Source organism: Podarcis gaigeae (genome assembly GCF_964106915.1).
Source record: "Podarcis gaigeae genome assembly, chromosome: 14".
Taxonomy (NCBI): domain Eukaryota; kingdom Metazoa; phylum Chordata; class Lepidosauria; order Squamata; family Lacertidae; genus Podarcis; species Podarcis gaigeae.
This window is the reverse complement of record NC_139690.1, coordinates 14312017-14455369: the sequence shown is the minus strand read 5'-3', so window position 1 is coordinate 14455369 and position 143353 is coordinate 14312017. Positions and strand designations below refer to the sequence as shown.

General features: G+C 42.3%; 4 protein-coding genes and 2 long non-coding RNA genes across 12 annotated transcripts; 3 read left to right on the top strand and 3 right to left on the bottom strand.

The window, feature by feature from the left end:
* Positions 1–38330: 38330 nt before the first annotated feature.
* LOC310831765 (nicotinamide riboside kinase 2-like) lies at positions 38331–49076 on the top strand. Its single transcript, XM_083712952.1, has 8 exons — positions 38331–38712; positions 41766–41856; positions 44166–44211; positions 44369–44549; positions 46605–46676; positions 46877–46983; positions 48481–48563; positions 48868–49076. Exons 1-8 carry the CDS (start codon positions 38687–38689, stop codon positions 48871–48873), a joined length of 612 nt encoding a protein of 203 aa, XP_083569078.1. The 5' UTR covers positions 38331–38686; the 3' UTR covers positions 48874–49076.
* Positions 40070–41759, bottom strand: LOC310831839. The gene is made up of 2 exons (XR_014558013.1): positions 40367–41759; positions 40070–40196 (listed from the first exon to the last, which is right to left on the bottom strand). It is a non-coding gene; the product is annotated as an uncharacterized lncRNA (long non-coding RNA).
* Positions 49077–50354: 1278 nt separating the features above from the next.
* SQOR (sulfide quinone oxidoreductase) lies at positions 50355–85394 on the bottom strand. 2 transcript variants are annotated; one of them, XM_083712794.1, is made up of 10 exons: positions 85108–85394; positions 73210–73461; positions 69619–69789; positions 68485–68538; positions 65404–65598; positions 63671–63880; positions 61768–61951; positions 59820–59887; positions 52804–52982; positions 50355–50607 (listed from the first exon to the last, which is right to left on the bottom strand). In XM_083712794.1, exons 2-10 carry the CDS (start codon positions 73441–73443, stop codon positions 50550–50552), a joined length of 1353 nt encoding a protein of 450 aa, XP_083568920.1. In that variant the 5' UTR covers positions 73444–73461; positions 85108–85394; the 3' UTR covers positions 50355–50549. The 2 variants fall into 2 exon arrangements, with proteins under 2 accessions (XP_083568920.1, XP_083568921.1); XM_083712795.1 differs by lacking the exon at positions 85108–85394 and adding an exon at positions 84606–84629.
* A 4156-nt stretch (positions 85395–89550) lies between these two features.
* BLOC1S6 (biogenesis of lysosomal organelles complex 1 subunit 6) lies at positions 89551–95469 on the bottom strand. Its single transcript, XM_083711983.1, has 5 exons — positions 95283–95469; positions 93426–93570; positions 93143–93230; positions 91945–92031; positions 89551–90278 (listed from the first exon to the last, which is right to left on the bottom strand). The coding sequence occupies exons 1-5, from the start codon at positions 95344–95346 to the stop codon at positions 90159–90161; spliced, it is 504 nt and encodes a 167-aa protein (XP_083568109.1). The 5' UTR covers positions 95347–95469; the 3' UTR covers positions 89551–90158.
* A 5079-nt stretch (positions 95470–100548) lies between these two features.
* On the top strand, positions 100549–127664 carry SLC30A4 (solute carrier family 30 member 4). 6 transcript variants are annotated; one of them, XM_083712808.1, is made up of 8 exons: positions 100549–100667; positions 102295–102840; positions 111402–111548; positions 115245–115398; positions 118161–118371; positions 120513–120618; positions 123970–124104; positions 124818–127664. In XM_083712808.1, exons 2-8 carry the CDS (start codon positions 102459–102461, stop codon positions 124970–124972), a joined length of 1290 nt encoding a protein of 429 aa, XP_083568934.1. In that variant the 5' UTR covers positions 100549–100667; positions 102295–102458; the 3' UTR covers positions 124973–127664. The 6 variants fall into 6 exon arrangements, 4 of the variants coding, with proteins under 4 accessions (XP_083568934.1, XP_083568937.1, XP_083568935.1 ...); XM_083712811.1 differs by lacking the exon at positions 100549–100667 and adding an exon at positions 100709–100824; XM_083712809.1 differs by lacking the exon at positions 100549–100667 and adding an exon at positions 100892–101283.
* A 4668-nt stretch (positions 127665–132332) lies between these two features.
* LOC310831817 lies at positions 132333–136043 on the top strand. Its single transcript, XR_014557987.1, has 2 exons — positions 132333–133054; positions 135572–136043. It is a non-coding gene; the product is annotated as an uncharacterized lncRNA (long non-coding RNA).
* The last annotated feature ends 7310 nt before the right edge of the window (positions 136044–143353 follow it).

Below are 143353 nucleotides of genomic sequence, written 5' to 3'. Positions count from 1 at the left end.
AAAAAATCCCTAAGCCCCGGGGTCACAATTTCATCAAAAATCTGACTTTCGGCAATTCACCCAAAAAGGATTCCAAACAGTTGAAAATGCTCCTCTGAAAGTTTTAGCGGTCCAAACAGAAGGCTTTTAATCACAGGAATAGAAATCAGCCCCTGACAACTTAACCGGCAGAAAAAGATTTTTTTGAAAAAATCCCTAAGCCCCGGGGTCACAATTTCTACAAAAATCTGACTTTCGGCAATTCACTCAAAAATGGTGACAAAGGGTTGCAATTGCTCCCCTGAAAGGTTTGGCAGTCGAAACAGAAGGCTTTTTATCACAGGAATAGAAATCAGCCCTCGACAACTTAACCGGCAGAAAAAGATTTTTTTGAAAAAATCCCTAAGGCCCGGGGTCACAATTTCTTCAAAAAACTGACTTTAGGCAATTCACTCAGAAATGGTGCCAAACGGTTGCAATTGCTCCCCTGAAAGGTTTGGCGTTCGAAAAAGAAGGCTTTCAATCACAGGAAAAGAAATCAGCCCTCGACAACTTAACCGGCAGAAAAATATTTTTTTGAAAAAATCCCTAAGCCCCGGGGTCACAATTTCTTCAAAAATCTGAGTTTCGGCAATTCACTCAAAAATGATTCCAAACAGTTGCAAATGCTCCTCTGAAAGTTTTAGCGGTCCAAACAGAAGGCTTTTTATCACAGGAATAGAAATCAGCCCTCGACAACTTAATCGGCAGAAAAAGATTTTTTTGAAAAAATCCCTAAGCCCCGGGGTCACAATTTCTTCAAAAATCTGACTTTCGGCAATTCACTCAAAAATGATTCCAAACAGTTGCAAATGCTCCTGTGAAACTTTTAGCGGTCCAAACAGAAGGCTTTTTATCACAGGAATAGAAATCAGCCCTCGACAACTTAACCGGCAGAAAAAGATTTTTTTGAAAAAATCCCTAAGCCCCGGGGTCACAATTTCTTCAAAAATCTGACTTTCGGCAATTCACTCAAAAATGATTTCAAACAGTTGCAAATGCTCCTGTGAAAGTTTTAGCGGTCCAAACAGAAGGCTTTTTATCACAGGAATAGAAATCAGCCCTCGACAACTTAACCGGCAGAAAAAGATTTTTTTGAAAAAATCCCTAAGCCCCGGGTTCACAATTTCATCAAAAATCTGACTTTCGGCAATTCAATCAAAAATGGTGCCAAACGGTTGCAATTGCTCCCCCGAAAGGTTTGGCGTTCGAAACAGAAGGCTTTCAATCACAAGAAAAGAAATCAGCCCTCGACAACTTAATCGGCAGAAAAAGATTTTTTTGAAAAAATCCCTAAGCCCCGGGGTCACAATTTCTTCAAAAATCTGACTTTCGGCAATTCACTCAAAAATGGTGACAAACGGTTGCAATTGCTCCCCTGAAAGGTTTGGCGTTCGAAAAAGAAGGCTTTTTATCACAGGAAAAGAAATCAGCCCTCGATAACTTAACCGGCAGAAAAAGATTTTTTTGAAAAAATCCCTAAGCCCCGGGGTCACAATTTCTTCTAAATCAGACTTTCGGCAATTCAATCAAAAATGGTTCCACACGGTTGCAATTCTTCCCCCGAAAGGTTTGGCGTTCGAAACAGAAGGCTTTCAATCACAGGAAAAGAAATCAGCCCTCGACAACTTAACCGGCAGAAAAAGATTTTTTTGAAAAAATCCCTAAGCCCCGGGGTCACAATTTCTACAAAAATCTGACTTTCGGCAATTCACTCAAAAATGGTGACAAAGGGTTGCAATTGCTCCCCTTAAAGGTTTGGCGGTCGAAACCGAAGGCTTTTTATCACAGGAATAGAAATCAGCCCTCGACAACTTAACCGGCAGAAAAAGATTTTTTTGAAAAAATCCCTAAGCCCCGGGGTCACAATTTCATCAAAAATCTGACTTTCGGCAATTCACTCAAAAATGATTCCAAACAGTTGCAAATGCTCCTCTGAAAGTTTTAGCGGTCCAAACAGAAGGCTTTTTATCACAGGAATAGAAATCAGCCCTCGACAACTTAACCGGCAGAAAAAGATTTTTTTGAAAAAATCCCTAAGCCCCGGGGTCACAATTTCTTCAAAAATCTGACTTTCGGCAATTCACTCAAAAATGATTCCAAACAGTTGCAAATGCTCCTCTGAAAGTTTTAGCGGTCCAAACAGAAGGCTTTTTATCACAGGAATAGAAATCAGCCCTCGACAACTTAATCGGCAGAAAAAGATTTTTTTGAAAAAATCCCGAAGCCCCGGGGTCACAATTTCTTCAAAAATCTGACTTTCGGCAATTCACTCAAAAATGGTGCCAAACGGTTGCAATTGCTCCCCTGAAAGGTTTGGCGTTCGAAAAAGAAGTCTTTTTATCACAGGAAAAGAAATCAGCCCTCGACAACTTAACCGGCAGAAAAAGATTTTTTTGAAAAAATCCCTAAGCCCCGGGGTCACAATTTCTTCTAAATCTGACTTTCGGCAATTCACTCAAAAATGATTTCAAACAGTTGCAAATGCTCCTGTGAAAGTTTTAGCGGTCCAAACAGAAGGCTTTTTATCACAGGAATAGAAATCAGCCCTCGACAACTTAACCGGCAGAAAAAGATTTTTTTGAAAAATCCCTAAGCCCCGGGGTCACAATTTCATCAAAAATCTGACTTTCGGCAATTCAATCAAAAATGGTGCCAAACGGTTGCAATTGCTCCCCTGAAAGGTTTGGCGTTCGAAAAAGAAGGCTTTCAATCACAGGAAAAGAAATCAGCCCTCGACAACTTAACCGGCAGAAAAAGATTTTTTTGAAAAAATCCCTAAGCCCCGGGGTCACAATTTCTTCAGAAAACTGACTTTCGGCAAGTCACTCAAAAATGGTGCCAAACCTTTCCAAATGCTCCCCTGAGAGGTTTGGCGGTCGAAACCGAAGGCTTTTAATCACAGGAAAAGAAATCAGCCCTCCACAACTTAACCGGCAGAAAAAGTTTTTTTTGAAAAAATCCCTAAGCCCCGGGGTCACAATTTCTTCAAAAATCTGGCTTTCGGCAATTCACTCAAAAATGGTTCCAAACGGTTGCAAATGCTCCCCTGAAAGGTTTGGCGGTCGAAACAGAAGGCTTTCAATCACAGGAATAGAAATCAGCCCTCGACAACTTAACCGGCAGAAAAAGATTTTTTTGAAAAAATCCCTAAGCCCCGGGGTCACAATTTCATCAAAAATCTGACTTTTGGCCATTCACTCAAAAAAGATTCCAAACAGTTGCAAATGCTCCTCTGAAAGTTTTAGCGGTCCAAACAGAAGGCTTTCAATCACAGGAAAAGAAATCAGCCCTCGACAACTTAACCGGCAGAAAAAGATTTTTTTGAAAAAATCCCTAAGTCCCGGGGTCACAATTTCTTCAAAAATCTGACTTTCGGCAATTCACTCAAAAATGATTACAAACAGTTGCAAATTCTCCTGTGAAAGTTTTAGCGGTCCAAACAGAAGGCTTTCAATCACAGGAAAAGAAATCAGCCCTCGACAACTTAACCGGCAGAAAAAGATTTTTTTGAAAAAATCCCTAAGCCCCGGGGTCACAATTTCTTCAAAAATCTGACTTTCAGCAATTCACTCAAAAATGGTGCCAAACGGTTGCAATTGCTCCCCTGAAAGGTTTGGCGTTCGAAAAAGAAGGCTTTTTATCACAGGAAAAGAAATCAGCCCTCGACAACTTAACCGGCAGAAAAAGATTTTTTTGAAAAAATCCCTAAGCCCCGGGGTCACAATTTCTTCAAAAATCTGACTTTCGGCAATTCACTCAAAAATGATTTCAAACAGTTGCAAATGCTCCTGTGAAAGTTTTAGCGGTCCAAACAGAAGGCTTTTTATCACAGGAATAGAAATCAGCCCTCGACAACTTAACCGGCAGAAAAAGATTTTTTTGAAAAAATCCCTAAGCCCCGGGGTCACAATTTCTTCAAAAATCTGACTTTCAGCAATTCACTCAAAAATGGTGCCAAACGGTTGCAATTGCTCCCCTGAAAGGTTTGGCGTTCGAAAAAGAAGGCTTTTTATCACAGGAAAAGAAATCAGCCCTCCACAACTAAACCGGCAGAAAAAGATTTTTTTGAAAAAATCCCTAAGCCCCGGGGTCACAATTTCTTCAGAAAACTGACTTTCGGCAATTCACTCAAAAATGGTGCCAAAACTTTCCAAATGCTCCCCTGAGAGGTTTGGCGGTCAAAACAGAAGGCTTTTTATCACAGGAAAAGAAATCAGCCCTCGACAACTTAACCGGCAGAAAAATATTTTTTTGAAAAAAATCCCTAAGCCCCGGGGTCACAATTTCTTCAAAAATCTGACTTTCGGCAATTCACTCAAAAATGATTCCAAACAGTTGCAAATGCTCCTCTGAAAGTTTTAGCGGTCCAAACAGAAGGCTTTTTATCACAGGAATAGAAATCAACCCTCGACAACTTAACCGGCAGAAAAAGATTTTTTTGAAAAAATCCCTAAGCCCCGGGGTCACAATTTCTACAAAAATCTGACTTTCGGCAATTCACTCAAAAATGGTGACAAAGGGTTGCAATTGCTCCCCTGAAAGGTTTGGCGGTCGAAACAGAAGGCTTTTTATCACAGGAATAGAAATCAGCCCTCGACAACTTAACCGGCAGAAAAAGATTTTTTTGAAAAAATCCCTAAGCCCCGGGGTCACAATTTCATCAAAAATCTGACTTTCTGCAATTCAATCAAAAATGGTGCCAAACGGTTGCAATTGCTCCCCTGAAAGGTTTGGCGTTCGAAAAAGAAGGCTTTTTATCACAGGAAAAGAAATCAGCCCTCGACAACTTAACCGGCAGAAAAAGATTTTTTTGAAAAAATCCCTAAGCCCCGGGGTCACAATTTCTTCAGAAAACTGACTTTCGGCAATTCACTCAAAAATGGTGCCAAACCTTTCCAAATGCTCCCCTGAGAGGTTTGGCGGTCGAAACCGAAGGCTTTTAATCACAGGAAAAGAAATCAGCCCTCCACAACTTAACCGGCAGAAAAAGATTTTTTTGAAAAAATCCCTAAGCCCCGGGGTCACAATTTCTTCAAAAATCTGGCTTTCGGCAATTCACTCAAAAATGGTTCCAAACGGTTGCAATTGCTCCCCTGAAAGGTTTGGCGGTCGAAACAGAAGGCTTTCAATCACAGGAATAGAAATCAGCCCTCGACAACTTAACCGGCAGAAAAAGATTTTTTTGAAAAAATCCCTAAGCCCCGGGGTCACAATTTCATCAAAAATCTGACTTTTGGCAATTCACTCAAAAATGATTCCAAACAGTTGCAAATGCTCCTCTGAAAGTTTTAGCGGTCCAAACAGAAGGCTTTCAATCACAGGAAAAGAAATCAGCCCTCGACAACTTAACCGGCAGAAAAAGATTTTTTTGAAAAAATCCCTAAGTCCCGGGGTCACAATTTCTTCAAAAATCTGACTTTCGGCAATTCACTCAAAAATGATTACAAACAGTTGCAAATTCTCCTGTGAAAGTTTTAGCGGTCCAAACAGAAGGCTTTCAATCACAGGAAAAGAAATCAGCCCTCGACAACTTAACCGGCAGAAAAAGATTTTTTTGAAAAAATCCCTAAGCCCCGGGGTCACAATTTCTTCAAAAATCTGACTTTCAGCAATTCACTCAAAAATGGTGCCAAACGGTTGCAATTGCTCCCCTGAAAGGTTTGGCGTTCGAAAAAGAAGGCTTTTTATCACAGGAAAAGAAATCAGCCCTCGACAACTTAACCGGCAGAAAAAGATTTTTGTGAAAAAATCCCTAAGCCCCGGGGTCACAATTTCTTCAAAAATCTGACTTTCGGCAATTCACTCAAAAATGATTTCAAACAGTTGCAAATGCTCCTGTGAAAGTTTTAGCGGTCCAAACAGAAGGCTTTTTATCACAGGAATAGAAATCAGCCCTCGACAACTTAACCGGCAGAAAAAGATTTTTTTGAAAAAATCCCTAAGCCCCGGGGTCACAATTTCTTCAAAAATCTGACTTTCGGCAATTCACTCAAAAATGATTCCAAACAGTTGCAAATGCTCCTCTGAAAGTTTTAGCGGTCCAAACAGAAGGCTTTCAATCACAGGAAAAGAAATCAGCCCTCGACAACTTAACCGGCAGAAAAAGATTTTTTGGAAAAAATCCCTAAGCCCCGGGGTCACAATTTCTTCAAAAATCTGACTTTCAGCAATTCACTCAAAAATGATTCCAAACAGTTGCAAATGCTCCTCTGAAAGTTTTAGCGGTCCAAACAGAAGGCTTTCAATCACAGGAAAAGAAATCAGCCCTCGACAACTTAACCGGCAGAAAAAGATTTTTTTGAAAAAATCCCTAAGTCCCGGGGTCACAATTTCTTCAAAAATCTGACTTTCGGCAATTCACTCAAAATTGATTACAAACAGTTGCAAATGCTCCTGTGAAAGTTTTAGCGGTCCAAACAGAAGGCTTTCAATCACAGGAAAAGAAATCAGCCATCGACAACTTAACCGGCAGAAAAAGATTTTTTTGAAAAAATCCCTAAGCCCCGGGGTCACAATTTCTACAAAAATCTGACTTTCGGCAATTCACTCAAAAATGGTGACAAAGGGTTGCAATTGCTCCCCTGAAAGGTTTGGCGGTCGAAACAGAAGGCTTTTTATCACAGGAAAAGAAATCAGCCCTCGACAACTTAACCAGCAGAAAAAGATTTTTTTGAAAAAATCCCTAAGCCCCGGGGTCACAATTTCATCAAAAATCTGACTTTCGGCAATTCACTCAAAATTGATTCCAAACAGTGGCAAATGCTCCTCTGAAAGTTTTAGCGGTCTAAACAGAAGGCTTTTTATCACAGGAATAGAAATCAGCCCTCGACAACTTAACCGGCCCGGGGTCACAATTTCATCAAAAATCTGACTTTCTGCAATTCAATCAAAAATGGTGCCAAACGGTTGCAATTGCTCCCCTGAAAGGTTTGGCGTTCGAAAAAGAAGGCTTTTTATCACAGGAATAGAAATCAGCCCTCGACAACTTAACCGGCAGAAAAAGATTTTTTTGAAAAAATCCCTAAGCCCCGGGGTCACAATTTCTTCAAAAATCTGACTTTCGGCATTTCACTCAAAAATGATTCCAAACAGTTGCAAATGCTCCTCTGAAAGTTTTAGCGGTCCAAACAGAAGGCTTTCAATCACAGGAAAAGAAATCAGCCCTCCACAACTTAACCGGCAGAAAAAGATTTTTTGGAAAAAATCCCTAAGCCCCGGGGTCACAATTTCTTCAAAAATCTGACTTTCAGCAATTCACTCAAAAATGATTCCAAACAGTTGCAAATGCTCCTCTGAAAGTTTTAGCGGTGCAAACAGAAGGCTTTTTATCACAGGAATAGAAATCAGCCCTCGACAACTTAATCGGCAGAAAAAGTCCCGGGGTCACAATTTCTTCAAAAATCTGACTTTCGGCAATTCACTCAAAAATGATTACAAACAGTTGCAAATGCTCCTGTGAAAGTTTTAGCGGTCCAAACAGAAGGCTTTTTATCACAGGAATAGAAATCAGCCCTCCACAACTTAACCGGCAGAAAAAGATTTTTTTGAAAAAATCCCTAAGCCCCGGGGTCACAATTTCATCAAAAATCTGACTTTCGGCAATTCAATCAAAAATGGTGACAAAGGGTTGCAATTGCTCCCCTGAAAGGTTTGGCGGTCGAAACAGAAGGCTTTTTATCACAGGAAAAGAAATCAGCCCTCCACAACTTAACCGGCAAAAAAAGATTTTTTTGAAAAAATCCCTAAGCCCCGGGGTCACAATTTCTTCAGAAAACTGACTTTCGGCAATTCACTCAAAAATGGTGCCAAACCTTTCCAAATGCTCCCCTGAGAGGTTTGGCGGTCGAAACCGAAGGCTTTTAATCACAGGAAAAGAAATCAGCCCTCCACAACTTAACCGGCAGAAAAAGATTTTTTTGAAAAAATCCCTAAGCCCCGGGGTCACAATTTCTTCAAAAATCTGACTTTCGGCAATTCGCTCAAAAATGGTTCCAAACGGTTGCAATTGCTCCCCTGAAAGGTTTGGCGGTCGAAACAGAAGGCTTTCAATCACAGGAATAGAAATCAGCCCTCGACAACTTAACCGGCAGAAAAAGATTTTTTTGAAAAAATCCCTAAGTCCCGGGGTCACAATTTCTTCAAAAATCTGACTTTCGGCAATTCACTCAAAAATGATTACAAACAGTTGCAAATGCTCCTGTGAAAGTTTTAGCGGTCGAAACAGAAGGCTTTCAATCACAGGAAAAGAAATCAGCCCTCGACAACTTAACCGGCAGAAAAAGATTTTTTTGAAAAAATCCCTAAGCCCCGGGGTCACAATTTCTTCAAAAATCTGACTTTCGGCAATTCACTCAAAAATGGTGACAAACGGTTGCAATTGCTCCCCTGAAAGGTTTGGCGTTCGAAAAAGAAGGCTTTCAATCACAGGAAAAGAAATCAGCCCTCGACAACTTAACCGGCAGAAAAAGATTTTTTTGAAAAAATCCCTAAGCCCCGGGGTCACAATTTCATGAAAAATCTGACTTTCGGCAATTCAATCAAAAATGGTGCCAAACGGTTGCAATTGCTCCCCTGAAAGGTTTGGCGTTCGAAAAAGCAGGCTTTCAATCACAGGAAAAGAAATCAGCCCTCGACAACTTAACCGGCAGAAAAAGATTTTTTTGAAAAAATCCCTAAGCCCCGGGGTCACAATTTCTACAAAAATCTGACTTTCGGCAATTCCCTCAAAAATGGTGACAAAGGGTTGCAATTGCTCCCCTGAAAGGTTTGGCGGTCGAAACAGAAGGCTTTCAATCACAGGAAAAGAAATCCGCCCTCGACAACTTAACCGGCAGAAAAAGATTTTTTTGAAAAAATCCCTAAGCCCCGGGGTCACAATTTCTTCAGAAAACTGATTTTCGGCAATTCACTCAAAAATGGTGCCAAACCTTTCCAAATGCGCCCCTGAGAGGTTTGGCGGTCGAAACCGAAGGCTTTTAATCACAGGAAAAGAAATCAGCCCTCCACAACTTAACCGGCAGAAAAAGATTTTTTTGAAAAAATCCCTAAGCCCCGGGGTCACAATTTCTTCAAAAATCTGACTTTCGGCAATTCGCTCAAAAATGGTTCCAAACGGTTGCAATTGCTCCCCTGAAAGTTTTAGCGGTCCAAACAGAAGGCTTTCAATCACAGGAAAAGAAATCAGCCCTCGACAACTTAACCGGCAGAAAAAGATTTTTTTGAAAAAATCCCTAAGCCCCGGGGTCACAATTTCTTCAAAAATCTGACTTTCGGCAATTCACTCAAAAATGATTCCAAACAGTTGCAAATGCTCCTCTGAAAGTTTTAGCGGTCCAAACAGAAGGCTTTTTATCACAGGAATAGAAATCAGCCCTCGACAACTTAACCGGCAGAAAAAGATTTTTTTGAAAAAATCCCTAAGCCCCGGGGTCACAATTTCTTCAAAAATCTGACTTTCGGCAATTCACTCAAAAATGGTGCCAAAGGGTTGCAATTGCTCCCCTGAAAGGTTTGGCGGTCGAAACAGAAGGCTTTTTATCACAGGAAAAGAAATCAGCCCTCGACAACTTAACCAGCAGAAAAAGATTTTTTTGAAAAAATCCCTAAGCCCCGGGGTCACAATTTCATCAAAAATCTGACTTTCGGCAATTCGCTCAAAAATGATTCCAAACAGTTGCAAATGCTCCTCTGAAAGTTTTAGCTGTCCAAGAGAAGGCTTTTTATCACAGGAATAGAAATCAGCCCTCGACAACTTAACCGGCAGAAAAAGATTTTTTTGAAAAAATCCCTAAGCCCCGGGGTCACAATTTCTTCAAAAATCTGACTTTCGGCAATTCACTCAAAAATGGTGACAAAGGGTTGCAATTGCTCCCCTGAAAGGTTTGGCGGTCGAAACAGAAGGCTTTCAATCACAGGAAAAGAAATCAGCCCTCGACAACTTAACCGGCAGAAAAAGATTTTTTTGAAAAAATCCCTAAGCCCCGGGGTCACAATTTCTACAAAAATCTGACTTTTGGCAATTCACTCAAAAATGATTCCAAACAGTTGCAAATGCTCCTCTGAAAGTTTTAGCTGTCCAAGAGAAGGCTTTTTATCACAGGAATAGAAATCAGCCCTCGACAACTTAACCGGCAGAAAAAGATTTTTTTGAAAAAATCCCTAAGCCCCGGGGTCACAATTTCATCAAAAATCTGACTTTCGGCAATTCCCTCAAAAATGGTGACAAAGGGTTGCAATTGCTCCCCTGAAAGGTTTGGCGGTCGAAACAGAAGGCTTTCAATCACAGGAAAAGAAATCAGCCCTCGACAACTTAACCGGCAGAAAAAGATTTTTTTGAAAAAATCCCTAAGCCCCGGGGTCACAATTTCTTCAGAAAACTGACTTTCGGCAATTCACTCAAAAATGGTGCCAAACCTTTCCAAATGCGCCCCTGAGAGGTTTGGCGGTCGAAACGGAAGGCTTTTAATCACAGGAAAAGAAATCAGCCCTCCACAACTTAACCGGCAGAAAAAGATTTTTTTGAAAAAATCCCTAAGCCCCGGGGTCACAATTTCTTCAAAAATCTGACTTTCGGCAATTCACTCAAAAATGATTACAAACAGTTGCAAATGCTCCTGTGAAAGTTTTAGCGGTCCAAACAGAAGGCTTTTTATCACAGGAATAGAAATCAGCCCTCCACAACTTAACTGGCAGAAAAAGATTTTTTTGAAAAAATCCCTAAGCCCCGGGGTCACAATTTCTTCAAAAATCTGACTTTCGGCAATTCACTCAAAAATGGTGCCAAAGGGTTGCAATTGCTCCCCTGAAAGGTTTGGCGGTCGAAACAGAAGGCTTTTTATCACAGGAAAAGAAATCAGCCCTCGACAACTTAACCAGCAGAAAAAGATTTTTTTGAAAAAATCCCTAAGCCCCGGGGTCACAATTTCATCAAAAATCTGACTTTCGGCAATTCGCTCAAAAATGATTCCAAACAGTAGCAAATGCTCCTCTGAAAGTTTTAGCTGTCCAAGAGAAGGCTTTTTATCACAGGAATAGAAATCAGCCCTCGACAACTTAACCGGCAGAAAAAGATTTTTTTGAAAAAATCCCTAAGCCCCGGGGTCACAATTTCATCAAAAATCTGACTTTCGGCAATTCAATCAAAAATGGTGCCAAACGGTTGCAATTGCTCCCCTGAAAGGTTTGGCGTTCGAAAAAGAAGGCTTTCATTCACAGGAAAAGAAATCAGCCCTCGACAACTTAACCGGCAGAAAAAGATTTTTTTGAAAAAATCCCTAAGCCCCGGGGTCACAATTTCTTCAAAAATCTGACTTTCGGCAATTCACTCAAAAATGGTGACAAAGGGTTGCAATTGCTCCCCTGAAAGGTTTGGCGGTCGAAACAGAAGGCTTTCAATCACAGGAAAAGAAATCAGCCCTCGACAACTTAACCGGCAGAAAAAGATTTTTTTGAAAAAATCCCTAAGCCCCGGGGTCACAATTTCTACAAAAATCTGACTTTCGGCAATTCACTCAAAAATGGTGACAAAGGGTTGCAATTGCTCCCCTGAAAGGTTTGGCGGTCGAAACAGAAGGCTTTTTATCACAGGAAAAGAAATCAGCCCTCGACAACTTAACCAGCAGAAAAAGATTTTTTTGAAAAAATCCCTAAACCCCGGGGTCACAATTTCATCAAAAATCTGACTTTTGGCAATTCACTCAAAAATGATTCCAAACAGTTGCAAATGCTCCTCTGAAAGTTTTAGCTGTCCAAGAGAAGGCTTTTTATCATAGGAATAGAAATCAGCCCTCGACAACTTAACCGGCAGAAAAAGATTTTTTTGAAAAAATCCCTAAGCCCCGGGGTCACAATTTCATCAAAAATCTGACTTTCTGCAATTCAATCAAAAATGGTGCCAAACGGTTGCAATTGCTCCCCTGAAAGGTTTGGCGTTCGAAAAAGAAGGCTTTCAATCACAGGAAAAGAAATCAGCCCTCGACAACTTAAGCGGCAGAAAAAGATTTTTTTGAAAAAATCCCTAAGCCCCGGGGTCACAATTTCTACAAAAATCTGACTTTCGGCAATTCACTCAAAAATGGTGACAAAGGGTTGCAATTGCTCCCCTGAAAGGTTTGGCGGTCGAAACAGAAGGCTTTCAATCACAGGAAAAGAAATCAGCCCTCGACAACTTAACCGGCAGAAAAATATTTTTTTGAAAAAATCCCTAAGCCCCGGGGTCACAATTTCTACAAAAATCTGACTTTCGGCAATTCACTCAAAAATGGTGACAAAGGGTTGCAATTGCTCCCCTGAAAGGTTTGGCGGTCGAAACAGAAGGCTTTCAATCACAGGAAAAGAAATCAGCCCTCGACAACTTAACCGGCAGAAAAAGATTTTTTTGAAAAAATCCCTAAGCCCCGGGGTCACAATTTCTTCAAAAAACTGACTTTCGGCAATTCACTCAAAAATGGTGAGAAAGGGTTGCAATTGCTTCTCTGAAAGTTTTAGCGGTCCAAACAGAAGACTTTTTATCACAGGAATAGAAATCAGTCCTCGACAACTTAACCGGCAGAAAAAGATTTTTTTGAAAAAATCCCTAAGCCCCGGGGTCACAATTTCATCAAAAATCTGACTTTCGGCAATTCACTCAAAAATGGTGCCAAACGGTTGCAATTGCTCCCCTGAAAGGTTTGGCGTTCAAAAAAGAAGGCTTTCAATCACAGGAAAACAAATCAGCCCTCGACAACTTAACCGGCAGAAAAAGATTTTTTTGAAAAAATCCCTAAGCCCCGGGGTCACAATTTCTTCAAAAATCTGACTTTCGGCAATTCACTCAAAAATGATTCCAAACAGTTGCAAATGCTCCTCTGAAAGTTTTAGCGGTCCAAACAGAAGGCTTTTTATCACAGGAATAGAAATCAGCCCTCGACAACTTAACCGGCAGAAAAAGATTTTTTTGAAAAAATCCCTAAGCCCCGGGGTCACAATTTCTTCAAAAATCTGACTTTCGGCAATTCACTCAAAAATGGTGCCAAACGGTTGCAATTGCTCCCCTGAAAGGTTTGGCGGTCGAAACAGAAGGCTTTTAATCACAGGAATAGAAATCAGCCCTCGACAACTTAACCGGCAGAAAAATATTTTTTTGAAAAAATCCCTAAGCCCCGGGGTCACAATTTCATCAAAAATCTGACTTTCGGCAATTCACTCAAAAATGGTGCGAAAAGGTTGCAAATGCTCCCCTGAAAGGTTTGGCGGTCGAAACAGAAGGCTATTTATCACAGGACAAGAAATCAGCCCTCGACAACTTAACCGGCAGAAAAAGATTTTTTTGAAAAAATCCCAAAGCCCCGGGGTCACAATTTCTTCAAAAATCTGACTTTCGGCAATTCACTCAAAAATGGTTCCAAACGGTTGCCATTGCTCCCCTGAAAGGTTTGGCGGTCGAAACAGAAGGCTTTCAATCACAGGAAAAGAAATCAGCCCTCGACAACTTAACCGGCAGAAAAATATTTTTTTGAAAAAATCCCTAAGCCCGGGGTCACAATTTCTACAAAAATCTGACTTTTGGCAATTCACTCAAAAATGGTGACAAAGGGTTGCAATTGCTCCCCTGAAAGGTTTGGCGTTCGAAAAAGCAGGCTTTCAATCACAGGAAAAGAAATCAGCCCTCGACAACTTAACCGGCAGAAAAAGATTTTTTTGAAAAAATCCCTAAGCCCCGGGGTCACAATTTCTACAAAAATCTGACTTTCGGCAATTCCCTCAAAAATGGTGACAAAGGGTTGCAATTGCTCCCCTGAAAGGTTTGGCGGTCGAAACAGAAGGCTTTCAATCACAGGAAAAGAAATCAGCCCTCGACAACTTAACCGGCAGAAAAAGATTTTTTTGAAAAAATCCCTAAGCCCCGGGGTCACAATTTCTTCAGAAAACTGACTTTCGGCAATTCACTCAAAAATGGTGCCAAACCTTTCCAAATGCGGCCCTGAGAGGTTTGGCGGTCGAAACCGAAGGCTTTTAATCACAGGAAAAGAAATCAGCCCTCCACAACTTAACCGGCAGAAAAAGATTTTTTTGAAAAAATCCCTAAGCCCCGGGGTCACAATTTCTTCAAAAATCTGACTTTCGGCAATTCACTCAAAAATGATTACAAACAGTTGCAAATGCTCCTGTGAAAGTTTTAGCGGTCCAAACAGAAGGCTTTTTATCACAGGAATAGAAATCAGCCCTCCACAACTTAACTGGCAGAAAAAGATTTTTTTGAAAAAATCCCTAAGCCCCGGGGTCACAATTTCTTCAAAAATCTGACTTTCGGCAATTCACTCAAAAATGGTGCCAAAGGGTTGCAATTGCTCCCCTGAAAGGTTTGGCGGTCGAAACAGAAGGCTTTTTATCACAGGAAAAGAAATCAGCCCTCGACAACTTAACCAGCAGAAAAAGATTTTTTTGAAAAAATCCCTAAGCCCCGGGGTCACAATTTCATCAAAAATCTGACTTTCGGCAATTCGCTCAAAAATGATTCCAAACAGTTGCAAATGCTCCTCTGAAAGTTTTAGCTGTCCAAGAGAAGGCTTTTTATCACAGGAATAGAAATCAGCCCTCGACAACTTAACCGGCAGAAAAAGATTTTTTTGAAAAAATCCCTAAGCCCCGGGGTCACAATTTCATCAAAAATCTGACTTTCGGCAATTCAATCAAAAATGGTGCCAAACGGTTGCAATTGCTCCCCTGAAAGGTTTGGCGTTCGAAAAAGAAGGCTTTCAATCACAGGAAAAGAAATCAGCCCTCGACAACTTAACCGGCAGAAAAAGATTTTTTTGAAAAAATCCCTAAGCCCCGGGGTCACAATTTCTTCAAAAATCTGACTTTCGGCAATTCACTCAAAAATGGTGACAAAGGGTTGCAATTGCTCCCCTGAAAGGTTTGGCGGTCGAAACAGAAGGCTTTCAATCACAGGAAAAGAAATCAGCCCTCGACAACTTAACCGGCAGAAAAAGATTTTTTTGAAAAAATCCCTAAGCCCCGGGGTCACAATTTCTACAAAAATCTGACTTTCGGCAATTCACTCAAAAATGGTGACAAAGGGTTGCAATTGCTCCCCTGAAAGGTTTGGCGGTCGAAACAGAAGGCTTTTTATCACAGGAAAAGAAATCAGCCCTCGACAACTTAACCAGCAGAAAAAGATTTTTTTGAAAAAATCCCTAAACCCCGGGGTCACAATTTCATCAAAAATCTGACTTTTGGCAATTCACTCAAAAATGATTCCAAACAGTTGCAAATGCTCCTCTGAAAGTTTTAGCTGTCCAAGAGAAGGCTTTTTATCACAGGAATAGAAATCAGCCCTCGACAACTTAACCGGCAGAAAAAGATTTTTTTGAAAAAATCCCTAAGCCCCGGGGTCACAATTTCATCAAAAATCTGACTTTCTGCAATTCAATCAAAAATGGTGCCAAACGGTTGCAATTGCTCCCCTGAAAGGTTTGGCGTTCGAAAAAGAAGGCTTTCAATCACAGGAAAAGAAATCAGCCCTCGACAACTTAACCGGCAGAAAAAGATTTTTTTGAAAAAATCCCTAAGCCCCGGGGTCACAATTTCTACAAAAATCTGACTTTCGGCAATTCACTCAAAAATGGTGACAAAGGGTTGCAATTGCTCCCCTGAAAGGTTTGGCGGTCGAAACAGAAGGCTTTCAATCACAGGAAAAGAAATCAGCCCTCGACAACTTAACCGGCAGAAAAATATTTTTTTGAAAAAATCCCTAAGCCCCGGGGTCACAATTTCTACAAAAATCTGACTTTCGGCAATTCACTCAAAAATGGTGACAAAGGGTTGCAATTGCTCCCCTGAAAGGTTTGGCGGTCGAAACAGAAGGCTTTCAATCACAGGAAAAGAAATCAGCCCTCGACAACTTAACCGGCAGAAAAAGATTTTTTTGAAAAAATCCCTAAGCCCCGGGGTCACAATTTCTTCAAAAAACTGACTTTCGGCAATTCACTCAAAAATGGTGACAAAGGGTTGCAATTGCTTCTCTGAAAGTTTTAGCGGTCCAAACAGAAGACTTTTTATCACAGGAATAGAAATCAGTCCTCGACAACTTAACCGGCAGAAAAATATTTTTTTGAAAAAATCCCTAAGCCCCGGGGTCACAATTTCTTCAAAAATCTGACTTTCGGCAATTCACTCAAAAATGATTCCAAACAGTTGCAAATGCTCCTCTGAAAGTTTTAGCGGTCCAAACAGAAGGCTTTTTATCACAGGAATAGAAATCAGCCCTCGACAACTTAACCGGCAGAAAAAGATTTTTTTGAAAAAATCCCTAAGCCCCGGGGTCACAATTTCTTCAAAAATCTGACTTTCGGCAATTCACTCAAAAATGGTGCCAAACGGTTGCAATTGCTCCCCTGAAAGGTTTGGCGGTCGAAACAGAAGGCTTTTAATCACAGGAATAGAAATCAGCCCTCGACAACTTAACCGGCAGAAAAATATTTTTTTGAAAAAATCCCTAAGCCCCGGGGTCACAATTTCATCAAAAATCTGACTTTCGGCAATTCACTCAAAAATGGTGCGAAAAGGTTGCAAATGCTCCCCTGAAAGGTTTGGCGGTCGAAACAGAAGGCTATTTATCACAGGACAAGAAATCAGCCCTCGACAACTTAACCGGCAGAAAAATATTTTTTTGAAAAAATCCCTAAGCCCCGGGGTCACAATTTCATCAAAAATCTGACTTTCGGCAATTCACTCAAAAATGGTGCGAAAAGGTTGCAAATGCTCCCCTGAAAGGTTTGGCGGTCGAAACAGAAGGCTATTTATCACAGGACAAGAAATCAGCCCTCGACAACTTAACCGGCAGAAAAAGATTTTTTTGAAAAAATCCCAAAGCCCCGGGGTCACAATTTCTTCAAAAATCTGACTTTCGGCAATTCACTCAAAAATGGTTCCAAACGGTTGCCATTGCTCCCCTGAAAGGTTTGGCGGTCGAAACAGAAGGCTTTCAATCACAGGAAAAGAAATCAGCCCTCGACAACTTAACCGGCAGAAAAATATTTTTTTGAAAAAATCCCTAAGCCCGGGGTCACAATTTCTACAAAAATCTGACTTTCGGCAATTCACTCAAAAATGGTGACAAAGGGTTGCAATTGCTCCCCTGAAAGGTTTGGCGTTCGAAAAAGCAGGCTTTCAATCACAGGAAAAGAAATCAGCCCTCGACAACTTAACCGGCAGAAAAAGATTTTTTTGAAAAAATCCCTAAGCCCCGGGGTCACAATTTCTACAAAAATCTGACTTTCGGCAATTCCCTCAAAAATGGTGACAAAGGGTTGCAATTGCTCCCCTGAAAGGTTTGGCGGTCGAAACAGAAGGCTTTCAATCACAGGAAAAGAAATCAGCCCTCGACAACTTAACCGGCAGAAAAAGATTTTTTTGAAAAAATCCCTAAGCCCCGGGGTCACAATTTCTTCAGAAAACTGACTTTCGGCAATTCACTCAAAAATGGTGCCAAACCTTTCCAAATGCGCCCCTGAGAGGTTTGGCGGTCGAAACCGAAGGCTTTTAATCACAGGAAAAGAAATCAGCCCTCCACAACTTAACCGGCAGAAAAAGATTTTTTTGAAAAAATCCCTAAGCCCCGGGGTCACAATTTCTTCAAAAATCTGACTTTCGGCAATTCGCTCAAAAATGGTTCCAAACGGTTGCAATTGCTCCCCTGAAAGTTTTAGCGGTCCAAACAGAAGGCTTTCAATCACAGGAAAAGAAATCAGCCCTCGACAACTTAACCGGCAGAAAAAGATTTTTTTGAAAAAATCCCTAAGTCCCGGGGTCACAATTTCTTCAAAAATCTGACTTTCGGCAATTCACTCAAAAATGATTACAAACAGTTGCAAATGCTCCTGTGAAAGTTTTAGCGGTCCAAACAGAAGGCTTTTTATCACAGGAATAGAAATCAGCCCTCCACAACTTAACTGGCAGAAAAAGATTTTTTTGAAAAAATCCCTAAGCCCCGGGGTCACAATTTCTTCAAAAATCTGACTTTCGGCAATTCACTCAAAAATGGTGCCAAAGGGTTGCAATTGCTCCCCTGAAAGGTTTGGCGGTCGAAACAGAAGGCTTTTTATCACAGGAAAAGAAATCAGCCCTCGACAACTTAACCAGCAGAAAAAGATTTTTTTGAAAAAATCCCTAAGCCCCGGGGTCACAATTTCATCAAAAATCTGACTTTCGGCAATTCGCTCAAAAATGATTCCAAACAGTTGCAAATGCTCCTCTGAAAGTTTTAGCTGTCCAAGAGAAGGCTTTTTATCACAGGAATAGAAATCAGCCCTCGACAACTTAACCGGCAGAAAAAGATTTTTTTGAAAAAATCCCTAAGCCCCGGGGTCACAATTTCTACAAAAATCTGACTTTCGGCAATTCACTCAAAAATGGTGACAAAGGGTTGCAATTGCTCCCCTGAAAGGTTTGGCGGTCGAAACAGAAGGCTTTTTATCACAGGAAAAGAAATCAGCCCTCGACAACTTAACCAGCAGAAAAAGATTTTTTTGAAAAAATCCCTAAACCCCGGGGTCACAATTTCATCAAAAATCTGACTTTTGGCAATTCACTCAAAAATGATTCCAAACAGTTGCAAATGCTCCTCTGAAAGTTTTAGCTGTCCAAGAGAAGGCTTTTTATCACAGGAATAGAAATCAGCCCTCGACAACTTAACCGGCAGAAAAAGATTTTTTTGAAAAAATCCCTAAGCCCCGGGGTCACAATTTCATCAAAAATCTGACTTTCTGCAATTCAATCAAAAATGGTGCCAAACGGTTGCAATTGCTCCCCTGAAAGGTTTGGCGTTCGAAAAAGAAGGCTTTCAATCACAGGAAAAGAAATCAGCCCTCGACAACTTAACCGGCAGAAAAAGATTTTTTTGAAAAAATCCCTAAGCCCCGGGGTCACAATTTCTACAAAAATCTGACTTTCGGCAATTCACTCAAAAATGGTGACAAAGGGTTGCAATTGCTCCCCTGAAAGGTTTGGCGGTCGAAACAGAAGGCTTTCAATCACAGGAAAAGAAATCAGCCCTCGACAACTTAACCGGCAGAAAAATATTTTTTTGAAAAAATCCCTAAGCCCCGGGGTCACAATTTCTACAAAAATCTGACTTTCGGCAATTCACTCAAAAATGGTGACAAAGGGTTGCAATTGCTCCCCTGAAAGGTTTGGCGGTCGAAACAGAAGGCTTTCAATCACAGGAAAAGAAATCAGCCCTCGACAACTTAACCGGCAGAAAAAGATTTTTTTGAAAAAATCCCTAAGCCCCGGGGTCACAATTTCTTCAAAAAACTGACTTTCGGCAATTCACTCAAAAATGGTGACAAAGGGTTGCAATTGCTTCTCTGAAAGTTTTAGCGGTCCAAACAGAAGACTTTTTATCACAGGAATAGAAATCAGTCCTCGACAACTTAACCGGCAGAAAAAGATTTTTTTGAAAAAATCCCTAAGCCCCGGGGTCACAATTTCATCAAAAATCTGACTTTCGGCAATTCACTCAAAAATGGTGCCAAACGGTTGCAATTGCTCCCCTGAAAGGTTTGGCGTTCAAAAAAGAAGGCTTTCAATCACAGGAAAACAAATCAGCCCTCGACAACTTAACCGGCAGAAAAAGATTTTTTTGAAAAAATCCCTAAGCCCCGGGGTCACAATTTCTTCAAAAATCTGACTTTCGGCAATTCACTCAAAAATGATTCCAAACAGTTGCAAATGCTCCTCTGAAAGTTTTAGCGGTCCAAACAGAAGGCTTTTTATCACAGGAATAGAAATCAGCCCTCGACAACTTAACCGGCAGAAAAAGATTTTTTTGAAAAAATCCCTAAGCCCCGGGGTCACAATTTCTTCAAAAATCTGACTTTCGGCAATTCACTCAAAAATGGTGCCAAACGGTTGCAATTGCTCCCCTGAAAGGTTTGGCGGTCGAAACAGAAGGCTTTTAATCACAGGAATAGAAATCAGCCCTCGACAACTTAACCGGCAGAAAAATATTTTTTTGAAAAAATCCCTAAGCCCCGGGGTCACAATTTCATCAAAAATCTGACTTTCGGCAATTCACTCAAAAATGGTGCGAAAAGGTTGCAAATGCTCCCCTGAAAGGTTTGGCGGTCGAAACAGAAGGCTATTTATCACAGGACAAGAAATCAGCCCTCGACAACTTAACCGGCAGAAAAAGATTTTTTTGAAAAAATCCCAAAGCCCCGGGGTCACAATTTCTTCAAAAATCTGACTTTCGGCAATTCACTCAAAAATGGTTCCAAACGGTTGCCATTGCTCCCCTGAAAGGTTTGGCGGTCGAAACAGAAGGCTTTCAATCACAGGAAAAGAAATCAGCCCTCGACAACTTAACCGGCAGAAAAATATTTTTTTGAAAAAATCCCTAAGCCCGGGGTCACAATTTCTACAAAAATCTGACTTTCGGCAATTCACTCAAAAATGGTGACAAAGGGTTGCAATTGCTCCCCTGAAAGGTTTGGCGGTCGAAACAGAAGGCTTTTTATCACAGGAATAGAAATCAGCCCTCGACAACTTAACCGGCAGAAAAAGATTTTTTTGAAAAAATCCCTAAGCCCCGGGGTCACAATTTCATCAAAAATCTGACTTTCGGCAATTCACTCAAAAATGATTCCAAACAGTTGCAAATGCTCCTCTGAAAGTTTTAGCGGTCGAAACCGAAGGCTTTTAATCACAGGAAAAGAAATCAGCCCTCCACAACTTAACCGGCAGAAAAAGATTTTTTTGAAAAAATCCCTAAGCCCCGGGGTCACAATTTCATCAAAAATCTGACTTTAGGCAATTCACTCAAAAATGGTGCCAAACGGTTGCAATTGCTCCCCTGAAAGGTTTGGCGTTGAAAAAGAAGGCTTTCAATCACAGGAAAAGAAATCAGCCCTCGACAACTTATCCGGCAGAAAAAGATTTTTTTGAAAAAATCCCTAAGTCCCGGGGTCACAATTTCTTCAAAAATCTGACTTTTGGCAATTCACTCAAAAATGATTCCAAACAGTTGCAAATGCTCCTCTGAAAGTTTTAGCGGTCCAAACAGAAGGCTTTTTATCACAGGAATAGAAATCAGCCCTCGACAACTTAACCGGCAGAAAAAGATTTTTTTGAAAAAATCCCTAAGCCCCGGGGTCACAATTTCTTCAAAAATCTGACTTTCGGCAATTCACTCAAAAATGATTCCAAACAGTTGCAAATGCTCCTCTGAAAGTTTTAGCGGTCCAAACAGAAGGCTTTTTATCACAGGAATAGAAATCAGCCCTCGACAACTTAACCGGCAGAAAAAGATTTTTTTGAAAAAATCCCTAAGCCCCGGGGTCACAATTTCTACAAAAATCTGACTTTCGGCAATTCACTCAAAAATGGTGACAAAGGGTTGCAATTGCTCCCCTGAAAGGTTTGGCGGTCGAAACAGAAGGCTTTTTATCACAGGAATAGAAATCAGCCCTCGACAACTTAACCGGCAGAAAAAGATTTTTTTGAAAAAATCCCTAAGCCCCGGGGTCACAATTTCATCAAAAATCTGACTTTCGGCAATTCACTCAAAAATGGTGCCAAACGGTTGCAATTGCTCCCCTGAAAGGTTTGGCGTTCGAAAAAGAAGGCTTTCAATCACAGGAAAAGAAATCAGCCCTCGACAACTTAACCGGCAGAAAAAGATTTTTTTGAAAAAATCCCTAAGCCCCGGGGTCACAATTTCATCAAAAATCTGACTTTCGGCAATTCACTCAAAAATGATTCCAAACAGTTGCAAATGCTCCTCTGAAAGTTTTAGCGGTCCAAACAGAAGGCTTTTTATCACAGGAATAGAAATCAGCCCTCGACAACTTAACCGGCAGAAAAAGATTTTTTTGAGAAAATCCCTAAGCCCCGGGGTCACAATTTCATCAACAATCTGACTTTCGGCAATTCACTCAAAAATGGTGCCAAACGGTTGCAATTGCTCCCCTGAAAGGTTTGGCGTTCGAAAAAGAAGGCTTTCAATCACAGGAAAAGAAATCAGCCCTCGACAACTTAACCGGCAGAAAAAGATTTTTTTGAAAAAATCCCTAAGCACCGGGGTCACAATTTCTTCAAAAATCTGACTTTCGGCAATTCACTCAAAAATGGTGCCAAACGGTTGCAATTGCTCCCCTGAAAGGTTTGGCGGTCGCAACAGAAGGCTTTCAATCACAGGAAAATAAATCACCCCTCGACAACTTAACTGGCAGGAAAAGATTTTTTTGAAAAAATCCCTAAGCCCCAGGGTCACAATTTCTTCAAAAATCTGACTTTCGGCAATTCACTCAAAAATGGTGCCAAACGGTTGCAATTGCTCCCCTGAAAGGTTTGGCGGTCGAAACAGAAGGCTTTTAATCACAGGAAAAGAAATCAGCCCTTGACAACTTAACCGGCAGAAAAATATTTTTTTGAAAAAATCCCTAAGCCCCGGGGTCACAATTTCATCAAAAATCTGACTTTCGGCAATTCACTCAAAAATGGTGCGAAAAGGTTGCAAATGCTCCCCTGAAAGGTTTGGCGGTCGAAACAGAAGGCTATTTATCACAGGACAAGAAATCAGCCCTCGACAACTTAACCGGCAGAAAAATATTTTTTTGAAAAAATCCCTAAGCCCCGCGGGGCGTCACAATTTCATCAAAAATCTGACTTTTGGCAATTCACTCAAAAATGGTGCCAAACGGTTGAAAATGCTCACCTGAGAGGTTTGGCGGTCGAAACAGAAAGCTTTTAATCACAGGAAAAGAAATCAGCCCTCGACAACTTAACCGGCAGAAAAAGATTTTTTTGAAAAAATCCCTAAGCCCCGGGGTCACAATTTCTACAAAAATCTGACTTTCGGCAATTCACTCAAAAATGGTTACAAAGGGTTGCAATTGCTCCCCTGAAAGGTTTGGCGGTCGAAACAGAAGGCTTTCAATCACAGGAAAAGAAATCAGCCCTCGACAACTTAACCGGCAGAAAAATATTTTTTTGAAAAAATCCCTAAGCCCGGGGTCACAATTTCTACAAAAATCTGACTTTCGGCAATTCACTCAAAAATGGTGACAAAGGGTTGCAATTGCTCCCCTGAAAGGTTTGGCGGTCGAAACAGAAGGCTTTTTATCACAGGAATAGAAATCAGCCCTCGACAACTTAACCGGCAGAAAAAGATTTTTTTGAAAAAATCCCTAAGCCCCGGGGTCACAATTTCATCAAAAATCTGACTTTCGGCAATTCACTCAAAAATGATTCCAAACAGTTGCAAATGCTCCTCTGAAAGTTTTAGCGGTCGAAACCGAAGGCTTTTAATCACAGGAAAAGAAATCAGCCCTCCACAACTTAACCGGCAGAAAAAGATTTTTTTGAAAAAATCCCTAATCCCCGGGGTCACAATTTCATCAAAAATCTGACTTTAGGCAATTCACTCAAAAATGGTGCCAAACGGTTGCAATTGCTCCCCTGAAAGGTTTGGCGTTCGAAAAAGAAGGCTTTCAATCACAGGAAAAGAAATCAGCCCTCGACAACTTAACCGGCAGAAAAAGATTTTTTTGAAAAAATCCCTAAGTCCCGGGGTCACAATTTCATCAAAAATCTGACTTTCGGCAATTCACTCAAAAATGATTCCAAACAGTTGCAAATGCTCCTCTGAAAGTTTTAGCGGTCCAAACAGAAGGCTTTTTATCACAGGAATAGAAATCAGCCCTCGACAACTTAAACGGCAGAAAAAGATTTTTTTGAAAAAATCCCTAAGCCCCGGGGTCACAATTTCTACAAAAATCTGACTTTCGGCAATTCACTCAAAAATGGTGAAAAAGGGTTGCAATTGCTCCCCTGAAATGTTTGGCGGTTGAAACAGAAGGCTTTCAATCACAGGAAAAGAAATCAGCCCTCGACAACTTAACCGGCAGAAAAAGATTTTTTTGAGAAAATCCCTAAGCCCCGGGGTCACAATTTCATCAAAAATCTGACTTTCGGCAATTCACTCAAAAATGGTGCCAAACGGTTGCAATTGCTCCCCTGAAAGGTTTGGCGTTCGAAAAAGAAGGCTTTCAATCACAGGAAAAGAAATCAGCCCTCGACAACTTAACCGGCAGAAAAAGATTTTTTTGAAAAAATCCCTAAGCACCGGGGTCACAATTTCTTCAAAAATCTGACTTTCGGCAATTCACTCAAAAATGGTGCCAAACGGTTGCAATTGCTCCCCTGAAAGGTTTGGCGGTCGCAACAGAAGGCTTTCAATCACAGGAAAAGAAATCACCCCTCGACAACTTAACTGGCAGAAAAAGATTTTTTTGAAAAAATCCCTAAGCCCCAGGGTCACAATTTCTTCAAAAATCTGACTTTCGGCAATTCACTCAAAAATGGTGCCAAACGGTTGAAAATGCTCACCTGAGAGGTTTGGCGGTCGAAACAGAAAGCTTTTAATCACAGGAAAAGAAATCAGCCCTCGACAACTTAACCGGCAGAAAAAGATTTTTTTGAAAAAATCCCTAAGCCCCGGGGTCACAATTTCATCAAAAATCTGACTTTCGGCACCTCACTCAAAAATGGTGCCAAACTGTTGCAATTGCTCCCCTGAAAGGTTTGGCGGTCGAAACAGAAGGCTTTTTATCACAGGACAAGAAATCAGCCATGGACAACTTAACCGGCAGAAAAACATTTTTTTGAAAAAATCCCTACGTCGTGGTGAAAAAAGCTATTTAAAATAAACTTTTTGCCAGTGCCTGATTATTATTCAAGGCAAAGGATCATACTACACCCCCATTCTCTGTGACAAGGAGCATATTAGCAAAAAACAAAATAGCCTTTAGTGAGATCAGCCTCCACAATATCTGTTCAGAAACACAGGCAATATTGTTTGTAGAATTTCACAGCCCAGAATAAATTCTATAATATTTAATATACTGAATGCTTAATATAGCGACATGTGTCTCCTCAAGCAGGATTTCCAAAGATCAGGGACGCCAAGACCAAGCGATTCATGCCTGAAATCAGAGTTAGACATGTTTCCCTGTGCATGATTCTTACTGGAAGGTTTTTATTTTATGGGAGGCAAAGTTTGTGAATCACTCTGCAATTTTCTAAATTTAAAGCAGTGTAACCTAGTTTCTCCCATCCCCCAGCAGAACTACAAAACCTGAGGCATTTTTAGTGGAGTTGTTCGTTAAAATGTAGCTACCATCTTAAATACTGCTTTTAGACAACAAATTGTGGTCATGATGCTTTATCTAAATGGTTATGTCAAGATTCAGTCTCCAGCATGAACAAGCTTCGACAGAAACAAGAGTTGGCATTAAATTTAGCATTTCACAGCCTTACCAGCAGATTAGTAGTCTAAATATAACAATGTATAAAATAACATTGGTCAGTTCTCTGCCTTACAGCCAGCGGCTTTCAAAGCATCACATCCCCAAATTGGCATTTCATTCTCTCATTCAGACACCTTACACCTTTGCAGTTGAAGAATTATTGTTGTTGTAGCCTCCTTTGGAATTCATTTGTTCCTGAATTTGCCCGGCCTAGAAGAAGTATAACTGTATCAGTCCATAATTCTTGCATTCACTATACTTCCCTGACTGGACATTGTTATTAAGGTTGCAATCCAATACACACCTGATAATATGTGCAACTGAGGTCAGTTTGGCTTCTGAGAAATGTGTAACCATGCACAAGATTGTGTCAAAGTACTGCATTAAAACTAACTACCAATGCGAAAGCCTGGCTTAAGTATCATTAATGGAATAAATTCCAAAATACATTAGGGCAATACCTTTATTTGACTAACCGTAATTCATGAAATTGCATACAAACTTAAGTTTCCTAAGATTTCATCTTGCTAGATGGTAAAACAAAACAAAAAATGCAGGAGAAAAAATACTATCCAAGCTACTATCCTTGTCAGCATCTGACAATAGTCTAAAGTGTGGAAGGTAGTGTCGACATTCAGATAAGATGTCCACAGGTGTATTGCAGGTTTCAGGTTGCACCCAACTCTCATGGGGAAAAGAAAACAATGATTTGAGTCTTCATGTCTGCACATCTTAAAAACTAACTCCATTCTGCCTCTATTTTCAGGCAGAACACACAGGTTTCTTTGATACGTAACAGGTGTAAATAGTTCCCATATAGCCAGAGGTGGAGATCAATTCTACTAAAGTCGGCTGCGTTTCACCTATGGATGCAGAATGCAGTTAACAGATGGTTGCTAGGTTTGCAGACAGGATCAACTATTATGTGTTCTTCCAAAAGACCTGGGTACAACAAACCTGTACGTGAAAGGACCTGATTTGAATGTCTGATACCTCCTCTCAGATTGCTTGAAAAGTTTTCTCTCTCCCCCCCCCCCATTGTGTTTTCAACCATCTAGCCCATGGGTAGGCAAACTAAGGCCCGGGGGCCGGATCTGGCCCAATCGCCTTCTAAATCTGGCCCGCAGACGGTCCGGGAATCAGTGTGCGTTTACATGAGTAGAATGTGTCCTCTTATTTAAAATGGATCTCTGGGTTATTTGTGGGGCATAGGAATTCATTCATTTCCCCCCTTCAAAATTTAGTCTGGCCCCCCACAAGTTCTGAGGGACAGTGGACCGGCCCTCTGCTGAAAAAGTTTGCTGACCTCTGATCTAGCCTGATAAATTCTGGTGAATTCAAAAATTTGCACATTGTTTTGTTTGAAATCTTGGTTGGTCCAATAAAGGGATTGCCCTCATTGGTGTAGCCCCCCCTAGAGCAAGTAAATCCTAATTCCTGCTTGCCTCTGCCCTAGAGCAAGTAAATCAATAAAAATACTTAACTGATGTTCTGCCCTCTAACAAATCCTGCCTACACCCATGGTTGTCCTAATATGTATTCAAAAATACAATAATGCCACTACAGTGGTACCTTGGGTTACATACGCTTCAGGTTACATACGCTTCAGGTTACAGACTCCGCTAACCCAGAAATATTACCTCGGGTTGAGAACTTTGCTTCAGGATGAGAACAGATATCGTGCTCCGGCGGCGCAGCAGCAGCGGGAGGCCCCATTAGCTAAAGTGGTGCTTCAGGTTAAGAATAGTTTCAGGTTAAGAATGGACCTCCAGAACAAATTAAGTACTTGACCTGAGGTACCACTGTACTTTGTGTACATTCATTAGCTTCTACATAAAAATATGGAGCTGCTGTATGCTTGACATTTAAACAAGCAAAGAATTTTAAGTTATACACTTTACTCAATATTACTAAAGATTCTTTTTTGCAACAGCCATGCCTTCCATTATATGCATGTTTACCCAGAAGCACGCATCACTGTTTTCAGTGGGATTTACTCACAGGTTGATATGCAGACGACTGCAGTCCAAACTGTGAGCCAACTGAGATCTTCAAGAAGTAATAAATTACAATACCAATATTAGATAATCCAGTTATTAAGACATATTAAAGCACATACTTACTGATGGAAAGGCACTAGCCATCTCTTTTGTTCCAAAGTGGGTAATGGGTACAAAGTTCTTTGGTTCTCCTATCATGTTTCGGTCAAGTCTTGGAGGCTTCTTCTTTGGAGTACCATGAGGAAGAAAAGCACGTCTCATTCAAAAAATGGTTTGGATTTATAAAACTGGGAAAGTCATAGTTGTTAGCCATTCTAAACATTACACCCCACTTTGCTTCTCAAGTTGATATTGCTTATAATCCACCTATAATTAATATCCACTATTTAACTAGGCTCACTTTCCATTTCTTCATAATGAAAACTTTCATGTGCTGTTCTGTACAATTCCAGCGAAAGTCAATTTCCTAAATATATATATTTTTAATGTCACTAAGCAAGCTTTAATAATTATTCCCCCCAGTTCTGCTTGTGCTTATCATACAGATGCTGACAACGCTTTCTGGATTTGTTTTATTTTATTATTCCAGGATCACAAGATCTTCTGTAAATTAAAGACATTGTATTACTGAAGGGGGGACGCAGGTGGCCCTGTGGGTTAAAGCCTCAGCGCCTAGGACTTGCCGATCGAAAGGTCGGCGGTTCGAATCCCTGCGGTGGGGTGCGCTCCCGCTGCTCGGTCCCAGCGCCTGCCAACCTAGCAGTTCGAAAGCACCTCCGGGTGCAAGTAGATGAATAGGGACCGCTTACCAGCGGGAAGGTAAACGGCGTTTCCGTGTGCGGCTCTGGCTCGCCAGAGCAGCGATGTCACGCTGGCCACGTGACCCGGAAGTGTCTCCGGACAGCGCTGGCCCCTGGCCTCTTGAGTGAGATGGGCGCACAACCCCAGAGTCTGTCAAGACTGGCCCGTACGGGCAGGGGTACCTTTACCTTTACGTATTACTGAAGAGAAACAGCTGGAACTTAATTCACGGGTCAACTCACCACTTTGAGCTGGTTACCAATGCAACAATTGAAACAAACCCGGAACTCTGTCATTGTAGCACTCAGTGGCCTCAAGAGTGAGATATTAAAAGCAATGTGTTAAGCTTGTCATCGCTAAGCACCATGCTACTGAAAAATCAACACACTGTTTACTTCAAGCTTTTAGCAACCTACCTAGGACTGCAATCCTAAATGCACTTACCTGGAAGAAAGCTCCACTTAATTCAATAGGACTTAATTCTAAGTAGGCATGATTAGGACTGCATGGTTAGAATACATGGTCAGGTTGTTTCCTATCCAGTTGTCTAAATGGAAAATATATTCCTGGTTTTGTTTAAAATGTCTGAAATTCTATCAAGCAACTTTACTCTTCTCCATACCTCTATGCATCTTGCTGTGCCATTCAACAGTACTAAAAGAATAGGGCTGCTGTAGGGATTGTGGTGTTGCCTAGGCATAAAATGTTGAGTTTATATACAGTGGTACCTGTACTTAATTCATTCCGGAGGTCTGTTCTTAACCTGAAACTGTTCTTAACCTGAAGCACCACTTTAGCTAATGGGGCCTCCCGCTGCTGGAGCACAATTTCTGTTCTCATCCTGAAGCAAAGTCCTTAACCCGAGGTACTATTTCTGGGTTAGCGGAGTCTGTAACCTGAAGCGTCTGTAACCCGAGGTACCACTGTAGTAGGAATACATGTTTTAACATGAAGGTAGTTCCTGCCACAGTTAGCTTTACAAGAACAGGGAGAGAGTCATTCTTATAAAATTTCAGAAGCTTTTGCTGATCTTGCAATACTGTGTCACCAGAAAGGTCTTAGATAAAGACGTTTACAGGAGTATAAACTGTTAACTCCTGTAAGATATTTCATTAGACTACCTCAGAGGTTATAACACAAAAGCAGCTTCTGAACAAGGAATAGCCAGAGTCTATAGTATATGAGGATATTTTGCTTTATCATTCAGTGCCAAATAGAGTTGATTTAATGCAATCTCTTGAGTAAAATCTATCAGCTGTATTTTAGACAGACAGCATATTTTACCAAATCCATTTTTACTTAGCCAAACAAACAAACAAACAAACAAATAAATGTGAGGTGCTACAAAGCAAGGAACAACATTTAGGAACAAACAAACAGCCAAGTCTTCTAAACCAGCCACTCCTCTAAATACTGTAGTTTTCCTAAAATGAATGTTAAAATATGGTATACGGTTCTTATAAAGGGACAAAAATTATCACCTGTATTTCCTCTGGTTTATCACCACTGCATTCTGTTTTGTTTTGCTCTGGGTGGAGCCCTTCTCACATATACTTCTCCTGTTAGGGCTCATTTGCTGAGGCATATTTACTTGGAAGTAAGTACTGTATAAGTGAATTCAGTTGTATGTAATCCCAGGTAAACATGCATGGGTTTGTGGACTTAATTGTGCCTTCATATTTTTCATTAAGGTTTCGAACCTACACGACAGCAGTCACCGAGATATCTAGAATTATTTTGAGCACCAATATAAATTAGTGTTTTCAAGCTTGCATAGTTGCAATATGCCCCCAGTCTTGCGAGGTACTACAAGAGATCCAAATTTTTGTTCATGAGGAATATATAGGGACTATTTGTGTTCCCATCACCACTCAAGATGATGACCTGTGAAAGGAATAAACTCATCACAATTAAACAGTCCACATCTGGGTTTGCATCGCAGCATTTCACGGTGAGGTAGATTATATGTGTGTATGAGGATTGTTTCTTTTAAAAGAAATTTAATAAAAAAGAATTTTAATAAAAATAAAATTAATAAATATGTAACAGCTATATGACAGGTCAAAATCCAACAGGTCAAGCTGTTCTTTGAACCTTGGTGTCCATCAATGCGGGCTCCAGACCTGCAGATAATAACGTGACAGGAGTTCTTCAACAAGGAATTCCAATTAGAAGCCAGCAGCCTAATGTCACTAAAAGTCAGGCAGAGCATAAAATAAGACAAAGTAATGCCTGTCTACAGTCACTGCTTCATGTAGAATTGTTAGAGCTCCATAGGGGGAAAGAGGGAGAAATATAGACTGGTGTTTTGATGACAACGATCTCTTGTAATTGCTACTGTTACTGGAAAAATCCGAGGGCTCCCTTGGACAAAACAAAGACACCAACCAGGATAACTTGGAGCAAAACAGCAGCCTGTAGGCTTGGCCTTTATTGAACTGTTGCAACAGGGTGTTCCCCTCACTTGCAAGAGAGAGGAAAAGTGTCTTGTCACCTGGCTGGTTCCTCCTTTCCCCCCTTCCCCATGAGTCACTTCCAGGAGACAAAGGGGAGTTTGCAGTTTCCTGCCCCCAGAGGGAAGAGCTGATCATTGTCCTTTGTTTCAGTCCATGCTGAATCCACTCCCATATGCAAGTTCTTTGTGATCTTGATTGTCTTCTGTCTGGGATCATCAGGGTTGGCATAACAACTGGGCAGGGCTCCTGTGGATGTGCCCACTAATATGTCTAAAGTCTCAGAAGTAGAACAGAAACCAAATGAGAGTCCAGGAGACTTTTTAGAGAGGCTGCAAGAAGCCTATCGTATATGGACTCCTTTTGACCCTGAAGCCCCTGAAAACAGCAGAATGATTACTGCTACATTTGTGGCCCAGTGCGCTTCTGATATTCGTAAGAAAATTCAGAAATCAGAAGGATGGGAAGGGATGCTGATGAGCCAAATTATGGCCATTGCACGCCGAGTTTATCGGAATAGGGATGAGGCTGAGAAGCAAGAGAAGAAGAAGTGGCAGAAGGAAAAGATGGTAATGCTAGCCACAGCAGTGAAGCAAGACCACCGCCCCTTAAATGGAGGGAGAGGGCGAGGAAGGAATCCACCACTGGGAAGGAATCAATGTGCAAATTGCAAGAAGGAGGGTCATTGGAAGCGGGAGTGTCCTGAACCCCTGAGGTTGGAAGAAGTACGCCCAGGCCCAGGCCCAGGCCCAGGCTCCGGCCCAAGAAACCAGGGACGGGGACGGGGAATGATCCGAAATGGAAGATATCAGAGACCAGGACAAGGACAGAATAGAGACAATTTCATTGGACTGGCAGAAGAGGATTTTACTCAAGACTAGGAACGACCGGACTCCATAAAGTTAGGCTTCCAGGAGCCCACGGGAAGGCCTTGAAATATGGACCTGAAGTAGAAATCCTGTTAGAAGCAGTATGGGCTCCAGAACAGATTGCTGTAATGCACTGCAAAGGTCATGGACGAGGAAGGGATCCAATAACCAGAGGAAATCATGCTGCTGACAAAGCAGCCCGAGAGGCAGCCCAAAAGCCTGTGGGAGGATTTATAGCAGCCCTCATACCAGAGGTAGTTCCAGAAGAAGTTAAACCTCACTATACCCCAGAAGAGAGGAAGTGGGCTGAACAGGAAGGAGCGGTTATGAAGGACGGTTGGATGATCCTGCCGGACAATAGGATTTATGTACCTCATCATCTAGCAGGCACAATTGTAAGAAATTATCATGAATCTACTCACCTTGGCGGTACTGCAACCAGAGAGAGTCTCAGTCGGAAGTTGTATATTATTAATCTATCACAATTAGCAACTTGCATTTCACAGAAATGTGTTCTTTGTGCTAAAAACAATCCCAGGCAGGGACCGGTACAACCTCCTGGAATTCAACATGTGGGATATGTCCCCATGGAAAGTCTAATTGTGGACTTCACAGAGCTGGTCCCTTCTAAGGGATTCAAGTATCTCCTTGTGTTTGTAGATACTTTTACCGGATGGGTTGAAGCTTTTCCCACCCAAACTGAAAAGGCACGAGAGGTAACTAAGAGACTCCTCACTGAATTGATCCCAAGGTTTGGATTACCTAGATGCATTGGAAGTGATAATGGGCCAGCGTTCATTGATCAAGTAGTACAAGATGTATGTCGAGTCCTACAAGTAAAATGGAGACTGCATGCAGCATATAGGCCTCAGAGTTCAGGGAAAACTGAAAGAATGAATCGGACTCTGAAAACCCAATTGGCAAAATTAACCCAGGAAACGGGATTGGGATGGGTAGATGTGTTACCCATAACACTGTTTCGTGTTCGGTGTGCACCCACAAAAAGACTTAAGTTGTCACCTTTTGAGCTCCTGTATGGGAGACCGCCCTCCTTTGTTCAGGATATTCCAGCTGACCTTAAACAAATAGGAGATCATGTGACACAGGGACAAGTGCAATCTCTCTCCCGTGTTTTTGTTTCTCTTAACAGGTGGGCCCTCGAACGCACGCCGTGCAGCATTGCCGAGCCGATTCATCAGTTCCAGGCTGGCGATAGCGTATGGGTGAAAGAGTGGAAACGTGATCCACTTGCACCAAAGTGGCGTGGACCTTACACCGTCTTGCTCTCTACTCCAACAGCAGTGAAGGTAGCTGAGGTGACCCCCTGGATTCATCACTCTCGTTTGAAGAAGTCCGAAGGCAGTTGGACATGCAAAGGTGACCCCTCTAATCCTTTAAAACTAACTCTCTCCAAAAACCCCTGTATCTAGCCCTACCGGGAACGGGCTAGGTCACGGGCAACATTTGACGACCGGCCTGCTGCAGCCACAACCTGGAAGCTGGCTGACCTGCGCACGCCTGAAGCTTGAGGAGCGTCTGAACCAGCGACTGTGAACGGAAAGATTCTCTAATACAATTGATTGACTGCCCCCTTGTGGAACAATTATCAGAGATATTACTCATTGGGGATCCTCGGGATATATGTTTTGGTCTTGGTGGTACCCCATTTCTGTCACTGGGGGAATTATATTGGGGCTAATAATTATTTGCTATCACAATAAGGTAATCCTTTGTGGAAGGAATGCATATACTAGACATCAACATGATTTTATTATTAATCCTGATCCCTTGGGAAGGGGAAGGGTCCTTGAATCTGACCAAATTGGCTAAATATGGATTCAGCCATGACCACAATATGTGGGTAGGTTTAGCTGAAATGGTAGCCAATGTTGCAAATAGGACCAATTGCCTTGTTTGCTCTCTTGGGCCAGATGATTCAGAGGGAGGTATGCCCTTATTACCGATACCATTAGATGCCATTGGTATGGTAAGCGAAATGCCACACCAAACAGAAATACAGAATTTCCCCGGATGGAACTCAACTAAACCATTACGAGTTATACCTGTACAAGGGGAATTCTGTGTACATAAATCATCAGATGCAGCTGATTCTCCCATGATAGGCTCTTCTCATTGTCACTATACTTGGGATTATATTAAGAATAGTCATACCTGGGCACACGGTACTACCTATCGAACTCGGAATACCTTGCCCTGTGCACCTCCTTTTATTCACGCATGGAAAGTGGTGTGGAACATAACTGTGACAGAAAAAGGCAATCTAACATACTGCACTGTGAACTCTCTACCTCTTTTGGTATTTCGCCTTCTGTACTCCACGTACCAAAAACCTCAGACCCGATGGTTGTGGTGGATATGTGGAGAATGGGCATACAAAAAGCTCCCTTCCAAATGGAGTGGGACTTGTTTCTTGGGTTGGGTATTACCACCAATGTGGATTATGCCCACTAGTTCGGCCAGGCGAACACGAAGGAATGCTGATATTTCTCATATAGCAGGAGGAAGTACCCAAAGTTGGAGCGGTACTGATGATTGGCCGCCAGAGCGCATTATAGCCTATTATGATCCTGCCTCCTGGAATCCTGGTGAGCTCATACAAGGGGCACGGGATCCTATTTATAATCTAAACAGAATAATTCGATTGCAAGCAGTAGTGGAACTTGTAACCAATGCAACGGCCCAGAGTTTGAGACTTATTGCACAACAGTTGGATGAAAGTAGAGCCGCCATTTTGCAGCTGAAAATGGGAATGGATTATGTACTTGCCAGGCAGGGAGGCCTATGTGGAGTCTTGAACTTGACAGGGAATGCCTGTTGCTTTAACATTTCAGATAATGGTGAGGCAATCCGTGTGTTGGCCACAAAGATGGAGAATATAGCACATGTCCCAGTACAAACATGGGAAGGATGGGATATGGGATGGCTCACCAATTGGTTACCTAATGTCGCAGGACTCAAAGGGATACTATTGTCTTGCTTGTTTTTCTTGACAGTAGTGGTAATGGTTTTGTGTATGATGCCATGTATCATTTCATGTTTTAGAAGTACAATTAGCAAGATGGTTTCAAATGAAACTCTACCTCATATCATGGCCCTATACAGAGCTTTACCTCAGGAATATGATGAAGGTCAAGCTATCAAGGACACTTGGGATGAAGGTCCTTGAGCTTGAAAGGGGGGAATGAGGCATCTAATCATAAGCCTGCATTTTTTATCAGAGCTTCTATATTTTATCAAGGCTTGTATTTAAAAAATGAGCTTAAAAAAAAAGGATTTTCAAATGTTTCATGCCAGGCAGAAAGAACCTTGGCAAGAGGTTTTTCTCCTAAGACAAGGGGGCCCCATTGATTTATAGTAGAAAAACAATTCTCAAAGTCATAAAAAGGGAGAATTACATATGCTGCCCTTGCAGACTGAGAAAACACAATTAAAGGCAAGGGTAAATAGTAAAATAATACCAATGTGCCTCTCAGTAAAATGAGCCAGATCTTCTTTCCAAGGTTAAAAAGGCCAAGAGCAATGGAGAGGCATCTAGCTGGCAGAAAAAGAGAGCATTTTAAAGAAATCTTTAAAAGCTGTTTCTTTTTCTTAAACTGAGAGAGTTAAAAAGGTTAAATGTTGGGAAAGGCAACTGGCTTGGCTGGAGAAGAAGCATCTAGCTGGCTGGGAAAGGAGGGGGAAAGGGGGGAGGTGTAAACTGAAGAGGCTTCTTTTTAAAAGCTGTTTTTTACTGAGTTCCTTTTTACTTTACAAAGGCTTTATTCTTTTAAAAGGCTACCTATGATAAGTGAATGAAATATATTAGCTTAAATATATTGGCTTAAATGTAATTATGCAAAGGATTTAAGGAATGCTAGATTCTTATTTCATATGGTTGTAAGAGTTGTATTTATCCTGAAATTAAGTCAGCCACCAGCCTAGCCCCCCTGCTAGACAGAAGACGCCATCCAAGCACTCTCGATATATATGGTTGTCAGGCATTTGTTTAGAAACTTTCAAATGAAGGAAATCTTTCAATATTGATGTGAAACTCGAGATCCTTGACATCTGTTGAACATAAAAATGTAAGATTAAACATTTGTTTTAGAAGGCAATAGGGCAAGGAGGGCAAAGAGGTGAGCTGGTAATTAAGATTCCATGTAAGATATATTATTACTTATTTGTCATTTATATATAGCTCTTTGTCTCCCTTATAAGGGCAAGGAAGTGGGTGTATCTTTTGTGGGTGTATCTTTTGTGATTGGTTCTACCAAACAGCCAATAGGAATTTCAACCAGGCTGATTGGACAGAGGCAGCCACAGGAGGAGCAAAGGGGGCTGGATTAAGGGAATATAAGTGCTGGCCAGGATGGCAAGAGGCCAGGCCAGAGCTTGGTAACCATATACCACTGAGCCTCTCATTTATTTGTCTGACAAATAAATTATTATTTTAATTTCTCTATTGCTGCGTTGAATATTTCATTCCAGCTAAGCGTTAACCACAAGCAGGGTGCTACAATATGGAATAAAATAAAAATGGAACAGTGCAAATCTGATGTATGGTTGATTTTTCTATGAATTTATAACAGAAGTGTGGCGTATGTAGTGTGTGAGTGTGAGTGTGTGTGAAGTTTGTACAAACTGGATGATGGGGGGGGGGGTTCCTGCTACACTACCAAAATCACATTCATGAGGAATAGGGGGTCTCACATTAGTCACTGGATTTTTGCCTTTTCACTATTTCCATACAAACTGACCAAGTAAAAACAGGGCCTGCTCTTTATGAAGCAAGATATATACACAGTAATATCCAGCAGATATAGACAGCAATACCAGTTTTAATCTGCAGACATCTGTTTTAATTTCTGTAGCGATGGACATGTTAGCCTCTGGCAGCAAAAGCAATGAACCATCTTGTGGCATCTGAAAAACGCTAGTCCACAAAACGCCCTTTTAAGAGTGCACACCTATACAATGCCTACTCGAAAGTAAGTCCAATGAGTTCAATAGGACTTACTCCCAGGTAAGCGTATTGCTGCTTGGCAATACGCTCATCCTAAATCAGCTGCACTGACCACATCAAGACTTAAACCAATTAAGTGTATATAGGATTGCTGGGCTCGTTTGTTAACGTTTGAGACAATGTGTGATTCTTATATGAACGTTCGTTTTTCTCCTTTTTCAAATTTCCACAAATCCTTTTAATTCCATCTGTGGAATGCTCTCCCCAGGGAAGTTCATCCGGTGCCTTCATTATACACCTTTAGGCGCCAGGCAAAAACAATTCCTTTTTAACCAGGCCTTTGGCTGACCTGATTGACATTTAAAAATGTGACTCTTTTTTGGGTTATTGTTTTTATTTTGATTTTATATATTGTGATCTTTTCTGTGAACTGCCCTGAGACCTCCAGGTATTGTTGTTGTTGTTTAGTCGTTTAGTCGTGTCCGACTCTTTGTGCCCCCTTGGACCAGAGCACACCAGGCACTCCTGTCTTCCACTGCCTCCTGCAGTTTGGTCAGGCTCATGTTTGTAGCTTCGAGAACACTGTCCAACCATCTCGTCCTCTGTCGTCCCCTTCTCCTTGTGCCCTCCATCTTTGCCAACATCAGGGTCTTTTCCAGGGAGTCTTCTCTTCTCATGAGGTGGCCAAAGTATTGGAGCCTCAGCTTCAGGATCTGTCCTTCCAGTGAGCACTCAGGGCTGATTTCCTTAAGAATGGATAGGTTTGATCTTCTTACAGTCCATGGGACTCTCAAGAGTCTCCTCCAGCACCATAATTTAAAAGCATCAGTTCTTCGGCGATCAGCCTTCTTTATGGTCCAGCTCTCACTTCCTTACATCACTACTGGGAAAACCATAGCTTTAACTATACATGTAGCACTTTTTGCAACTACTGCTAGGAAAATTAGAGCAAATTATATAGCCAAGGTAGCCATTAACTGTAAAGGAGATGAATTTATTTGATCCTATCTACCTACCTCAGGCTATGCTCTATCTTTGTCACCAAACTCTTGAGTATAAATTGCACACTGTATTAATTGATATTGTTTTTAACATTAGTGGCCACGTGATTTTAGCTTATGAATTTTATTGTTTAATGTTTTTATTTGTACATTGGGGTACTTTTATAGCTCTGTTTAGTGTACGTAATGTTTTAATAATATAAATGTTTTAAGTCTTTTTTATCAATTCAGTATATTTTCTTTTAATTGTCAAATAATTCTGTGTACATTGCGGCAGCCTTTGGCTATGTGCAATAAAACTGACTGAGACTGAGACTAACTATACGGACCTTTGTTGGCAAGGTGATGTCTCTCCAGGTATAGGGCAGCATATAAATTCAATAATTAAAATAAATAAAATAAAACCTACCACATATGATCAAATGAGCCTACAAGATAAATCTTATTATAAGCAGTGCTTTTTTTCTGGGGGTACCACTACACATTTTGTGAATCTAACAGAAGAAACTATTTTTTTTTAATTTTTTAGTTTCTCCTCTAGCATGGTGAATCGTCAGTTCTATTGCTATCCCAATGTCCTTTTACTGTATTTGTTTTTCTAGATTTGAATTACAAAATTGTGATTTTCTTGAGTCAAAATGAGATTTTTATTTAAAGAAAAAAAACACCGATTATAAGCTACCGTTCACGGTTCCATCTACCCTCCTCAGTGAAAAATAAAATAAAAACAAACACAGCTTGGTGCTGCCAATAACCTTCCCCACCCAAATCTGCTGCCTCCACCCTCCCCGGAAGCTGTAAAGAAAAGGAAAACGTGCGCTGGGAGAAGAGTCATTGCAAGGTTGCACGAGGGGGGCGTGTCCAGCGTTGCCAGGGGGCGGGGACCGAGGGCCAGCCAATGGGAATCGAACCCGCCTTCGTTTCTGCCCCCGGGTTGGACAGCGCGGACATTCCGCCGGCGCTCCGGGCCCGTTGGTTGGCTGCGGCGCCCCTTCCCGCCCAATGAGCGCTCGCGTCGCCCCGGCGGAGAGGCGAGAGGCGCGCGCAGCCGTTAGCTGGCTCTTCTTTTCGGCGAGCGCTTCGCCGCGGCGCGGACGGCTCTCGCTCTTGCCGCCGTTTCCCGGAGATAATGGCGCCCCTCGGGAGCTGACGCTCGTGGTCCCTCTCTTCCCCCTTCTCTGTCCTCCTCGTCCTCCTCCTCCTCTAGCTTCGGAAGGGACCGACTGTGAGGGAAGCCGACGCCGCCGACGCCTCCGGGCCTCGCGCGCAGCAGCAGCATCACCAGCATGAAAGTCATCGTCGGCATTGGCGGGTGAGGAGAATTTTGGCGCGTGGGGCGCGGGCGCGAGCGAGGAAGGCGCGCGCGGGAGCCGAGCGGGCGGGGGGGTGCGCGGGGGCGCATGGCTCTGGACCGACATATATTCGCCATGCTGCTGCTACAGCTGCTGCTCATTTTATTTTATATTCACTTGGTCTTATTTTTATTATAATTATTACTTTATTATAATCATTACTATCAAGCGGGGACGGGGGCTCATTGCTTTGGACCGACATATATTCGCCATGCTGCTGCTGTATTTTATTTTCACTTGCTTTTATTTTTGATTTTATTATAATTATTACTATTACTGTCAAGCGGGGACGGGGGCTCATGGCTTTGGACCGACATATATTCGCCAGGCTGCTGCTATTTCTATTTTTATTTTTATTTTTTTATTTTATTTTTATTTTATTATAATTACTACTTTGTTATAATTATTACTGTATTTATCAAGAGGGGACAGGGGCGCATGGCTTTGGATCGAAATATATTCGTCATGCTGCTATTATTAATTATCTCCGCTATTTAGATGCCTTGTTTCTCCCAGAGCGGTTCAGTTTTGAACGTTTGTTTCCAGGGGATTGGGGAGAGAAAGAAGAGGGGGCTGAATTTTTATTTTTTAACTTACTTATGGCTTGCTCTCGTTTGTATTATGATTGACTCCAACAAATAAATTTCGTTTAACTGGCTGATTTAAAAACAAGCAGCAGCAATGGGTTGCATAAAATAATATAAAATGTTGTAATTGTGAAACACTCCTTTTGAAAACTAAGGCGGTCTTTAAAACAGATTTTTGGGGAGGGGCTTGCAATGCCATCAGGTTGGCAGAAAAGGCACGCCAAGGGCAAAAGGGGAAGGTGGTGAGATGGGAGGGAAAGACCCAGAACAAAGTGGCGAATTGCACAGGCGCTTATTTGGAGGATCCAGGCTAGGCTTCCCTCCCTGTTGTTTCTTTATTATATTATTTTTATTTGAGTAGAGGTTGGCTTAGAGGGCACCTTCCCCCTCCAGGCCTCCACCTTTGCAGGGCAAGTGGAGCTGAGCAGTGTTTCCTGTAGGGAAAGTGATGGGTGGTAGCGAGAGAGGAGCTGAGTCTGCTGCAGTTGCTGCTGCTTGTGTTGGATGAACGGGGCCAGGATGGTTTTCACCCTCCTCTGGGGATGGCCTTCAGCCCTGCTGCCCATGTGCAAGATCTGGCAGCCGTTGCAGCAGGAGGCTTGCTTCCACATGCTTAGTTTCCATTCTGTGCCACGGCAGCTGTTGAGGTTATGCTGTAGGATGTTAAAAGTGTGAGGCGGGGCTGGTTGCTGGCTTCATGGAACTGTTTTATTTTCTCTCTTTTTAAAAAAATATATAATTTTATACTTTTTTATTCTGACAAATTAATAATCATAAATAAATGAATAAGAATAAAATGTGACCTCACCACTGAGACCATTCCATTTTAACTATGCAACCTCCGCAAATTTCAACACCTCTTGCGATGGCTTGACCCTTTTCCGTTTTAACAGTACAAGTTCTACAAACACCCTCCATATCTCCTCAGAATAATTTCAGCACCTCTTGTGATGGCTTGACCCCTTTCCGTTTCAACAGTACAAGTTCTACAAACACCCTCCATATCTCCTCAGAATAATTACAACACCTCTTGCGATGGCTTGACCCCTTTCCAATTTAACAGTACAAATTCTACAAACACCCTCCATATCTTCTCAGAATAATTTCTCCTGCATATTCCCCATCTTACCTTAATGGCACATGTTAATTTATCATTAATAGCTATATCCCACACTTCTTTGTATCATTCTTCCTTTTTATATTCTGGTTGCCCCTTCCCCTTCCTCGCTATAATAATTCATGCAGCTGTCAATAAATTTGTGAGCAAGTCCTTCCTAGACTGCGAACCTTCCACCCCATCTTAAATTGATAATAATGCTACCTCTGGGCTTTCAGTCAGCTTTAACCCAGTGATTTCTGTTATTTGATTTTTATGGAGATCTTACATTGTATGGTATTGATTGTTTAATAAATGTGTGCGTTAAAACTAGTTGGGTGGTCAGAAGCTAGATTCTGTGTCTGGTTGGGGAGGCTGCTTAAGAACCCACGATGATGATGACGACGGCACAGCTTTTTAAAAATTATATTTTTATCTTGCCCTTTCTTTCTACAAGGAAAGGGCTTAAGACAGCTTCACAGAAGATTAAGGTAACAGTGGCTCCTATGCCTGCTCCCCCCAGGAACAGAAGCAGCATAGCACTGAATACCAGTTTTGGGAGAACAACAGTTGGAGAGGACTATTGTCCTTATGCCCTGCTTGTGAGCTACCCATAGGTTGGCCACTGTAGGAGACTGGATGCTGGCCTAGATGGGACTGTGATTTGCGCCATCAGAACTCTTGAGTACCGAATGGTGCATGTGGTTCTCCCCATGCACAAACGTGGTTCTACTTTGCATTGACAACTCTGAGTTAGGTTGAAAGGGTGTGATAGTTATCCTATGCACTTTACGGCTGGTTGGGCTGCCCTAAAACCTTTAACTAGTACTTTACTTTTGGCTTGTCTATGAATAAAAGCAGTGATAAAACAAGGACAATGCATCTGACTAAGCACATTGTGTGTCTCCAAAGCTACAATAAATGGTGCCTTGCTGTTTAGCTGCAGTAAGCTGACATGGCTACGCCTTTGAGTCTTAAGTTTTTGTTCTTACTGAGGATGTTTTAAAATGGTAGACACACTGTGTGTGTGTGTGTGTGTGTGTGTGTGTGTGTGTGAGAGAGAGAGGGGGGGGAGGGAAGGGAAGCTTATGGGCGGTAGTCAGAACAGAGTTTGCAGCCACTATAAGCAGAATCAGGAAGTACAGCTGTCTTTTCTAGCAGCTAGTTTCATATTTCCCCTTCTTTATCTCTTTGGTTCACTCATCTCCTAGTAACGTTTTCCCACACAGAGATGTTTCTTGCTTCCCACAGATGTGTTTGGAGTCTGCATGTTTTCTAATTTAATTCACACCTTTCATCTTCCATTCTTCCTCCCACATTCTTATTTCAGGATCACCAATGGTGGGAAGACCACCCTGACCAACAAACTTATGCAGGCACTCCCTAATTGCAGTGTTGTGCACCAAGACGACTTCTTTAAGGTGAGGCAGAATTCAGTTTGTATACCCTTTTACGATCCCCACTTTCCTTGCATCACCCCCTACCACATTCTGTTTTGAATACAAGAAATCCTGCAACCTGCATCTGTTGTAAGTAGACTACTTATTACAGACTTGCTGTCTGTAAGGGGTACTTCACTTGACCCTTTCTATATAAGGTGGCTTTGGGAAATGGGTTGAATTCTTAAGATGAGGGTTGTACTGTGTGGCAGTGCTAGGGCCATCAGCACCCAGTGTTCTGAATGCCGAGTCCAAAATACATCCTATTTCTGTCTGAGATGTCTGTGGAAGGAGCGATGGCTGGAATCTCCCATACATTCCCACAACAGTAATAGAATGCTGCAGAGTTTCTGCTGCAGCAAGTAAACCACAAAGGATGTTTTAGTATCTAATATCCATAATTGTGTATTTCTGTCAATACAGTGGAACCTCGGGTTGCGAACATGATCCATGTGGGAGGCACGTTCGCAACCCACAGCGCCGCATCTGCACATGTGCGGGTTGTGGTTCTGTGCGAAAGCCGGAAGTAACCCGTTCCTGTACTTTGGGTTTGACACGGTGCGCAACCCGAAATCACGTAACCTGTAACCCGAGGTACCACTGTATCTACATGAGAAATAATTGAGAAATTTCTGTTGTGCCGTTACCTGTGCACAAACACAACTGAACTTCCACATAACAAGGGCAGAACTGCTGTTGTGACCTAGGGCAGCCATCTGACTACCTCTGTGTGTGCTGAATAATGGCCACTGTATGCCGAAGTTAATACTAGTTGATCATATGTTGTCCAGTAAGCTGTTAAAACCAGCATTATTTATTTAAAGTACTTTTCACGCTACTTCTTAGTCAAGAAGGCTCCCAAAGTGGCTTAACGAGATCAAGTAGTAAGACGGTCCCTGCCCCCCAGCTTACAATCTTAAAATAGGTGACTCACAAAGAAAAAAGAATGATGTAAAAAGCAATCATAGGCACCAGTTATTAACCTTGTGACTCATTTGTGTAAGTAATGCCTATAGAAGTTGCTCATTTCTTATAAAAGTGGTATTTTCCCCTTTTGTCCCACAGCCATAGTAATGTTTTGAAGGGCAGGGAAGGGATGTCATCTTGCAAGTGCTAGAATACAAATGGTCCTGCTAAAATGGATTTTTGTACTGGCCACACCTTGGTGAGGCAGATTTCTAGCTGTTATAACTGAGGAGAGTTTTGCAGATGTGTTAGAAAATAACCTGCTATTTGCAGAGGTTAGTGAGTGGGGCTTCAGTGATGAGCATAGCTTGTTTTGCTCACAACTAACATGATAAAATATGCAGAAACATGTTGGTTTGCTGGTGTTACCTTACCTAATTGCAAATGTTGGCTGCTTTTAGCACGGAATTTTCACCTTGGTGCTGAATTCTTAACTTTACAATAAGACTCTAGATAGCATCAGCAGCAGATCCATACATTTAAAATGGGGGACAAAGTATTCACTTCTAACAGCTGAATGGGATAGTGAGTGAGGGCCCTGTGTCCATTGTTTGCTTCCCCATAGCCTTTCTTAGTCTTACAGCTTAGCTCATGTCTAGTATTGGAACTTAGCTGAGAAGCACACACCTGGAGGGAGAGATGGATGGCTGGGCACACCACCTCTTTTTGCTGTCAAAATTAGATACTCTAAATATTAAGAGAAAATTGGTTTCAAATATGCAGATCTCCTGTGGTTGTATCTAATTACCTCTACTTTAAACAGATGTGATAGGGGACATATTTAGCCCACCTAGTCCTTTCCCCCCACACTGTGCAAATTGCTCCCCTTCTTTCTCTTTCCCCCACCTCTGGCATTGACCACTCAGTTGGTAACTTTTGATCCTAGGAGTATAGAATTTGTTTTCTCCAACTTGCTAACCTAATGGGGTTTCATACTGTTCCTACCTGAAGTTTTAAGTCTTCTTTGTCCTCTTGGCCTTGTTTTTGTTTTGCCATATCAATTTACTTGGGGAGGAGGGTTGATGCCTGTGAGTTGTTCTGCCGTCAGTGGATAAGACCTCTGGTGTGGCCTCTGGATGACATTTCTGTTTTTGAAAGTAGGTTAGGTGTGCTTGTGGTGGTGATTAGATAAAGGGTGAAGTGTCTTGTTTCTGCCTTTTAGATCTGCACTACTTAAATTTATTGAAGGTGCAGATTTAATACATTTTTAAGGGCAGTGAATTACCAGAAATCTGTTTCAACGGGCTCTTTTACCCATCATGCTCCTCTTAAAATGGATGTTGAATTTGTCAGCAGTTCTGTAGACAGTTCTTATTCTGTTTCAGCCCCAGGATGAGATAAAGGTTGAAGATGGATTTAAACAGTATGATGGTAAGTTCTGTTTATATCCATGCAATTACTAAAAATAAAAATTCTAGTCCTAGAACTGCACAATAGGGCATGAGTTGGTAGAGTCCCTTGGAATTCATAACTTTGATAACATGTGTTTTTCTTGAATCTAATGAATTTACTGCTTTTTTTGTCTTAGTTATTAGTGCTTTGGACATGGATGCCATGATGAGTACCATCAACGCTTGGAAGAAAAACCCAATTAAGTTTGAACGATCTCATGGCATCAACACACTAGATACTAGAGCAATAGAGGATTCAGAGGAGAATGATACCATCCATATTCTTATCGTGGAAGGATTCTTGCTTTATACTTACAGGTAACTGAAACACACGGTTAATGAGCTCTAACTAGGTGATTACTTTATAGAGTCATGACATTTAAATGATCCCTTCTGTTTGTAAGTAAAACTTAATATTCCTAAAGCTGTTCCAGCCGTCTGTATCTAATCACATAACTGCTAGCAGCTGCTTGGCAGGTTTTTGATAATGAAATGAGTGTTGTGTGATTATTTTTGATTGTATGAGCACATAACAGCAGACTGTGATAACATAACCATTACTTGTTCTGGTGCGTGATAGATAATTGCTGTTCTGATGGGCAGTTCTTTCAAAATGTGATTTTTGGTGGGGCTGACCAGGGCAGAATAGCAGAAATGAAGGACTAGGCTGGCATATTTTCAATGAGGAAACTCAAATCTTAGCAAGCATTTTTAAAATTTATATTCCTGGTTGCAGCTTGAATATGAGCCAGCCCTATAGTAAGGGACTTAGACTTCCAAACAGCTTTGGATCATCTCCCTCACCAAAATCTCCTGAGTGAACTTAATGATCATGGGGTAGAATTACCAGTTCTTTTATGGGTCATCTGAGTTCAAGAGCAGAAAACAGCAAGAACAGAGTTACGTTGTGCTGTCTGCCAAGGATACGTATTGGGACTAGTACTATTTAATCTATTCTTAACTATCCGGGTGAGCTGTGAGATAGTTAAAATTGTGAATGTGACACCAAAATGTCTGAGACTGTGAAAATCCAAGCTGATTACAGAGAACGCTAAAGCAGGTCTCTTCAACCTTTTTTAGACCCACGCCCACTTTTAGCCCAAACATGCATTTGGTGCCCCATTTCTTAATTATTTTAATCATATATTGTACAGTTGTACCTTGGATCCCGAACACCTTGCGAGTCAAACATTTTGGCTCCCAAACACCGCCAGCCTGGAAGTGAGTGTTCCAGTTTGTGAACGTTCTATGGAATCTGAACGTTTGATGCAGCTTCTGATTGGCTGCAGGAGCTTCCTGCGGCCAATTGGAAGCTGCGCCTTGGTTTCCGAATGTTTTGGAAGTCAAACGGACCCACCAATTGAAGTCCAGTTCTCTCAAGGACTTGTCCAAGTTGAGTGAACAGGCAACAAAATGGCAAATGGGTTTCAGTGGTAATAAATGTAAAATGATGCACATTGTGGCAATAATATTCACATGCATGCTGCAAGGATATGAACTAGCACCGACTCTTCAGGAAGGATCTTTTGTTATATTGTGTAGTAATATCAAATCATCAAGCCTTTTTGTGGCAGCCTTGAAAATAAAGGTCCATGCTAGGAATTGAAAGTAAAATGACACATTGTTGCCCTGATGGAAATTTAATGTGACCACATTCAGAGTACAGGTAATTCGCAACTTACAAGTGTTTAACTTGTGAGCATTCAGATTTATGTGCTTGGCAGTTCAAAAAATAATTAGTAGAGGAGGCAGGTATATGGGGAAAAGCCTGGCAATCCTACCTGCCGTTGATCCTAGTGAGTTTTGACTATATGCACTGTTGGGTTTAGGTGCTATCCTCTGAACATAACCCCCCCAGGGTACATTGAGAGTCACTGTATTGTGTATACCTCTGGTTGCTCAGTCTTTATTAAAGTATGGTAGAGCTGTAAAGGTGTAAAAAAAAGGAAATATAAAATATCAAAGGGTTGAAAGGCAGAGCATGTGGGCTTTTCAGTTTATAACAACCAGTGCAGGAGAGGGCATGACATATTATTCATGGTTATGGATTTCACATAATGAATTTGATGAGCAGACCGTTCGGGACAGAAAAGAAAATATTCTTTCACAGGAGCTTAATTCACTGCTGCAGAACATGGTTGCAGCTGAAATGGCTTTAATAGGGGATTAGACAATTCATGGGGAATACGCCTGTCAATAGTTCTTGGCTATGAGCCGCGTAACAGGCAATGTCCTGGTTGCTGGATGTAAGTATTGTGTTGATGCCCATTGTTGGATAAAGGACGCTAGACCATTTGGTCTATTCATGAGGGGTTTTCCTTTGTTTTATTGTATTAAAAAAAACACCCTGGTCACCTTTTCTTTTCTTTTTAGGCCCTTGATTGATGTATTTGACTACCGGTATTTTCTTTCTATTCCCTATGAAGAATGCAAGAGGAGGAGAAGGTAAGCCAAACACACACACACACACACACACACACACACACACACCCTACAAAAAGCAAGTTCTTTTATAATCTGAAAAGGTGACCAAATAAGTAAATGGGGTTTGCATGAGCAAAGGACTTTCTTAATTTGCTCGATAGTAAACACATTCAAGCTGAAACTTACGGTGTGTTTTTTCTCCCTCCTCCCCAAATATTTAGTTCAAGGAATTACACTGTACCTGATCCACCGGGTTTGTTTGACGGTCATGTCTGGCCCATGTATGTCAAGCATAAGATGCTAATGGAAGACCTTAATGTTGATGTGGGTAAGTTTAAATTGGGACATGGGGTCAGTTTTAAAGAAGATTGTATTCTGTGAGGTAGGTAAGTTTATTTTAAGATTTTATAAGGCAATGTTCCCACAGTGATTTTACCGGTGTGAAATATTAGTGTTATTGAAATGATCGATTTGCTTAAGCTGCAACTGTTGCTCATTAAATAACTGTTCATAATGAATTGACTTTCAGTATATGACTGTTTGAGTAGGGCAGTGTTGAATTGATAACACCTGTGTATCTGCCCATCCTTCACTTCAAAGTAGTCCTTTTCTAGCAGCCCAGATTGTCTCCTTTACACAGCTTCAAACTGCTGGGGCTGCAAAGGATGCTTCCATGCCATATGGAGTCTACACTTTCTTCCCCAAGATTCAGAACAAGTTGTCAAATTAAAAATGGGTGGGATATAGTAAAGCTCACAAATCTGTCTTTGAGCTAGGACACCTTTGGCCCTCCAGATGTTGCTAAACTACAACTCCCATCTCTCTTGATGGGGCTGAAGAGAGCTATAGTTCAGCAATATCTGGAGGGCTAAAAGGGTAGGTGGTTTGGATGGGCTTGCTTAGTTGTATGGGGACCATTTTACTCATTGCAGGCACATAACTTTACAGTAATCTGTAATCAGTATCCTAGCTCAGAGGTTTTCAGCCTTTTGGGGTCCACGGCTCCCTTGACCCAACTACATTCTTTCTGTTGCACCCCTGTGGGGCTCAGGAGCCCAGTTATGTCACCCCTTGCCTGCAGAGCTGGCAGCCCCTCACCCTTCCTTTGTGGAGGGTTCCCTCAGCCTCCTCTCTTCTCCCCTCTCATTGGGAGTCCTCTGGGGAGCTGCTGCCCCTGGTCTCTGAGCTGCCCACCTTGCCCGAAAGACAGGTGCCTCATACTGCCCCAAAGACAGGTGCCTGGGAAGCAACCCTTGGCCATCCCCAGAGGCACCATTTGCTTGGGGGGGCTCAACAAACAGCTGTGCAGGCCTTTGGGAGGCAGAGATGTGTTGAGGGCATCAGAGGAAGGAAGGAAAGAGAGGCAGAGGCCAGGGTTGCCCATGGCAACCCAACCACCATTCAAGGCACCACAGAGTGCCACGGCACACTGGTTGAAAACCACTGTCCTAGCTTGTTAAGAAACTGTACTTTGAACTCTCCTTTATTTCCTGTTTGCTGAATTGCCATGGTTTGTTGCTAGGATCAGAAACATTGTAACAGCAAACCAGTATTTTGTTACATCTGAATCAGGCCTGTAAATGGTCTGAAAACTTTGAATAATCCAGTATATATTCATGAAAATGAAACTGCATTCTTCAGGAAGATCTTTGTGAATCTTAAAACATCTTTCCTCCTCCCCATAACTCTTGTTGGCCAGATTTAAAAATGCATTACATATGCAGATCTGTGCGCCTGGCATACACAGAAATAGCAATACTTAAAATAACTGGCTTATTTCAGCTTGCTTGCTTGCTTTTTCAAATGGTGGTGTTTTATATTTCAGTTCAGTTGGATGGAAGAAAATCAAGAGAGGAGCTCTTTAATGAAGTCTATGAACACATTCAGAACAGCTTAGAAGAACTGCTGGTAGGAATTGTTCTTAAATAGGGGGGCAAAATGAGTTGCAGATTGTTCCATGTAAGATGATTAACACTCATTACAGTTCCAAAAAAGTACATCTGTGTGCATGTGCATCAGTGCTCTGTATTTTAATTTGGGCTACCTGCTAGGGTTGCTAACAGGTACTTGATGGTGAGAAATCTCTCAAATATTGATTTTTTTCAGATGATTGCAATTATATAAAGGCTACATCCCATGTCATATAGCTGTTAAGAGCATATAATTATCTCTTTTGGAAAATGTGTTTATGTAATTTTTTTATTTTTTACAGAGATAGACAAGTGGTTGGAGGATTCTTGTGAAGTAGAAGACACTTGTTCAGTAACTTATTTTTTTCTCTCCTACATATGCCTGGCTTGGCAGTAAAGTTCCAACTTCTATGAAGATTTTTTCCCCCTTTGCTGTTAATAAATACATTTTTCTTGCTGACATAAGTCTCTAAAATGTGGCCTTGATTAAAAAGCATTTACCACCTTCAAAGCTTTTGAGATTTATTTTGTGATTTTGTATTAATGCTAATCTGTATTTGCATAGGAATCCTAGAGGTTGTATTGTGCAAATTATATTGTCAATAGTACAGGATGCTTCCTAATACCTGGTCAGACTGCCTTGTCTATTATTATTTATAACCCACCTTTTTCTCAGTGTGGCTTACAGCTAAAAATAAGAACCACTAAAATAGTAAGCAATAATTAAAGAACAATTAAATACTTAATATAATTAAAACTATAATCTGTTAAAACCATGCAAATAATTACAATAGAAACAGCACAGCACCAGCCCTTTCATTAAATGCAGTCAGTTCCCAAAAGCCTGTTGGAACACAAAAGTCTTCATGCCAGCAGGACAACAAAGGGAGCCAGTCTAGTTTCTCTAGGGAGGGAGTTCCAAAATCTGGGAATGAACTCTCCTGAAGAGTTCAAAACCCAGGCAGGTTCACATGAGGGAATACAGTCGTTCAGATAGTTTGGATCTAAGCCATATAGGGTTTAATAAGGTTAACCAGCACTTTGAATTGCACCTGGAAAGACAGGTAGCTAGTGGAGCAATTGTGGAATGCCCTCTCATCAGATTTCAAACAACTACCGTATTTTTCACTCTATAGGATGCACTTTCCCCCCTCCAAAAATTATGGGGAAATGTGTATGCATCCTGTGGAGTGAATGCAGGCTCCTTGGATTCAGCGATAGCAACGCAAAGCCTCCAAAGCGCAGAGGGAGCGTTTCCTCCACGCTCCGGAGGCTTCGCGTTGCTTTCGCTGGAGAGAGAGGGGGGCTTCAGGGATAGCTGCCTGAGGCCTTCGGAGCGCAGCGCGAGTTCCCGCTGGACTCCGCAGGCTTCAGGTTCCTTTCGGTGAAGCCAGGAGAGCAAGACTCTATGTAAGGAGACACTTGCTGATAAGGAGTTGGTACAATTGTAACGATGACATGACATTTTATAGAACGCTTTCTGAATTTTCCCTGTAGCCCTTCTGACGGATTTGTAAGCTAGTCCATTACAGTATCTCTGTATTACAAACTTGTAACACTTCTTGAACTGGGATCATTCAAGGTCAACGGTTAGCTACTACACCAGCTGTTAAAGCTGGGAAGAGAACACATATATAAACTAACACAACTCAGTATATTATCTCATGGGTAGACTCAAAATAGAAAGTCAACAGCTAAAAATGCAGCTGTTGCTACACTATGCTGGATGGTGCATTTACTAGCTGGATAAGGTTTTCTTTAAAATGTAGATTCAGGACCTACAAAGACATTGAAAAGTACCAAGTTTATTTGCTTTGAAAAATAATACATAAAATCCAAGTATTTATGAGTCTGAAGCTCTAGTCTCTGCTCAGAAACTTTTATTGATATAAAGCACAGGACATCTGTTTCTATATCTTGCTGTATACCTTTTAAAGCTGCGGTCGTACTTTTGTGGTTCGTAGCAGGTACAGAGGACTGGCGGCTACTTCAACCCTAGGTGTAGCAGGTTTCGTATCGGAGCTGGACCTCCCCAGTATCCCCTGGAAGAATTTTTTTCAAGGGTTAGAACTGGGATAAAGACCACTTCAAGCTTCATCATCCTATTCACCAAAAAAAGCTTTTGTATTCAATGTTGGTGCTTTACAATCAAGATTCCCTTCTCATTTACATAAGTTATGTAACTGGCATGACAGAATATAAATGGAAATGGTTGCTATTTGCTGCAGTGATGACTTGTTCATATAGCTCGTGTTTAATCTGAGTGGTAAAATTTGGAAACCAAGGGAAAAAATTGTGTTTTTTTTAAAAAAAGGGGGGACACTTAATACCTGTGTTCGTTTTTAAATACACATTACCTATCAAAAACACTTTAGGACAATGACATGAAATACAGTCATACCTTGGATCCCAAATGCCTTGGTAATCAGACGTTTTGCCTCCCAAACGCTGCAAACCCGGAAGTGAGAGTTCCAGTTTGCAAACGTTCTTTGGAACCCGAACATCTGACGCGGCTTCTGGTTGGCTGCAGGAGCTGCCTGCAGCCAATCAGAAGCCGCGCTTTGGTTTCCGAAGGTTTTGGAAGTTGAACAGACTTCCAGAACGGATTCCGTTTGACTTCCAAGGTATGACTACGTATAACTTGGTTTACTGTAGATAGTTATCCTGTCCGGTATATTAATAATAATAATAACAACAATTATTATTTATACCCCACCCATCTCGCTGGGCTTCCCCAGCCACTCTGGGTGGCTTCCAACAAAATATTAAAATACAGTAATGCATCAAACATTAAAAGCTTCCCTAAACTATTAAAAGTACAGTGTACCCCAATAATAATTGCAAGTCAAATTTAGTTACAAATGGAGCTACAAGCTGCTGAACTGTAACAGAGCAATCCAAACCCCTGAATCACAGTGCGGAAGGAGTTTTGGATAGAGTGCAGCTGTCTCTGCTCAGTTCTGCCTGGTTCTGTCAACAGTTGAGCTCCACTGTCGGGGAGTGCCCTTGGGTGTACCCACCCAAACAGGCAGGCAGAAGCCCCTGAAATTGGGGTGTTCTGGGGCTGGCATGAGAGTTCCTGTCCTTTGACAGCAATGGGCCTGATCTGGGCATATTTGCTGAACCAGCCTGAGAGATGGCTCAGTAAAGGGCCATTCTTCCCTGCTCCCCTGCCTTGACAGCCTCCAACTTGGATCTCTTTCAAAGAGGATAAAACAAATTGATGGAGGATCTGAAAACTTAACTGCTGGAAATGGCAGCTTATCCTAGGAAGTGGTTCTGCTTGTGGGCTTGCCATGGGCGGCAAGTTGTCCAGATTTTGGACAAGATGAGGGCACTGGTGTGATCCAGCAGACTCTTATGACCCTAAATTGGGGCGATGGTTGTGTCAAGCCTCACTATGGCCAACCCAGGCATTAGGACTGCAGTTAAAGCTATCCCTCTGAAAAATGAACTTGGCAAGTCAAATTTCCCTCTCTGCAGCTACGTAAGTCGAAAGCTGCGTCAAACCATTTTGAACGGCAGATTGCTAAACTTTTTAAAATTTAAAGTGCTTGTTTGGTGTAAAGTAAAGGTAAAGGGATCCCTGACCATTAGGTCCAGTCGTGGCCGACTCTGGGGTTGCGGCGCTCATCTCGCTTTATTGGCCGAGGGAGCCGGCGTACAGCTTCCGGGTCATGTGGCCAGCATGACTAAGCCGCTTCTGGCGAACCAGAGCAGCACACGGAAACGCCGTTTACCTTCCCGCCAGAGCGGTACCTATTTATCTACTTGCAATTTGACGTGCTTTTGAACGGCTAGGTTGGCAGGAGCAGGGAGCTCACCCCGTTGCGGGGATTCGAACCGCCGACCTTCTGATCGGCAAGTCCTAGGCTCTGTGGTTTAACCCACAGGGCCACCCACCTCCCTTTTGCTTGTTTTGTGTACTTCGGCATTAAACTGATAGGACTTATAGAACTTCCCTCTATAAAAGCATCTTTGAAACACATAACTGCATCTTTAATTCCTCCCCCAATATAAGATGTTAAATTTTCTCTATGGCGTTCCAAATGGCTTTTTTTTTTTTTTTTTACATTCACTGTTCAAACGAAAACCTACCTGTGCAGTTAAGAAATGTGCAGCTTGTTTGCGGCATTGCAGAAACCTGTGCCGCAAAAAGTGCCCTTGCATTTTGCGTCGGCCGGTTTTTCCAAAACCCGCTCAAGTTAGTTTGGCATATGTACACAAGGGATACTTACTTCAATAGCCCATGCCAGTAAAGGAATGGCATGAGATCAGCTTTCATGTGAAAACTTGTCAGCCGCTCCTTGCTCTGGTCAAAAGGAAATGTTTCTAAAGGCTGTGCGCTGTAATCAAATTCTGCCAGGATCGCGCGGTTGTAGTTGGTTACCAGGGGACAGGATGTGTATCCATCGTACTACAAAAGATTTTGTGGTGTACATTTTACATAATGGAACAAAAAAAAAAACTTCACCTGAATATTGCAAAACAATTTCTCAGGTCCCCCCCCCCCCCAGAAGGATCCCTCCAGTCTGTTTATGCTGAGGGCCAGATTTGATGAAGTGAAGGGCCGTGAGGGCCGACCTAAGTGTTTAACCTTTTTTTCAGGATTGAAGTTGTTGCGCTTTTTAAAGGATTTTACCCCAGGAAATAAACTGTTACAGGGGCCGGATTAAACCGGCCAACAGGCTGGATTAGGCTCCCAAAACGGACTTTGGACATGCCTGGCTTATGTAAAATACAGTCGTACCTTGGAAGTTGAATGGAATCCGTTCCAGAAGTCCGTTCGACTTCCGAAATGTTCGGAAACCAAACAAGGCGTTTTGAATTTGGGTGACAACCTTTCTGATCTTAAATAAGTCAAACAATACTGCCTCAAAATATGTTACAAAACTTGACTTCCGGAGGCGGCGCAAAATAGCAATGGCGGTCCTCTTTACCTGGTGAAGAGGGGCTCCGCGAAAAAGGGTCGTCCGCTACGGCAAAGCGGAGACCCGTCAAGAAAAACCGCAGGCAGAGCGAGCCTGTGGCCGTGGGACTCGGCGGGCGCCCAAAGCCCCCCCGGAAACGAAGAAGGGGCTCCGTAAGGGGCTCCGGAACGCGAAAGGGGGAGCGGCGCTGTGAGTTCATCGCTCTTTTCGTGGATGCAAAGCCGCGCTGCTGCTGCTGATGAGCGCCGACCTTTCTTCTTGAAAACATCAAAATTGGCTGTTACATACCCGTGAGTAAGGGGAGTTAAACATCGGAAAATTTGGGAATTTGGTTGAAATTCGGCTGAAAACGGGAGGCGAGTAACAGGAAGTCCGTCTCCCGACCCTGCTAACCAGATTAAAGCAATTGCGCAGAAGAGTGCTGAAGCGCTGAAAGGGGACTGTAAAAGTAAAACGAGGGTGTATTTGACAGACTTTGTAGTGAAAAGACAAGCAGGAAATTTCTGTAAAAGTTGTGGATTTTATTTTTGGGACCTTCTTCCTAATTTTGAGCTAAGTGGAGTTAAAAGAGACAACCCAGCGATCGGGCTGTCAGTGTGCAAAGGGGAGCTGTCAAACTGCTGATACTGTTATTGGAGCTTAACTGATACATAGACTGAGACATTAACGTTTAAACATTGTTGCTGGGACCTTTCTTGACACCTTGTGGCTTCTCTTTAAGACAAAGAAAGCCTGTGGAAACTTCCTTTTGTGCTCTGGAACTATCAAAGACTTAACATAGGGAATATAAGAACTTCAATGGCGGATAAGAGCTCTCTCCTTCCTTGAAACTTTGAAATACCCCCACCTAGAGGATTGTGGAGATATAGAGGCCTGGGAACTGTACTTTATTGTGACTCTCTGTGGTTAAATTGTTTACACTCTGGACTTTGTCTAACTTATGAAACAAAAGAAAATTTGACCTTGAACAGAGGCAGGTGTGGAATGAGTGGTACAGGGAGAACAAGAGCAGCTAAAGCTAAAGAGAAAGAAAAGAAACCAGGGCAACTTGTCCAAACAACCCTATCTCATCAACGAAGATCATCCGTTCCAACTGTGCTAACAGCACAGGAGGTGGAATTTGAAGAGCCTGCTGCAGAGCCTGCTGCAGAAGATATGGCAACTGGAGGATCTGAAATAGTCCTGAAGCAAATTTTGGAACAACTTGGAATTTTAAATCAAAAAGTGGACAATCAATCATCAAAAATTGACCAAGCTACATCCTCTATCACCAAATTATCTGAGCAAGTTTCCCATCATACCCAGGCAATTGAAAAATTACAAGGGGCAACTACTGAAAATTATAAGCTTGCGGTGGAAGCTTGTCAAAAAGCAGAACAGGCGAACAAAAAGGTTGATGAGATTAGGGGGGAAGTAAGGCCTCTGAAAAGACAGGTAGGGGAACAACAAGCCTACCTGTCATTGGTTGAATTGAAAAGTAACGAAAATAATCTCAGATTAAGGGCTATCCCAGAATTGGAGGAGGGAAACCTACAGGGATTTTTGACACTTTTGTTCTCCAAATTCTGGGGGATAGAGGAAGATAAGGATTTTAAAATTGTGACTGCCTTTAGACTGGGAAAATTGATAAAGAAGGACAAGTCCAGAGACTGTTTGGTTATTTTGAGATCGAGAGAGGAAAGAGACAAGATACTAGGCCTACATTTTAAAAAATCCTTGGAGATAGAAGGAAAAAAGGCTGAAATTTACAGAGACATACCTAAACACCTTTTGGACCTTAGGACTACTTATATAGATTTGACCAAACTGTTGAGATATAACACAATCCCTTATAGGTGGGAGTTTCCGCAAGGACTATCATTTACTTACAAAGGAAGGAAAGTAAGAATTAAAACACCGGAGGACCAACAGAAGTTCCTACACGACCACGAGGAGGACCTCCAGAAAGGAGCTGCAGCTTCTTGGCCTCCACCACCACCGGGACCATCTCCAAAGCCTACACCGTCTGGATCTGGACCAACACTACCACCTCCGGGATCGGGGGGAAGCCTAGACACCCCATTGTAGACCCACCAATTAGACCAGGATGTCGCTGCAGCTTCTTAGTTGGAATATAAATGGCGGAAATTCTCCGGAAAAAAGAAGAAAAGTATTTCATATATTGAAAAAAGAACATTTGGACATTATTTGCCTGCAAGAAACGCATGTGACAAGGCTCCACAGAAAAGTGTTAATTAACAAAAGACTAGGCCAAGAATTTATATCTTCGGATAAAGTGAAGAAAAGAGGTGTGGTGATATATGCAAAGGAGAGCCTGTCACCGAAATTCTTATTTAAAGATGAACACGGCAGAATTTTGGCGATTGAAATTCAGACACAAGGAGAAAAATTTCTGATATTAGGAGTATACGCCCCAAATGAAGGAAAATCGGAATTTTTCAGGAAGCTGCATGAGATTATGCTGGACTACTTAGACTATAACAACATCATCATGATGGGTGACATGAATGGGGTTGTGTCTGTAAATATGGATAAGTCGCAAAGCGCTAACATAACGAAAGATGGCAGACTACCTAAAACTTTTTTTGAAATGACTGACAATGTGGATTTGATTGACATATGGAGGGTTAAGAACCCCCTAGGAAAAGAAGGGACTTTCTTTTCTGAAGCTCATCTGACATGGACACGAATCGACCAAATATGGATAACTAGAGGACTGGCACCCAAGACTAGAAAGGTGGAAATCTGTCCAAAAACCTGCTCCGACCATAATGCTTTGAAAATGGAATTGAGACTAAATACAACCGGATCCTTCAGATGGAAAATGAATGACACCTTATTAAGGGACGAGAAAATTGTTAAGAAGGCCCAAAAAACTTTGAAGGACTATTTTGAAATAAATTTAAATACTACTGTGGAAAAAAAAATAATCTGGGACGCAAGTAAAGCAGTCATGAGAGGGTTTCTAATACAACAAAATACGATCAAGAAAAAATTCTGGAATGAAAAGAAGGAGAAGATATTGGAAAAGATAAGAGATGGAGAGAAAAAATTAAGATCTAGGCCAAAGTCGAAGGAGGTGCTGAGAGAAGTGAAATTCTTCCAAGCACAATATTTGAAATTGATAAATCAAGAGGTGGAATGGAAAATTAAACAAATGAAACAAAGATCTTTTGAATCAGCAAATAAGTGTGGGAAACTGCTAGCATGGCAGTTGAAAAAGAGACAAAAACTTAATACTGTTACAAATCTAGAAATTGATGGAAGAATGGTTCAGAAACCCGAGGAAATTAGAAGGTGCTTCCAGAGATATTTCAAAGAACTTTATTCACAAGGGCCACAGAAAGATTCGGAGGTGGACCAATTTCTTAAAACCAATGGATTACAGAAAATACCTCAGGAAATGAGAACAACCCTGAATAGTAATATTACACAGCAAGAAATTGAAAGTGCCATTCAGAACCTACAATTAGGCAAATCTCCAGGCCCCGACGGACTTACCTCCAAATACTATAAGGTTTTGAAAGACTATTTGATACAGCCTTTGTTGGAGGTTTGTAACCAGATCATGGAGGGGAGGAAGGCACCGGAAACGTGGAAAGAAGCCTTCATCACATTGATACCCAAACTAGAAACTGAAAAGACCCAGCTGAAGAACTACCGCCCCATCTCACTCCTAAATGTGGATTACAAAATTTTTGCAGACATTTTGGCAAGTAGGTTTAAAAAAGTGCTTAATGAAGTGATCCATAAAGACCAGGCTGGCTTTCTCCCTGGTAGGCATTTGTTTGGCAACACAAGAAACATCATCGACATTTTGGAACTTCTACAAACAAAACTAAACACTAGAGCGGTGTTAATTTTTATTGATGCGGAGAAAGCCTTTGACAATATTTCCTGGATGTTTATGAAGAAAAACTTGGAAGGGATGGGAGTGGGGCGGGGGTTTGAAAATGGAATAGAAGCAATATATTCAGAACAAAAAGCGAAATTGATAGTAAACAATGTGGTGACAGAGGAGTTTAAAATTGAAAAAGGGACACGGCAGGGGTGCCCCCTATCCCCCCTATTATTTATTTCAGTCCTGGAGGTGCTATTGAACATGATTAGAAAGGACCGGTTGGTACAGGGAATTGAGGTCGGAGTGAAACAATATAAATTGAAAGCATTTGCAGATGACCTGGTATTAACACTGCAGGAGCCTGTCTCTAGTACTAAAAGAGTGTTAGAATTAATTTCGGACTTTGGTCGGGTGGCGGGATTTAAGCTGAACAAGCAAAAAACTAAGGTTATAGTAAAAAATTTGACAAATACAGAAACAGATGAGTTTGTGAAAGAAACAGAATTAAATGTGGTTAAAAAAGTAAAATACCTAGGGGTGTATCTGACCTCCAAAAATTTGAATTTGTTCAAGGACAACTATGAGAAATGTTGGTTAGAAATCAAAAGAGATTTGGAAACATGGTCAAGATTGAAACTTTCCTTGTTGGGCCGAATAGCAGCTATAAAGATGAATGTATTGCCAAAAATGCTATTTTTGTTTCAGACCCTACAGGTCGTGGACAAGGTGGAATGCTTTGGAAAGTGGCAGAGGGATATTTCTAAGTTTGTTTGGCAGGGCAAAAAGCCCCGAATAAAGTTTAAGATACTAACTGATGCGAAAGAAAGAGGGGGATTTGCCCTGCCAGACTTGAGGTTATATTATGAAGCTGCAGCCTTCTGCTGGTTGAAAGATTGGATTTTACTGGAAAACACTGATGTCCTAGATCTGGAAGGGTTTGACAATGCTTTCGGGTGGCACGCATATTTGTGGTATGACAAGGTTAAAGTGCACAAATTGTTTAAAAACCACATTGTCAGGAGAGCAATTTTAATGGTCTGGACAAAATATAAAGACTTATTGGAGAGTAAGACTCCGAGGTGGCTCTCACTGGTGGCGGCCAAGGCACGTAAGAGACCTAATATGGAAGCCAATTGGCCTAAATATGGGGAAATTATTGAAAAGATTGGAGACAATTGGAGGTTGCAAAGCTTGGAAAAATTAAAAAACAAGGTGCGAGATTGGCTGCACTATGCACAAATTCAAGAGGTCTTTAAAGTAGATAAGAAGGTTGGATTCCAGGTGGAAAAATCGAAACTAGAGACAGAATTGTTAGAACCAAAAAGTAAACTACTTTCGAGAATGTATAACCTGCTGCTTAGATGGAATACTCAGGATGAGACAGTCAAATCCGCCATGATAAAGTGGGCGCAGGATTTGGGGCATAACATTATGTTTGAAGACTGGGAAAGGTTATGGAACACCGGAATGAAATTTACGGCATGTAGTGCCTTGAAGGAAAACATTATGAAAATGATATACCGGTGGTACATGACCCCAGTCAAGCTTGCTAAGATATATCACCTGTCTGATAATAAATGCTGGAAATGTAAAGAGGCGGAAGGGACATTCTTTCACCTCTGGTGGACCTGCCCGAAAGTGAAGGCCTTCTGGGAAATGATTCATAATGAACTAAAAAAGGTACTGAGATTTACCTTACCTAAGAAACCAGAGGCCTTCCTTCTGGGCATGGTGGACCGGAGAGTGTTTAAGAAGAACAGAACTTTTTTTATGTATGCCACTACAGCAGCAAGGATTCTGATTGCAAAATACTGGAAGACACAAGATTTACCCACACTGGAGGAATGGCACACGCAGTTGATGGACTATATGGAACTGGCCGAAATGACTGGCAGAATCCGAGACTTGGGAGAAGAAACATTCGAGGAAGATTGGAGAAAATTTAAAGACTATTTGGAAAAACATTATAAGTTGTATGAATGTTAAAAAATGCACCTTTTAGGAAATCCTAGCTTCAGTAATGTTAAATTTAAGAAATGGAAATTAAGGTACAAGGAGTCAGAGGGCCGACCTAAGTTTTTAACCTTTTTTTCAGGATTGAAGTTGTTGCGCTTTTTAAAGGATTTTACCCCAGGAAATAAACTGTTACAGGGGCCGGATTAAACCGGCCAACAGGCTGGATTAGGCTCCCAAAACGGACTTTGGACATGCCTGGCTTATGTAAAATACAGTCGTACCTTGGAAGTTGAATGGAATCCGTTCCAGAAGTCCGTTCGACTTCCGAAATGTTCGGAAACCAAACAAGGCGTTTTGAATTTGGGTGACAACCTTTCTGATCTTAAATAAGTCAAACAATACTGCCTCAAAATATGTTACAAAACTTAAGTCATTGCCCATGGGATCTTTATTAAAAATATAATTCTTGATTCGAAGTGATAATACTACCCATTTAATGACCAATTAGTTGAATTAACTAACTTACCTTTTTAGCTGGAGGCTTGCCCTTCATTACGCAAGAAATGGTTTTATCAAGCACACCAGACTGGCCAGCTACAGAAGAAATAATGGTTTGTTTACATTAGTGCCGCAACATTTTTCTTCCTGAAATAGGAACACTAGAGTCTAAAAATAAAATTCTATTTTTAAGTGCTACCCCTTGAAACATTTCTCTGTGTATTCCTTTTATTGTTTTTATTTATTGTTATTTAAGCTACTCATAGACCACTTAATTGCCAAAGTTTCTAATTGGTGCTGTGTTGCAATTTCTTTTTCTGTTTCTAAACAGACCAATACAGCTTCCTCTGTTAGAATATCCACTAATTTGTACCATAATTTAGTCAGTGATAAAATAGATGGACCCTGGTCTAGCTAAAAGTGGTTGTAAATAAGTCCTATTAATTCGTTCTAAGGCATGACTAACTAAAGACCAATGCTTGCTTATAATAGGGCAGATTAGAGAGAGCAGTTGTGTAGCTCAGGAGCAGAGCAGAGAAGACCTGAAGAAGAAATAATAATAATAGTAATAATAATAATATTTTTTTATTTATACCCCGCCCAGGGCAGCTAACAACAAATTTAAAACACTTTTAAAACACTTAATTATAAAAGCAGCATAAAATACAGTGTAAAAACATGAATAACAATAAAAATAAAAAATCAATTAGATAATCCCCAGGGCTAGCTGGCTGAATTGGTCTGAGATCTAATCCCTGGTATCTCCAGTTTAACAAAACTGGAGCTTCAGATACAAAGACTGGAAAGGCTGATATCTGAGGCCGTGAAAAAATTGGGCTGGAGTAGAACAAGTATGGAATACCTCAGGCTCAGGGACTAAATCTATTCTAACTCAGCTACATTAGTCAAAAAACAGTATTTTGAATGCGTTATGAACATGCAACACCAGATGGTGCCAGAGAGCAAAAGAATTTCTGTGTGATTTTTCTATAGCGTTTTCCCCCTTTTGTTATAATGATTTAATTTTAATAGCGTTTTCCCCCTGTATGTAGATGCACGCTTGGTCAGTCAAATAAACTTTTTTAAAAAATATCCTATTTCTGATCTTTCTCACATCAGATCCATAAAAGGTTTCTTTCAGTATAGGAAGCTTAAGCCTCAGTGTTTAAGGCCAGATTTGCAGCATGCATTTATTATTATTTATTTCAGGTATTTGTATACTGCTTTTCGTCAGATATCAAAAGGGTTTGCAAAGAGAGCGAAAAGGGCTACATCAAATAATTAAATGTAGTATTTATGTTAACACAGAATTTTTTAAAAAAGGTAAAGGACCCCTGAGCCAGTATGCTGTAGTGGTTAAGAGCAGTAGACTCGTAATCTGGTGAACCAGGTTCGCGTCTCTGCTCCTCCACATGCAGCTGCTGGGTGACCTTGGGCTAGTCACACTTCTTTGAAGTCCCTCAGCCCCACTCACCTCACAGAGTGTTTGTTGTGAGGAAGGAAGGAAAAGGAGAATGTTAGCCGCTTTGAGACTCCTTCAGGTAGTGATAAAACGAGATATCAAATCCAAACTCTACTTCTTCTTCTGACAGTTAAGTCCACTCGCGAACGACTCTATGGCTGTGGCGCTCATCTCGCTTTACTGGCTGAGGGATCTGCCGTTTATCCGCAGACAGCTTCCAGGTCATATGGCCAGCATGACTAAGCCGCTTCTGGCGAACCAGGGCAGCGCACAGAAACTCCGTTTACCTTCCCGCCAGAGCAGTACCTATTTATCTACTTGCACTGGCATGCTTTCAAATTGCTAGGCTGGCAGGAGCTGGGACCGAGCAACGGGAGCTCACCCTGTCGTGGGGATTCGAACTGCCGACCTTCTGATCGGCAAGTCCTAGGCTCAGTGGTTTAGACCACAGCGCCACCCGCGTCCCTAACATTGAATTAACATTGAATCACTTAACGGCAAAAGCCACTCTTACCTACAGCTGCAGCCGTCTTTGAAGTGGGGAGGTTAGTGCAGTCTCCGATCCCAAACACATTTGGGTATTTCTTGTGTTGCAATGTCTCCTTGTCTACATCGACCCAGCCCCCAGCATCTGAAACCGGACTGTTCAGAAGTACGTCTTGGGGTCCCATGGGGGGTGTGACATGAAGCATTTCGTACTGCACCCAGAGAAAGAGAAAAGAGTTCAAGCAGTGCCGGATTTAAGTATAAGCTAAACAAGCTATAGCTCAGGGCCCCACTCTCTTGGGGTCCCCCAAAAAATTTAAAGGAAAAAAACCACCGGATGTACATTTCCAAAATATAATATAAGATAAAAAACAAATAAAATAAAACCTTCATACAGCAACAGTGTTTTGTGTTATGTAGGCTCCTAGAATGTAAGTTACGGGACCTGCCTGCTAGTCTGCTCCCCAAAATATCACTGGTTTGCTCATTTCTGGTTGCATGACAACATGTGCAAATGGCTTGAGATACCGATTAGGTCCATAATCACCTTTTGCATATATTCAGCACAAAAAACTGACAATTTGTTGTTTGTCAAAGGACAGCTGGACATATAAAGGACCCCATTACCTTCAGTAGCTTAGGGCCTCATCAAACCTAAATGTGGCCCTGAGTTCAAGCACAACTGTATATTATACAGCACAAGATATTATGGGCTGTCCAGTGAATCCACTGGATGACATCGCAGAAGAACGTTGCCTCAGGAGAGTGAGGAAAATTATCAGGGATGATTCACACCCTGGCCGGCACTTTCTTGATCTTCTGCCCTTAGGCAAAAGATATAGAAGCAGGATTAGTCGCACCAACAGGGTAAAGAACAGCTTCTATCCGTGGGCTGTTAGGCTGCTGAATAAAAAGATAATAACAGGGCAACTGACTTTAGGGTTTGGTGGGTGTGCGTCAGTGAATGAGGGGAATTAAGAGAGCTGAGTTGGGGGTGCTAGTGTAATCTCACTGTATACAAGTTGTACAAGTGACAATAAAGTATCTCAATTTCAATATCTGATACTATAGATTAGCATGAGAGAGAGAGAGAGAGAGAGAGAGAGAGAGAGAGAGAGAGAGAAGTTTCCCTTACTAAGATGTATTTATGCGACTACAGCTGCAAGGATGTTGCTTGCCCAGAAAAAGAGAAATAAGAAAAGAGAATAAGATGCTGACAAAAGCGGACTGGCCGATTAAATTATTGGAATAGATTGACTTTGAAAATCAGAAATCAGGCGGATCAAAACTTCAACAGAGAATGGGACAAATATAGATCATATTTAAAAGAACACTGGACACACTTGAACTCTTTTTCAGGCTTTGAATAACTCTTGCAATGTTATAAAGACTTTGGATATTTTGGAGAACCGTAATTTGAAGGAAATATTAATATGCGGTGGATTAAGATACATAAAGGACCTGTGGAGGGGAGAAATCTCAGGATTCGGAGGAATCTTGTTTTAGTTTAAGATGGTTTTTTAAAAAAAGATTAATTGTGTGATTTATTTTGTCATATCAATAAAAATTACTTCAAAAAAGAAAAAGAAAAAAGGAATTCCCAGAGATGATTGTCGTGTTTTTAATATTCTGTTGGGAGCCACCCAGAGTGGCTGGGGAATCCGACCAGATGGGTGGGGAATGAATAATATTTGTTGTTGTTGCAGTTATTATTATTATTAGTATTAAGATAATGTCCTTATAAAGTTTTCCCCCCACTTCTTCACTGTATCAACTATTTTCACCTTCTCACATCACATACTTCGATCAACATTTTGATTTACTATTTCCTGCCTTTTCTAACAAACAGGAAACCAATCCAGGTCACAAACAGGAAAATCACAATAGTCACAATAATTTGCTTTGGACTGAAAAAATCTCATTTTGCTGACCTGATAGACCTCCGTCTCCCCACTTTTGTCCAAGTTCTCAAAGATCGCTTCCTGTTTATCAGCTCGAACTTCAACGAGGTTGTATTTGTAGTTGACTGTAATGTCCCTCGATTTGATAATCTCTAGCAGAGCATCGGCATACTTCTGAACACCAAAAATCACTCCAAGGGCAGTATTGAAGATTATTTTGGCTTTCGGTCGTTTCCCAGTCTACCAAGAGGATAATTCAAAAGTAATGGTTCAAAACCATAGTTATGAGTGTCAAACCAGAAGCAGGAGACAGAATGCTATTTTTTACAACACCCACCAAAAAAATCCAACATAATTTAGTACAACTTTTTTTTGGGAAAGGGTAGAATTCACCATCACATTATTGCGCACACACCATCTATAAAGCAAAGTGCACGTCTTTCTTCAAAACAATTGCTTTAGTCCTTTGCAAATATATGCAGACACAGCTGGAAAAAATGTGATTAATGAATCAATGTAATTATTATAAGAATTCTAAGGTCTAAAATATAAAATAAATGTACAGGCAAACACATACATAAGTATATCAACCACCTGTCTGAAACAGTACAGGAAAACAATCCTGAAGCCATTTTGACTCTCCCAAATTGACCTCAAATATTTCTCTGCAAGGAGGAAGGAAATGGGAAAAAGCTTTCCAATGGTCTTTTGACTGTAGGAGCTTAACCCTCCCTTTTCAAATACAGTTTGGCAAGTATCTGTTAATAATAATAATAATAATAATAATAATAATAATAATAATAATAATAATTTATACCCCGCCCATCTGGCTGAGTTTCCTCAGCCACTCTGATAAGATAGCTGCTTATTTCCTTCACATCTGAAGGGAGGGCATTTCACAGGGTGGGTGCCACTACCGAGAAGGCCCTCTGTCTGGTTCCCTGTAACTTGGCTTCTCGCAATGAGGGAACCGCCAGAAGGCCCTGGGAGCTGGACCTCGGTGTCCAGGCTGAGCAATGGGGATGGAGACGCTCCTTCAGGTATACAGGACCGAGGCCATTTAAGGCTGTTAAGCTGAGCTCACTATCAATATGCGTAAGAGATTCAGGAACTAAGTATTTACCATCCCAAAGGAATGGCCAGGCAACCCAGATAATGCAACCAAGTAGGGCATTATCAGGTATCTTGGCAGACAGGAGAGAAGCAACACTCAAATTTCTGCCTCCCTCTGTGATGTATATATGATGTTTTGGGGGGTGGTCTAGGTATACAGGGTGGGCAATTTCAAAGGTCTATATAAGGGCTTGTGCCCCATTGTTCAGGGTCCTCCTCCATCCTGTGTGTGGTAAGTGGGGACCCTGTTGCAACAGTTCCTTGAATGAAGATCAGGCTTACTAGCTGCTTTGCTTCTCAATATACTCTGGTTGGCTTCTGTTATTTCCTCCTACCGATAGGGAACCCACTTAAGGACTCTATATGGGCTTTGGAATACCCCATAAGGGAAAGGAAGCCATTTTTTCTTATAACATAATCAAGGGACAGCCTCCCTGCCTCCATCTTTCTCAGGAGACGAGAGAGAAGTCCACCCTAATAGCTAAAAAGTTTTTGTGAACAGAGGCTGAGAGTCCCAGCAGTTTAAAAGAGCGTAATATCTGTGCAGATGAAGCTCTGGCCCTTTTGCATTGCAAAGATCTTGCCATCTGCTTAAGCCACAACGCAGATCTATCGAGTCTGCTCCGCTTCCAGTAGCAGACAGCGCATACCTTTCTCATGTACGCCTCTGACAAGTACATGATCTTTTGCGGCGCTCCGGCACATTTCACGGGTGTGTTTGGAAAAGTGAAGATGGCATTTCCTCCCTGGAAATCTTGCAGAGCCTTCCAAGTTTTCTCCACAGTGTGAACGGAATAATTGGAACCTATTTTAGGAGTGCTGAAAGCTTCGGGCAAGCCCTTGATCTACAACAAAACAAAATTAGCTGCGTAATATTTAATTGTGCCAGGTGCATGGGAAATGCAAATTGAGAGTGGCTTCTTTCCAGCTACGTTATTAAACCCGTTGAGTATGGGAGGAAAGTGCCAACCTCAGTAACATAGTAACGCAATTCCTATAGATTTTCTTGGGACCGAGATCATGATCAGAGCTATTACATCAGCATTTATCTTGATTCAGTACAGTGGTACCTTGGTTGGAGAACAGCTTGGTTTACGAACAACTTGGATTAAGATCGCTGCAAACCCGGAAGGAGGTGTTTTGGTTTGTGAACTTTGCCTTGGAATAAGAACACGTTTCACTTCCTGTTGAGTGTGTTCCATCTGTAAATTGAGCCCCCCGTTGCTATGAGAAAGTATGCCTTGGTTTAAGAACGCTTTGGTTTAAGAACGGACTTCCGGAGCAGATTAAGTTCGTAAACCAAGGTACCACTATAACTGGTAAAATATTCAGATCAAGTCCGCATAAACAAGGCATATTATTGTGTGATACGTCACATGGTGTCTCCTAGTTGGTATAGGCAAGCAGTGAGTAAGCTGCGGCTCTCTAGATGTTGCTAAACTACAACTCCCACCACGCATTGGGGCGTTGGGCATCTTTTAACTAGAGACAATAGGATTTGCAGTCTAATAACATCTGGAGGGTTGCAGGCTTCTGTCTCGGATATTAACCGGTCCTCAAATTACTGATACCTCCCTGAATGTATGGAAGGCTATGGAGTCATAATTTGGTAAAAACTGCACATGCGTTGGAGATGCAATAGGAATAATGCTTCTCTAAAACATGTTTTTTCACTTTCCTATTTTGATAGATTTTTGGCAGAAGGTAACTGAAGCCATCAACAGACCTGAATGGAACAACCTTACATTTACAGAGCAAAATATCCTCTTGAATTATATACCCAGCACATGGAACCCTACAAAAGGACAACATGAGTGGACTCTCGGTGCCCTTACCACAGCAAAAAGACTGATCCTGATGAACTGGGAAAATAAAAATGCGGCTCCCTTCTACGATTGGATTGAAGACTTATACAAACTCGCAACATATGAATAACTTGCATATAAACACAGACTTGCCATGGACAAATTCAATGATATTTGGAATCTGTTCTTACAAATACTGTAATAGGTTAAGATCTGGTGAAGTACAATAGCAACCTCGTAAAATATACAATTTTGAGCATCCCCCCCTTTGTTTTCCCTCCTCATGGGTTCTGTTTCTCTTTTTCCTTTTCTCTTTTTTGTTTGTGTCTCACCATGTTTGGTGCCCATATAGTCATGTACTTTTTGAACTTTCAATAAAGATTTTTAAAAACCTGCACATGCGTAAGTTAAAGAAGCCTTCTTCCACGTAACATGAGCAGTCTGAAACAGAGAGCAATTGACTTGTTTCTAATTTTTAAATAAAAGAGGTTGTATTGTTGATGAGGGAAATGAAATTCGATTCTGGATGTACTTCTAAACATGTCCAAAATTCCACCATTAACTGTCATATTCTAACATGAACTGCGAGTATTCTCCGATTTGAAGCAAAGCTCATTCATTCTCACACTGATCCCATGCATGAAGCGAGTGCTAGACCTTTGGATATATTCAACTTCTTAAGACAGACCACCAGAGGGCCCCTGCAGGCCTTCTCTGTTAGACTTCAGGAAATACAGTGGTACCTCGGGTTACATGTGCTTCAGGTTACATACGCTTCGCAACCCCCCCAAAAACAGCTCAAAAAATCTGGGAACCCCCTTCCCCATTTTCTTAATTTGGAATCCCCCAAAATAGGCGTTGTCTTATACAAGGGGGCGTGTTATAGACGGGAAAATGCGGTATTCTAAGTGCACATTGGCTCCACACCTGCATGCAAATAACTGCAACGTTTTCAGGACGGAAATGCCTTCCGGGGATGAATTTTTTGTCCACACCCCCCCCCCCGGCCAGTTTTGGGAAACAATATAATGTCTCAAGGAGAAACCAAAACATGATTTTTCATTGGTGTTAGTTTTTCCAGCAGAAACATTTAGAATCCAGCCAGCGGGGAAGGCCCGGCCTTCCTTTAAGGCAATTTGACTCTCCAGAATCAGAAAGTGAATTTTCAGAGCACCGGAGTGCATTTCAGTGGGGCTTACTCTCTGGTAAGTGGGCACTGGGCAGCAGCAGCTTTCTCCAACTTGGTGGACTGTTGATGTTTTGGAATATAACTGCCACAGATTATCGCTTTTTATTTTTATTATTAATATTCTGTTGGCAGACGCCCAGAGTGGTTGGGGAAACCCAGCCAGATGGGCAGGGAATGAATTATTATTATTATTATTAATATTATTATTATTATTAACAAAATGACAATGTAATGACATAATTTTGGGACCACTTGCAAACATTACATAAGCTATGTCATTTCACCACAGCGGACGGCTCACTGCGAGAAGCCAAGTTACAGGGAACCAGGCAGAGGGCCTTCTCGGTAGTGGCACCCGCCCTGTGGAACGCCCTCCCACCAGATGTCAAAGAGAACAACAACTACCAGACTTTTAGAAGACACCTGAAGGCAGCCCTGTTTAGAAAAGCTTTTAATGTTTGATGTATTACAGTATTTTAATATTTTTTTGGAAACCGCCCAGAGTGGCTGGGAAAGCCCAGCCAGATGGGCGGGGTATAAATAATATATTATTATTATTATTATTATTAAGTTGAATAATGCAATTTGCGGCAAGATTGCAGCAAACAGAACAGAAGCGGCACTGCATAAGACAAATGCAGAATGGGCAGTAAAATGATGCCCAAAGTAACTCTTTGTATCCTGCTTCGCATCAGAGTTTTTACCAACAGAGACTTTTTTAAAATAAAAAAAAATACCTTTTCAAAATGTAGCTGGAGCCCAAGGGCGATGATCAAATACTTGTAAGATATCTGTAATATAAGAAAGTCATTCATTACATTGAGCATCTTTGCCAATCTATGCTACAAAGCTGCCTTTTCAGGAGCTTCATTGACCATTAACCCTATAGATGTCTACTCACATGTAGGCCTTATTAAGTTGAATGGGACTTGCTCCCAGGTCAATATATGTATAGTATTGCAGCTTCAAAACAATCACACAAGGTGATTGTCGAATCTCCTATGACACTCCGTCTGGAAGCAATGGGTTGTACCCTACTCCTGTTCAGAGCAGGTCCATTGAGATAAATGGATCTAAGTTAGCCATGTTCATCAGTTTCTTTCTTTTACTTTTTCTTTGTGACAAAGTAATAATCATAAATAAATAATAAAATGTGCATCCCACCCCCAAGACCATTCCATTGTAACTAAGCAACCTCCCAAAATTTCTACACCTCTTGCGATGGTTTGACCCCTTTCCCTTTTAATAGTATAAATTCTATAAATTATCCTCAAAATCATTTCTCCTGCATCTTCCCCGTCTTACCTTAATGGCACATGTTAATTTATCGTTAATAGCTATATCCCACACCTCTTTATACCATTCTTCCATTTTATATTCTGCTTGCCCCTTCCACTTCCTAGCTATAATAATTTGTGCAGCTGTCAATAATTTGTGAGCAGGTCCTTCCTAGCCTGTGAACCTTCCACCCCATCGTAAATCGATAATAATGCTACATCTGGACTTTTGGTCAGCTTTAACCCAGTGGTTTCTGTTATCTCCTTAAACACCCTTTACCAAAAATAATTGTACGTCTTTACACCTCCACCACATGTGAACACAATTCCCGGTCTCCTGGCATCCCCTCCAACATAACACCGAATATTCATTTTTTATTTGATTTAATCTGACTGGTGTAGCATCTCCAAATTAATTTGTGATGTTCATCCGTTTCAATGAGTCTACTGTGAGCAGGGCTAATATTAGATGCAACTGCTTGTCTCTAGCCCAAGTTTCCAATATTCTCCATCAAGGTGACAAGTTTCTGTAAAGTACAGAGCTTCAGTTTTTGTAGTTAAGAGGATTAAATGAAGAGGCAGCTGATAGCTTACCTTTTGGTTGTTCTCCAGATGGACACAGTTCTTGTCTGGATCCAGCTTCTGAACTCTGGATTGGATCCACTTTACACCGGAAGGAATCACACTTGCCGTTGGACGGGAACAGGGTGCCAGTGGTTTTGCTCCCGCCCCAACCAACGTCCAGAGTGGCTGATAATAGTGCTTCTGAAAATATACATTTTTAAAAAAACCAGAAGCATTTTTACTTGGTATTATAGGTCAGGACATTAATAGGCATGATGTTAAATTGTTTTTATATGCAACAACTGCGATAAGGGTGTTGTTAGCCCAGAAATGGAAACAAGAAGAAATTCCGATGAAAGAAGAATGGCAGATGAAATTAATGGACTATGCAGAATTGGACAAAATGACAGGAAGCTTTCGAAACCTGCGGGACCAGAGATTTACAGAAGATTGGAAGAAGTATCTGAATTATTTGAAGAGCAACTGTAATCAACAAATTACGCTAGTAGGACTACAAGAAGTTTTGTAAGGAGAAATATACAAGTGTTACAAAGTAGAAAAAGATAGAGATATTGGTTATGAGTTTGAAATGTAATAGGGAAGATAAGAAATGCATCCTGAGAAATTAGACTGGAAAATTGTCAGACAGGATTGATGGAAGTCAAAAATTTGAATAAGATGTAAAAGTATGTTTAATTACTGTTGAAAATGATATGTTGAAAAAACTAATAAAAATTATAATAAAAGAAATAAAAAATAAAATAGTGCTTTTGAAAAACAGGAGCAGAAGCCACATAGCCTGAGCACTGGAGGGACTTCTTTCAAAAGTCAGCTAAGCAGGTGTGATAAGAAAGGAGCATCTGTACCTCAGTCCTTAAATTGTAACATCTCCAATTAATAATCTTTAGTATGAGGGCTAGTGAACACCTGTCTTTAGCAGCCCACAGCTCAGAATAAACAATATGGGGTTACAGTAGGAATGCGGAAATCTGTCAATTTTTGTTTCTCTCTATTTCTCATTTTTCCACATTTCTACACTGCAAATTATGTTTCTTAGGTCCTTATAAAAATTCAGCAGTATTCAATGTGGAAAACTGGAACTTTATTGGCATGTAAGTCGATCGATTTTATTGCATTAGCCATGTGGCCATAGCATAATATACATAAAAATAACAACATAAAATGGGGGTGGGGAGATAAAAGTGGATGTCGTCCTGGGCGAATACTTTGAAAAAATGGGGATAACAAAAGTAACAAGGGATTTAAAACATCGAATGACAGAGAATACAAAAATGTGAATTTATCCTAAGATATACACTTGTATGCAATTTTGCCCATTACAGATTTTTGCAAAGCAATGTCCCCTCATGTTATTTTCACTAATACTGTCATACCTCGGGTTACAGACACTTTGGCTTGTGTGATTTCGGGTTGCGCACCACAGTGAACCTGGAAGTACCAGAACAGGTTACTTCTGGGTTTTGGTGCTTGTGCATAAGTGCTAAATCGTGCTTTGTGCATGCGCAGAAGCGCCGAATCGCAACCCGCACGTGCACAGACACCGCGCTGTGGGTTGTGAACCTGCTTCCCACACGGATCACGTTCGCAACCCAAACGTCCACTGTATGGGCATTTTTTATACATGCTTTATTCTAATGTACAGTGGTACCTCAGGTTAAGTACTTAATTCGTTCCAGAGGTCCGTTCTTAACCTGAAGCTGTTCTTAACCTGAAGCACCACTTTAGCTAATGGGGCCTCCCGCTGCCGCTGCACCGCCGGAGCACGATTTCTGTTCTCATCCTGAAGCAAAGTTCTTAAGCCGAGGTACTATTTCTGGCTTAGCGGAGTCTGTAACCTGAAGCGTATGTAACCCGAGGTACCACTGTATGTAGTTTTGTACACAATAGATGGCTGGAGAACAGCAGAGCAAAATTCAGAGAACTGCAAATTCTGATGGATTGTTGCGTTTTGGTTCTCACATGGTGCGAGTTACAATGATTTATCTTTAAAAGTGTACTGAATCAAATGTCTCCCTTCTCCCTAGCCTACAGCTGAATGCGTGCTCCGACTCCATATAGGGCAGCTGCAGATTATGTTCACCACCTGGCGACAAATTTTAATATTTCAAAATGTGTAAACTCAGCCCAAGTCCTGGATGTTCTATTTCTAGATTAGAAGAGCAACCCTCACCCCCCCCCCCCCGCCCGGTGAGTGATCTTTCCAGGTCAAAAAGCATTTGTTGTTCTAGATGCAATGCAAAAAGACAGGAATGTTGCAGCCCCCTAAGTATCAAAAATGAAGGCCAAAACTGAGACAATTTATACGTAGGTGAGCAGCATTCAATCCTACCCTGTTTAACAGGAGAATATCTTGTCTCAGGCAAAAATGATCTGAGGGTGACTCTCTCTGATTGCTTGCTTAAAGTCCTGCCATGGAGTGTTGTTCTTTAAAAATTTTAAATCATTTTTATTTGATTTTACAAATGAAAAGTTATAACAATACCAAATACATATCCGTATATAGAGATTTCTCTGAATCTCGAGACTCGCCCCCCCCCATCCCAGGCATGGGTCCTATTGTCAACATTTCCAACTGTATTTTATTTCATTGTCTATATTTTATATCTGTCCATATTGTCCATCGTATTTGTTACACTACAAGTATTATTAGAATCCTGCTAATGTTCTCATCTGCTTACAGTGGTCTCCTAAATAAATTATAGTGTTCTTCTTTTAATTTAAACCAGGCTTACAAACTTCGAACAGTAAATTTCTCCCACAGCAGACCTAAAGGGTAAAGGTAAAGAGACCCCTGACCATTAGGTCCAGTCGTGACCGACTCTGGGGTTGCACGCTCATCTCGCTTTATTGGCCAAGGGAGCTGGCGTACAGCTTCCAGGCCATGTGGCTAAGCATGACTAAGCCACTTCTGGCGAACCAGAGCAGCACACAGAAACGCCGTTTACCTTCCGCTGGAGTGGTACCTATTTATCTACTTGCACTTTGACGTGCTTTCGAACCACTAGATTGGCAGGAGCAGGGACCAAGCAACGGGAGCTCACCCCATCGCGGGGATTCAAACCGCCGACCTTCTGATCGGCAAGCCCCAGGCTCAGTGGTTTAACCCACAGCGTCACCCGCGTTCCAGCAGACCTAGCACCACCTAATTGAAATTATACACTGTTAAGTACTGAAGTTCTCATCCTGGGCCAGCAGGGGGATACTTGTAGATAGTTTTCACTCAGGTCCACGTCAGTTATTTTAGGCGGGAAACCCTGGGTTGTTGTTGCTACAATGTTGACAGCCGGCTGCCTATAAAAGCAGGCTGGCTGAGCTGTTTGCTGTTCAGTTCTGTCCAGCTTACAAATAAAGAGCTGCTCTGGAGAAATCGCTGTGTCGTCTGCTATGTTCGCCCACAACCTAACATGCACATTGGTTTTATTTAGCAAATTTATATACATCCCACCCCTGCTCAGCCGTGAGAGAGAACTTCTCAAGATTATTCTGTCCGGAATAACTGTGGGAGAGGAATGCGATGCATGGGAGGTAACTATTAATATTAGGAACTTGCTGCCCACTGGGATGGAGGCAGGAGGAGAAGAGGGAGAGCCACATTTTTACCTCACTGGGCTCAACAACCGCCACATTGCCAGCTCCGACTTTTCGCTTCATCCGTGCACTCATGGAGACTCCGCCGGTGCCTCCTCCTAGCACAAGCACCTCGTAGTAATCCTTCGAAGCAGACCCGGCTGTGGTGTGGAACTGGGAAGATCTCATTTTCTGAACCCCCTGCCTCATCAAAGGCGCCATGGGACGCACACCGGCACACGAAGACATGAATCCAACTGTTGCCATCTTGGGCCAGCCTCAAATCTGCGAAGCGATAAGGAGAGATGTGAGCGGTGAAAAGGAACGTTGGTTTACGTTACTGTTTGGGTACCGTCAGGGATCGTGGTGAGGAGGGCTGCATTCCTCTTGATCCTGAATCTTCCCAGGAGCAGGAAGACAGTACAGTGGTACCTCGGGTTAAGTATTTAATTCGTTCCAGAGGTCCGTTCTTAACCTGAAACTGTTCTTAACCTGAAGCACCACTTTCAACACCAGTCTTGAAAGACCTACACTGGCTCCCAGTACGTTTCCGAGCACAATTCAAAGTGTTGGTGCTGACCTTTAAAGCCCTAAATGGCCTCGGTCCAGTATACCTGAAGGAGCATCTCCACCCCCATCGTTCAGCCCGGACACTGAGGTCCAGCGCCAATGACCTTCTGGCGGTTCCCTCACTGCGAGAAGCCAAGTTACAGGGAACCAGGCAGAGGGCCTTCTCGGTAGTGGCACCCGCCCTGTGGAACACCCTCCCACCAGATGTCAAAGAGAAAAACAACTACCAGACTTTTAGAAGACATCTGAAGGCAGCCCTGTTTAGGGAAGCTTTTAATGTTTAACAGACCATTGTATTTTAATATTTTGTTGGAAGCCACCCAAAGTGGCTGGGGAAACCCAGCCAGATGTGCGGGGTATAAATAAATTACTATTAGTTATTAATTATTAATTATTAAGCAAAGGGCTTATTACCTTCACATCTAAAGGGAGGGTGTTCCACAGGTCATGTGCCCAGCATGACTAAGCCGCTTCTGGCGAACCAGAGCAGTGCACAGAAACGCTGTTTACCTTCCCGCCGGAGCGGTACCTATTTATCTACTTGCACTTTGATGTGCTTTCGAACTGCTAGGTGGGCAGGAGCTGAGACCGAGCAACAGGAGCTCACCCCGTTGTGGAGATTCGAACCGCCGACCTTCTGATCGGCAAGTCCTAGTCTCTGTGGTTTAACCCACAGCACCACCCATAATGCTACCTCTGGACTTTTGGTCAGCTTTAACCCAGTGATTTATGTTATTCCTTAAACACCCTCCCCACCCCCCAAAGTACGTATTTCCACCCCCACATGCGAACATAATTTTATACACTTCTGTCGCACTCCCCCTCCTTTACTCATCTTTTTCTAAACTAAAAAGTCCCGAATGTCGAAACTTTTCCTCCCGGGGAGTTGCTCCCTATTACAGTATTCTACTTTCTCTTGACTTCTCCTGACTCGAGGAAGTTGGGGAAAGTGGATGACGTTCAGTGAAATTTCGCAAGGCTGCTATATTTGATATACACAGAGCGCTCATGTTGTACTTGGGACAAATGACTCAGCTCTTTCAACCGTTTCCTTCTCCTTTCCCATCCCAAGTTTTGCAAAGCAGGCTGATAGATCTTTTGCCACTTCGCATCCACCCCCCTGAATTTAATCCCTTAAACGTTGGGGGCAAAGAGAGGCTAAAACAAGAGTCTTGTGGCACCTTAAAGGCTCCCCAAATTTATTATGCCTAAAGCTTTTGAGGACTGCAGTCGGCTTCATTAGTCGTATCGGATGAAGGAAGTAGATTGTGTTGTTTTTGCTAGAAAAACCCAGCGCGATGTTTAAGAGGCCATTAGTTCGGATCAATTCTGGATAAGCCGCAAAATAAACAACTTTAGCAGCACTAATGAGCCAAACTTAATGGAATGGCAGAAAATCTATGCATTTAAACCAGGGTTGGGGCTGGGCGAGGGATCCAATTTTCAGATTGGGAAAGGTTATGGAAAACTGACTTACATTTTTCGGTGTGCTGTACAGTGAAAGAAATGAAAATGATGTGCAATTGGTATTTGACACCTAGTAAACCAGCAAAAATGTATAAGACAGGTACAAATATCTGCTGTAAATATGTAAAGAAAAGAAGGCACCTTTTACCATATGTGGTGGAAGTGTAAGGTTAAAAAAAGCATTCTGGGAAATGATATATAATGAGTTGAAATTAATGTCTAAACTAACTTTTATTTTAAAAAACACAACCAGAGGCTTTTCTATTAGGAATTGTAGGTGCTGATATTCCAAAGGAGAAGAAAAGACTTTTTATGTATGTGACAACAGCCACACGGATGATTCTAGCCCAGAGATGGAAAGAAGATAAAGTCCCTACCAGAGAAGAATGGCAAATTAAACTATTGGACTACACCGAAATGGTGAAACTGACCGGAGAGCTCAGGAACCATGAAGACCAAAACTTCAAAAAGAATTGGAAAAATTTATAATTTATCTTGGATGAAAACATTAGCAGGATTGCAATAACACTTGTAATGTAGCAAATACCATGGACAAAATGGAGTGACTTAAAATATGGACTGTTGGAAAATATGCAGTAGAAAAGGTTAATAATAGGACCAATGGAAGGAAAGGTGGGGAGTCTAGAGATTCGGAGGAATCTTTAAATGTGGATGTGTATGGTTGTATTGTTATAATTTTATACTTGTGAAATCAAATAAAAATTATTTTTTTAAAAAATCCCGCATTGCAGGGGGCTTGACTAGACGTTGTTCAAGGTCCTTTCCAACGCTACAGTTCTATGATTCTATGAGACTGAAGCCATTTTGACCAGATTACTGAACAGAGGGGAAATGTCCTTTGGCTGGGTGCTGATTTGAACATGGATGCTGCTCGCTGATGGAAAATATATATATTCTACTTTTCTTCACCCATCTCATTAGAACAGCAAGGCCATGGTTATGGGAAACCAAGTGTTTTGTACGTGCTTTGAGTTGCAGAATGCAAACACATTTTATTATTATTATTATTATTAGGTGGTCTGCTGAGACTTCCCAGTGATTTTAAAGTAGTCCCCCCCCCCAAAAAAAGAAGACCACTCTGTTAGAGGGTATAAAACTATGGCTGGACTCGCTGTTCGAAGGTCAAGAATTAAGTTAACTTTTGCACTAGTTTTATAGTTAGACAGCAGTAAAAGCACAATCCTTACTCCCCTTTTGGCAGTGGAAGCATAAACGTATAAACCAACAGCATATGCTCCATATCTCCATCATTGCCCTGTAAATAAAGCTCTTGCTATCAAACTCGTGCTCAGTGAAAAGGGGATGACTGCAAGTTTCCTTCTCCACCTGTCTCTGTGGCTTAATGATTAAACAGCAGCTTCCTTCAACTTGTAAAAAAGTGGTGCAAAACACGCAATATAATTCCCACAGTCCTCTGTGTGCAACAGTTCAGTAGACCCAAGAGCAGCTGTCCCAAGAGCGATTGCAACAGAGAAAACATTTGGTGCCCACCTGGATTTTATAGTGCGCAAAATGCTGTCCACTGCCAGGAGCATCTTGTGGACTACAATAATAATAATAAATTTTATTTATACCCTGCCCTCCCCAGGGCAGCTAACACCAAATATAAAAATAATCGATTGAAATACAGCATAATTTTTTTAAAAAAAATACAACATTAAAACATTAAAATGCAGCCTCATTTCAGTGGGAACTCAATCAGAAACTTTTTTGGGGATAAAAACGTCAAGTCTTCACCAAGGCTAACTATCCAGACTGGTCCTACATGGGTCAGAAAAAAGCCAGGGAAGTCCCCCAAATCGAAACTATCTTTATTTGCTCGAGTTGTGTTTGAAAGAATTGAAAGAATTGATACAAGTGGAGACTGTTTCCCTCTAGAGGGAGCATGTGAAACTGTTACAGGAGTGCAACAGGGAGATCTCCAGCTGCGAGATAAGGATTCTGAGAACCAGAGACTGACCTTGGACTATTCAAAATGTTGATAGGAGAAGCTATTGTGACTGTATTATACAAGATAAACTACTCGCTGGAACAGCTTCATAAAAAGACAGATGACACGATCTTTAAAATTGATAATTTGGAACAGAAAGTGACTCATTTGAGTCATAAAGTGAGTACCAACACAGAAACAATTCAGGACTTGGCACAAGAATGGTGGCACAAGGACAAATGGTGGAGGAAAAGGAGAAAGATGTTGTGAAACCTAAAGTAGTACAAGCGGGATCCTTAGTTCTTCAGAAGCAAATTGAGGATTATAAATTGAGGTCTTCCATGATTGAATCTAGCAAGAGTCAGATTTTGAGGATTGGATCCCGGCTCGGACTGAAGAAGGAAAGTTGGAAAGATCCCTCTATCCAGGAATTGACTGACTTTTGGGACATGGGCTTGGGTTTGGAGGAGCTTGAAGTTTTGGGGGGGCCTTTAGATTTGGAGGAATCCTGAAATACATCCTGAAACACTTTATGGACTTTAGTCTTAACCATGGAAATTTGGCTGAACTGTCCAGAAGGAATAAAAGTTCTGTTAGGTTGGAGTTTTCCCGAGATTTGCTCCTGAACATTAAAGAATATGAAGAAGATCTGCAGAAGGGACTTTGAAAAGATTTAAGAGCCTCAGACATAAGATATCCAGGTTGATGGACTATATGGAACTGACGGAAAGGACTGGCAGAATCCGAAACCAGGGAGAGGAGATGGTGGAAGAAGACTGCAAAATTTAAAGTGTATATTTAGAAATATTGTAAAAGTAATGACTGTTAGAAAAATGGTGGAATGATATTTTATAGATTTAGCAGAAATGCTATAAGAAGTTAAGTATATATAAGTAATTCAGTCTTAATGGGAAATAAGGTTAAAAAATATGTTATTTATAATATGATAGAAAATAGAGAAAGATGGAAAGGATTTGCTGAAACAAGAACCAGAAGTGGGATACAAAAAGGGAGGTGTGAGGAAGTCGAGGAAACAAGGGAATGAAGGATAGAGTATGGAAAAGGAGGGATGTTTTTAAATTGTTTTTGTTTTGCTTCATTTATGTGTTTAGCTTAATGGGTTTGGTTTGGGTTTTGTATTGTTTATATGTTGTATTGTATTTTTTCTCTTCTGTTTTTTTTTTTTTACTTTCTTTTTCTTTCTTCTCCTTTTTTGTAACTTTTAAAAGTAATAAATATTATTTAAAAAAACCAAAAACCAAAATAGGACTTCCAACACAGAAGGAGAAAGGAAAAAAAGGACTAGAAACTTGAATGGACTTATTTTACTTGGCTGCTTTTTTGTAATAATTTTTATTAGTTTTCAATTACAATAATCCAATAATAGCCTCATTATATCAATGTCAAATTATAATACAAGTTACAGGTAGGTAGCCATGCTGGTCTGCCGTAGTCGAAACAAACAAACAAAATTCCTTCCAGTAGCACTTTAGAGACCAACTAAGTTTGTTCTTGGTATGAGCTTTCATATGCGTGAAAGCTTATACCAAGAACAAACTTAGTTGGTCTCTAAAGTGCTACTGGAAGGAATTATTATTATTATTTGTCAGGGGCTCAGGAGCAGAGGCACAGGGGAGAGAGGAAACAGAGAGCGAAGGGGAGTATGACAGTGGGCCGAGAGATTCCATGAGCTTCTCCAGCGATTCAGAAGATTCCCAGAGGGGGGCGCCTATGGCCAGGGCAAGGGGGGTCCCAAGGGGGACGAACCAGAGGCAAGGGGCCAGCGGGGGTTCCCAAAGCAGCAGCGGGAGATCAGGACCAGTTCCCCCACCAGAGCGTAGTGAGGGCCAGCGTCTCCTCCAGTAGGGAGAGAAGATGAGTCAGGGCTGACCACGCCTCTTTCGGAGAGTGAGGGAACGGAGGGGAAGTCAGGTCCAGCTAGCCCCCCCGAAGGGGGAAGCAGTGACAGGACCAGTGTAACGGTCAGGAGAAAGGTTGCCGGCTGGGCGCGCGCACCAAGTTCAAATGTACAGGCACGCGGGACAGCAGGAAACACGGATTGGGAACCAGGTCCTAAAGCCCGCCGGAGGCAGGGGGAAGAATCAGGGGATTCAGCGTCAGAGGAGTCCAGAAGGGGCAAGACCCCAGTGGGCAGGCGGACCCAGAGGAGGAAAGAGCAAAGGAAGAGGTGGAGCAAGGCTAGAGTCTTAAACTGGTGTCTGGGGGGAGGAGATTCAGATGGAGCTTCAGCGGTCTAGAGTTCAAGACGTAGAGCTGCGCGCCGCGGCTTTGAAATCGAAACTGAACTTCAATAAAGACTTTTGTATATAACAAGAACTGGCGTTGGTCCTTTGTGAGCTGGGACCTCGGGCAGCCCTGACATTAGTATTAAATTATAATACAGTTCCTAATATCAATCATTCAAACACCAAATTATATAATTTAGGTGCCCCCCCTCCAGCATGCTAGAATTTATGGTTTGACGATTTACTTTATTTCTGCTTTCCAAAATCTTATTGATTTCCATGACATTCCAGTCATCATAGTAATCCCTTATACAACAGCAGCAATATTTATAACTTCTTTTTGTGGTGACACATTAAATAGTTTATAAGTCTACAAGTGAAAATCTCATACTGTATCCTTGTTCTTCCTGTGTGTGACATTTATTCTGTCCATATTGTTTCTTCCTGTCCTTGGAAAATATTACGTCTATCTTTTACCAGTTGTTGCTCCTATACGTCATGCCTTGCACGGAGCTGATGTCCCAATGTTATGCCAAAATTACTTGGCTGCTTTTTGAAAAAAATCCAGCAGGTGGATATGGAACAACTGATTGGTTCAAAATTGGGAAAGGAGTATGACAAGGCTGTATATTGTCTCCCTGCTTATTTAACTTATATGCAGAATTCATCATGCAAAAGGCTGGGCTGGATGAATCCCTAGCCAGAATTAAGATTGCCGGAAGAAATATCAACAACCTCAGATTATGCAGATGGTACAACCTTGGTGGCAGAAAGTGAGGAGGAATTAAAGAACCTTTTAATGAGGGTGAAAGAGGGGAGTGCAAAATATGGTCAGAAGCTCAACATCAAAAAAACGAAGATCATGGCCACTGGGCCCATCACCTCCTGGCAAATAGAAGGGGAATGGAGGCAGTGAGAGATTTTACTTTCTTGGGCTCCATGATCACTGCAGATGGTGACAGCAGTCACGAAATTAAAAGACACCTGCTTCTTGGGAGAAAAACAATGACAAACCTAGACAGCATCTTAAAAAGCAGAGACATCACCTTGCCGACAAAGGTCTGTATAGTTAAAGCTATGGTTTTCCCAGTAGTGATGTATGGAAGTGAGAGCTGGACCATCAAGAAGGCTGATCGCCGAAGAATTGATGCTTTTGAATTATGGTGCTGGAGGAGACTCTTGAGAGTCCCATGGACTGCAAGAAAATCAAACCTCTCCATTCTTAAGGAAATCAGCCCTGAGTGCTCACTGGAAGGACAGATCCTGAAGCTGAGGCTCTAATACTTTGGCCACCTCATGAGAAGAGGAGACTCCCTGGAAAAGACCCTGATGTTGGGAAAGATGGAGGGCACAAGGAGAAGGGGACAACAGAGGATGAGATGGTTGGACAGTGTTCTTGAAGCTACAAACATGAGTCTGACCAAATTGCGGGAGGCAGTGGAAGACAGGAGTGCCTGGCGTGCTCTGGTCCATGGGGTCACGAAGAGTCGGACACGACTAAACGACTAAACAACAACAACAACACCTTTTCTCAGCGTGAAACTGGAGTGAGGGAGAACCTATGCTCTGCACTACGGCACAACATGTGATAGCAGACAGATGATGGAAATCAGGAAAACTTGGCCTTCTATTTCATCCCACCCCTACAGACCATAATGGTGATATGTTTAGTTTGGAAGAATTATAGCTGCAGAGACAGCAGTCAGAGGTCAGGTAAACACACATATAAAAGCGTCTTCTGGACAGCGAGAATGTTTGATGTAAAGCAGAGACGTTGTCCTCCAAGGTCTTGTTTATGCTACATACAGCCCAACTCAATGCCAAGTAAGCAAAAGGCTGCAAAAGGAGCTATTTAGCAGGGATTGGGGACCATCTCGGCTGCCTCTTAGTGCAGACCCAGGCCATTGAGCCTGAACTTACATCTACTTCTTTGGCGATCACTCGTAGCCGAGTAAGATTGTCTTCCATAAACACCAGTGGCGTAGCGTGGGGGGTGCGGGGGGAGGGCCCGCCGCAACATCTGGGGGTTAGGGTTAGGGGGCACAAATCCACAGGTTAGGGGGCGCAAATCCATGGGTTAGGGGGCGCAAATCACTTGCCTTGCCCCGGGTGCTGACAACCCACGCTACGCCACTGATAAACACAGTTTTAACTGTGAGTCTGTAAGTGACTGTGGAGGCCAATTCTGGATCCACACATCCTTCGACAGTGGGGACGTAGGTTTCGGGCGGGAGTTGATCATGGTCAGGGCCGGATTTAGGTTTGATGAGGCCCTAAGCTACTGAAGGTAATGCAGCCCCTTTATATGTCCAGCTGTCCTTTGTCAACAACAAATTGTCACTGTTTTTTGTGTTGAATATATGCTATGTGGTATTTTATGGACATAGGTAAAGGTAAAGGTATCCCTGACCTTTAGGTCCAGTCGTGGCTGACTCTGGGGTTGCGGCGCTCATCTTGCTTTACTGGCCAAGGGAGCCAGTATACAGCTTCCGGGTCATGTGGCCAGCTCTGGCGAACCAGAGCAGCGCACGGAAGCGCCGTTTATCTTCCCGCCGGAGAGGTACCTATTTATCTACTTGCACTTTGACATGCTTTGGAACTGCTAGGTTGGCAGGAGCTGGGACCAAGCAATGGGAGCTCACCCCGTCGCGGGGATTCGAACTGCCAACCTTCTGATCAGCAAGTCCTAGGCTCTGTGGTTTAGCCCACAGCGCCACCTGCTTCCCTCCTCCATGATAGGTAAAGGTAAAAGGCAAAGGACCCCTGGACAGTTAAGACCATTCAACAGCGACTATGGGGTAGCGGCACTCATCTCGCTTTCAGGCTGAAGGAGGTGGCTTTCTGGGTCATGTGGCCAGCAGGACTAAACCACTTCTGGCAGAATGGAACACCGTGACGGAAACCAGAGCGCACGGAAACGCTGTTTACCTTCCCACTGCAGCGGTACCTGTTTATCTACTTGCACTGGCATGCTAGGTGGGCAGGAACAGGGACTGAGTAACGGGAGCTCACCCCATCGCAGGGATTCGAACTGCCAACCTTCTGATCGGCAAGTCCTAGGCTCTGTGGTTTAACCCTAGTTTATGGACCTAGGAGGTATCTAAAGCCATTTGCACATAACAAAATATGCAGGGGCGTCTTACCCATAAAGGCTAGTGGCGCGGGGCGCTGAGGTTCCCCCACCCCTTTCATAAAAGCTGCCTATCTGCCCTTTTCTTGCACAAGATAAGCTTTTCCTGCCACAGGGAAGGGCAGAACAGAAGTTGATGTAAGCTTATATTTGATTATCCAAGGCCAACGGTCCTAAGTTTGTTTATTTAGCATCCATGCCACACCCTGGGGTTTCAATAAACCATTCTGCTGCAGTCCTGTACACATTTCCTTACAGAGGAAGTGCCTTCACCAGGCTCCATCAAGCCCAGCAGTGCCTACTCGGACTAGCAGCAACAATCCTATCACCTGCCACTTTATCCTTTTCACGAGAGATGCCAGGAATTGAACCCAGAACCTTCCATATACAAAGCACATGCTCTGCCACTAAGCTACAGCTCTTTCGAAAGGTGTGCAATGCAATTTGACTGTAAAGGTCAATAGATACTGACTTCTAGGGTTATCACCACTTTCTGAAAGGAATGCTATATTATTATTATTATTTTTAAAAAAGGGTAGTAAAGGCAGCAATTCAAGCAGCACAGCCTTCCCCATTACAGTGGTACCTCAGGTTACATACGCTTCAGGTTACATACGCTTCAGGTTACAGACTCCACTAACCCAGAAATATTACCTCAGGTTAAGAACTTTGCTTCTGTAAATATTTCTGTATTTATTCGTACAGTGGTACATTTGGTTGCGCGTGTGATCCGTTCCGGAGCTCCAGTCGGATCCCGAGGAATTCGCAACCGGAGGTGCCTGTTCTGCGCATGTGCACGGCGCAGTAGAGCGCTTCTGTGCATGCGCACGGGGCAAAAGCCGGAAAAATACTTCCGGGTTTGCCGTGTTCACATTCTGAAGGATATGCAACCACAGGTGTGCATATCCAGAGGTACCACTGTATACCGCTTGAGGCCAGTAAGCACTTTGCAAATCTAAAAACCAATCTTGTTGGCATCCGTCGGTCTCGAAAGACAACAGAGCGCTGCTCCAGGGGCGAAGTCAAACCGCTGTGTAGGTGTAGGGAGCCCCAAACTGACCTCCCCGGGGAGCAATCCTGGGCTGCCCAGACAATAAGATCCCCCTCTCAGCCTCACTGATGTGGTTCAAAGGAAAACAGAGCAATATGTTTGGTACCAGCTTGGCTGAAGGAGTTGCCAGAAGAAGAAGAAGAAGAAGAAGAAGAAGAAGAAGAAGAAGAAGAAGAAGAAGAGTAGTTTGGATTTGATATCCTGCTTTATCACTAAAGGAGCTAACATTCTCCTTTCCCTTCCTCCCCCACAACAAACACTCTGTGAGGTGAGTGAGGCTGAGAGGCTGAGAGAAGTGTGACTAGCCCAAAGTCACCCAGCAGCTGCATGTGGAGGAGCGGAGACGCGAACCTGGTTCACCAGATTACGAGTCCACCGCTCTTAACCACTACACCACACTGGCGTACAAGGCAGCATCCACCTGTCTTAGGGACTCCACTCTGGATTTGTGTAGGGTTGACTCTGCAGCCTTTTTCTTTTCCCAAATACAGTGGTACTTCGGGTTACAGATGCTCCAGGTTACATATGCTTCAGGTTACAGATTCCGCTAAGCCAGAAATAGTACCTCGGGTTGAGAACTTTGCTTCAGGATGAAAACAGAAATTGTGCTCCGACGGCACAGCAGCAGCAGGAGGCCCCATTAGCTAAAGTGGTGCTTCAGGTTAAGAACAGTTTCAGGTTAAGAACGGACCTTTGGAAGGAATTAAGTTCTTAACCAGAGGTACCACTGTACTAATACCAATACTAATAATAGATATCAAATGATGTGAAACTGCAGGTAAAATGTGGCCACTTAGAAGTCACAACCCTTTCCAGTCACCCAGGAAAGAAAGCTTCTCCTAACATGGAGCCTCGCTGTGTCAAATACACACATCCCCGAAATAAATCAAAAATGAAAGGAACCCGCCCCCCCCATACATGAGAAATATTGCTCTCATTAACTATTAACCAACAAAATCTCATAAAATTGAATATGATTTTATTTTACTCTGTGAACACCACGTAGTAGCTTACTGGGCTGCAGCCAAATCTCCACATGCTCAGAAACACTCTCTTCTGTCCCATTTGTCAAGAAGGAAACCAGTTATTCCTGTTATTCCAGTTATTCCTGAACTCCCATCATCCCTGACCAGTGGCCCTGCTACCTGGGCTTGATGGGAACCCCAGTTCCCCCCACCTCTGATCCCAAGCCGAAAATCCTCTTGCCCTGCTGCTCCTCATTTCCCTCCAAACCCCTCAAACTCCCCCGGTGGAGTTTTGCTGGCGGAAAAAACAAGATCTGGCGACGGGCGGAGCTTCACCAGTTGAATTTCCACCTGGCGCAGCTGTTAAAAGCGCAGAGGGGGGAGGGAAGGAAGGAAGGAAGGAAGGAAGGAAGGAAGGAAGGAAGGAAGGAAGGAAGGAAGGAAGGAAGGAAAGAAAGAAAGAAAGAAAGAAAGAAAGAAAGAAAGAAAGAAAGAAAGAAAGAAAGAAGCAGGCAACTTCAACCCTGATCCCCCCAGGAAAGGAAACTCACCAGCCAGAGGGAGAGAAACTGACCTCCCAGTTCTGCTCTCCTTAATTTCAGAGCTGATGGCCGATGGCTGCGCAGCCTCCGCCCGCCTGTTGCGCAAGAGCTGCTCTTTCGCCTATCAGAGGGAAGAGTCCGGAGGGGCCGGGCGGAGGCCGGGGCTGAAGGCAAACAAACGCCGCTCCCTCTCCGGATCAACCTTGCGCCCCGGCATGATGTTTCCCTGCGCAATAAATTCTGGGCGCTCCAGAAACGCCGGTGCGCTTAGGTGGTTTTAGACTCTGGACTGCATGGAGTTAGCTGTAAACACGCACACCCTCTTTTATTGGCTGGCAATGGGTTGCACCCGACTCAGTTTTACTCAAGAGTAGGCCCACTGGAATTAACACTGGAATTAACACAGTTCGCGTAGAATCGTGGAGTTGGAAGGGACCCCGTGTGGCTAAGGAAGACCGGAAGAATAAGAAATCAAGATAACACACACACACACACACACACACACACACACACACACATATGTGTGTGTATATGTGTGTATATATATATATATATATATATATATGCAGGTTTTGGTGTCCTCGGGTGTCTTCCCGTGTAAAAGTTGCAGGTTTTGGTGTCCTCGGGTGCAGGTTTTGGTGTCCTCGGGTGTCTTCCCGTGTAAAAGTTGGGGTGTCTAGGCGACGTTTCGACGAGGTCTCACTCGTCATCTTCAGGCTGGTGCTTTCGGCTTCTTGTTACTGGAACAGAGCGGGATCTCAATGTTTGAGTTCCTATAAATACTGTAGAGGGGGTGTGGTGTCTAGCCTCCAATGTTCTGGGCAGAGAGGAAGTTCCCAGGCTAGTGTGCCTTTTCTTCTTTTGTTCCTTAATTACTTGAGAGATACCTTGAGTGATTTCTTGAGTGATATCCTGAGTACCACTTAGGTGGGTCATTAGGTGTGGATTAGTTGCTAAAGTCTTTGTGTCTTGACCTCTTGAACTTTGTGAAGAGTTTTCCTGAGAAGATGGCTGTTTTCTTCTCAGGATGGCTGTTTTCTTCTCAGGAAAACTCTTCACAAAGTTCAAGAGGTCAAGACACAAAGACTTTAGCAACTAATCCACACCTAATGACCCACCTAAGTGGTACTCAGGATATCACTCAAGAAATCACTCAAGGTATCTCTCAAGTAATTAAGGAACAAAAGAAGAAAAGGCACACTAGCCTGGGAACTTCCTCTCTGCCCAGAACATTGGAGGCTAGACACCACACCCCCTCTACAGTATTTATAGGAACTCAAACATTGAGATCCCGCTCTGTTCCAGTAACAAGAAGCCGAAAGCACCAGCCTGAAGATGACGAGTGAGACCTCGTCGAAACGTCGCCTAGACACCCCAACTTTTACACGGGAAGACACCCGAGGACACCAAAACCTGCATTCCTGTACCCGTGAAAATCTACGAAAGCATATATATATATATATATATATATATATATATATATATATATGAATGGAAATGGTTTGTTGAATGTTTACAGATAAATTCTAAGCAGATGAAAACATTGGCAGGATTATTGCAATAACCTGCAGTTTTATAAGACTATATATTTACAGGAGATGAATACATGAGCAAACTAAGTTAATTTGGATATGCAGAAGATATTAAAAATAAATTTAAGGAGCCGCAGAAAGAGGGGGAAGGAAGTCAACTTTTGAAATGTCAAAATGATGGTAAAATCAGTGAAATGTGTAGAATTAGTGAAATGTATAAAATTGAAAAGTATAAAATAAACAGATAAATAAGAGTATTGTGTAATGATTTACTTGATTTAGGGGAGCAGCTGCCCTCCCGGCCCCCCCAGCTACGCCTATAGGAGGCAGCAGTTAGGAGTTACCAGTCTCTGCAACCACAGCAGGCACTGTGATTCTCCAGTGGGTTGAATTCACCCCTGGAGGTGCACTCCAATTTTATTTCTGAGTCAAGCTAGTGGCTTTTGCCCAGAAGAGAATGCAGCCTTGCTGCACCCCGAGCAGGACTTTTGAGCTCTCCAATTTCAGTGGCAAAGGTTAAAAAAAAAAAAAAAAAGGTAAAAGGACCCCTGGACAGTTAAGTCCAGTCAAAGGCGGCTATGGGGTTGTGGACCTCATCTCGCTTTCAGCCAAGGGAGCCAGCGTTTGTCCAAAGACAGCTTTCTGGGTCATGTGGCCAGCGGGACTAAACCGTTTCTGGTGCAATGGGACACCATGAGAGAAACCAGAGCGCATGGACACGCTGTTTACCTTCCTGCCGCAGCGGTACCTATTTATCTACTTGCACCAGCGTGCTTTCGAACTGCTAGGTTGGCAGGAGCTGGAACAGAGCAACAGGAGCTCACCACCGTTGAGCGGATTCGAACCGCCAAATTCCGATCAGCAAGCCCAAGAGGCTCGGCGGTTTAGACCACCCTGTGCGAAGGTAAAATTTGGAGCCCCCCACCTCTCACGCTCTGTTCTGCAGCATTCTTTTGCAGTGGCGTAGCGTGGGGGTGCAGGGGAGGCCGGCCGCACCGGGCACAACACCTGGGTTAGGGGGCGCAAATCCACGGGTTGGGGGCACAAATTACTTGCCTTGCCCCGGGTGCTGACAACCCACGCTACGCCACTGTTCTTTTGGCGCCCCCTGCGGTGTGGAACCCAGTGCGCCCCCCTAAACTGTCTCTAGTGGCACTGACACAGCACAATCACTCTCAAACGCAGGATTCATGATCTTTCCCCACTTCCATAGGTGCCTTGCAGTGCAGAAGCTTGTTGTCATTATTTGCATGCTCAGGGCTTCTTGATCTTTTAAGCTCAGGGGTACTAGGGCTAAATTAATCCGTAAACTCAACATGTTTGTCTGGCCAACCTGCTCAAGGCTCACGTAGTGTTAGGCAGTGATAACATATCAGTCTTGCTACAGCAGCATCTTCCTGGGCATCTGTGTACCAAGAATATTCCCATGCCTGCAGCTCCTGCCATTTGCAGGGGGGGGAGGGGAATGTTCTTTCTGAAACCTTGGCGGGTTGCTGCCAGTCAGTGTGGACAGTACCAAGATAGGTCTAAACCACTGAGCCTGTGATTACTCTAGCACAAGTTCCTGCAAGTTTCCTTTCAGAATGTTTGAAAATGCATCATTTCACAAGTCTGATGAAAGTTTGCTTGTTCGCTCTTACAGAAAAGAAGGATGGAACACACCCTTCCCCCAAAGGGAGAGGGAAGTGAAATAATAGGCATAATAATAATAATAATAATAATAAGTTTTTTTAAAAGTTAAAGACAAAGAAATTTGATATACTGGAGTTGGTTGAATTGTTTCTTTATTTTTTTCATATTGTGTCTTTATTTTTTTCCATTTTATTGGAATTAATTAAGCTATATATATATAGATCTGCAATCTAATTTCATTTACAGTACATTTGATTACAAATAAGGTGTTTTAACAGGACATATTCTGTCCCAAAACAAAAACATTAAAATCCTCCTGGACTTTAGAATTATATATATATCTATCTATCTAGAAATAAGTGGAAACCACAGCATCTATCAGGTATTTTTCCTCACTGAGAAGTACGCAATTAAATTAATTTTTAAAGTATGCTTTTTATTATCTGCAACCAAGTTGGGTAACCCACTTTGGCCCCCAAGATTGTTTGAAATCCAATCGGCCTTAGTTACAGCAGAGTCATTTTTTGCTCTTTCCATAATTTGAGTGGTTGAGGGCATAGAAACATGGACATAAAAAAATATATATGTGAAACTGAAGTGATGCAATAAGGACTCAACACAGGGAGATTTCCATTAGCTTTCTAGCGGTTCAGATGTCATCCTATTCTTTTGCCATATCTAGAAGAGGTCATTGCAATGCATATTGAACCACAATTCTAAAACCACTTGCTATGGAGCACCCCTATGAAAGCTGGAACCAATGGTTATAATCTACAAGAACTTTCAAGGGGCTCCATAGATATGTCTCTAATCCTTTCTAACCCTCTAGCTCTCTCCCTTAACCCCACCCCTAACCCTCCAACTATCACCCAGGCATCCCCAACCTGCAGCCCGCCAGATGTTTTGGCCTACAACTCCCATGACTCCTAGCTAGCAGGACCAGTGTTCAGGGATGATGGGAATTGTAGTCCAAAACATCTGGAGGGCCGAAGGTTGGAGATGCCTGCCCTAACCCTCCAACCCTCTAAACATGGGAGTTTAAATATGGAAAAGATGGGGAACTTTTGGCCTTCGAGATGCTGCTAGACTAGAACTCCCACCATCCCTGTTGTTTGTGTTGTGCTGATTAGGGTTTATGGGAATTGTAGTATTACCACATCTGGAGGGCCCTGTATCATCCACATTTTGCGATTTCAGCAGGAACCTGCAGCATATGCAGAGCCAAGAGTTGTGCCACGTAAACTTCACTACTGCCACCACTGAAATCAGTGTTATGCAAGAGCACTCATTTGCTGTGGGTTTTTACAGACACACTTTAATTCTGACATGATCGGAAGACGACATAATTGAATCTAAAAGCCTCACTTCGCCAGCAGTGCCTATTGTTCTCGGAGCTGAAATAAAACGGACAAGGTTGTCATGCGGGCTTCTCATTCCTAGTCGGTCTACAGCTGCCATGCTTATTTTGTACACGGCAACAGGAAGGGAGAATCAACGAGCCAAGAATTGTAAACCAGACTTAAAGATTAAGCCTATAGTTAATGAGGTAGAGGTCAGCTATCAACAAAACAATCGTACATGGGACAAGGATGCACCAACCTAAGACCATATAAGATGTTGTTAAAGAATGCAATATTCTATTTGTGGGAAGTAAGAAAAAGGCTGACGCAGCAACGTTAAGCTGTATAGCGTTAATCGAAAAGGCATCTTGAGCTGCTGGTAAGCTCCCTGTTCCTGCTTTCCTGATTAGGAAATAGCAACCTGGAAACGCTAATACTGAACTAATAGACTTCTTGGCAAGGAAGAACATCAGGTTCATGAGGTGCGTACATGGGCCTCCCCACCAAGTCCAGAGAATAGTGTAATTAGTTCGACAAGCCAATACATGTTCGGCTTTCATGTTCTTTTAGCAGGTTTGGCAGTTAACTGTTTCTCTCTTTCGAGCTCTTTTTCCCGTTGCTGCTCCCGTTCCAGTTCTTCTTTCTGCCTCTTTTGCTGGAGTTTGAGAGCTCTTCTCTGAAACGAAAAGCCAGAAAAGAACGTGACTTTCCAGAAGCTGTAGAATTAGATTTGACAGCACAGCAGCGATATCCATTTGTTACAGTGGTACCTCGGGTTACAGATACTTCAGGTTACAGACTCTGCTAACCCAGAAATAGTACCTTGGGTTAAGAACTTTGCTTCAGGATGAGAACAGAAATCGTGCGGCAGTGGCATGGCAGCAGCAGGAGGCCCCATTAGCTGAAGTAGTACCTCAGATTAAGAAGTTTCAGGTTAAGAACAGACAAATTAAGTTATTAACCCGAGGTACCACTGTATTTCTCCTGAGGTTTTTCAGAGAACTCCACCCACGCAAAAAAACCAACAAAAAAAAACACCAAGTGGGATTTGCAACATAATGTCACAGTGGATCCGACCTAAGAGAAGTGCTTCTGTTCAGGATTTTAGCCAGCCATTCCCTCTAAGCACAGTATCCTGTCCTCTTCCCCACTCACACATTTTCCCCACTTGCTTTTCCAATTGGCACTCAATACTGGATTTCATGGCTATTCAGTGTGCCCAGACAACATCAGGCTTTTTTAGGGGTGTGTGGAATTCTCCCTAAGTTGATACTTCCGCAACCTCACAGGTCCTTCCCACAGAGGCCGATGACAATACAGTCGTACCTTGGAAGTCAAACAGAATCCGTTCTAGAAGTCTATTCAACTTCCAAAATGTTCGGAAAGCAAAGCACAGCTTCTGATTGGTTGCAGAAAGTTCCTGCAAACAATTGGAAGCCGCGCCGGACATTCGGCTTCCGAAAATCGTTTGAAAACCGGAACACTCACTTCCGGGTTTTGATCATTCGGGAGCCAATTTTTTCAGGAGCCAAGCCATTCATTCAAGATCCAAGGTACGACTGTACCCTCTTTTTATTTTCCAGCAGCCTTGCTTTTATTCTTTTTCTACCAGTCCTCACCACCTGAGTTTGCTATTACAGGGCGTGCTGTTGGTCTATCTAAGGAAAAATTATGTGCAACACACACAAATAATTCAAATAATTCTATAAAAAACCTGTTAATAGATTCTATATTCATATTTACATACACTCCTACCCGTACAGCAATTGAAACAACACTTATGAGCAGCCAATATATGGACTGAATATTTAGCATATGTATGAATAGAAGATAAATTCATCATTAGGTAGCATCTATAATTAATTTTAATACAGCCCATGTATGCTTACTTGTAGGGAAGTTCTGTTTTGTTAAGTGGTGCTTGCTTGCTGGTTAAGCAAGCATAGGACTGTCACCTTCATTCATTAGAGACCTAAATCTGAGATGTACAACTGGATATCATGTATATTAACAAAGAAGTAAGTGTCACTAAGTATAGATGATTGCAGCCCAAACATACTAACAAGATTGCAATATCATAATACTACGGTAACTACTCTTCGGTAGCCTGATGAATTCTCCTCATGGTAGCGTTAATGGTACTAGGGATTCTGCTGTACACAAACCTTTCATCAGAAAGATAACTACTTCAAAAACTGGAAAATTAAGAAAATGCTAGTTCCCAATGAAAATATAATGCAAAAGCAGAGCATGAAGATCAAACTTGATCCGCAAGACCTCAAAGAACAAAGAAATAAGCAGTATTCTTTAACCATTGTTAGTCAAAGTGAAACAAAACTCACTTTCAACTTTGATGTTTTCTCATGCAGCAGCAACATCTCTTTCCTAATGTTTACCAACTTGTTGTGATAGTACTTTGCTTCTGAAAACTTGAGAGAGCAACAAAAAAGCAAGAATTCAGTAGAACATATAACTTCAACATCAGGAACTCACTGCCTGAAGTTACTGAAAGAAGTGAAAAGTTGTGATACAATGCGTACATACTTGGAAATTAAATTCCACTGTCTCAGTGAGAATTACTTTCAAGTAAACCTGCATGATTGGGATGTACAATGCTAGAGTGTGTTAAAAATGGGAGCTAGTATTTTTCCATCTATTTTAAAAGGTCGTCCCGCATCAAGAGCTACTCCTGAAGCCCTTGCAATGTTCACTTAAACCACTGTTTTAAGTATATTGAAATATCTTACTGCAACCCAGCTGCCAACCTCAAAAACCTTTCCAAGTCACTCTTATCATGACCCAAGCACCTCATTCCCTGGATTCTATGCAGAGTTGATTTCAGTAGTCTTAGGTATGACTAACTCTGCCTAAGATCAAGCAAACAAGACTGACCCGCACTCTCATTTACATATGTTTGCTCAAAAGTAAGTCTCACAGTGTGTGATGGGGAGTACAGTGGTACCTCAGTTTCCAACCGCCAAAAACCCGGAAGTAAGTGTTCAGGTTCTCGAACGTTTTTCGGAAGCCGAACATCCGACGCGGCTGTCGGCTGTTGTTTCTGAAGCGCCTGCACCAATCAGAAGCTGCACATTGGTTTTCCAACATTTCGGAAGTCAAACAGACTTCTGGAATGGGCTAAGTTTGGCACTTTTTTTTGCTATTTATTTTGCATTTTTTGTTTTTGAGGCTTTTTCGGTTCATTTGTTTTTGTGACTGTTTGGAAACTGTGTGTGAATTATTCAGCTACTGAATGACTGTGTGACTGCGGAAATGGATAAAAACCCCTCATCCAAACAATGACTATCATCAGTGCAGATAAGAAAAAAATAATAATTTTAATTTTTATCATCTACAGTACTGTCTTATTTATTTTATAGTACAGTGCATTGGTTATTGCTTTTATTTTATATCCTGTGTTTAAGTTTCTCCACGTAGCATAGATTTTATCAAAGTATAAGATTCCATTTGTAGTGTTTTTGTACAAACACGACCTTTAAAACTGAGGAAAAAGCAAACAGATATCTGACAGAACACACTTACCAGCATGTTGATATCAAGGACAGAATTACATTCTTTAAACTTTGAGATTTCTTGCTGCAGAGTTTCTAGTAGTACTTCTTGGTTCTGTCTGAAAGAAGAATGCAATAGTTTACACATATTTCACAATAAAACCACGTATTCAGTTACAGAATTTAGTGAAGAGCAAATGCTGCCTGCCAGAAGAGTCAAATATAAAAGGAAACTTATTCTTTCCTTACAATCTACTGTATTTAGCATTTTAAAGAAAGAAAAAGAAACAAGTGCATTTTGATTGTTTACATACGTTAGCTCTTTTAAGGATAGTTTTGATCGTTGTAGATCAGGTAAATAATGTGAAATCAGCCCTTCTGTTAGCTGCTCCACAGCTTTCTTGTCTATAACAGTGAAGTCTTCTATTAATCCTTCATCGGGAGAATTATCATTAGAATCTGTAAAAGATGTCATGCATTTTTATCAACTGTGTATATGTGTGCACACAAACATTAATTATGTAAATACAAAATTAAAAACCCCAATGAATAAGCATACAAAATACAACCAAATAACAAGCACTTAAAAACCCTAAACACTAAAGAGCAGAGTAATGCAAGACCCCTGCTAAAATTATTTTATGCTGTGGTGATCATTACTGGGTGATCTGAACAACATGCATAAATAAAGGCCACCTTATTTTCCACATTTATCCAAGGTGAGAAAGCTCACCTCTCAATCTTCAGCCTGCAAATTCACCCACCCATCTCTTCAATTTTTGGCAGTTTTCCCGTGAAGTCGCACTGTACTCTTTTTGCCACTTGCTAGAGTACGGTTGTGACTTTTATTTTATTGTTTCACCTTTTGTAAACTGCTTTTGAGTCTTAAAAACAAACAAACAAACAAACCAAACCAATCAAGAGGCGCACACACTTTTACCAAACAAACAAAGGTAAGCAGAACCTTTTAAAGCATGCTTTTTATTATCTGCAACCAAGTTGGGTAACCTATTTTGGCTCTCAAGCGTGTCCACCCCCATCATTCAGCCCGGACACTGAGGTCCAGCTCCGAGGGCCTTCTGGCAGTTCCCTCCCTACGAGATGTGAGGTTACAGGGAACCAGGCAGAGGGCCTTCTTGGTAGTGGTGTCTGCCCTCTGGAATGCCCTCCCCACCAGATGTCAAGGCAATAAGCAACTATCTGACTTTTAGAAGACATCGAAAGGCAGCCCTGTTTGGGGAAGTTTTTAACATTTGATGTTTTGTCATGTTTTTAATATTCTGTTGGGAGGTGCTCAGAGTAGCTGGGGAAACCCAGCCAGATGGGCGGGGCATAAACATTATTATTATTATTATTATTATTATTATTATTATTATTATTAAATCCAATTGGCCTTGCTTACAGCAGAGTCAATTTTTGCTCTTTCCCTAATTTGAGTAGTTGAGTACATGGAAACATGGACATAAAAAACCTCCATGTTACATTGAAATGAAGCAATAAGGACTCGACACATGGAGGTTTTCCACTAGCTTTCTAGCAGTTCTCTTATTCTTTTGCCATATCTAAAAGATGTCATTGCAATGCAACAAACAAACAAACAAACAAACAAACAAACAAACACATCCTTTGGAACAAAACCCAAAAAACCCGGTGGCATCTTTCAAGAACTGAGTGGCTGCATCCCAACAAACAGTTATACTGAAGCACAGTCCTGTCGAGATTAATGGGACCCGAGTTAGCCAATAATAAAATACAATTATTGATGATGATGATATTTATACCCGCTAATCTGTCTAATAATAATAATAATAATAATAATAATATCATTATTTATACTCCGTCCTTCTGGCTGGATTTCTCCAGCCATGTCCCAGTTTTCAACAGGTCTACTCCGAGTAGGGCTAACGCCGGATGCAACCCCGTGATATTTTATTACGGGCTTAATATACATTTCACGACGTTTGATGGAAGCGAGCCGTTTTTTGCTGCGGTCCTGGAAGGCTCCTGTCGCATGATCCGCAGCTATGTGAGCGGATTAGATGTCTTCCCAAACAGACCAAGAGCGAGCGGATCAAATCCGTTCAGACTTTGAGGGCCCCGTGAGGGGACCTCCGGCGGTCATCTAGCCCAACCCCCCGCAACGGCAGCCCCTGCCGCCCAGGCCAGCATACCCAAAGCAGGGTGGTTTCGGGCCTGCAGAGCCGCCTTCACGTCCAGCGGGTCCGCCAGACTCATCGCTCCCTTCCTCGCGAAACAGACAGACAAGATATTTATTTTCGAGGGGAAGCCAAGGCAACGCCAGGCCCCGCCAAAGCCAGAAGTTGAAGTAGGCCTTCCGGTCAAAAAGGCAGCAGCCTCGACGTAGGAAGGAAGACGGGCGCCTGAGAACCATAGAGATAAGAAAATAAAAGGTTAGAGGGGAACAGCAATGTTGTTGTTTTTTTTAAAAAAACATCTTTATTGAAAGCTCAGAAAGTACATAATTTCAATGTATTTTTAATTTTTGCTGGAAGCCGCCCAGAGTGACAGGGGAGACCCAGCCAGATGGGGGGGTACAAATTAATAATAATAATAATAATAATAATAATAATAATAATAAGTGCGCTAAACATGGTGAGACGTAAATGAAAGAGAGAAAAAGATAAAACAGAAACAGCACTAGGAGCCACCTCACAATAAAAGCAGAAGCTGCCAATTAAAAAGATTACTATTCATGGTAACTCTAAAGGAGACCATGAGCAGTTGACTTTTGCTCCAAGTGTAATCTTTACTGGTTTTTCAAAATACATCACGGTTATCCTTCTCCATCCAGAATATACACAAAAGAAATATTAAAGTGTTTGAAATGAAGTACAGTTGTATAATGAAGTATTGAGACTTCCCTCCACCCCAACATGGGTCCTCTACAATACATCTCTGTATTAACTGCACATTGAATAGTATCTAGTTTATACATACCCATTATGTCACATGCTGAGCAGTTGACTTTTGATCACATTTCCTCAAAACTGCCATCCAGTTTTTTCAGAACAATCCTAAATGATGTCAGGAAGAAAGTGCAACATGGCAGCTATATTGCTTTGTGCCAGCCAAGATAGTAGGTACGGGGAATGTTGCTTTGCAATTTTTCACTATGCCAATTTCAGGGTCTCTTAGAGGATTTGCGGAGCTTTGTATGAAGCTGATCCAAAGCGTTCGGGTGACAAACCTTGAAACCCTTTGGGGACTTTCTGCTTGCTGTTACTAGTGGGAGAATCACCATCCTGGTCACAGCTGCAGGATAAATTGGTTTATCCTGAATTTTAATTGATTTATCTGTTATAAGGGGTTGCCTGCCATCATTTTAAACCATTTTAACCAGCTTGATATGCACAAACCAGCAATGCAAGTTATTCAAAGCATAAACATTATCCCCTGACTGTGCATTAGTTGACTCCAATAGGCATAGCTTCAGTGATTGCTCCAAAAGCTGGTAATCCCATATTTCTTCAGAAAGAGTTAGTAGCCTGACAAAAACAGAAGTGTCCATATCCCTTGCTCTAGGATTGAAAATGTTTAATGAAGAGCAAGCTTTAAATAATGTAAATAATAAGAATGATGATATATTGAAACAAAGCCCCACCCTCTTCTGACATTGAATGGTTTTGGATTGGAATCAATTACACTAATCTGCATATTAATCTGTTTACCACACTTCTGTATATTGTGAAAAGGGAATTAGTTGTCAAATATTTTCTTGCCTTTCCTCCATGGAATGCAGAAATTGAGTAAGTTAATAAGTGAAACGTGCAACCTTTCAAACAGCTAAAAACAGACCGTTTCACAACCTTCAGAAATTTAAGAATGTATTGTCCAGAGGGTGGAGGAGGTCAGTGTTAATTCAGCAAAAATAGAAATCAAAATGAAGTAAACCAGGAATGTTAAACCTTAATTAAAACAAATTAAAACATTTCCAAAACATTTTTTTTCTTTTGCTGCTCTTAAATTTACAAGATTAGCAGCCAAATCCTGTGCATGTTTACTTGGAAATTGGTTCCACTTAGTTCAGTAGGACTTACTTCCCAGTTGCTTTGCTCTACTTGGGAGTAATGCTCATTGGATTAGATGTGATTACTCAACTAAACATGTATAAGACTGGGCTATATATTAGGCATAGGATCACAGCCTTGCTAGGAAGGAATATGAACTTAATAGAAAGTAATAGAAAATAATAAAAAGTACCGGTAAGCACAATAGTGCTACATTTGATCTGGGACAGAATTAAATTTGATTATTAGTACCTATTAGTTGCTATCAAAAAGGAAAAAGAACATTTCACAGTTTGCATGAAAAGTCTCTGATGGACATTGTGCAGAGCCACTTCCACAGTTAGAGGTGGGCCAGATTTGGGGTCACCAGCCTTTTTGCACCAATGGACACATTGGTAACTTCAATAAAGTGTGTTCTGAGTTCGAGTGTCTTATATTCCATGTTCCAAAGTTCAGTTGTCTTTTACGACTGCCAGGTGGTGACCCCACTGGGCGCGGTAATCCAGTCAGGGGAAAAGGGAGGCAGACTATGTTTAGGGCACCTTTTCTAGCCCCTCCCACTTTTGGGGGTGAGTAGAGTGGATCCTAAAAAGGGCTGCTCAGACATGGATACAGCTGCCGAGCTGCTCAACTGCCTCGTTCCTTGAGTCAGAACGACTGAATCTGTATCCACCACCCATGTGCTGGTCCAAGACTAGGGGCTTCCAGATTTCACGGTCCTGCCCCCGTTACCATTTGCCGATCGCCATGGGACTTTTGGGATTTGGACTGGGTTTTTGGAAGATGCCTCTGTGTGAATTGGTTTTATGTGTGTAGATCAGTGCACGCTGATCAACGTACAGTCTTTACAGTAGGGCTCTGTTCTGATGGCATGAGTAGTCACGACGAACTGGTAGATCCTATCTGCTGTAGCTTTCATCTGCCTTCACAGCCATTGTAACGTACCGCTTGTTATCATCTGCCTGTTCTGCCGTTGAGGACTTCTTGGATCATTCTTTGTCTAGCTCCTTCCCTTTGACCTTACCACCTTGGGTAAGGTTGTTATATGGTCTCAGTGGCTGCTCCCAGTCACCAGTCTGGCTGCCGCATTCTGGATTAGTTGTAGTTTCCGGGTCACCTTCAAAGCTAGCCACAAGTAGAGAGCATTGCAGTAGTCCAAGTGGGAGATTTAACTAGAGCATGCACCATTCTGGCAAGACAGTCTGTGAGCAGGTAGGGTCTCAGCCTGCGTACCAGATGGAGCTGGTAGACAGCTGCCCTGGACACAGAATTGACCTGTGCCTCCATGGACAGCTGTGAATACAAAATGACTTCCAGGCTGCGCACCTGGTCCTTCAGGGGCACAGTTACCCCATTCAGGACCAGGGATGCCCCCACACTCGCTCGCCCAGTCCCCCCAAAACAGTACTTCTGTCTTGTCAGGATTCAACCTCAATTTGGTAGCTGCCATCCATCCTCCAACCACCTCCTGACACTCACACATAAGTCTTTGTGAATTAAAACCAGAACTTCTTGAATTGTGCTCAGAAATGTATAAGCTGTCAGAGCAGTTGGGCCAGAACAGGTGTGCTATAAGGTGATACTCTGACCCTAGCTATTAATCTGGCTCCTAGATTTTACACTAGCTGCAGCTGCAGCTTTTCTCTGCCTACCTAAATCTGTTAATAATCTTTTGCACAACTTTAAAAGATACAGGATCCCTTTTTCCCTTTATCATAAGGATGGGCTGAAAAAGGGAAGGGAAACAACAAACTTGTTTGAATATATAAGCAGATTTGCTCAGTGCCAAGATGGGAGAGCTTGTTTACTGTTTTGAGTTCTGCAGGAAAGGCAAGATAGAAACAGACATCACCTGTTGATTTTCTGCCTAACATATAGCTCTTGAAGGTGCAGAATGTCTGCCCATAAGAAGGTGGTAACACTTTGCTAAGCCCAGGAAGCCACAGCGTTTAGCAAAGCAAAGAATCCAGATGCAAGCCAGAACGACTGCTGTTAATCACGCTGTGAGCAATTTAAAAGGTATCTACGGCGAGGATTTTGTACTGTTATGTCAGCACTTTTTCATTGCAGAGTATTGCTTTGTCCAATCTTCTTAAAAGCATTGTAAAATTTGCACTTCTGCTAATGACCAAATGACCACTGCAAGCATTTTGCTGTTCTAGTTTTTGTGGTTGAAAGATAAAGCTGCTGGTTATGTACAATGTGACTTTTTTGTGCTCTACAAAGAACAGCACATTTTCCGTTTGCGTAGGGTAATGTCCTTGCTTCTCATGAGAAATGATTAACAGTTTTGTTAAACATTTGGTGGGAAGAGATGGAGCACAACCGAGGTTTCTTGGTGATGGTCTAGCAAGTTGTACTGTCAGTGCAGAATGCCAATCGACGCATCTTGTAAGAACTATAATTAGTATAAGGCAAGATTTATCTCCAAGCCCCATTGATTTCAGTGAGAGTAAAGTATATAGATGTTTAAAAGCACATTTCCAAAAACAAAAACAAAAACAGAGTCCTTCTGGTTGGGGATAATTCAGAGGGAAATTCCCAGTTGTCAAAAAAGACTTTTTATGTATGCTACAGGGGTTCCTTTACCTTTACTTTACTACTATGGCCCATGTCTTGTTAGCCCCCAAATGGAAAACTGAAATTGATGGAATACAGTAGTACCCCGGGTTACATAGGCTTCAGGTTACATACGCTTCAGGTTACAGACTCCGCTAACCCAGAAATAGTGCTTCAGGTTAAGAACTTTGCTTCAGGATGAGAACAGAAATCGTGCTCCAGTGGCACGGCAGCAGCAGGAGGCCCCATTAGCTAAAGTGGTGCTTCAGGTTAAGAACAGTTTCAGGTTAAGTACGGACCTCCGGAACGAATTAAGTACTTAACCCGAGGTACCACTGTACACACATTTTGCAGTTTTTTTATACTGTGAGTAGATCGCAGTCTCTTGGGAGTTGGACGTGCCTGATATAGAATAAGAGAACAAGAAGAATATACTTTAGAGAAGACTGGAAAATGTTAACTGAATATATGTGTGAAAATTGTGTGCATTTAAAAACGCTGGTATCATTAGGATACTTTCAAGTGTAAATAAGTTTTGATGAGTATAACAATAAATTACTGAACGGTTTAGTTCATGTAAAATATGCAGGGATGTATCACTAGTCTCTCAGCTTGACCTACCTCTTAGGGTTATTGTGAGGATGAAAAATTGGGGGAGATGAGCTTGTACAACCCTTGCAGGGTTACAGTAAACAAACAACAGAATGCAGACAGAAAAGCAACAAAGCAACCTGCACGCGTGCATTTGCTTTAAGGCTTATTTATTGCGCAGGAGGTCATGCAACAACTCCCCTTCTATAACTGCCTACAATTCCCAGCCTGCCCCGCGCTCCGACTCCATGTGCACGCTTAACCCTTTCGAATCCTCGGCGCCGTTGCTGCAGCGGTTGAGATTCGGAGCTCAGATGGGTGTCAAGAGAATCCAGGCACGTGAAACGGCAGCTGGCTTTTCTTCGTCTCGGAAAGGCGGTGCGTTTGCGTGTGTGTATGTGCATTGCAACCCCCGCTTTTCTCTCTTTTTTTCTTGCTGTAACTCCGTGATCCCCGGACCCACATCGTGAGAACGCGTCTCGCCTTTCTGTAACCGATCAGCCAGCCTCCCAAAGAAAACAGCAAATAAAAAATGGTCGGGGACGAATTGCTGGGGGGCAAGGGGGGCAGCTGGGCGCAGCACCCTGGACCCGGACGCTGGGACAGCGGCTTACACATCCGCCATGGGGAAATCTAAAGCAAAAAAATTGATTTACAAAGGCCTCTCGGAAGCTGTGCGCCTCCGGACTGGCTGGTTTTTGGGTTCCCCCCCCCTGTTTTGGGAGGTGAATTGGGGGGGGGGTGGCGTGATCGGCGGAGAAACCTTCCCTTTCCAGGGGGAGGCGAAGCTGCTTGGATGAATATTCAGGCATGCATATTCTTCCCGAGAAGCCCACACCCTCTTTTTTTTGCTAATCCCCTTGCAAGCTGGCTCTGCTCAGTTGGCTGCCGGTGGGGGAGAAGAGCGCAGGAATCTATTCTCTCCGACTCGAGGGACGTATCCTGAAGCGCTGGATCGCGCGCAAAGCGCAGGGCGTCTTCTCCACGGGGGCAGGTAGACCGCGCGTCTTTACGCGCTGCTGTTAGGGACCCTGTTCCTGTGCAGACGTGCCGCGATGTCCCCGCTCCGCATCGGGATAGCGGCTGCGGTTTTCCCTGGCAGTAGGAAACATGCCATTGTCCCCGAGGCACGCCAGCTGTGCCACTGCGCGCTATTGTTTTTGTTCCGCGCAGGGAGGGATAGGGATTGCGCTTCCCTCTGTCAGTTGCAGGGTCGTCACTCTGTGCTTTTATATGGGGGACCCCGGGGGTGGATGAAGGAGGGGGGAATAATCCTGTTGATTATGTTGCTTTGACTGTATACTTTATATTTGACTTTCTTCAGAAATGTTTGATTTTGGATTGTTTCATTGATATTTTAATATGCTGTAAAGCACTTTGAGATTTTTCTTTAAAATACAAAATGGTATAGAAATGAAATTAATACAGTGGTACCTCGGGTTACATACGCTTCAGTTTACAGACTCTGCTAACCCAGAAATATTACCTCAGGTTAAGAACTTTGCTTCAGGATGAGAACAGAAATTGTGCTCTGGCGGTGCAGCAGCAGCAGGAGGCCCCATTAGCTAAAGTGTTGCTTCAGGTTAAGAACAGTTTCAGGTTAAGTACGGACCTCCGGAACGAATTAAGTACTTAACCCGAGGTACCACTTAATAATAATAAATAGGTCACCAATGCTCCTCGAACCCTTTCTCCAGCTGCTGCTTAGAAACATTTCCTTCCCTATAACATCCTGATCTGATGAGTCACAGGGTGCCACCAACATCCATGGCTTTTTTTTTTGGCATAATGGTAAATGGAAGCAGTTCCCTGCCTTGAGGCGCTTACAGGTAAAGGGATTATACAGATGGGAGAGGCATGGGATGAGTATGAGGAAACTGGGCTACACCTCCTTAGACTTTGTAACCCATCAGGCTGGGCAGCTTATTGCAATCTTGGCACAATATCAACAGGCAGAAGTTTACCTCAGTTCCTAACCCGCCCTCGTCTTTTTCCCATGTTGCAGTTTTGATCTCTTGGTGAACTCGGCGCATCTGGCTCCACCCAGGTGAGAGATGACCCGGGTGAATAGCAAAATGAAGCCCTCTGGCCTGCGAGGGGAAGTTGCCTGAGGAGAAAAAGGCCGATTGGGCCGGTTTCTGACTGTGGTGCCGGCCGGCAACCCTTACCATGGCTCATTCCAGCATCTGGAACAGCCTCAAGTCTGTGCTGAGGAAGAACAATGACCCCTTGTTCCTGAACGACTGCAGCGCCTTTGACTTCTCGGACGAAGTTGGCGAGGAGGACTTCCCCAGGTTCAACAAGCTGCGGGTGGTGGTTTCGGAGGATGCGGCGGACGCTTCGGCCAACGGGGCCCACCTGGGCCCCCACTCCGACGACGAGTCCTTGCTGGACAGAGACATTGCTCTGCGGAACGCGCAGACCGGACCCGGAGCAGAACCTTGTAACAATTGCAACAAGCAAAGGGAACTCTTGAAGCAGAAGAAGGTGAAGAGGCGGCTGGTTCTAGCAGCCGTCCTCTATCTCCTCTTTATGACAGGGGAGCTGATAGGTAAGAATGCCTTGATCTCAGGAGATCTTCCAATTGCTTCGCTGTGCCTTCGGGGACAGTCTTTTAATTATTTACTCTTTGGGACCCTCGGGTGACATAGCTCATTATGAAGAGGCGGCAAGCTCAGAGGGCAACTTGAGTAAGTAAAAGCAATGTGCGGGTGTAAAAGGGCATTGCCACCTTTGCAAATTACTGTTACATTCATTGATTCTCCAGAATAGTATGTCTCCATTTGCAAAGTGGAGATTTCGTGTTCCTGTTGGTGATGCTTTTCTGAAAGGGATAAAGGAAGTTTAGTAGTACAGTGGTACCTTGGGTTACAGATGCTTCAGGTTACAGACTCCGCTAACCCAGAAATAGTGCCTCGGGTTAAGAAGGATGAGAACAGAAATTGCACGGGGGCGGCGGGAGGCCCTGTTAGCTAAAGTGGTACCTCAGGTTAAGAACAGTTTCAGGTTAAGAGCGGACCTCCAGAACGAATTAAGTTCTTAACCCGAGGTACCACTGTAGTAGTCGTAATAATAATAACAATAATAATAAAACCCTATTTCTTTCTCTCTCTCTCTCTCTCTCTCTCTCTCTCTCTCTCTCTCTCTTTAACCTCCTGGAGAGGTTCAGAGGGTGGCAACATGAGAACGGGGCCTTCTCTGCAGTGGCTCCCCGTCTGTGGAATGCTCTCCCCAGGGAAGTTCGCCTGGCACCTTCATTATACACCTTTAGGTGCCAGGCAAAAACCTTCCTCTTTAACCTGGCCTTTGTTACATCTGATTTACATCCTATGCCCTTTTAAAATGTGGGGTTTTGGGGGACGGGGGGTAATTAGGTTGCTGTTTTTATTTTTATTAGGTATTTTGTGGTTTTATATCTTGATTTTATTCTGTGAACCACTCTGAGACCCTTGGGTATAGGGCAGTATATAAATTCAATAAACAACAACAACAACAACAACAACAATAATGGGGCACTACGTAGCTCGGTTGGTAGTGTGTGAGACTCCAAATTCCAGGGTCATGAAAGCTTCCTGCATTGCAGGGGTTATACTGGATGATTCTTGTGGGCCCTTCCAATTGTACACTTCTATGATTCTGTGATCTGTTAGCTGTATGTCACATGCCCAGAAGTAACAGCCTTGAGACTTTCTCTTGATCTGTGTGGAATTTACACGGAAACTATCCCTCTGATGGAGACATTTCCGAAAAAGTTAGTTGCAGCTAAATTCTGTGAAAATCAATGGGCCTTAGCTTAGTCCCATTCCATTGTTTTAACTGGGATGATCATAATGGATTGTGACCATTGTATTTGTTGCATGCAGAGTTCAAGCTCTTTATCTGACATTCATCCTGTCTAAAATCGTGCGGTTATTCTGAACCATGTGCTTTTGTTTTAGTTTCAAAACCACGATGTTTCCCCCACTAGCTACTACCTATGTTGAATGTTCCACCCACTCCAGTTGGATTTATGCCAACCATGACCATTATAAGTGTTTGTTTGTGTAATGCTTGCATAAATACACGTCAAGATTTAAAGCCCAGAATAAAATTACATGGTTAGGTTTTTTCATTTTGAAAAAACAAATTCGTCAAATCATCAAATTACCAGCCATAATCTAGCATGCATAGGCATTCTTAAACCCCATTCATATCGACAGTATTCAAAGTATGCACAACCATGAACTTTTGCAGGTACAGATATTACAAAAGTCTTAAAGGTAAAGGGACCCCTGACATTAGGTCCAGTCATGGCCAACTCTGGGGTTGCAGCGCTCATCTCGCTTTATTGGGCAAGGGAGCTGGCGTACAGCTTCCGGGTCATGTGGCCAGCATGACTTTGCCGCTTCTGGTGAAACCTGAGCAGCGCACGGAAATGCCGTTTACCTTCCTGCCAGAGTGGTACCTATTTATCTACTTGCACTTTGACGTCCTTTCGAACTGCTAGGTTGGCAGGAGCTGGGACCGAGCAATGGGAGCTCACCCCATCGCGGGGATTCGAACCGCCGACCTTCTGATCAGCAAGTCCTAGGTTATGTGGTTTAACCCACAACACCACCTGCGTCCCTACAAAAGCCTTAAGTAACTGCAAATTATAATCCATAGAATTTGTTCGTAGAGTTGGAAGGGACCGCAAGAGTCATCTAGTCCAACCACTTGCAATGCAGGAATCTTTTTGCCCAACGTGGGATTCGAACCCACGACCTGTGAGGTTAAGAGTCTCATGCTGTACCAACAGAGCAATCCCTTCAGTCGGTGTGATTACTTGGACATATTCTTCCTGCTATAATTTGTATTCCTGGACTTTCCGTTCAGATTAATATCTCTTGGGTTAATTATTCTGATATTTTGAGGTCTCGCAGCTAGCAGCAGCCTTGTTAGGTATCAGTAACTAAGCAATGAAACTTTTCAGATAAATTACCAAAAAACAAGAGGACTTATTTAAGCAGTGTTTGGATTAAAAAACAAAACAAAACACCTTTGCCCTGCAGTCCAGCAACTGGATCTATGTTTCTTTTCTCTGGATGTTTCTAAAAGTCATGTGAAAAGTTTTGTTGCATAAAGTTCCCCGTATAAAGTTGCCATTTGGTCAGTGATGGCAAATGAGTGTCGTCTCCAGTCAACCCAAACTTTGTTGATGTGGTTTTGAATATGGTTTCAAAGGCCTGTGTTGTGCTTTCAGCATGGGAAGTGTCTCCTGTTTAGATGTTTAGTGTCATAAATAACTTGGCATATACTTGGTGTGGGCAAATATGGTTAATAAAACTCTTGGGCTGGACGCTTGCAGCTACCTTGGACTTACTGGAAATGCAGTTTTTCTGAGACGTAGCTCTTGTTCTTGAGGTGGTTTGTGGGACAGGAGTCTTTGTGAACTGCACTGTGGCAGAAATTACGAGAGACTCCACAGTCTGGAAACCCTCAGAGAGCCACATTAACCAAAGCAAATGCAGTTGTTGTTTTTTAAAAAAATAGTTTTTATTTAGTTTTTCTAATTTACATTTCAAGATATTCCTTTAGACAACCTTAAATCAATGACTCCCCTTCTTCTCTTTCTGTGGTTCATTTTGCATACAATACATCCCTGCATATTTTACATGAACTAAACCATTCAGTAATCCATTGCTAGTAAAGGTAAAGGGAACCCTGACCATTAGGTCCAGTCGCGGACGACTCTGGGGTTGCGGCACTCATCTCGCTTTACTGGCCGAGGGAGCCGGCGTACAGCTTCTGGGTCATGTGGCCAGCATGACTAAGCCGCTTCTGGTGAACCAGAGCAGCACACGGAAACGCTGTTTACCTTCCCGCCGGAGCGGTACCTATTTATCTACTTGCACTTTGACATGCTTTCGAACTGCTAGGTTGGCAGAACCAGGGACCGAGCAAGGGGAGCTCACCCTGTCGTGGGGATTTGAACCGCCGACCTTCTGATAGGCAAGCCCAAGAGGCTCTGTGGTTTAACTTCTTTACACTGCTGAATTTATCTTAATGCTACCAGCATTTTTAAATGAACACAATTTTCACCCAAACAATCAGTGAACATATATTGTTCTTGTTCTCTTATTTTGTATGTTAAATCTGCAAGCTGTGCATATTCCATCAGTTTAAGTTGCCATTCTTCTTTGGCTGGGACCTCGCTCATTTTCCATTTTTGGACTAGCAAAACACCGGCCGCAGTAGTAGCATACATAAATAATATTTTTGAATACCTGGGTGCAGTGGCTGATTTCTCAATCTCCACAGGAAAAAATGCCACCTGGCCTATTATTTTCCCCCACGCCGCACCAGTTTTCAGCTCTAAACCTCCTAAGCTGCTTGCACAAAGATTTGTGATCAGCCAGCCATGAGATGGGCCTTTGTCCTTCATGGCTCATTGAAGGCGGCAATGAGACAGACATCAGGCTCATTATTGACCGGGATCTTAACATGGCCTTTTTGAAATCTCTTCTACAGAGGAGGCAATAAGGAGACTTCTTTTCTCTTACTCTCCTATGGTGATCGGGTTGCTGCGGACACACCTCACCCCACTGCTTCCATCGTCAGAGAAGTGCCTCTGCCGCTGGCACTGACATCATGCCCATTGGGGGCAAGATCTCACCCAAAATTGGCGTGATGGTGACAGGGTGCACAGTGGTGGCAAAGTGGGCAGCGGCAGGAGCAGGGAGGTAGTGGTGGCTGCAGTGGCAGGGCGGAGAGGCACTTCCCGGTGGAGGAAAGGAGGACAGGAAGAATAGTTTGTGAGCCAAGCGCTTATGTAAAGGTAAAGGGGCCCCTGGCTGTTAGGTCCAGTCGTGACTGACTCTGGGGTTGCGGTGCTCATCTCGCTTTATTGGCCGAGGGAGCCGGCGTACAGCTTCCGGATCATGTGGCCAGTATGACTAAGCCGCTTCTGGCGAACCGGAACAGCGCACGGAAACACCGTTTACCTTCCCACCGGAGCGGTACCTATTTAACTACTTGCACTTTGACGTGCTTTCGAACTGCTAGGTTGGCAGGAGCAGGGACCGAGCAACGGGAGCTCACCCCGTTGCAGGGATTCGAACTGCTGACCTTCTGATCGGCAAGCCCTAGGCTCTGTGCTTTAACACACAGCACCATCCACGTCCCAAGCACTTATTTAGAGCAGGGCTAAAGACCTAGAGGTGGAGGAGGAACTTTATTTTAGGACCTGTACCCCATTTTCATGGTACTATGCACATGCCCACAGTCTTCCTCCACGCCCAGGTTCCGCCATCTAATCACAGGGGCAGGAGAGGCAAATTAATCCCACACAATAGATCGGTACATGTGATTATTGTTGCTCCTGGAAAAAAGCCATGGAAAAGGTTTGTCTGTTTTTCAGTGTAGTTCCAAGGCTACAATGGTTGCGTCGCACCACTGCGAGTAGTGCTTCTTTTTTTGAAATAGTTTTTATTTGTTTTTACTTACTTATCAAACCTTTATTAGGCATTATACAAATAAAACCATAAAAGAGAAAATAAGATATAAAAGCCTTGAAATATATATAAAAAGGCTGCAGTTGGCTACATGCATATATATATATATACGTCTAGAATCAGTGGTTTTCCTTGTTAACCTGCTCCTTGGAGGACTGCTACCAAAAACTCGGCTACCCCCGCCGATACCCTTTGGTCAGCGTCGGATAGGTAGAGTCCCACACATTCACCTTGCTGGGGTTCCAGACCAGCCGAAAGAGGGGACAGCACGCGTTGACGGAGCGTACTGTGCAGTGGGCAATGAAAGAGAATATGCTCAACAGTGTCCGGGACATTCATAGAACATCTGCAGAATCTCTTGTTCCTAGGAACGTTTTGATATCTTCCCCTGACAAATGCTGAGGGAAAAACATTCAAACGGGCCAGCATAAAAGCCCTACGTTGGGCTGGAATTATTAATTTAGTGACGTAATTGGCTCTGCTATCTAAGATATTTAAATCATAGAATATGGGGGAGCAAATTTTGTTTACAGCTGCCATAATATTTTGTCTCTCGACATCCTTTAGTCTAGTTAGAATATTATGAAAAATGTATTGCTCATTAGAATTGTACAGGGGCTCCAGCTCGATACCTAAAGATTCAATCTTTTTTTCGAGGTGCTGATACCAACTTGATTTATAGGAGTCTTTGAGCAAATCAGCGAGCAGACTTGATGGGGGGCAGCGAAAGTGGCAGCGTAACCAGTACTTTATTGAGGTGGACCATGCCCAATATTCCATTGTGTGTATGCCTATTTCTGCACACATTGTTTCATATTTGATCACAGCTGGGAGTCCAAGAATACGTCTCAGGAAGCTGGAATGAATCTTTTTTAAATCACTGTTATATGCTTGGACCCATAGCGGGATTCCATAGAGTATCTGGGATTGCACTTTTGTTTGAAATATCTGAATGGCCGCAGGAATGAATTGATTACCTTTCTGATAATAAAAGCGGGCAACTGCTGATAAGGTGCACTTTGCCTGTTTTATGGCATTTGTGCGATGGGTAGCCCACCCTAAATTGCTCTGGAATAAGATTCCCAGATACCTATAAATTTTCACTTGTTGGATTTCTTGCCCTCTTATTTTCCATTTCTCTAATTTCCGACCATTCGAGAAGACCAAAATTTTTGTCTTCTCATAATTTATAGAGAGTTTGTTACATTCGCAGTAAAGGATCAGTGAAGATATAAGACGTTTCAGACCCAAGCTCGTTAGTGATAGTAGGACAGCATCGTCTGCGTATAATAAGAGAGGAACTGGTTTCTGATTAAGTTTAGGGGCATGTGATTCTATTTTTTGAAGGTAATCTGGCAAGTCTGATAAGAATAAATTAAATAGAAAGGGGGCAAGAATACACCCTTGTTTTACCCCTTTCGTGTTTGGGATGTCTGATGAAAGGTGACCTTTGGTGTTGAGTTTGACTTGACAGGTATTGGAAGAGTGTAGATTTTGCATTAGAATCAATAAGCGCTGATCAATTTTTGATTCTGCGAGTTTCCTCCACAGCTTTGGGCGGTCAATTGAGTCGAATGCACCACGAAAATCTACAAAAGCAGCGTATATCTTAGATTGCCTTTGGGATCTGTATTTTTCAACCAGATGCATAAGTATAAGGCAGTGGTCTAGTGTAGAGCGACCTTTGGAGAAACCTATTTGTTCTTTTCCTGGTAAGTTTAGATTTTTCATCCAGGTAAGAAGTTTAGATAAGAGGTGCTTAGCGTAGATTTTCCCTATCACTGATAGTAGGCTTATCGGTCTATAATTCCTTGGTTCTTTTGGGTCGCCATTTTTAAAGATTGGAATAATTATTGATTTTAGCCATATCTCAGGTATGATCCCGTATTTATCTATAAGAGTAAACAGTTGAGCTAAGGGTTCTGCCCACCAATCTATATAGGTCTTAAATAATTCTATTGGTAGACCGTCTGGCCCAGGAGATTTCCCCGATTTGAAATTTTTAACTATCGCTCTAATTTCCTCTTCCTCTACCCTTGGCCACTCTTGGAGTTTATTAATTTTGTTTTTAGTGGTTTCATTTCCTTTAAGTTCACTGTGTAGATTGTTAAATACAGATGTAAAGTATTGGGACCATTTGGATTCTGCAATTGGTGGTAGAGTTAGTTGATTTTCGGCTTTCAATCCTCCGTACACTAGGTTCCAGAACGCTTTGTTGTTTTTACTTTGAATTGAGTCGAATAATTGTAGCCATTTTTGGGTTGCGTATTTCTGTTTCTTTTCGGCCAGCATGTAGTGATATTTTCTTTTTTCATCAAGATAAGAGGGCTCTAGTTTAGTGCGGTTATTTTTAAATGTTTGTTTTTAGAAGTATAACATCATAACAATACATCCACACACATCCACATTTACATATTCCTCCGAATTTCTGGACTTCCCACCTCCCCTTCATGGGTCCTTATTATTAAACCTTTTCTGCTGCATCTTTTCCAGTAATCTGAGTTTTATATAACTCCACTTTCTCTATAGTACTTGCTACATTACAAGTGTTGCTGCAATCCTGCTAATGTTTTCACCTGCTTACAGTGGTCTCCAAGATAAGTTATGAATTTTTCCCATTCTTTGTTAAAGTTTTGGTCTTCTTGGTTCCTGAGCTTTCCGTTCAACTTTGCCATTTTGGCATATTCCAATCGGGGCGGAGCAAGGTGGTGGTGGGGGTCATCACCAAGGGGGTGACATTCGGCGCGCTGCCTGCCCGAGACTCCTGCCTACCCTGAGCTGTGGGGGGAAGTGGGGTAGTTTTGCTGCCTAATACAGTGGAACCTTGGTTTTTGAATGTAATCCATTCCGGAAGACCGTTCGACTTCTGAAAACCAAGGATCAATGGGCGGTTGGCAAAATCCATTGAAAAATGGAAAAGCATGCAGTGGAAGCCGTTCGATTTCCGAAAACGCGTCCGAAAATGGAAGCAATTACTTCGGGTTTTCAGTGTTCGGGTTCCGAATTGTTCGGATTCCGAGATGCTTGAAAACCGAGGTTCCACTCTATTAACTTGTATGTGCTTATTGCTACAGGTCCTTTAAAACACACCCTAGCATATTTACACCAGGGCTATAAACCATGTTTCATATACAGTGGTACCTCAGGTTAAGTACTTAATTCGTTCCAGAGGTCCGTACTTAACCCGAAACTGTTTTTAACCTGAAGCACCACTTTAGCTAATGGGGCCTCCCGCTGCTGCCGCGCCGCCGGAGCACGATTTCTGTTCTCATCCTGAAGCAAGGTTCTTAACCCGAGGTACTATTTCTGGGATAGTGGAGTCTGGAACCTGAAGCGTATGTAACCTGAAGCATATGTAACCCGAGGTACCACTGTATGTGCATTGTACGAGATGGTTTTTTCTGCTAAGGGCTTCATATGCTGTAATGGCCTAGAATTATTACGACCCCGGCGCAGCTGCATTTATTCATTTGTTGATATACATTTTAAATTGTAATGTGTGGATATGGCAATTGATGTGCTTGTGTGTGATTGGCGGCTGCTCCCTTTTGAGGGTACACTTGGTTTTACTTCTCTGTAGCACAGACCCCTCAGTATTATAGACCTAACATATATTTTCCTTTTAAATTTGCACGTCAAGGTGGATACGTTGCCAACAGCCTAGCAATCATGACGGATGCGCTTCATATGTTAACTGACCTCAGTGGCATTATTTTGACCCTGCTTGCTTTGTGGCTATCTGCAAAATCACCAACCAAAAAATTCACCTTCGGATTTCACCGCTTAGGTACGTAATCTTTTTTAAAAAAATTATTGTTGTCATTCTAATAGAGCTGTGTGTACTAATATATGTAAGAGGTGTATCCCTAAACTGTGCGAGCTCATCAGGGGCTAATAGCCTTTGAGAGCTACAGTTAAACCTTGGTTCCCGAATGGCTTAGTTGCCAAACAAATTGGCTCCCGAATGCTGCAAAACCGGAAGTGTTACCGTTTGTGAACATTTTTTGGAAGCCGAATGTCCAACGCGGCTTCCGTATGAGTGCAGGAAGCTCCTGCAGCCAATCGGGAGCCGCGCCTTTGTTTTGGAACGGTTTTGGGAGTCAAATGGACTCCTGGAACAGATTAAGTTTGAGAACCAAGGTACCACTGTATTTTTAAAAGTTGATTTATGAACTTAAAGTAGGCGGTATGGGTGGGGAGGAGGAATAGTAAAGCCCACTTTTACCTGTTCCTTTATGCAGAAGACACTTTTGGGTGTTCACGCATTCCGCCCTTCTTCTTTTTGCTTTCCTGTATATAACGTTCTTAATAATAAATGCTGAATTAGGCCCATTGATTTCAGAGGAGCTGTGTATTGGATTGTGGTTAAGTTGATGATGATAATAATAATAATAATAATAATAATAATAATAATAATAATAATAATAATAATATTTATTATTTATACCCTGCCTATCTGGCTGGGTTTCCCCAGCCACTCTGGGCGGCTTCCAACAAAACACTAAAATACAATACCTATTAAACATTAAAAGCTTCCCTAAACAGGGCTGCCTTTAGATGTCTTCTAAAAGTTTGGTACGTAGTTATTTTTCTCTTTGACATCTGGTGGGAGGGCGTTCCACAGGGCAGGTGCCACTACCGAGAAGGCCCTCTGCTTGGTTCCCTGTAACTTGGCTTCTCACAGTGAGGGAACTGCCAGAAGGCCCTCGGCGCTGGACCTTGGGTCTTTAGAAACTTTTACAGTTTATCTCCGAAAGCCAGGGCAGCAACCACCAAAAGTTTCCAAGAACATTTATCAACTCTTAGAAAGCAAAGTTGTGAAACAAAAAAGTGTGTTGCGATTTAAAAAATGCACTGACTCATCTCTGCTTAAAGCCAGTGTTAGATTAGCCTCTGATCAGATTATTTAATTCACTGTTCATGTGACTTCTTCTTCTTCTTCTTTAAAGCTATAATTAGATTTTTTTTCCAGTTGTGCTTTTTGTTTTTAGTTCCAAATTGTAATGGGGTCCCCATGGGAGATTCACATAATAACCCTAAGCAGTGGGGTGTATTTAAATGGCTTTGAAAACGACTCCTGGCCCCGGTGGGTTATATTTCAGTCATAAGGATACTCATGCCACAAAATTAAAAACTCTTGAAAGAAAAGGTTCGTTGCTGCCAAACTCCTTATCGCTTGAGCCGGAGGAAGACTTGCTACCGTACAGTATAGTACAGTATGGCTTTATAATGAATTGATGGGCTGATACTGTAAGCCCAGTGTGCAGGAAAATGTCTCTATCTAGGAATAAAAGCTTGGCAGGCTCAGTTATGAAATTTAACCCTCCTCCTAGATGGAGTAAAAGGAGACTTTGGAGATATTTTTTTCCTCACAGGGCCCGTTAATAGTTTCACTCTTCAATTTTTATGCTGCTTTTACGTTCTGTTTGCATGTATTACATGGTTTTCTTTCTTTCTTGCTTGCTTGCTTGCTTGCTTGCTTGCTTGCTTGCTTTCATTTCCTGCTTTTTGTTTTGTTTAGGCATCACAACAACTTTAGAAAAATAATTAAAACCAAATTGAAGACAAATTGCTTTGAGAACACTCAGGCATTATTATAAGACAGCATCAGTTCCTTTTATCCTAATAAATGTTTCTTTTCTCTTGTATTACATGGTTTTACCACACTGTCCTTTGTATGATTACTCAGAAGTAACTCCCAGGTATTCAATAGGGCTTTTCCCTGGAAAAGCTGCTTGGATTACTGCCTTAATATTTGTTCATTTTTATTTATTTAAAAGAATTTCTAAACCACTCAGTATTGAAAATGTATTTAAGTGGTGTACAGAAATACAAAAAGCAAAACAGTATAACAAAATCAGAAATTTAAAAAATACAGTATTGTTGTATATTTGATGTATGCATGTCCTCAAAGTCACCCTGGTTGTTGTTGTTTTTAAGATAGTAGGGAAAATAGCTTATATTGGGCTCAAGACTGGGAAGCAGCTGAAGGATTTTGAGTTCAGTTTCTCCTAATAAGATAGCCTATTACTGTTGTGGTTTTTTTTTTAAAAAAAAAAAGAACCTGTGACAGCTTTGCAGAGTAGCTGTCTTGCAGCCAGCTAATCCGTGGTGCAGTTTTTGCTAATTAAACAAGCTTGTGATGTTGTACGGCATGGACTTTCCAAACTGAGGGTTCCAGGGCATCTTTAGATTCCTGAAAAGCTTAAGTGGCATTTCTCCATAGCTTATCTGTTGGTTTCCCCCAGGCATATGGTCACAGCCATTGTGAGAAGATGATGGTGGAATAGTTGGAGTATCGGCCTTATCCATCACCCTCTTCTCACATTATTATTTCCTTTTTCTTTTGAAATATTTTTTATCTGATTTTACAAGTATAAAATTATAATATACAACCATACACATCCATATTTAAAGATTCCTCCGAATCTCTGGACTTCCCACCTTCCCCTCAATGGATCTTCTTGTCAGCCTTTTCAACTGCATATTATTCAGTAGCCCATATTTTATGTCATTCCATTATCTCCATAGTACAGTTGTACCTTGGTTGTCGAACGCCTTGCTACTCCTACGTTTTGGCTCCTGAACGATCGAAACCCGGAAGTGAATGTTCCAGTTTTTGAACTTTTTTTAGAAGCCAAACGTCCAAGGTGGCTTCCGATTGGCTTCAGGAGTTTCCTGCAGCCAATCAGAAGCCATGCTTTGGTTTCCGAACGTTTTGGAAGTTGAACGGACTTCCGGAACGGATTCCATTCTACTTCCAAGGTACGACTGTATACGCTACATTACAATTGTTTTTGTAATCCTTCTAATGTATTCATCTGCTTACAGTGGTCTCCAAGAAAAATTATTAATTTTTCTCACTCTGTGAAAGTTTTGGTCTTCTTGGTCCCTGAGCTTTCCAGTCAATTTTGCCAACAGATTAATTTGCCATTCTTCTCTGGTAGGGACTTTGTCTTCTTTCCATCTCTGGGCTAGTAATATCCGTGCGGCTGTCATCATGTACATAAAAAGTCTTTTCTGTTCCTTTGGAATAAAAGGTAAAGGGACCCCTGACCATTAGGTCCAGTCGCGGACGACTCTGGGGTGGCGGCACTCATCTCGCTTTATTGGCTGAGGGAGCCGGCGTACAGCTTCCAGGTCACGTGGCCAGCATGACTAAGCCGCTTCTGGCGAACCAGAGCAGCACATGGAAACGCCATTTACCTTCCCGCTAGAGCAGTGCCTATTTATCTACTTGTACTGTGTGCTTTTGAGCTGCTAGGTTGGCAGGAGTCCTTTGGAATATCAGCACCTAAAATTCCTAATAGAAAAGCCTTTGTTTAAAAAACATTAGAAATGTTTAAACGTACATTATTAACATTTACTTAACCCAGCCTGGATTCAGTGTAATTAAAAGTACCGTAGAAATGCTAAACGCTGCATGATGTTTGTGCGCAGATGCTCTTGTAACAGTGCTGCTGTTTTTCTTTCTCTTTCCCAGAGGTGTTGTCTGCCATGTTCAGCGTCTTGCTGATTTACATCCTCATGGTTTTCCTCTTGTACGAAGCTGTTCAAAGGACCATCCACATGGACTACGAAATCAATGGGGATATTATGCTGATTACAGCAGCCATTGGAGTAGCGGTCAACCTTATGTAAGTGTTCCTTTTCCTACTGTTGAAAGTTCGCCGCCTTCATAGCAAGGGACTCCTGTGAAGAAAGTCCCAGAACCGCTCCACCGTTTCTCTCTTTTTTTTTTTATTTAAGTTTTTATTTATACTTTTCAAGTTTAAACATTTCATTAGTTTTACAATCACTTTATCGTTTCAAAATTTGACTTCCTTCCCCCTCTTTCTGCGGCTCCTTAATTTTTTTGCTTTTTAAAATACCTTCTGCATATCCAAATTCATTTAATTCGCTCCTTTGCCCCTCCATTTCTTTATGCTGGTCTGTCACATATCTCCTGTCAATCCTCTTCAATTGCCAAAAAGGGTACCAACTGGATCTCATTTGTCAGAAAGAGCCAGAAGTAAGGTTACCAGATTTTTTTCAGTGAATCCGGGGACACTTTTCAACTTCAGTAGGAATGATAGGATTTTGTATGGGGACTGATTTGTAAATCCGGGGACTGTCCCCAGGAAACGGGGATGTCTGGTAACCTTAGCCAGAAGTCACTCCTTTCAGAAGAGAGGTTCAAAAAACCTCAGCAGCCCTCAATGTTCCCCTGCCACCATCAAGGTTTCAGAATGGACTTTCTATGAAGCTGACTAGCCTCACAACTATGGTGTAGTCAATAGGCTAGAATTAGTCCAGCTTGGAAATTTTAGGTGCTGAAATCCCAAGGGAGCAGAAAAGTTTATCTATGTACGCAACCACGGCTACGTGATTGCTATTAGCCCAGAGATAGAAAGAACACAAAGTCCCTACCAGAGAAGAATGGCAGATCAAGTTGATGGACTATGCCGAAATGGCAAAAGTGACCGGAACAATCAGAAATCAGGAAGACCAAAATTTTAATAAGGAATGGGGAAAATGTATAATCTATCTTAAAAACCATTGCAAACAGTTAAAATCGTGAGTAGGATTGGAATAATATGATGAACTTTGAAGGTAACGGAGATGTAAAAGGTTTGGATTACAGTCATACCTCGGGTTAAAGTTGCTTCAGGTAGAGCATTTTTGGGTCGCGGTCCGTGGCGACCTGGGTTTCGCCGCTCATGCATGCGCAGACACTCAAAATGACGTCACACGCATGCGCAGAAGCAGCTAATCGTGACCGGCGTACGCGCAGATGCGGGTTGCGTTCGCTTCAGGATGCGAACGGGCCTCCAGAACGGATCCTGTTCGCATCCAGAGGTACCGCTGTGTTATAAAAGATGCAGGAGGAAATGATTAACAATAAGACCCACAAAGGGCAGGAGGGAAGTCCTGGAGATTCTGTGGAATCTTCTTAGTCCTGTTTGGGAGCCGCGGTGCTCTGGTTTATTTTGTATTCTGGCTCTTGCCTGCTTTCCCTCTACCTTTTGTTTTTAGCGAAGTCTCCTAATTTGACCACTGCAGTGGATACGATTGCCAGCTTTGAGGTTCTAGCATCCCCATATACCTGGACACTTAGAATTCCTGGTGCTGGAAGTTTAGGATCAGTGCAAAATCAGGAAGAGGACGACCCTTTCTCTTGGTGGGATGATTTGATCTGCCGGCCAATGAGTCAGCGCGAGTGCGACCACCATTGCTCTCCTGCCTTCACAATCCGGTCGCTTGCTGGGTCTTTCCAAGAGGCAAGTGTGTCAGAACTCTCCCTTCTTGGTAACCACCTGCAACCCGCTTTGTTGGGAAGCCAGGAGAACGACGGTGTTCTATCTGTGCCACCTTACTGACTGGGTGGCGCTGTGGTCTAAACCACTGAGCCTCTTGTGCAGGCATAGGCAAACTTGGCCCTCCAGATGTTTTGGGACTACAACTCCCATCATTCCTGACCACTGGTCCTGTTAGCTAGGGATGATGGGAGTTGTAGTCCCAAAACATCTGGAGGGCTGAGTTTGCCTATGCCTGCTCTTGGGCTTGCCGATTGGAAGTTCGGCAGTTCGAATCCCTGTGATGGGATGAGCCCCGTTGCTGTGTCCCAGCTTCTGCCAACCTAGCAATTCGAAAGCACACCAGTGCAAGTAGATAAATAGGTACCACTGTGGCGGGAAGGTAAATGGCGTTTCCATGCGCTCTGGATTCCGTCTCAGTGTTCCGTTGCACCAGAAGCGGTTTCGTCCTGCTGGCCACATGACCCGGAAAGCTGTCTGTGGACAAATGCCGGCTCCCTCAGCCTGAAAGCAAGATGAGCACCGCGAGTCCATAGTCACCTTTGATTGGACTTAACCGTCCATGGGTCCTTTACCTTTTTTACCTTTACCTGTAGTTACAATCAATGATATATCTACAGTAATAGCTAGTGATGGAACACCATGTTCATTCTGAGGCAGCCTTAACATTTAAGACAAAAACGAATTTTCAAAAGGGTTTTAATATATGTGTCCAGGGGTCCTTTACTTACAGTGGTACCTCTGGTTAAGAACTTAATTTGTTCTGGAGATCTGTTCTTAACCTGAAACCGTTCTTAACCTGAGGTACCACTTTAGCTAATGGGGCCTTCTGCTGCTGCCGGACGATTTCTGTTCTCATCCTGAGGTAAAGTCCTTAACCCGAGGCACTACTTCCAGGTTAGCAGAGTCTGTAACCTGAAGCGTTTGTAACCTGAAGCGTTAACCCAAGGTACCACTGTCCTAGCAGCTTTCATTTGTGGTTTGCTCTCTTCATGTTTACGAAAAGGATGCAACGTGCTAGCATCTGGGGTTGGGGTTTTTTGGGGTCCTCCTCCTTATCTCTGCTTTGTTCTCAACTTCTTTCCTCCTCCTTTCCCTTTCAGCATGGGCTTTCTGCTGAACCAGTCTGGCCACCTGCATTCCCATTCGCATTCCCCTGCCCCTGTTCCTCCCTCCAGTTCCTCTTCTGCCACAACTCCTGGACACGGTCACGGTCACGGTAGCCTGGCAGTGAGAGCCGCCTTTGTGCATGCCCTGGGAGACCTGGTGCAAAGCATAGGCGTTCTTGTAGCTGCATACATCATTCGTTTCAAGGTAGGGCTTTTCATTAGACTTGCAAACAAAGACATTTCTCACCTTGGGCTGGTCAGAGCTTGAACTCCACAGGAACCTGAATGTGCTCTTACCTTTCTTTCCAGCATGCAAGGATTTGCATGCAGAACTGTAGTTCTGCTAAGCTCAGTGGGAAAATTATTGTGGAGCTTCCAGCCCTCCCAGGAACTGCAGGGTTGGACAAATTAGAATCTGGGGGCTAGGTGCTGGGGATATTTAATTTTTAAATATTTAATTTTTAGCAGTGGGGAGTGGGAGTGTGTCAATAATAATAATAATAATAATAATAATAATAATAATAATAATAGTAATAATTTTATACCCCACCCATCTTGCTGGGTTTCCCCATCCATTCTGGGCAGCTCCTAACAGAATACTAAAAACACGACAAAACATCAAACATTAAAAACTTCCAGAAACAGGGTTGCCTTCAGGTGTCTTTTAAAAGTCAGATAGTTGTTTATTTCCTTGGCATCTGATGGGAGGGCGTTCCACAGGGCGGGTGCCACCACCGAGAAGGCCCTCTGCCTCGTTCCCTGTAACTATGGGATATGGCAAATTTGGACAGCTTGCCTTGCTTAAATCAGCCTAGCGGCACACAAAATATCAGACTCTCTGTTCGGTATATAGAATCATAGAGTTGTGGAGTTGGAAGGGACCCCACGGATCATCTAATCCAGCCCCCTGCAATGGAATCGAACCTGCTACCTTGGCGTTCCCAGCACCACGCTCTAACCAACTGAGCTGAGCGCCCCGCCCCCTTGCTACATTTTTTTGGCTTAGCATGATATATGTCCTCTGGATGCAATGCTCTGAGAGTTTGCCTAGCTTAAAAATGCTTTGCCCCATACCTGCTTACTGAAATAGGCAAGGAAAGCTCTCTGTTTTGTTTGGGAACCGCAGGGAATGTCATCTGCAGGGATGAGGGACAGGGCCTTTTCCCCTTTGGGGCCAGTTCAGTGGAGCTTCTTCCAAGAGAAGCCTGTGAATGCTCAAAACAATTGATGTGTAGAATCATTGTCAACCTACTTTTCTATGCATTGTAGTACTCGATACATATTTATATTTTAAAACCAGCGTAGATTTTTAAAATGTTATTTAGAAACAGTTATAAGCCACTTAATCAAAAATATTCTCTCTCTCTTATCTCTATTTGGAATTTTTTATATTTATATATTGTATTATTAAATTATATATATACACACACATACATACAGTGGTGCCTCGCAAGATGAAATTAATCCGTTCCGCGAGTCTCTTCGTCTTCCGGTTTTTTCGTCTTGCGAAGCACTGCTATTAGCGGCTTAGCGGCTATTAACGGCTTAGCGGCTTTAAGAAAAAGGAAAAAAACTCGCAACGAAGCAAGCCCATAGGGAAATTCGTCTAGCGAAGCGACGCAAAAACCGAAAAACCCTTTCGTTTTCCGTTTTGCGAGGCATTCGTCTTACGGGGCACCACTGTACATACACACACACACATATTCATTATTTTATTTTTAAATTATATATATATATATATATATATATATATATATATATAGTATTTTTATGTTGCGAACTGCCCTGAGATCTGTGGATGAAGAGCAGTATACAGATTTATTTATTTATTTATTTGAAAAATAAATAATAATAATAATAGATTAAGCCATCTTAATCTGCTCCCTGCTGCAAGGCCCATTTCCACCTGGCCTGGGGAACAGGGCCCACACTCGTCCTGAGTAGCTAAAAGGCAACTGGGAGGGCACTGGGACATTGCTGGAACAACACTTGGGTTGCGGCAACTGACTAAAATGTTTTAAATGGTTCTAATTTTGGTTCCTCCGTTTCATGTTTGTTGGGTTGGTGTCGGTTAAATGTTTAGTTGGGATTGACGGTTATTTTAGTTTGGGTATAACTATAAACTGTTGTTTGTTTGTTTGCTGTTGTTCTTTATTGATTTGTTTGTTGCTTTTATCAGATATTTGTTTTTTAATCTTTGATGTTTTGTTGTGTTTTATATGTTGTAAGCCGCCCAGAGTGGCTGGGGAAACCCAGCCAGATGGGTGGGATATAAATTAAAAAATATTATGTTATAATTATTTATGCAGATGTAATCTTACCAGGCTTTAACCTCCTTTGTTTCAGCCAGAATACAAGATTGCGGACCCTATATGCACATATGTATTCTCAGTCCTGGTGGCTTTCACAACATTTCGGATCATCCGGGACACCGGAATAATTGTACTTGAAGGTAATGACTGATCGAACTCCTATATTTGAGCTGCCTTTTCAAGAGCAGATAGAAGCAATGAGCAAGTGGAAGCAACAATGGCTGTACTACTTATCTTATTTTTTGCTCTATAGGACGCACTTTCCCCCCTCCAAAAATTAAGGTGAAATGTGTGTGCGTCCTATGGAGCAAATACAGGCTCCTTGGCTTCAACGATAGCAACGCGAAGCCTCCGATGCGCAGAGGGAGCGCTCCCTCCGCGCTCCAGAAGCTTCGTGTTGCTTTCGCTGAAGCCTGGAGAGTGAGAGGGGTCAGTGCGCAACGACCCCTCTCGCTCTCCAGGCTTTAGGGATAGCCGCCTGAAGCCTCCGGAACGCAGCACGAGTTCCCGCTGCGCTCCGCAGGCTTCAGGTTCCTTTTGCTGAAGCCAGGAGAGCAAGACTCTCCTGGCTTCAGCAGAGAGGGAGAGCTGTGCAGCGCCCCTTCAGCCAAGCGGGAGGAGAAATGGAAGGGGCCCCGTTTCTCCTGCCGCTTCGCTGAAAGGGCGCTGAGCAGAGAGGGGGAGAATTTTTTCCCCCTTGTTCTCCCCTTCTAAAACAAGGTGCGTCCTATGGTCAGGTGCGTCTTATAGAGCAAGAAATACGGTACTTTTATTTTCTAAATAACTTTCAAAATCTTGATCAATTTTGATTTATGCATTTCACTGTAATGTGGTTGTCTTACGCAATTTTGATTTATGCATTTCACTGTATGTGGTTGTCTTACGAGGTGATTTCGCACTGAATCTCAGCTGGGCATCTGAGATTTACTCGTTGATCATTTCATTTGTGCTCAGGGTTTTTTTCCTCCCAGCCAGAACTCAGTGAAACTAAGTTCTGGCACCTCTCGGGTGGGTGCCATTGCCATGCTAAGAGAATGAGGGAGGTGTGGAAAGATGAAAGACTTCCTACCAGAGAGGAATGGCAAACTAAGCTGCTGGATTGTTCCAAAATAGCAAAATTGACCGGAAAGCACAGGAACCCCGAAGACAAAAACTTCAAGAAAGAATGGGGGGGGGGGGAATATAATTTATTTAGGAAACTGCTGTAAGCAGATGAAAACATTAGCAGGATTTTAATAACACTTGTAATGTAACAAATAATATGGACAATATGGACAGAGACAAAATATAGATTATAAAATAATATGCAGTTGAAAAATGTCGACAATAGGACCCAGGGAGGGGATGGTGGGAAGTCTTGAGATTCAGAGATATCTCTGTACAGTGCTTCTTCGGGTTACAAACGCTTTGGGTTACAAACGCTTTGGGTTACAAACTTTGCTAACCCAGAAGTTGTTACCTTGGGTTGCAAACTTTGCCCCAGGAAGAGAACGGAAAAAGTGCACCGGTGGTGCGGCAGCAGCGGGAGGCCCCATTAGCGAAAGCGCACCTCAGGTTAAGAACGGTTGCGGGTTAAGAACGGACCTCCGGAACGAATTAAGTTCGTAACCCGAGGTACCACTGTATATGAATATGTATTTTGTATTGTTATGACTTGGTATTTGTAAAATGAAATAAAAGCTATTTCAGAGAATGAGGGAGGTGTTCATGGTGAGTTCTGGCACCTCTTTTTCAAGAAAAATAGCACTGGTTGTACTTCATCCAGAGGACTTAAACTTTTTGTTATGCTGTCAACTGAAACACATGTTTCTCTGGGAGATTCCACAAGTTACCAGTTATCAGCCAACAGTGTCAGAAGCTGTGCTAGCTGTTGTTGACTTATAACCCTAAAAAGGCAATTCCAAATGATGCAAATGGCTCTCCCATTCTGCTTTATTGAATGTTGGTTCCCATTTATACTGCAGATTTATAATAACTCATCAATCAAATTCCTAGCCAGCTGCCATGAATTGTTTTCATCTTATGTTAACAGCTTCATGCAGGTCTTTTGCAATCTCAGCCCAATCCTAGATTTGCCTTCTTGTGTTTAATCAAGTGTAGGGCTGTGTGATAAATCACCATATCATGGTATTGAAATCACATCCTGATAAGTGTTTCACCAAGGCAATATACCTGTAAACAAAAGATAGACACAACAAATTCTCAGGGCTTTTTTGAAAAAAATAATCTTTATTAATTTTTCTGTTTTACAATTTAGAATACTCATTTAAACATCCTTAAAGTATCAATGACTTCCCTTCTTCTCTTTCAATGGTTCATTTTGCATATTATAAATCTTTGCATATGTTACAAAAACCATACCATTCAGTATTCCATTTTTGCATCCATCAAAACTTATTTACCCTGTTGAATTTATCTTAATGCTGCCCGTGTTTTCAAGTGTACACAATTCCCCCCCCCCATATATTCAATAAACTATTCATAATCTTCTCTAAACATACCGTATTGGCCCGAATATAAGACGCACCTTTGAAATTCCGCAGGCACTCACACCCGTTCCATTTTACCGTATGTCTGCTTTAGCAGCGACATCGTAAAAGCCAGTTTTTGTAAGGTCGCGAATTTAAGCCGCACTTTAACTTTTCATAGTCGGATTTTGGAAAATAAAATAAAATGAGGCTTATATTCAGGCCAATACGGTATGTTCTTCTTGTTCTCTTATTCTATATGTTAAGTCTGCAAGCTGCGCATATTTTGTCAGCTTAAGTTGCCATTCTTCTTTAGTTGGGACAGCTTCCAGGGCTTGTTGAGAAAAGCCCGCTTTATAACATTATTGCAGAAGGAGCTTTGCCTCAACAAACTTCAGTTAAGATTAGCCACAGTTTAGTTTTTGAACATGATGCTAAAATGTTGCGCCTATGCCAATGGATGGGAGGGGCTACTGTGGCTTCTTCAGTGCTAAGTGAAAACTGGGCCAATTTGTCAATGGTTCCCCAAAATTGTTGAGAACCAGTGCACTACTATTTCCGAATAAATGTTATCACTTCAAAGTGAATGATAACATTTCAGTTCCTAGAAACGCAGGAGATGAAAATGTTTACACAAGTGTTTTCCCTTAAGACACTTTCACAATGTGAATAAATGGCTGCTTTTTATCCTTTTTTAAATACTCTGCTCAAGTTTAATGTAATGGCATCACATAATACAGTGGTACCTCAGGTTAAGTACTTAATTCGTTCCAGAGGTCCGTTCTTAACCTGAAACTGTTCTTAACCTGAATCACTACTTTAGCTAATGGGGCCTCCTGCTGCCACCGCGCCGCCAGAGCACGATTTCTGTTCTCATCCTGAAGCAAAGTTCTTAACCTGAGGTACTATTTCTGGGTTAGCGGAGTCTGTTACCTGAAGCGTATGTAACCTGAAGAGTATGTAACCCAAGGTACCACTGTAAACAATAATTCTAAACATCTAAAACTCATGTCCTTCTTGTAGGAGTTCCAAGGCATTTGAACGTGGATCGCATTAAAGAAGAGCTAATGAAAATTGAAGATGTGTTTTCTGTTGAAAGCCTGAATATTTGGTCATTGACTGCTGGAAAAACCATTGCCATAGTCCACTTGCAATTAGGTAAAACTGGGAAGCAGGCAGAGCTAACGGTTGTGTTAATGAAGCAGAATCATGTGATTAAATTCACTCAATAAATTATTTTTTTGGGGGGGTCATATTTGTGGTTTGTTAACTATAAATTAATTTATTGTTTCCTGTGTTCTGTTTCTAGATCAGGGATGGGAATCTGGGGTCATTTAAATCTTGCTGGACTTCAGTTGCCATCATCCTTGACAATTGACCATTATTCCCCTGGCAGAGCTACAGTTTCCCTCTCAGCATGTTATAGCTCCCATAATTACTTAGGGGAAGCCAATACCCTTTAAGGTGGCATCCCAGTGCTTTAGATGTGTGATGTGAAAGTAGCCTCTCTTCCCACAGCCCCCTGCCATTTTCCTCCCCCCCCCCCCCCCCCCGCAACCCACCTGTTATATACTGAAGTTCTCACCCTGGGCCAGCAGGGGGATACTGTAGATAGTTATGCAAATGAAGGATCTAAAGTGACGTTCAATGATTGGGTAGTTTTAGAAAGTTGCTACAGTAACGTTGTACTGGAGCTCTATATAAGCAGGCTGACTGAGCCCTTCAGTCAGTTCTGTTCTGGCCTCTGAATAAACAAGAGCTGTTTGAAGAATCGCTGTGTCGTCTGATATGTTCACCTACAACTTAACACCACCGATACGATCGCTCTGCCATGTTTTGGTGGTACTTACTGTGTCTTCCTTGCTTTCCAGTTCCTGGCAGTTCATCAAAGTGGGAGGAAATCCAGTCGAAGGCCCGGCGGTTGTTGCTGAGCACATTCGGAGTCTATCAATGTTCAATCCAGCTTCAGAGCTACAGGCGAGAAGAGAACAAACCGTGCGCAAGCTGCCAGAATTCCAGTGCCTAATTTTTCCACGCTTTTTTCCTTTTGGGGAGGACTCGCTGCCTTATTCTTCTTAACCTTTGCAGCCAAAAGACCACGAAGCAATAAATGCAAGATTTGCAAACGGAACGGAATCCCTTAGGGCTGGACTAGTTTTGGCAATCCTCTTGCAACAAGAAGGGTTTGGAACGGGGTCAGAATTACCCTTTCCATGAAAACGAGTTGTAACTTTCTCTCTCGCCGTTCCTTTTGGCCAGGGTTTTCATGCCAATATCTATACATATCCAACAAATTGTTTACAGATCACGTTGCGGTTGGCGGATACCTCGTAGTGCACACTTCCTCGTTGCCATTTGTTAACTTCCAACAGTGCTTGCCTGTTTTCCTAAAGGGCGCCAAGAATTAACTACTTGAGTTTAAAAAGAGTTGCCAAGGTTGATCATGTCTGTGATCAAAAAGGTTAATGATCCCTGAACTGGTTACACCGTATTTTATCTCTCTCCAACAGCTATGGTTTTTTTTACTACCTTGCCTAAAACAAAAACGATGCTGCAGGTATAGCAGAACATTTTTTTATAAGTTGTCTCTCTTCATTCAAACTTGAATACATATTGAGAAGTATAGCTTTTGCAGTAACCAGTCCTGGAAATTTTAGCTTTAACCTACGATCCAAACCAGAAAAGGTATTTTCCTGGGACAAGCTATCGGTTGTTTATCTGAAGACTTTGGGGCTGGACCCACTATGTTTGTAAAGAATAGTTGTCTCTCGTATCTTTCGGCGTAGGACTTTTACCATAGAAAAAGCATATTTAAATTTCTTTTCAAATATATATAATTTACTTTGAGACGATTCTTATTGATCATCTTGGATATCTAACATTTTAACCTGCTTCAAGAGGCTGTTTGGTTAAGCATGAACCTTAATTCTAGTGAATAAATATGTCGTAGGGGACTTTTTGTGATTGATTTGCCTCTTGCAACAGAGGGGGGGCCTTATAGAAACTACATTTAAAGCAGAGATCCAATCAGTAGATGTACTGTAGAATAGCCTGCACCAACTCTGTGCCCTGCAGATGTTGTACAGCTGCCGTCATTCCCAGCCAGCAGAGAATTGTGGTCCTTCTGCATCTGGAGGGCACTGGGTTGGTGAAAGTTGTAGACATTCAGGAAATAAAGAGAACGAAGGCTTCAGATACACTGCAGACCCCGAAACGTACAATTGTGAGCATATGGTTTCCATTTCACCTTTACATTTCCTCCCGATAAATATCGATTTTGCATGGTAATGTATGCTAACGTGTGCCAGTGAAATGTTAGTGATTTGGTGAACTGTACTGCCTTTTAGTCAAACAGACGGACACCCACTGTCCATTATTTTTTTGGTTGTCGTTCTTCTCCTAGCAGTCTAAAAGAAAATGTTCCATTTTTTTGACCTGTGTTGAATTGCAGGCCTTCAGAACTCTTTTCCAGGCACCAAATTATTACTGGATTCTTCCTAAAACCTTTGAGTATAGAGAAGGTGAAATCAGGAGAAGGAACTGCAAGACAAGAGATGTTGCTTTGGGAGCATAGCTAATCCAAAGCCAGATACCATCAGAATTAGTGGTGTAGAAATTTATATTTTAAAAATGCCAGGGATTTGATCTCCGATTCTTTACATCTAAACAGAACTATCGGTGTGAATAAGATTGCGGTGTAACAAATACATGGTATAATCTCTTGGAAAGGTTTGATCTTCAACTCCGAAATCCGAAGCAATCAATATTTTAAAGCTTAGCTTGCCACATTTTATTTTCTACCATAGTTTTTGTATCGCCTGTAAATAGGGCTAAAGAAGCCAAAAAAAGAAAATAAGCTCACTTAATCCCAACAAACAACAGAAATAAGTATCAACGTTAACAATTGTCAGCATGTATTGACTAATTGGATAACTATTTTGCTGTTCGGAGCATAATAGTTTGAAATCTGTTCTTTTTCCTTCACAGAAGAGATACTTGTTATTGTTTTTAAGGACCAATATCTTCTCATGAAGGGTGACTTTTAAAATTAACACTTCATGAAAGCAATATGCATAGTTATTTAACTTTAAATTAATATTCAAATGCTTCATGTAAAGGAAGGATGACTTCAGATTTTATTGGATTCTAGTGCCCATTGACAATTGGCTAAAACTGATGGAATCTGGAGTTCAACAAGATCTAGAGAGCAAGTGATTCCTTGAAGAGCAAACTCTCTTCAAGTATCTTAGGAGATAGTACACTGATGGATTTATTTTTATGCCCATTTGCTGGATTTTAAGTCGCTTGGGACTAGCCAATTTACCCCCCTTCTGCTCGACCCCAAGACAAAATTTCAGTATTAGAATGAGCAAACTGCACTAAATGATATTGAAATGAAGAACTGGCATATTTGGTACCCTGTTGTTTTGATACATGACAATAGAAACACAAAGCCATATCTCAGTTTGTGAAACTTTTTGTGTATCCCTTCTTTATGACCTTTTCGGAAGTCAGGTATTTTTGCACACAAATGGATATTCATAATGGATATTTCATTAAACTGGGGTTTACAGTACACCTAATTAGAAACTGGGGGTTTGGTAGATCTGTACTGTACTTGGAGTTTTTTTAAAATTGTAATTATATACTATATATTTGTTTAATGAAACAAATGTGTTGCTTTACTGTGGATTTATTAAATTGATTATTATACTGCCCACTTATGAGTTATTCTTATTACTCTTTTGTGAACTCTGAGCTCACTTTGGATTGCAGATGAGTAGATAAGTGATGGTTTTTATTTTATTTTTTTGCTTGTTTAGCCAAGAGCAGACTTTAAAGTGCCTGGGCAAATAGAGTTAAGTTTTGACCTGGCACCGAATCAGTTGTAGAGTCAGTGCCAGACATACCTCCATAGGGAGGGCATTCCAAAGGTATTGTACCGTCGCTTGGAAGTATAAGTCCTGTTTCTTTATCTCAGTGGTACGTGTGCATTTGTGCAATGAGAGTTACCGTATTTTTAGCTCTATAAGACTCACTTTTTCCCTCCTAAAAAGTAAGGGGAAATGTGTGTGCATCTTATGGAGCGAATGCAGGCTGCACAGCTATCCCAGAAGCCAGAACAGCGATCCCTCTTGCTGTTCTGGCTTCTGAGATTAGAATATATATTTTGTTCTTGATTTCCTCCTCCAAAAACTAGGTAGGTCTTGTAGTCTGGTGCGTCTTAAAGAGCGAAAAATACAGTAACTGCTGTTTTCAATCTACGTACAGTATTTCTATATTTTATTCAAAGGACAGGTGAGGCCCTGTGCTTAATCGTAGATTGCAGTGTGTGTACATACACTAGTGGCCACAATTGTGTTGGAAACTTTTGGGGAAAGTATTTCTGAAGCTTGATGGCTCATAACACCACTTTTTTTGGGAGTAATACCATAATATTATATATCAATGAAAAGATAATTTAATGAAGAATGCAATGCAGCAATGTTTGTTCAGTTATCTGTATTCTACCAAAAGTTATAGCCAAATAACCAGAAAAAGGAAGCACAACTTGCTCAGGTTGATATGCGGTAAGCTTTCCTTCATTTGAATGTAGCCAATGAGCATGAGTGTTTGGAGAGCCAATTCGGTGTTACGAGCCATCAAACCTCGGAAATACACTTTCCCCGAAAGGTTTCCACAATTTTGGCCACTAGTGCATAGAAGTTTGGGTTCCTCCAGAGCAAGGCCAGTAATGACAGCGCCAAACTTAATCTGTTCTGGAAGTCTGTTTGATTTTCAAAATGTTCGAAAACCAAGGCTCAGCTTCTGATTGGTGCAGGCGCCCCAGAAACAATAGCTGACAGCGCATTGGACATTTCACTTCCGAAAAACATTCACAAACCGGAACACTTCCGGGTTTTCAGCATTTGGGAACCAAGGTGTTTGAGAACCGAGGTACCAGTGTATTGTCTATACTGACTGCCAACGACTCCCAGATTTCAGTCCGTGGCCATGTTGTTAATAGTCTCTCCCAGCCCTACCTAGAGATGCTGGGGATTTGAACCTCAGATATTCTGCCCCCAAGACGGATACAGTGGTACCCTGGGTTACATACGCTTCCGGTTACAGACACTTCCGGTTAAAGACTCCGCTAACCCAGAAATAGTACCTCGGGTTAAGAACTTTGCTTCAGGATGAGAACAGAAATCGTGCTCTGGTGGCACAGCAGCAGCAGGAGGTCCCATTAGCTAAAGTGGTGCTTCAGGTTAAGAACAGTTTCAGGTTAAGAACAGGCCTCCGGAACGAATTAAGTTCTTAACCCGAGGTACCACTGTACTCTTATCATGGAGCCAAGGTCAACAGATTATTGCAATTTACATCGCTGAGAAAGCTTCCTCCTTCCTGTTCCATTGTTTACGGCAGAAAAAGCCAGTACAATGGCAAGCTCAATATGCCAAAACCACCCCTCAAAGAACAAGAAGAACAGTCCTCCTTGATAAGGTCATAGGAGGCCTGTCAAGATGACCTGTAAGCAACAGCACTCTCTCCACTTGCAATTGCCAACTACTAGTTATATCCTCTTCTTTGGCAATCCCTAGTAGCTGAGTCAGATTGTCTTCCATGAACATGGTTTTAACAGTGAGTCCGTAAGTGACTGTGGAGGCCAGTTCTGGATCCACACGTCCTTCCACAGTGGGGACATAGGGCTCCGGGCGGGAGTTGATCACGGTGAGGGTTTGCCAAGCGTGCCTTCCTCTTAGCACATTTCTCCCTTGCGTTCTGAGTTTGAGCATCTTCAAAGCCCATGACACCTTTGGTAATGGCTGTTCTCCAACTGGAACTCTCATCGGCCAGTGTTTCCCAGTTGTTGGTGTTTATACTACATTTTTAAAGATTTGCCTTGAGAGAGTCTTTAAAGCTATTTTGTTCTCCACCATCATTACACTTTCCATTTTTAAGTTTGGAATAGAGTAGTTGCTTTGGAAGACGATCATCAGGCATCCACACAACATGACCAGTCCAAAAAAGTTTTTTGTGTTTTTTTTTAATGATTTAAGCACATTTACTTTTTTAATAGAATATTTATTAAGATTTTTTAAAGTGTTACAATAAAAATGAAAAAAATAACAAAAATACAAAATAAAAATAATTAAAAACACACAGATTTTCCATTTACTACTTTTCCTTTAACTTATTTCCCGGACCTCCTCATACCTCCCTTTTTTGTATTCCACTTCAAATTGTTGGTTCAGCAAATCCTTACCCTTAGATTTTTACCTGTTTATAACCCTTTTTTCATATTCTCTTAAAGCATTACAGCTGGAAACCACTTAATTTCTATCCAACATCGTTCTAACATTCATTAATTTTACAATATTTCTGTAGATAGTCTTTAAATTTCTTCCAATCTTCTTCCACCGACTCTTCTCCCTGGTCTCGGATTCTGCCACAGTCCAAAAAAAGTTGATGTTGAAAAATCACTGCTTTGACACTGGTGATCTTTGCTTCTTCCAGTACACTGGTATTAGTTCGCCTGTCTTCCCAAGTGATGTGTAAAATTCTATACAGACATACTGCCTCTGACAACAATGTGTGATGCTATTGTAATGTGCGATTGTCACTTAATGGTGGCAAAAGTATTCCTCTTTGCCTCTCTGTACGTTTGGTGCCACCCAGAGGAAATTCTCTGCTGTTCCTCAAAAAAGATAATACACACCGTCCGAAATGGTGACTTGGCTTTCTTTCTGATAGGAGAGCTAAAATGTAAAGCCTTGAGAAAGTTAATGATTTCTCAAGGAATTGCTGATCGCTGGAAAACAGGACTGAACTTGCTTTGCAAGTGAATTGTTTTAAAAACTACATTACAGGGCATTCTTCACACTGCGCTGAGGGCTCATTTTTTTGCCTACCTGGAAACACAGCATTTGCACCGCGAAACGTTGTAGGGGGCAATTTGCAGGTGTTTGGCACTGTTTTCTAGTGAATCGGAAGACACCTGAATTTTAGTGATGACCATGACCCGTGGGGGGTAAGGTCGCTGAAGGCTCATTTTTTTGCCTACCTGGAAACACAGCGTTTGCACCACCAAACTGCAGGGGGCAATTTGCAGGTGTTTGGCACAGTTTTAGAGTGAATGGAAGGATGTCAGAATTTTGACAAAAACCGTGACTACTGTGGGGACAGCCTGAATACTGCTGAGAATGCCTGGCCAGCTGGCCAAGGGAAGGAGTGGGGCAGAACAAGCACCCCTGCCATGCAGCCCATGCCCACGTCGCCACTAGCTGCCAATGCTTGCTGCTCCTGCCTGGGCACACGACGGCCTGACCCCTGGCACAGAAGGAGGGGGTCAAGGGGCTGGGGCTAGACGGACCTGCTCCCCCACTCCAGCCCAGTCCTGTTTCGCTCAGGTTGGCACCACAACCTCCTGGCACATGGATTCCCCGTGGAATTAACATGCCACAACTTCTATCTGTTTCCCTTTCCCTCAGGTGAAATCTTTCAGTGGAGAATGAATCCTGAGCCACAGTGGGATTTTCTTTTGCGAAAACTTTTTGCAAGCAAACTTTATTTGACCAAACTGCAGTGGAAGACAAGAGTCCATGGGGTCATTTAGAGTCGGACACGACTAAACGACAAAAACAAAACCAGGAGTTTTTGGTTCTTCTTCTTCCACAGAAATGTAACAAACACTGCTGTTGCTTATTTTTAACAGATACAGTGGTACCTCGGGTAAAGTATTTAATTCGTTCTGGAGGTCTGTTCTTAACCTGAAACTGTTCTTAACCTGAAGCACCACTTTAGCCAATGGGGCCTCCTGCTGCTGCCACGCTGCCGGAGCACGATTTCTGTTCTCATTCTGAAGCAAAGTTCTTAACCTGAGGTATTATTTCTGGGTTAGCAGAGTCTGTAGCCTGAAGCATATGTAACCTGAAGCATATGTAACCCGAGGTACCACTGCACTGTCTCAAGATATATGCTATATGCTGTTCAGGCTTAAAGTTACTTTCTTTTACACAACTTTCATAGATCAGACTTCTCCACACACACTTTAGGAATTTAGGATTTCAACTGGACTGTTTCCTTACAGACCTCCAAATCCTCCTTGGCAGAATCACTACTGCCATTTCCTGCCAGAGTATTCCCTCTGAGGACCCTTTTCCCTGTAAAATACCGTGTGGGACTGTGTCTTGTCTATTTTAACAGTGTTCTGCAATTCAGAACCTTAGAGCATATACTGAGAGTCATTGGCTCTGCTCAGCTCTGTCCGTCTAGAGATGGGAAGGCCTGGCAAAAACCCAGAAAAATTGGGGGGAAAACAGTCGCCCCCCATCTCCCCAGTTTTTCCCCAGGAACTTCCTATCTCTAGTCAGAACGAACTCTCCTGACAGAATTCCCCTCACAGACCAAATCATAGCTGTCAACTTTCCCCCCTTTTTAAGGGAAATTCCCTTATTCTGAATAGGATTCCTCGCAAGAAAAGGGAAAAGTTGACAGCTATGGACCAAATGAATCTCTCAGTTTCTCACTCCCCTCCAACTGCCTCCCTTGGAACTCTGGCCAATCAGAAGCTGTTGCTAGGTAACTGTTTGCTGGCAGGGTAAAAAACACACTCAGTGACTCAACAAACCTTTCCATCACAGAAGGCAGCTGACTTCATAGCTGGACTTGCTCAAAACAAGGTTTCGCAGCCTAATCCCTAAGCTTTTAGTTTTGCTGTCAAGGAGGGGTTTTGTAAACCCTGTTCAGCTCACATTTGTGGGTATCTGGAGGGATACATTTCATTTAACGTATACTCTCCTTCCCGTTCAAACCCATCCCACACAGTGGCAAGATCGTGAAAGTTTGGGAAATTCTCTTGAAAATGATCTAGAACATGTTTAGGAAAAAAACGAGTCTGTAGTTTGACATTTAATGGAACGACCCCGTGACTTCAAGGTGTGATGTGTACGCAGCCTTAGAGTTAAGAGAATAGAGGCATGGAAAGGCCATATGGTTCAACCTTGTCACCAACCAGATATTGACAACAGAAAATATCATCTGGGGACCACAACTGAGGACCTGCCAAGTTTCTCAATGGCTGCGGACAAGTCAAGCCAGGGAGCCAAGCCACATGCACCACTTACAGGTGATAATAATAATAATAATAATAATAATAATAATAATAATAATAACAACAACAACAACAACAACAATAATAATAATAATTCTATGCCACTCCTCTTCTCTGGGCATCGGAGCTCCTCCTACCTTCACAGTTCTTTCTCATCATGATTTGTCTCAGTAAGTCTCTCATCATCATCTGACAGGCATCCTTCTTGCAGGGCAATATAGGGCTTGCTTGCGAAGGGACACTTTGTGACATCAGCTGGCATTACACAAAGAAGGACTGGCCTGTGCAGGAGGAATTGGTGCCTTGCAAAGAAAGGAACGTCATCAACAACCCTCTGGTGGACAGAGACAGAATACTCTTCCCACCGCTGCACATCAAGCTCGGCTTAATCAAGCAGTTCACCAAGGCTCTGGACAAGGATGGTGACTGCTTCACCTACTTGTGCCAGGCTTTTCCAGGATTGACGATGGAGAAGTTGAAAGCTGGCATTTTTGACGGTCCTCAGATCCGTCAGCTCATCAGAGATCCAGAGTTCGGAAACTCAATGAAAGAAGTGGAACTGGAAGCGTGGAAGGCATTTGTTCTGGTAGTGAAGAACTTTCTTAGCAACAATAAGACCAGAAACTATGCAGAACTTGTCAACAACATGCTGACTGCTTTCAGCAACCTGGGGTGCAACATGAGCGTCAAGATGCACTACCTATTTTCACATATGGACCGGTTTCCTGAGAACCTGGGTTCAATGAGTGACGAGCAGGGGGAGAGATTCCATCAGGACATGAAAGAGATGGAGACCAGGTATCAGGGTCGCTGGGACGCAGTCATGATGACTGACTACTGTTGGACTCTGAAGAGAGACCTCCCTGCCGCTGTACATTCCAGGAGTTCCAAGAAATGGAAGTTCAAGCCCTGAAGTTTGAAAAATGGTGAAGCAACATGCAATTTATGTGTACTTACCTTTATCAATGCCCACCATTCAGTTTACAGCAATCGATGTTTCTATCAGGTAATCAATATATGTTGTTGGAAAAACATTTTTTTCTCTTAAAAACATATTTAGGATGATAAGTGTTGACAAAAATCAGCTGATAATGCCACAAAAATGTAATCGATTTTGTCACAAGATCTGCTCCAGGCAAATCTTTAAAAATGTAGTATAAACTCCAACAATCGTGAAACAATGGAGTGCTCCAATTGGGGAACAGCCTTTACCAAAGGTGTCATGGACTTGGAAGATGCTCAAACTCAGGACAAAAGGGAGAAACAAGCTAAAAGGAAGGCACACTTGGCAAACCCTCACTGTGATCAACTCCCGCCCAGAAACTTATGTCCCCACTGTGGAAGGACATGTGGATCCAGAATTGGCCTCCACAGTCACTTATGGGCTCACTGTTAAGACCGTGTTCATGTAAGACAATCTTACTTGGCTACAAGTGATCACCAAAGAAGAAGATGATAGATTTGGGGTCTAGGGCAAATTTCATGGACATGGACTTCATGGAATGCTCTTGGGAATATGCCTCACATGCACATGCTTCCCCTACCTCTTGTTGGTCCAACACTTCCACCATCTTACTTCCCGAAAGCCAGCACCCATCTGGCAGGTGGAGGGGCATCTTGGGACAGGGAATAGCGTCATGGAGCATGAATCAGCTTCACCTGCTGAACAGCAACCTGAACAGGGAGAAGGTGTAGTGACTTCACCTGCAGCTCCAAGGACTCTGCAGAGAAGGCACTGATGAGAACCAGCTGGCTCCAGGCTTTTTAAGCAGAGTTCAAAGCAGCAGCCAGAAAAGACAGAGAAGGAAAGAAAACTGCTTGTTATTTTTCCTTTTTAACAATGTTTATCATGAAATATTATTTGATCACCGGCATATTGAAAGCAACCAGTTGCTCCGATTTATTTATTTAGTTTTGACATGTGCCAGTCATGCCGTTCTCCTCGTCAGGCACATTCAGACAGCAACTGGGACATCCTAGAAGACATGCAAGGCACTGAGTAGCATGGATTCCTTCAACGACTTGGAAGGACTTTACAATCCACAAAGGCTGGACTGGAATGCCATGGATGACGGAGTTTTGCTCTTGTTCGTCAGCTTGGGAAGTGGCGATGGAGACCATTCTTTTGAAGCGTGGCCCTGTGGAGGAAGAAGGACCTGGTATCCTCCTGGCAGTCGTGGGGAATGGATGCCCAATGCTCCTGCCCTGACATTGCTCCCAAAGAAAGCTTCGCCCACCCACTTCAAGACAAGAGCATCTCCTTTCTGCTCTCATGCTGGAAAGTTTCTGTAACCTCTGTAACAACACAGGGCCTCCTCCACCACCTTCCCAGTCTCAGTTCGTGTGCGGCGCTATAGTTCGCAGATGGACGCAGAGTACAACTGCGAGCATTACAAAACTCAGGAGCCGTCAGCGATTTTATGCCCTGTGAGTTTGCACAGCAGCACGGTGTGGCAATGCAATAATTGGGGAATCCACGGGCAGATAGACCCCATACTATATCCTGTTTCCTCCACAGGGCCATGGCTCCAGGGATCAGGCTTCAGCTCCCAGGATGAAGGACCAGAGAACATCCCGGTGGTTCCCAGCTGCCATCCCTTGCACCTCTTCCCCACTGCCCCTTTGTGCAGGCATGGCTCAGTCTTGGCCGTCTTTGATGTAGAACCAGCAGTCAAAGTTTCATCTAATTAAGAGAGCAGCTCAGAGAAATAGGAGTCTTTGGCTGCTGCTTCTGAGCTAAGCTGGCTGGGACGGAGCCGAGATGCCTGTATGGAGGCAAAGTGGGGAAATGTTCTAAGATCAGGTAGGAGGAAATGCGAATTGAGTGCCCTATATTACAGGAATGCTTCCTTTCCACGTCCCCCACCCTCATGCGCCACAGGTGCTAGCATGGCTGGGAGCCAGGTGCCTGCTGATGTCTCCGTTTTCTTTGCAAGGATGGATCCTTTCCCCAGCGTTTAACTTGCTCTGGCCAAATCCCTGGAGAGACGTGACAAGCCTCAGGTACTGGGGCAGAGGGAAGGAAGGGGTCCTTGTGAAACACTCTCCCCACCTGTGGCTACTGTTAACGGAGAAACATGATGGCTCCCTCGGACAAAAAACCAAGGACACCAGCCAGGAATACCAGAGCAAAACAGCAGCCAGTAAGTAGGCTTGGACTTTATTAAAGACTGTCGCAACAGGACTCACACCTGCCACAAGGTGGAACAAGATGGAAGCCCCGAACAAAAGAGCCCCCAAACTTTTATTAGCTGCTAATCCCCATGTTGCACCCCCCCCAAACTTCGTCACTAATACATCATGGTTACATCATGAAAGGGGAGGTCTGGTGGCAGTAATCTGAGCATCCTGGACCCTGCCCCATGGTTCTCCTTGCCCTCCACCAAACACAAAACAAAAGAGATATTTACATTTCCCTGTTTCCCAGCCAAGTTAATCACACCCTTTTGTCTTCATCTGGGTTGGTTATTTCTAGAATGGCTACCTGTCTGGCACTCAGGTATCAGGATGCCAGGAATTATCACTCAGTCAGAGGGGCTGCTGAGTAGCTGAGCTCACATGTCTATATGAATTTCTGAAGTTTTCCCTGTGAGCCAGTTTGGTATCGTGCAGCAAAGGCCCTTTGAATAGATAGGAAGAAACTGTGATGAAGTGTTTTGTGGGGACAAATCACAAAAGTCACAAAAGTGATTGTGCTGATTTTGCTAGTGGGCTGCATGTGCATGATATCTGCTGGAGGGGCTACCCTCCCAACCTATACATAAATTCCTGCAACACTTCCAGGAAGTGCTTTTCAGAAGTGTTGCTCCCTCCAACTGTGAAGGCTGAACTAATTTTGCAAGCAGCCGTCTCAGGCCCACCTGGGTTCTAGATACAAGCGCTAGGTCATCAGCATACATTAATACATTTTGGTGAGAATTGTGGCAGGGGCAAACTGTAGGCCCTCCAGTTCTTTAACTGCAGTTCATTAATATAAAAATTAAACAGGAAAGGTGCCAAAATGCAAAATGCATCCCTGTTTGACTCCAGTAATGGTCTTCTAGTGGTGAGATGGCCAGCCAGATCCACCTTTACTTGTATTGATGTGTCAGTATACAGTGTTTTGATGAGAAATAATAGACGGAGGTCTATATTTGTCTTTTTCTTTTTTTGCCACAATGCATCTCTTGGGACCGTATCGAAAGCTGACTTTAGATCGATAAAAGCGACATATAATTTTTGCTTCAAATTATGGATGTATTTACATAGCAGAAAGTTCATCACAAACACTGGTCCAATGTGGATTTCCCTCTTTGGAAACCTGCCTGGACTTCAGATATCACCTTATTTGTATCTGCCCATTCTTCCAGTCTCCCAAGAAGGAGCCTGGCATATAGTTTAGAGGTTACATCTAACAAACTAATGGGTCTATAATTGGCAGGGTTTTTCTTATCACCCAGTTTTATCTGGTAAAGAGAATGATTAGAGGTTCGAACCATCTAGTAGCTGGTTCCCTCCGAAGTTTCCCTCAGGATAGCTGGCACTCGAGTACCGCAGTTTTATCTGTGGAGGCTGAGCATAGTGATCAAGGATAGGCCTCTCCGCCATGCAATTGTCCAACCCTCTTTGAAAGCCATCTCATCCAAAATGCTCTTGTAGGGCATCTGGTTCTCCTTGGCTTCCTTACTCCTGCAAAAGAGGCGGCTCTCTGAGAATGGCTGTGTGTTGTTGTTCTCTCACCCTGAACAAAAACAGGGATGTCCAACTCCCAAGGGACTGCAATCTACTTATAGAAAAAAATACTGCCAGTGAGCTACCATTTTTTGGGGGGGGAGTCAAAGTTGTTGACCTTATTTAGGGGGGCAGGTCAAAGTTGTTGACCTTTTTTTTTCCTTTTTCAAATAATTTTATATATTGTTATTCATTTTCCATATTTGTCCATAGTGTATCCATAACCAAATAAGTCCTCATGTTTATACAATTCTTGTTGTCTGTCTGTATTCATTTACCACTACTGTTATATTAGTTTCCTTATAGATTTTCTTTTTCTTATCCATCACTTTTCTTAATCCAGTTCTGTTGCAGGAATAATCTTCGCATAACAGTCTTGCTTGCGTCCCATGCCACATTGATGTCAGTACCTTTATTTATGTTTAGTTCAAAATATGAATTTAGATATTTCTTAGTTCTTTCAAATATATCTGTATTGTCTAGCAGGCTGTCATTCATTCTCCACCTTCACATTGTTAAATCTTTACTCTTCCATTCCATTACAGTGGCATTATGTTGTTGACCTTTTTTAAGGAGAGCAAGTCAAAGTTGTTGACGGTAGGGCGAACTGCTCAGCAGAACACAAAAAAGGCAGCTAAAGCTCCAACTTCTGTTTTAGCGATCATGCAAAAATGAAAAACACCACTAGGGGGCGGATAAATTCCTTCTATAGCCAGCGATCGACTGCTGTCACCCGGGGATCGATCTGTCGATCCCAATCAACTGCCTGGACATCCCTGCACTACAGGATTGCCAGGATTCTCCAAGACTGTGAAAATGGAGTGAGAAGTTGTAAGGGCGCCGAGGGCTTATTTTTTGGCCTACCTGGAAACACAGCGTTTGCACCTCCAAACGTTGCAGGGGGCAATTTGCAGGTGATTGGCACCATTTCCGAGTGAATTGGATGACATCATATTTTGGCAAAAGCCATGACACCAATAGCTCATTTATTATTATTATTATTAATAGGTGCTCTTAATGTTCTGAACTGCCAATTCTTAAAAGCGTAGAGAAATAGGACCAATTCCATGTTCAGAAACAGCATCTGAATACCTGACTAGGAACCTCTAAAACTGTAGCTTTCTTCCTCTGTCTCATTTCCTTGTTTCAAGTTCAAGAAGTTGAGCAACCCTGGATTTCACCCCACTGCAGAAATCCTAGGCTGTTACAGGAAAAACGCACCTTGCACAGAAGAATCGAATTGCACAATTTGTGCACTGGGCTTGACCATGTGAAACTTGGGTTGTGGGTTTCTTTTCCTTGTGATCAGGGTGGAGTAAATATCATTCAGTCTTAAACGACTTGAGTAGGTTTGACATGTTAAATATGGCTTCTTCCACATTTGACATTATAATAGCCTTCAGAATTTGATTATTATTATTATTTGTTTGCAAGCAGTAGCAGATCTTGGCATCTCAAATTTCAGATCCACCTATGTTGCAAGGTTTCCAGAAACTCTCTTGTCAAAATCTAGACGCCACTAGATACCAGAAGGCAAACCTGCGTTGTTTCATGAATTGAACTGGAACAACAGCACTCCTTCTCTGCCCTAAACCCTTCCTGTTCTTTGCTTGTAGGTTATTTTCACTAATATCTACATTTTTTAATGCACACTCCCCCCTAATATATGCATTTTTGTGAACATTGTTTGGAGAGATGTGTTGCAAAATCTGGAAAAGTGGATTTCAAAGGAAAGCTGTGCTCACATAGTGTGTTCACATAGTGTGTTCACATAGTGTTTCGGAAAGCTGTGTTCACATAGTGTTTCGGAAAGGGCAAAGTCAACAGATTTGGCTTCAAGTGTGTACTGAACTAAATTTCTCCATTTCAGTAACTATTATTATAGTGTTGTAAATAAAAAATGCCCTTTTCCCTTATGGGGTATCCAAGAGCCCATATAGAGTCCTTACATAGGTTCCTATTGGTAGGAGAAAATAACAGAGGCCAACCACAGAATACTGAGAAGCAAAGCAGCTAGTAAGCTTGATCTTTATTGATCTGTTGCAACAGGGTGCTCCCCTCACACACAGGAAAGGAGGAGGACCCAGAAAAATGGTGTGCAATGCCTTATAAAGACTTTTGAAATTGCCACCCTGTAGATCAAGACCACCCCCAGAAACATCATACATACATCACAGAAGGGGTGTAACCTAAGACCACCCCTCAGATACATCATACCTACACCACAGAAATTTAAAAGTTGTTTTTCTCTTGTCCTTGTTTATCTCCTGTCTGACAGGTTACTTGATTGGATTTCTGGGTAGACTGGCCAGTCTTATGTAATGATAAATACTTAGTTCCTGGGCCAGGTCACAGGCTCACACCCTATTCAAACAGACATATCCTTAAGACAGGATTTGTGAAGGAAAAGACAATGGGGAGGCTTTTCCATTTTGACCTTGCAGAGAAAAGATTTGGTCAGTTTAGGAATCAAAATGGTTCCAGGTTGGCCTTCCTGTGCTGATCTATGTACGTGCAGTTATGAACATTACCATATATCTAAGACCTCAAAATTCTTATCACAATAGTCTAATAGCTCATCATTTAAATACTGCTGAGCTGTAAAAATGTGGTGTATTCAAAAATTGCCAATTCACTGTGTCTGTAATTTTCCCCAGGCTTCTTTTGCTGTTGTGAGTCTGTTTTTATCAGGCAAATAATGCAATATTTTCAGAGCCATATGCTCTGAGAATTGGCCGTAATACTCAGCTTTTTCTAATTTGTTTTTAAAAGTACAGATAACGCCACAGGGTGGGGAGCAAAGTAGCAGAAAAAGCAGAGACTGGACTATAATGCTGAGAGAGTGTAATAGATCTGTCTGAAAATGACTTTCTGCATCTGAAGCTAGTATGACTGTTCTATTTTTTCAATAATTTTTTATTGGTTTTACATAATTATATACATTTTAACTTTAACCATTTCAAAACATTAAAATAAAAAGGTTCTATCAAACCTTCGGACCTCCCCCCCCCCCCCTTCTATGGGTTCCATTTTCAAAGAAAATATATTCTTTTTCTGCATCTTTTACCGTTGTCTTATATTCATAGTTTCCAAAGTTATTTTCACGTTACAAGTGTCATTGTATCGCTGCCAATGATTTTAACAGTTTACAGTCGTCTTTTAAGTATGTCAAAAAGTTATTTCCAATCTTTTAGAAATACTTGATCTTCCTGGTTTCTGATCTTTCCCGTCAGTCTTGCCATCTCTGTTCTCCTCTCTCCCTCTTTCTCCCTCTCTCTCTTAAAAAAACCACAACTCCTCTAAACATTTTCAAAATTGCCCACAGTCATTGGATTGCATTCTTTATCAGTCTTTCTTTCTGTACATCAGTTGCTACCAACTTTCATTGATTGGTATAAAGAGTCATTTGGAACCAAAAACATTGTGATGGGAACATTGTATTGACCATCCGGATATGAAAATATTGCTCCATAATCATGTATTTGTTTGGAATGCAGGGCGCTGTGGGTTAAACCACAGAGCCTAGGACTTGCCGATCAGAAGGTCAGCAGTTCGAATCCCCGCGAAGGGGTGAGCTCCTGTTGCTCAGTCCCAGCTCCTGCCAACCTAGCAGTTTGAAAGCACGTCAAAGTGCAAGTAGATAAATAGGTACCACTCCAGTGGGAAGGTAAACAGCATTTCCGTGCTCTGCTCTGGTTCGCCAGAAGCGGCTTAGTCATGCTGGCCACATGACCCGGAAGCTGTACGCCTGCTCCCTTGGCCAATAAAGCGAGATGAGCACTGCAACCCCAGAGTCGGTCACAACTGGACCTAATGGTCAGGGGTCCCTTTACCTTTACCTTACACACTTCCATTATTTCTGCACCCAGTGTGTACTCTGACAGCTGGTTTGGGAAGAAAGCAGCATTCAAAACTCCCATTGTTCTGGGCGCATTTTGCGACAGAGAATTTCATTAGCGCTAGCCGTTTCTGAGCTCTGGGCGCAGTACTGAGCCTAATATTTCTGATTAAAACTGTAGAGTGGAAGGAAAAGAGGACCTTTTTCTGCCTCCCCAATTCCAGCTACTCTCTGAAGACCCTCTTAAGAATATCAGCGGGGTGGGCAGGGGAAGGACTAGACCATGTGATAGATGCACCACATAAATATCTCTGCCATTTCGATGCTTTTTGCAGATATATTCTGCAGGCTCTGATGTGTGCTGTTGCTATGACAAGACTGGGTGGTATATTAGAAGCCTCTGATTGATCGATGAACCAAACCATCTGAGAGCAGCGAGTAAGGAGAAGGTGTATTTATTTAACGTGAAAGCTTTCCTGGGCATTGTCCAAGAGCCGCCAGCTGCCAGAATCAATTAATCATTTCCATAACTGCTATTGGTGCGCTGCAGCTCGTCTGAGGGCAACAAGTGTGCTTTAAAAATAAGACCAGCGGTAGCTGTGTTATAAGGAAAACTGTTCCCTTTACCATATGGGTTATTCCTTGAGGGTTGGAGGAAATAACAGAAGCCAACCAGAGTATATTTGAGAAGCAAAGCGGCTAGGAAGCCTGATATTTATTCAAAGAACTGTTGCATCGGGGTCCAAATAATAATAATAATAATAATAATAATAATAATAATAATAAAATTTATTTATTTATTTATTTATTTATATATATACGCCTCCCATCTGGCTGGGTTTCCCTAGCCACTCTTGGTGGCTCCCAGCAGAATATTAAAAACATAATAAAACATCAAACTTTTAAAACTTCCTTAAACAGGACTGCTTTCAGATGTCTTCTAAAATCAGATAGTTGTTTATTTCCTTGACATCTGGTGGGAGGGCGTTCCACAGGGCGGGTGCCACTACCGAGAAGGCCCTCTGCCTGGTTCCCTGTAACATCTCTTCTTGCAGGGCAGGCCCTCGGAGCTGGACCTCAGTGTCCGGGTTGACCAATGGGAGTGGAGACACTCCTTCAGGGATACTGGGCCGAGGCCGTTGAGGGCTTTAAAGGTCAGCATCGACACTTTGAATTGTGCTCTGAAACGTACTGGGAGCCAATGTAGGTCCTTAAGAGAGCAGAGCAATGGGTGTGACCCTTACCTTTGTGCAGCAGGTTACCTTTCAGCCCTGAAATAGTCTGCAAACACACATGACACTCCTCTCTCCATCCTCTTTCCAGGAAACAAAAGCACCCAGGAAGGTTGCAGCCTGTTGGAAGGGTGTATGGCTTGCAGAGAGTACCGAGGGCCAAATAGGGTCACATTTAGCCCCCGATCCTGAGGGCAACCCCTGTCATATAGGTATGTATGTGATATAGATGTGTATCTCAGCTACATCTTCTCTATCTCTATTCTTTTATTGAACTTTGTGTTCAGTAGAAATCTGTGGGCGTTGCTACCAACAATGTGCTATCTGTATTTCGTAGTTAATCATTGAACAAGATTTCATTTCTCCTAGGTGTATTTGGTTTTAGTGATGTTTTTATAGAATTATTGCCTTGGGTGGATACGCTGCTGACAACTTAACGTTCTCCAGTTTAACCTTTGAAGTTCTCATTTTTTTTGTCACGCAAAGATTTTTATTTTTATTTTATTTTTACTGAGAACACAACACGGAAGCAAT

What these genes read in the sequence shown, in the direction of transcription:
- LOC310831765 (XM_083712952.1), top strand. Translation starts at nt 38,687, where the DNA reads ATGAAAGTCATCGTCGGCATTGGCGG. An exon ending in GTCATCGTCGGCATTGGCGG is followed by an intron (nt 38,713 to 41,765) that starts GTGAGGAGAATT and finishes TTCTTATTTCAG; the next exon opens with GATCACCAATGGTGGGAAGA. An exon ending in GAATGCAAGAGGAGGAGAAG is followed by an intron (nt 46,677 to 46,876) that starts GTAAGCCAAACA and finishes CCAAATATTTAG; the next exon opens with TTCAAGGAATTACACTGTAC.
- BLOC1S6 (XM_083711983.1), bottom strand. Translation starts at nt 95,346, where the DNA reads ATGAGTCTGGCGGACCCGCTGGACGTGAAGGCGGCTCTGCAGGCCCGA. An exon ending in CCGAAACCACCCTGCTTTGG is followed by an intron (nt 93,571 to 95,282) that starts GTATGCTGGCCT and finishes CATCTTTTACAG; the next exon opens with ATTCTAATGATAATTCTCCC. An exon ending in AGAAAACATCAAAGTTGAAA is followed by an intron (nt 90,279 to 91,944) that starts GTGAGTTTTGTT and finishes TTTTCGTTTCAG; the next exon opens with AGAAGAGCTCTCAAACTCCA.
- SQOR (XM_083712794.1), bottom strand. Translation starts at nt 73,443, where the DNA reads ATGGCAACAGTTGGATTCATGTCTTCGTGTGCCGGTGTGCGTCCCATG. An exon ending in ATCTGGAGAACAACCAAAAG is followed by an intron (nt 68,539 to 69,618) that starts GTAAGCTATCAG and finishes CTTATATTACAG; the next exon opens with ATATCTTACAAGTATTTGAT. An exon ending in GGGAGACGGAGGTCTATCAG is followed by an intron (nt 61,952 to 63,670) that starts GTCAGCAAAATG and finishes CTCTGGGTGCAG; the next exon opens with TACGAAATGCTTCATGTCAC.
- SLC30A4 (XM_083712808.1), top strand. Translation starts at nt 102,459, where the DNA reads ATGGCTCATTCCAGCATCTGGAACAGCCTCAAGTCTGTGCTGAGGAAG. An exon ending in CTTCGGATTTCACCGCTTAG is followed by an intron (nt 111,549 to 115,244) that starts GTACGTAATCTT and finishes TCTCTTTCCCAG; the next exon opens with AGGTGTTGTCTGCCATGTTC. An exon ending in CGGAATAATTGTACTTGAAG is followed by an intron (nt 120,619 to 123,969) that starts GTAATGACTGAT and finishes TCCTTCTTGTAG; the next exon opens with GAGTTCCAAGGCATTTGAAC.